This window comes from Pinus tabuliformis, chromosome 6 (assembly GCF_031772625.1).
Source record: "Pinus tabuliformis cultivar Carrire ecotype Pingquan chromosome 6, CPIR1, whole genome shotgun sequence".
Classification (NCBI taxonomy): Eukaryota; Viridiplantae; Streptophyta; class Pinopsida; order Pinales; family Pinaceae; genus Pinus; species Pinus tabuliformis.
This window is the reverse complement of record NC_142292.1, coordinates 1,465,337,873-1,465,482,051: the sequence shown is the minus strand read 5'-3', so window position 1 is coordinate 1,465,482,051 and position 144,179 is coordinate 1,465,337,873.

The window sequence follows — 144,179 nt, the reverse complement described above, 5'->3', positions numbered from 1 at the left end:
TTGGGTTATGTCATGGAGGCCATGAGAACTTCAACATTTCACTACCACGTCTATATGATGTGGTGTAAACACAACTTGCTCTTTGGTATGACAATTTTCTCTTGAGTTTCATTTTCCCATTGTTGACAGTGGTCTATTTTAATGTTTCACATAATATACAAAGAATTAGGGTTACCTTCCATGCTGACACACATGTATTGGTCCTTGCAACTCTAACCCTTTCGATTCTCTCTCTCTCTTTTTAAATTATTTGTTACCCTTTGGTTATAGCTTCTTAATTGACATTTACATGTTCACATTTCAACTGGGTTTATTTACAAGGCATGCGTTTCCTTTAAATTCATTGTGGACCATGTTTTGATTTTAATTCCTTCTCTGTTGTATGCTACAAGTCATTATGTTGGCATCCAAACCTTATTAAAAGTGCTTGACACAATTTCCCTTGATGTTTGGGTTTATTTCTCTCTTGTATTAGTTAGTGTAGGTTTTAATATTAATGGCCTAGTGGCCTTTGAAAGCCCTTGTGGCTGAGAACTAATTATAGATTCGGTTATTTTGGTTAAATAATACTTCAGTCCCTTACTGCGTAATGTGTGGGATAATTAGGCTTCAACCGTTATTAGGCTATGACCTTCAACCTTGGTATAAATTATTCTCACCTGTAAGACTTATATTTTCAGTATTTTGAAAACCTAAACACTGACATTGTAAACCTCTCTCAACTTACCTTTTCTTAACCCTAAGGATATAAGATTTGTAGATTATTCTTGTTTACAAGAGTTCTTTTATTTCTTTGTCATGGCTCAAATTTGATATGGTTAAAGTATTTAGTTTTCATTGTTGATGATTGCGAGAGAGAGGCCATATATGGTCATGTTATTATGAGGTTATTCATACTTGTATTTCTCTATACAATACATAAAGGTTATTCATAATTTTTGTTTCTAATTATTTTTAAAGGTTTATTTCATATTGAATTATTTATATGTATATAAATACTACTCTTCTATTTTTTTGGTAGTCGAGTGACTCTGTTTATGATATTCCAAGTTTCATTTCATTATGTAACTGATGTTTTTTGTTTATGAAACTCATAGAATCCCAATGTCTAACATAAAATAGTTTCTGATTGCTTTCTTTTTAAAGTGCCACTACTTTCACATTAAATCTGGGGTTTCTATGGGATCTGATTTCTAGACTTGTATTTCCTCTCCAAACTGATTGATAAGGTTTAGGACTATTAAGGGCTGAACACTCTCGACTTTGGCCTGGAGTTAACCTATATCAACAATCTTACACTTGAAAAAAAACAACAGAACACAATTTATCAATAGATTACACATGCATAATCATTCAAACACATGCAAGAAAAAGATAATTATTCAAAATAGTTATCCCACTTATCTGTTTCACAAGTAATCGAGTCTACCAAAAAATTACAAGGCATAGAATGATCCTCCCAACTAGTGAATCAATATACTCTTTTGAGACTCCCCTTCTCGAGCCAACTTCATATCCAGAACAATTTCAGAACATATACCTTAATAGGTCCAACCCAAAGCTTCTATGATCCTGACCAAAATAAATTTAGGGTTTTTAAACTAAGAACACATGCTTCAGTTGGAATTCCACTATCGAACTAGATCAAGAATTCCTCATATGGAAACTTACTGCCTCTATATTCATACTCTTGTCAGAGGTATTAGGTTTTTAGTTTCTCTCCCTTCAAGGTTGTTTCAATTTCTCCTCCCTCTTCGCTTCTCTTTCCCAAATTGAGATAGTTTATCTCTAGCGGAAGGAGTTTGGGTAGACAACTACCCCTGCCTTTTAACTGTTATGGAATATGATATTCTCTTACAGCATTACTTTCCCCATAATTTTATGATTTACTATTTAATATATTCATTAATAAAGGTTAAAACATTCATATTCAAAAATTATTTAATTGAGACCTTTATCATGGTCCATATTCTGCCAAGTGAATAAAGTAAATATTTACACATTTATTGGGGAAATTACATAAATAATTTTAAATTTCACATATTAAATTTATATTTAGAATTGAATGAATTACACATTTTTTATTTTATTTTTTAATTTTCAATTATTTTTTGCTTTGAAAATTGAATATTTTCATGTAAACAATATTAAAATATTTTCTTTTAACATTTTTCTGTCTTTATATAAATATATATGAAGTTGTTTTCAATATAAATTAGCTAACATAGAGCTTCAAATAGCTTATTTAAATAGTGTGTTCAATATTTTGAAAAGTGTAAAGTTTAAACATATTACTCACATCTTTTTTGAACTTATAATTATTTTATCTCTTTTAAAGTTGATATGAAATTATATTAAGTCACTCTAAATATTTAATTTAAGATTCATAATAGGTGAAATATTTTTATCGCATTGGATTTAATGTCAACAACAAATCGCATGACCATAGTAAAGTTGAGACTATTGATGCTTTATAATGTTTTGATTGAAACAAACTAAATATACATATTCATTTTATTTTAATTTATCATAACTGATATTACCTTTTCTATTTAAAAAATATTTTATTTTTATTCCAAGAGAAACCCTTATAACCTCCACATTAAATATAAATAAACATACATACATTGTCACCCCGATATTGTAAAATTAGAAAGGTAAAGACAACCTATATATGTTTGAATTGTTACCAAATTTGAAAGGTAAAGGACGAAAAATACAATCTTCAATCTGAGCCTATTCGTGTGAATGCATGACTCAAACAAAAATTCGGGGTTGTGGCAGTGTTTGTGTTTGATCAGGAACGAAAAAAAAAGGAATATGTGAATTGTGAGATAAATGAAGGACTTAGTGCTTTCTTACATAGCCATAGGAATTCGAACATAGAAATCCCTATGCTATTACAATAACGATAACATAGAAGATATATATATATATATATATATATATATATATATATATATATATATATATATATATATATATATATATATATATATATATATCACTTACTATAACATTGTTCGAATTGTACCCAATGATGTCAAAAGAATGCAAAAGTGAAGAGGAGATTGTAATCATTTTCCAAGTAAAAGAAGGATTCAAAGCCTACATCAAACCCTCTCCATTGGGAAGTGCTTAGAACAAGATTTTCAACACTATGTGGAAGTCCAAAAGTGGACTCTTAGATTAAAAGATATGGTTGTCTGAAGTTTCAAGGATTGAAGCCTTGGGAAGGCATAAGAGAATATCGACGATCGCATGTCGGAGGTCCTGATATATTGGCAATCGCATATCGAAGGTCCCAACATATAAAAGATCACATATCTAAGGTCCTACATGTCGGAGGTCCAATACATCGGAGTAGGAAGTATCGTAACTTGGAGGATATCGAGGCATCACAATATCGCAACATCGGAACATCGACAATTGGAGAATTAGAACTTCTAAACGTATAAACCTTTTAAAAGTTGCGACATGGGTGAACCACAGATAGTATTAAAAATTGTTGGGAATGCCAATAAAATATTAACAAAGTATTTCATCGCAAAAACAAAGGTGGGTGGGCCCTTTCCTCTCTCTTCTAGCAAGACATGTGACAACGTCTAATTAGTTGTGATAAAGCTACAGTGCCATCTGATGTCAGCATGATGTGGTAGCACGGAATGACACGAGGAAATTAGTTTTGGCGTTTTGAGGGGAGCTAAGGGGACAAATCTGGGTGACATGTGTCACCATTTGTAAGGTTCAACGTGGAATGATGACATCATATTAGAGGTCTCATATCAGAGGTTGAGGATGTCGGCACATTACAACAGTTGATATTTGAAAAGGTTCCAATAAGGGGGCTTTGATATTAGGTTGGCACCATGGTCACAAGGACTTATAGAACCAAAGTCGTGGAGCTAGGGTTGAGCACTAAGTGCTATCAGTATATCAGAGAATTAGAATATCACAAATCCAAAGTTAAATCCCTGATTGAAAACTTCCGATGAGAGGGGCTATGATATTTGGTTGGCACACAGTCTAGAAGAACTTAAAGAACCATGGACGGAGAGATGTTAACAAATGGAGATTGGCCCCCAGTAGGATTCTAAATACTTCAGCACCACAAGGCTAAGTGACAGGTCACAACCCTCGGTCCTATGGTGAGAAATGCGAGAAGGGATAAGAAGAAGGTGTTTGTCATATAAAAGGTTGACAATCAGCAAATTATAACATTGCACCACTGAGAAGATTGTGATATGGAATCGCGTCGATAAGGAATTATAGAGATTTAAAGGCGTATGAGCCTGCAACTACAAGATTGAATGTGGGAACAGATAAGTTGGTCTTAGAAGTAATGACCAGTGTAAAAATCAATGGGTCAAGGAAACAAGGACCACGATCCACAAGAAAGAGTGTTGGGTCTACCTTGAGGCGATACAGGCCATCTCTGTGCTACGATGCACATCTTCAGTGAGATAAATGGAGGTATGGGATTCGAGAAGCAGTATGCAGGTCACCTGAGAATTCATGTCTTAGCACGGAGCTCCACAGAGACAGACAATAACATATTGTGAGGTCGATTTCTGCTTATGCAGTGGGACAAGCAACCGACAGTTTATTGCTCCCAACTCCAGAGAGTAGGGAATTAAAACAGTTAAAGTGAAAGGGATAGGGATAGGGGAACCAACTGAACAACTAAAGAGGAACATCATGGCAAAGATGTGTCCTGATCGAAAGCCATCACAGGGATAATAGGGAGATATTTTCCTCAACAATCATTTAGTTTTCTTTATGTCTATTGTTATGCAATTTTTGCATTCTCAAGAACGAAATTAAATGCAATTGTAATCATTTTGGCCAACAGAACTTTCACATTTCGAGATAGCTATTTGATTAGACAGTTGGAGCTTGGCTGAGATATTTTGTAACTATTGTTCAAATCTCCCCATGCCCTTATAAATAGAAAGAAAAAATTTTGACAAGTTCTGAAATTCTGCAGCCAAGAGGCCCTAATTATGTGGTTCCACTTGGTTCAGTTTTCTTGTTCATGAGGTCCTTGGGCTGATACAATTGCTAAATGTAATGGATTGGTGATTTTGACTCCATCTTCAAAGGATTAATGAAATTGTTTTGTTGATTCCAACCAGAGAAATGCGCAATATGTTTCCCCTTTGTTTATCACTTCATACATGTATTTCCTCCTCTAAAATAGTGTAATGAAGCTACTGGTATCACTCTCCTTATGGTTGTATGTTTGCTACTAAGTAGTAAAAAGTACCCGTGTTAACTAAAAATTTACTTGTGTTATTTAATAGCCTAAAGTACATGTATTTGCACATATTTATTTATTTTTGTTTGGTGACAAATGTATTGATGCCACATAGAAATTGAGACCTTAATTCGCACTCCACTCTTTTTTCATTTTCATCTCCTCACTCTTCCATATTTTTGTTGGGTATTGTTGCTTAGGATTCTTTGTTTTGTCCATCCCTCTGCATCAATTTACCTCCTTTCCTTCCTCTTGTTCATCTATACTATAACAACAATGTTAAGCTGCCTATTGTTGTGTGTCAGCCACCAAAACCAAGAAATTTCTCTTTGAGATTAGCGATATTTATCCCTTGAGTATTTAGATCTATGTGTTTGCTTGGATTTACCTTGATGAAGGACTATTGAAACAAGCTATGAATTATCTTTTTCAATTATGTAAGATATAGAGTGTAGTAGAAAATCTTTAGATAATCTTCAAAATCACTCCTCTCAAATGGCCTAGGCACCAACCCAGAGGTTGTTTCTAGGAGACTTCTATATCTTTCGAAAACAATTCTGTCATAGGAGATAGAATAAACTATGAACATATATAATATGAAATAATAAATGCAAACCAATAGTTTCACATTGCCAAATTTCGAGTAAACATATTATTGTCTCATAGTCTAGTTCACCATTGTTTTCATTTTCCAACTTCAATTTAATGGATTTTGGTTAATAAATAACATTGTTATATGTGTTAAATTATTTTATATTCATCCACGCCTATTTCTGCAGTTATATTCTTTCACGGTTAACCGTCTATTTTTAAGTTGTTATGACGTCAACGGTTATTAATAATCTAGACACTAATGATTGGTCAAAAGCTTATTCATTCAAATTTTACTTTGAAGGTACTGGAAATCCCAGCGGTTTCCATCTCTACAGTGTAGAACAATGTATATACTACGATATACAATGTATGCAAACTCAACCAACATAGTTGAAGTTGAAGTTCTCATGATTACATTTATTAAGAACATGTATGGAAAGAATTAAATCAATTAAATCAGATTCTACCCACTCAAATAGATTGTCACAGTAAATCTTGGGCTAGAAGAGACCACCTGAAAGTGTGAATATTCTATTCACAACTTATGATTTAGGCTGGAAAGTGATTAGCTGTCGTCGCCACAAGTATTATCTTCGCCGACGTTCTCCATGGTGGATCCGAGAGACCCGAAATCAATTAGTCTGTATGAGTCATTACTACTTTTCGAGAGTGTTTCACAATGCCTGTGGAGAGAATAACAATGCTGATATGGAAATACAATGGGAAGGAAAAGCCTGATACGGAATCACAATGGGAAGGAATAGACTTGAAGAAAACGAAAGCAAGAAAGAAAAAGACCATGGAGATCAACGCTATCATGTGAATATTTAATACATGATGATAATTTAATTGCAAGGGCACGGTTAATATGTCATAATAATTCAATTGCAAGGTAATGGTTAAGTAAGACATCATGGTGCAGGTCATGGTTAAGTAAGACATCATGGTGCAAGGGTGGAAAATGATTTTAATGATTTTAAGTTCTTTTTTGTTCGGTTAAAGTTAGTTTTATTTATGGCTTGGGTGTTTGGAAGACTGGAGTGAAAGCCTGTTTTTTAAGATTATTAGTGGGTAATTTCAGGTGGTCAATGTTTTTTAATAATGGTGAGGAGAATTTATATTGATAGATATTTGAATCAGTTTGGATTTTTCATTTTTCAAATAACATCGAATTCTTTCCATTCCTGATTTGACCATAAAATTTATCACTATTAAAAATATATTAAATTAACTTATAATATAAATTTCAACATTAAATTGATAAAAACTAATGTATTTCCTTCCTCTAATTTAAACAATTATATATATAAAAAAAATTAAATTTAAAAAAATATTAAATGTATATGAATTTATAATCTCTTTCAAAAGAACATAAGCTTAGAAGAAGAATAATTCAATTACAAAAAGTAATTACAAAACATATGTTTATTATTTGTAATTACAAAACATAGGTTTATTATTATTATTAAGAATATGGTCATTAAAATTTAAAAGTTATGTATTTATTTTCTTATTTTTAAAGAGTGGTTTATGGACACTGATTGGTACTAGGCCTAAACGCAAAAGTATCGAGGATATTTGCCCTTGTGACCTTCCAATAAATGAGATACTTCACAACAAAAAATTGCCCAACTAAGTTATCCTTTGAAACTTTATTTACTTTCACATAAGTTAAAAAAAATATTACAAATTCAATTGACATAATCTTAAATAAATAATAATTCAATAGGAAAAAGTAATTAAACACCACATGATTATTACTATTAAATAAATATGGCCATCATGGCAGAGAACGAAATTGTATACTGGTTTGATATAGTTGTGGATTACAACCTATCATTTCTTAATTTAGTCATATATTCTGAGATTGTTGTGGCCCGTGAGGTTACAATCTATATTTTCTTACTTTTAGGGTTTTATCCACACTGCAGACTTTCACAAAGCTAATTTCCAAAATTTCATGTATTGACACCACTATAATGCATGCATTTCAATATGTTTAGGATGCGTTGGTCGCCCTACTTTTCCACCTTGATTATTTAATAAATTTGACAATGGGTATTTTTTTTAAATACCCTGATCTTTGATTGCGTGTTGGAGTCAAGGATGCCGGGGAATCTTGATGAAGCCACCGACCAAAATGAATTTTAGGTCGCGTTTTATCCAAATGGTTGAACAGAAAGATAAGGATCTGAGGCGATAGAGAGTCGGCGCACTCATAATGAGAAATGAATGATTCAATGTAAGGTGGATGAAACAAATTTACAGTCATCATCTGTTCAGCACTATTTTAACAATGACTGAAGACTCTGGATGATAGTTAGATCACTTCCTCAAGAAGTTCGACCTTAGAGTGCAATGAATAATATATAGTTCTTAACCTAATTAGATTGCATATTTCACCTTAGACAATGAATGATGGTAGATAGTGCTTAACCTAATTTGATTGCATATTTCGCAATTTTCATTACCTTCCTTTTATTTCATCCATTTCCAAATTAGCTGGTCTTTTATTCTTCAAATTTAAGAATATTTTCAAAATTTACAATCTAGCTAGCAGATAATAAAACCCGTTTCATTTTCATTTATTTCGGGCTTTGTATGAAGATGAGCTAAACTCATTAAATTCTTGGTTCAGATTACAAGACAGATTCTTATTCTGGCATGCAAATGGAAACATCCGTAACTTTTCCTTAAGTGGGGCCAGAGACTCATTACCAGCTAACATAACCACAAAATGGCAGCCATAGTGCACGCAACAACTCTCTATAACAGAGAGTAAATTACGGGGATTTCCATAACTCGAAATACGGTGGCGTTTCTTAGACATAAGCTTAACTTTCCATGTTTTTGAGTTCAACATGTATTTTGGTAATTTGGAGCTACAAAATTCTCCATAGAGAAAATACACCAACGTTTTCCTGCATATTACGGTGACTTTACACGCATTTTATCTAGACGGTTACGTGGCCACTCATATTTTCCATCGGTTTGACTTGGGAATGGTACAATGATTTGTAGAGGCTTAAACCTCAGTGCATTTCTGACGGGAACCAGTCCAAAAAAATAACGTTTTTTAGATGGAGCCACACACTCCAAATCACAGCTTGACAATTCCTAAACAGGGAAGAGGTTACTTACCAATTTTTGAAAGTCAAATCTGCAAGCATCTCACTAATGAGTCACTGCTATGAAAATGAGGGACATCGAATTCCTTTGAAATTTTAATCCAAATATTAATCGAAGACAAACACTATAAAAATAAATGATTAATTGATTCCCAACCACCACTGCACAACACACACCAATTTGTACCTTTCCTACCATGCCTTTTCTTTTGAAGATTATCGAGAGCAATTGTATTAAATAGAGTAAGCCATGAGAAAAGTATTATCTTGAGTGGAATCCCCCACTTCCAAATAACGTTAAACCAACAAAATTCCCTGAGCCCTCTTCAGACTCATCTAAAGCCAAATAAGCCAACTTTGTCGAAGCCAACCCATCCGTACAATTTTTTCACCAGAAAAGAGTGTCTGGTACATCTAATAACTCGACCGCACCTTTCCCCAACATACAAAGAAAATAGTTCCATTCAGCTGCCAAATCCCCTTCTTTTCTAGTACATCTAATAACTCAACCACACTTTGCCTCAACAGACAAAGAAAATAGCTCCATTCAGCTGCCAACTCCCCTTTCAAACCTAGCTGACTTGCAAACTTCCTGTATTTTACCAAATTATCATCCCCTTAAAACTGACTTGCAAACTTCCTGTATTTTGCCAAATTATCATCCCCTTAAAACTAAATCTAATAAATGAGCCAATTTTTATTGCTAGATTTTCCTGTAGGAATGCCTCCCAGACATTGGAACCTTTGGATCATTTAAGAGGATTAATTAACCATCCAAAAATTATTGTCGAAATACACTTCTAAAATATTCCCCCATAAACCTCTGTTAAGAAAACTTCTACAAAGCGTTTTCACGGCCAAGGTTAAGGAAAAAGAGAAAATATTCTTTACTCCCCATCCCCCTTTCCTTTTAGGGTGAGCTAACATCTTCTATTCTGCGAGAGAAACATAATGTTCTAGTCCAAAATATTTTTAGGAACAAGATTTAATGATATCTAATAAACTAGAATGCTTTCCAAAATAATTTTACTAGAACTAGTTTACCCCCAACAATAAATACATGCTACACCAATGTTCAATCTTGATATTTACTTTGTCAATAAACCATTTTCAGTCCATGCATTTGTATTTGTTTGCTTTTAGGGGAAAACCCAATTATTTTAGTCCACTATCCAAAGGTATAAACTCTAGAGGTAACAAGGTCTTCAACATGTTTAAACGACAATAAGGAATACCACTATAGATAATGAAAGACTTCGACACACTAATTTACCATTCTAGACACTTTTCAAAAAAGTTACATAACTACATCTAAATTACCATGAACAAATATCAAAACATCATCCACAATTAGAAGATATAGCAGATAGGTTAGTTGTGAAATATTAATACCTTTTATATTCCTATATCTTACCTCTTGTTTTAAGATGCAACTCAAACCTTCAACAACTAGAGGAAAAAATAATGGAAAAAAGGACATCCTTATTGAATGCCTCGAGATGCCATGAAAAATACAATGGGATTCCATTCAACATCATCACAAAATTAGCATAAGTTACACAACTCACAAATAGGTAGATTGACGACTTAAAAATTATTCTCTTCGAGGGGGGAACCTCCTTTACATTACATAAATGAACAATTCTTTGATGATACAAATGACAAGATCTCCTTTATATATATAGGAGTCTTAGGGGTCACAATATAATCATAACCTACATAACAATAATAATTTAAGGGAACAAAAATAACAATAGTGGGCTTCTATGAGGCACAACAATAACAATAAGGGGGTTACACTAGTATTATAGGGACCTAACATGCCCCTCTCCTTCAAAAATGTATTGTCCTCAATGCTTGACTAGTTTTTGATGCTTCTTTATAAAATTATCATCCTCCCATGTGGAATATTTAGCGGGTAAGCTCTTCTAGTTAATGAGATACTTTGAAATTGATCGATTCTGTAGCTATCGAGTTCTTGTTTCTGTGACTGCTTCAGGATAAAATATGATTTTTCTTTCTTCATCAAGTTCTAGCAGCACTGTTTGAACTCAAAGATTGTCACCGATAACCCTCTTTAAGCATGAAACATGGAAAACTGAGTGTACTCGGGAAGATGCAGGAAACTCCAATTTGTATGCCATAGTAACAATATTTTACAACACCTTGTAAGGACCGTAGAACATGGGTGATAATTTATTATCCTTCTTAGCTTGCTTGAGAGACATTTATTTGTATGGTTGTAGACGTAAAAATACCCAGTCACCTACATAAAAACTTAGTTTACTATGATGTTGATTTTCTTGTTGTTTCATTTGATTCTGTGCCAAAGTGAGGTTATCCTTTAAGAGTTGGAGAACCTATTGTTGGTGCTCGATGTGATCTTCCACTACTTGAACCTTATAATTTTCTCTAAAGTATGATGTGATGGATAGTGGATGATATCCATAAAGTGTCATAAATGGGGTCATTTTTGTTGTAGTGTGGAAGGAAGTGTTATAGCACCATTCAGCTAGAGGTAACCACTTGACCCATTGTGTTTTTTTATCAGATCCAAGGCAATGAACATATCTGTCCAAAAATTTATTCACTATCTCAATTCTCCTATCAAATTGAGGATGATAAGATGAACTATGAGTTAATTGAGTATCAAGACAAGAAAATAATTCCATCCAGTTTTTTTAGAGAAGATGGGCACTCTATCACTTACTATAATCTTTGGGTTTCCATGAAGCTTTTGAATTGTTTTCATAAATGAAGTAGCAATTGTACTGGATTTAAAAGGATGAGATAATGCACAAAAGTGTGCATACTTGGTAAATCTATCAATTACCACCATGATGACACTCCTTCCTCCAGACTTGGGTAAACCTATGATAAAATCCATTGAGACCTCCTCCCAATGATGACTTGGAATGGCTAAAGGTTGTAACAAAGCTGAGGTCTTATTTGTCTCAACTTTATCTTTTTGGCAAACACAACATTCTGCCACAAACTTCTGAATATCAGATTTAAGGTCATCCCAAAAAAATTATTTCTTGACCCTATGGTAACTTAAAAAATCCTCAATGCCCTCGTAAGGGTGAGGCGTGCAATTGCAAAATAATATTTTATTTCAGTTGGGAATTCTTAAAAAGATATAATAGATCATTGTACCATAATGAATCATTTTTCCAGCTAAATGTATCATATGTACTCGGATCTTGCTGCAACTTTTGAAGGAGGGACCACACCTCTTCATCATTCTTCCATTCATCCCTTGCTTCAGTTATCCACTCAAGTTGGATAATATAAATGACACAAATCAATGCTTCCACATCCTCATCCTTTCTTGAGAGTGCATCTGCAACAACATTTTGCTTCCCCTTTTTGTAGAGGATTTTAGAGTCATAACCCAACATATTTGTCACCAATTTTTTCTTCTCTTCTAAAGATAATATTTGTTCCAAAAAGTAATTAAGGCTATCATGATTTGCATTTACCTTGAAGTGCCTTCCCATTAGCTAAGGTCGTCATTACCTTAGCGCATGTAGTATTGCCAATATTTCCTTTCCATAAATATGTTTGTGTAAATTCTTTCCTTTGATTGGACGACTTTAAAAAGTAATGGGTCTTCCTTCTTGCATTAAAATAACACCAATTCCATTTCCTGAGGCATCACATTCCACAATCATTTTTGTTGTGAAGTCTAGCATAGGAAAGACCGATGCTTGGCACATTACCTCTTTAAGATGTTCAAAGGCCTTTGTTTCTTCTAGAGTCAAAGGAAATGCATCTTTCTTCATTGATGATGTTAGGGGTGCTGCTATTCTCCTATAATTCTTAACAAACTTGTGATAATACCCTGTCAACCCGAGAAATCATCGAAGTTTCTTTATGGTTGTGGGGACTTTCCATTCCTTAATGGCTTTAATTAGTTAGGGTCTACCTTAACACCCTCATGAGATACAATATGACCCAAATATTCCACGTCTTCTACTCCAAAGAAACATTTGGAGGTTTTTGCATATAATTATGTTTCCTCCAATAGTTTGAGCACCCTGTCAACATGTTGAACATGATCCTTCCAAGACTTGATGTAGATTAGTATATCATCAAAAAATACTAACACAAATTTTCTAAGGAAGGGTTTGAACATTGGAATTGATCAAACCTTGAAATGTGGAAGGCGCATTAGTAAGGAAAAAGGCATGACCAAAAATTCATAATAACCCTCATGAGTTCTGAATGTTTTTTTAGAATGTCTTCAATCTTCATTCTAATTTGATGATATCCTGAACGAAGATCCAACTTGGTGAAGTAAATTTCTCCATGAAATTCATCCAACAATTTATTAATGGCAAGAATGCGAAATTTATCTTTAATAGTGAGCTTGTTGATATCCCTATAATCGCGACACATACTCCATGATATATCCTTCTTGCACACCAATACTACTAGAGGAGAGAAAGAACTTTGACTAGGTTGAATTATAACAGCCTCTAGCTTTTCTTCAACCTTACGTTCAATTTCACTCTTTTAGGCATATGGATATCTATAAGGCCTAATGTTGAGATGAAAACTTCCTACAATTAAATGAATAGCATGATAATGATAATGAAGAGGTGGGAGGCCTTTGGGAGTCTCAAACACCTTGGAATGATTGTCCATGGCTTTTTGGAGATTTGGAGAAATAAATGATTTCGATGTTTGAATCTCTAGTGAGAATAATTGTGTAATTATGCCCTGTTGTTCTTTCTTCAGAAGCTTTTCCATGCCATTAGAGCTGATTATCTTTCCTGGTTTTCCTGCAATACCCCTTAATTCAACTTCCTTTCCTTCCCAAAAAATTTCAAGACTTTTTTTTGAAATTGAAATCTATCGTCCATAAAGATTGTAACCATTGGACTCCTAGTACAAGATCAACACCACCCATTGGAATGGAAAGAATTGGACTATTCAATACATATTCCCCTATGGTTAGCTTGATATTATGACACTTTCTAGAGAAATTTATAGTTCCTCCATTTGCAACCATCAATTGACACTCTAGTACTGGATATAGGAAGAAATTCAATTCCTTAGCTATATTACAATGAATAAAATTATGGGTACTACCCGAATCAATCAGCACTATTACCTTTTTCTTCTTCATATATCCTTCTATCTTGAGAGTTTGAGGAGTGGTAATTCCTGCCAATGCCTTCCAAGATATGGTCAAATTTATTTCTTCTTTATCAGGGGTTGGTTCCTAGTGTATATCCTCCTCTTTTGATGTTTCTTGTTCCTTTTCTTCATCCTCTTCACAATCTATGTATAATAATTTCTTCTCAGCACACTTATATCCCATTTTCTCCTTTTTCCCTCTAATTGTTCTGGTGTCAACCTTGTAGGTTTTGGAAGACTAGGAGCAACAACACTTCCATATTTATAGTTACGAGTGGTAGACTTCCTAGTTGCCATAATTTTTCTTTCAATGTTTCTTGCCACCTTGAATGCCTTCTCCAATGAATCAGGTTCCCAAAGGCAAACCTCATGTTGGATGTTATATTTTAAAGTCCCTATGAATACATCAATCCCATGCTCCTATTGAATATCAGTTACCCTAATATTCAATTTTTGGAAGTCTTCAATGTGCTCCACCATTGAGCCCTTTTGTTTGAGATTTATCTATTGGCTAAATAAGATGTTGCTCATTTTATCTTCCTAATGTGCTATCATTTCCTCCATAAAAATTGACTAGGTGACAAGTGGTTTACGAGAACAAAGCCATCTATACCATACAAATTAATTGGGTTCTAAATATAAAGATATAATACATAGATTTTGTGAGGGTTGCATATCCTGTAGATCAAAATATTTTTCCATCTGTAGTATCCATGTTACCAGATCCTTTCCATCAAACTTCCTTATATCTATATTTGGAATGTGGTGTTTCTTAAACCCCACATTGGAGTCTCTAAAATCATAATTCATATTACTTTTTTCCTCATCATGATTTTCATGGATTACCTTCTCACCACCAGGAAGTCTTTCTTGCAACAAATTTATCAAACCTTCCTTCAAACATTCCATGTCATCTTTCAAACCATCCATCTTAGCTTCCATGTCATCCCTCAAACCTTCCCTGTATGCTTTTAACCATCAATGTAATCTTTGGTTGCTCATTGTGAGAGCGAATTTTGTTTCACTTGGTCCTATAATTGTGATATATCATGTTGCAATTCTTTCTCTTCATGCGTCACAATAGAGCATTCTGAGGGCTTAATGGGTGTAGAATTGTTTTGTTTTGGAGGCATTTTATCACTAAATACTTATATCTATGATTCAATATTCTCTTTGAATCACTTCAAACTATTTTTTCAAACAAAATTTAAAAAATACACACATTTTTCTTGATTTTTTGGAGCAATGTTGCAATTGTTGTATCTCTATAATTTTAGATTCTCAAGGTCTAAAATTAGGTCCTATGGTAGCCCTATGAATATTCTTTCCAATTCCACAAGTCAGACCAATATTAGATTCTTCAAGATATAGTTATGCTAGATAACCCACGATGACCTAATTATAGTTTGGTTCAGTCAAGCGAAGTTGTACAAGATGCCACGTGTCACAGTTTCAACATTGGGCACTGAAATTTCTACCAAAGAAGATACAATCCATCCACTTGTAGTCAATTTTTATAGAATTCAAACCCAATGCCTGACATGAAAGTTATGATGATTTTCCCTAGGTCACTTGTTTGAGACTAAATTATGGAGAATGAAAAAACCCTTACTTATTTGGACCATATCTCAGAAAATTTAATGAACCAAGATCTGAAATTATGGAACGAAGTTCACCAAGATTTCAGCTCCATCTGGTTGCAATTTCTGATTCTCAATATTTGTAGAAAATAAGATATATCGAAAATTCCATGATGATAGCTTTGAAGCAGTGAAACCCTAGATCCAAATCTCTCATACCAAATGTTATGCAACAATATCACAAATAGATAGATCAATGAATTAAAAATTATCATATTCTAGGGGGAAACCTCCTTTACATTACATAAATGAACAATTCTTCGATGATACAAATGACAAGGCCTCCTTTATATATATATGAGTCTAAGGTGTCCCAATATAATCAGAGCCTACATAAAAGTAATAATGTAAGGGCACAAAAATAACAATAATGGGTTTCTATGGGGAAAAACAATAAAAATAAGGGGGTTACACTGGTTTTATAGGGACCTAAGTCATAAATAAGATTGTAGATAATGAAAGGCTTCGACACACTAATTTCCATTCGAGACGCTTTTCAAAAAAGTTGCAAAACTTCCCAAATTCTTCTCCAAACATCTAAATTGCCATGACCAAATATCAAAACATCGTCCACAAATAATAGATATAGGAGATATATTAGTTATTAAATATTAATACCTTTTATATTCCTATATCATACCTCTTATTCTAAGAGGCAACTCAAACCTTCCATAATTAGAGGACAAAATAATGGAGAAAAAAGGCATCCTTGTTTAATTCCTCGAGATGCCTTGAAAAAATCCAACAGGATGCCATTCAGCATCATCAAAAAATTAGTAGAAGTCATAGAGGTTGTAATATAATTGACTAACTCCAAGAAAACATAACTTGAAATAGAATGAGCCTAAAGAACACCCAATTAACCCTATCACACTACAACAAAACCAGCGATTAGCGTCCCTTTTTACTTCTTTTTTTGCATCTAGAGCCCATTTTTGGTGCTATTTGCATCCATTTATCAAATATGGTGCAAAACTTGACACAAAATTTTCATCAAGTTTTGCACCAAATCTTACACCAAGTTTAGAACCAGGTATTGCAATAGGTTTTGCACCACGTTTTGCACCAAATTTTATGCCAAGTTTTATGTCATCCTTTGCACCAGGTTTTGTTCCAGGTTTTGCATCAATTTTGGCATCTATTTTTGTTTGACATACTTTTGCATCCTCATTTGCATCCACTTTTTGCACCTACACTTGCATCAACTTTTGCATCGAATTTTGCATCCTTTTTTAAATCATTTTTTGCATCCATTTTTTCATCCATTTGTGCATCACTTTTGTGCCACGTTTTACATCGAGTTTTGTGTCTAGTTTTGCATATAATTTTGCATCTACTTTTGTTGCATCCACTTTTCCATATTGTTTGGCATCCGTATTTACATCCTCTTTTGCATCTATTATTGTACCCACTATTGCATCTAATATTTTTGTGCCACAATTGGCACCTAGTTTGGCACCTCCTTTTGCACCAACTTTTGATTATAATTTTGCATCCACGTTTGCATCCTCATTTGCATCTAGGTTTTCATCAACTACTACATCTATTTTTGCATCCATTTTTGTATCCAATTTTGGACCAGGATTTGCATCGGGTTTTGTGTCTCGTTTTGCATATACTTTTGCATTGACTTCTATTGCATCCACTTTTGCATACAATTTTGCATCCACTGTTACACCCATTTTAAATTTCACTTTTTGCATCCCTTTTTACATCTTCATTTGCATCATACTTTGATTCTTTTTTTTCATCTACCATTACATCCACTTTTGTTATGCCATAATTTGCACCATGTTTTGCACTCACTATTGTATCCACGTTTGCTTCCAATTTTGCATCCATGTTCACATCCTCTTTTGCATCAAATATTTCATCTATTTTTGCATCCACTTTTGTGTCAGGTTTATGCATTGGGTTTTGCATCTCGTTTTGTATCTACTTTTGCATCTACTTCCATTGTATCCATTTTTTTCATCCAATTTTGTTTTTCCTGTTGCATCAATGTTTGCTTCCACTTTTACATCCATTTTTGCATCTTATTTTGCATATTTTTTGTCTATTGTTACATCCATTTTTGTTGCACCATATCTTGCGCCTACCATTTCAACCACATTTTCTTCCACGTTTGCATCCACATTTGCATCCTCTTTTGTGTTCAAGTTTGCATCAGATATTGTGTATGTTTTTGCATCCCCTATTGTATCCACTTTTGTTTCATCCATTTTTGCATCTACTTTTGTGTCCGTTGTTGCATCCACATTTGTTTCACCACAATTTGTGCCAAGTTTTACACCTACCATTGGACCCATGTTTGCTTCCACTTTTGCCTTCATGTTTGCATCCAAGTTTTCATTGACAACTTCATCTACTTTTGCATCCACTTTTGTGTTAGGTTTTTCATGTTGTTGTGCATCTACTTATGTTGTATCCACTTTTCATCCAATTTTACTTCTATTGTTGCCCCCATTTCTATGTTCGCTTTTGCATCCCTTTTCCAACACTCATCATATTTTCTGCATTGATGATATTCCTTATGGCATTGACAATTATGAACAATTGATGACAATGTCAATAATATTGACAATGATGAAAATGAAGATGATGGCGATGACATGAATTGTGATTATGATGATAAAGACGATAGTGGTTACAATGACATTAATGATGATGATGGCAATGATTATGATGATGACGACGCTAATGACCTTGGCGAATCTTCCCAATTTTAGATGTTATCATTGTCATAATCATAAGCATTATCTTTGGTGTCATCATCATCATTTTCATCTACGTCATCATCAAAAACAATAATGGCATGAATGATGATGATGATTACAACAATGTTGATAGAAATTACATTAATGATGATGATGGGGATGATAAAAATGACAATGATGATGATAATGGTGGTGATGATGATGATCATCGATCATCTCTCAAAAATAGAGTTGTTATTTCTCTTACGTATATCAATGTGTCCTAAACAACCCTTTTCTAGCACTGATCACATTTTTTGGGTTGATGATATTTCTTACAACGTCTATAATTATAAACAATTGCAAACAATGTCCATAATGATGATGATGATGGATCTGATGATGATGGCATGAATGGTGATTATGATGATAATGTAATGATGGCAATAACGATGACAAGGATGATGGTGATGATGATGACAATGATTATGATAATGAGAATGAACAATTACTAGTTTCACTACCATCTTCTGGATACATATTACTATCATACTTTTTAAATTTTCTGTCTCTCTTGAGGTATCTTACTATAATGGTGTTTTCAACACTAGAAAGATATCTTGTTGTAATGGTGGTTCTAATGTTAGCACTAGCAAAGTTTTTGTTAAATTTTGGTTAAAAAAAATCGATTTATGCAATTATTTTGACAATCTATGTAAAAAAGTAAATAACATCCAATTATTTTGACTGTAGTCCCATTGATTATCATGAATTCACCAGTCTGAAGACCATCTTCTACATACATATTATTATTAAACTTTTTGCATTATATCCCTCTTATATCTTGTTGTAATGGCAGTATTAGCACTAAAAAAATATCTTGTTGTAATGGTGATGTTAGTATTAGCACTAAAAAAATCATTAAATTTTGGTAAAAAAAAGTTTATCATTTATTTATTTTTAATTTGGGAAATTTTTGTTTGTTTTTTTTTTTTAATTCTATTTTTATGCAGTAATATTTTTTTTGGTTGAATTTTGGAAGTAACTAGTTTTTGGTCGAATCATATGTATTAACCATGTTCTTTATGCTACAAGTCTAATTGTTGGGACAAAATTGCTCTTTCAAATAAGTTGCAAAAGCTATTTTACATCCATTGTTGCACCCATGTTTACACCCACTTTTACATCCCTTTTTGCATCCTATTTTTCATCTTCATTTGCTTCTTTTTTTGCATCTATCATTACATCTACTTTTGTTGTGACAAAATTTGTTCCATGTTTTGCACATATTGTTGTACCCACGTTTGCTTCCAATTTTGCATCCATCTTCACATCCTCTTTTGCATAAAATATTTCATCTATTTTTGCATCCACTTTTGTGTTGGGTTTTGCATCTCATTTTGTATCTTCTTTTGCAGGTACTTCCATTTCATCCATATTTTGCATCCAATTTTGTTTCTCATGTTGCACCCGTGTTTGCATCCACTTTTACATCCCTTATAGCATCTTGTCTTGCATCTAAGTTTGCATATTTTTTTGTGTCTATTATTACATCCACCTTTTTTGTGCTAGTATTTGTGCCATATCTTATGCCTATCATTGCAACCCACATTTTCTTCCACTATTGCATCCATATTTGCATCCTCTTTTGTGTCCAAGTTTGCATCAAATATTGTTTATGTTTTTTGCATCCCATTTCGAATTTACTTTTACATCCACTTTTGATTTGTCTAGTTTTGCAACTAATTTTGTGTTCACTATTGCACCCATGTTTGGCCCATGTATACATCCCTTTTTTCATCCAAGTTTTCCTGCTTTTTGCATTCAAGTTTGTGTCCCTTTTTTTTTACATTCATTGGAGTATCCACATTTGTTTCACCACAATTCATGCTAAGTTTTATGCCTACTATTGTGCCCATGTTTTCTTCCACTTTTTCATCCATGTTTGAGTCCTATTTTGTGTTCAAGTTTGTATGAACTATTGCATCTACTTTTTCATCCACTTTTGTTCAATTTTTCTGTCTTGTTCTGCATCTACTTATGTTGTGTCCACTCTTCATCCAAATTTATGTCTATTTTTACCCCCATTTTTTTGTTTACTTTTGCATCCATTTTCCAACACACATCATATCTTTTGCATTGATTATATTTCTTATGAAATTGAAAATTATGAGCAACTGATGACAATGTCAATAATTATAACGATGATGATAATGAAGATGATGACGATGACATGAATTGCGATTATTATGATAATGACAATGATGATAAAGATGATGGGAGTTACAATGACAATGATGATGATGCTAATGACCTTGGGCATTCCTCCCAATTTTTAAATGTTATCATGGTAAAAATCATAATAATTATCTTTGGCGTCATCTTCCAAGTCATCATCATCTGATCATCATTATCATTATTTTCATCTTGGTCATAATCAAGAACAATAATGGCATGAATGATGATTATGATGTTCATGATGAAGATGACAAAAATTATGATAAAACTTATATTAGTTATGATGATGGGGATGATGACAATTATAATGACGATGACAATGGTAGTGATGTTGATGATCATCAATAATTTCTAAAAAATAAAGTGGTTATTTTTCTTTCATATATCATGTGTCCTAAGGTTGGTGATATTTCTTATGATACCTATAATTATGAACAATTGACGACAATATACAAAATCATGATGATGATGATGATGATGATCATGAAGAAGACATGAATGGTGATTATGATGATAATGAAATGATGACAATAATGATCACATTGATGGTGGTGATGATGGCAATAATGAAGATGATGACCCTCCCTCTAAACTAGCGAGGTACTCATAATGAGACAAAAAAGTACTCTCAAGTTGAAATATTCATATAAGAAGGGATCTAGATTGATAATCATCAATGATGATTTACATCATCATAGCCAAAATTTTCAAAATAGTAAGGCCTTGACTAACAAGTTTATCTCTCCATTAGATCAGAGCACAATGTTGGGAGGCATAAATTTGGACACGACTGCCTTTCAAGGCACTTACCCCACCAAGATGTTTACCAGGTATGTCCTCACATGATCATTTCCTAATCCACTATCATAATAATTGACACCAGAAAATGTTAATCCTCATGACTATTCTTATCTTGGATTAATGTACTTGACTTATGGCATTAGTCCTAGTCAATGTCCAAATTCTCAAAGAATATTGGTCCCAGATGTTTATCCAATCCACCATTATCCCTACTAGTGCCTTTACTAGGCTTACGATTGTTAATCCTAGCCATAGTACATGACACATGGATAACATGGTGTCTACCCTCACTCCCTCTCAACCAGGGAGGAAACATCCACAAGCATAAGATTTTCTCAAGAATACCCATCATTTTTGTAGAGAATAACATCATTAATTTGTTTTCATCACATGACGACTTTATGATTAAGCATTCATAGATTTGTGGCAAAATATTTCCCCTTTTGTATTTGTGATGAAATACAATAAAAAAGTGAAAGCCAAAATCATTAAACATACACTATATTGATTTATTTAAGTCTAAACTCTAAGGTTGAAGTGAAAATTCATGTAAATCTTATATCTATGAGTTGTGCCAAACTTATGAAAACCTTATTCCCTAAGTCCTATATATAAGAAAATGAAAAAGAAAGAAAAATAATGGCCAATAAATGGTAACTCATGTATTCACTCCCTCTTTGGAAAATATATGAATATATACACTCCTAGTCACACTTGATCACATGTATGTGATGGTTAAATCATGAATTCTTCTTTTCTCCTTGCAATTTCACTTCATCATTTAAGCACCTAATTGAGGATCTAAGGAATGTTTGTTTCCTAAGGCTTTCATGTCTACTCTTGGTTTACTTATGTCACACTACTGTCAATTTATGTGACAGAGTGAAATACATAAGTTTGTGGAGTTATTATAGAGGTGTATTGAGTTCGTAACCACACACACATGTATTACATCTCATTGATCCACATGTGTGGGTTGGAGACTCATTTCTTGACAACTTTAATGGAGACTACTTTGTGACTTTAATGGTATAGCTTACAAAATATCTTGTTAAACATTTCGATTCATTCTTTCTTTTCCTCGAGACACTTATAATATTGAAGTCACTCCCAACAATCCATGGAGATGGGGAGTATAAATTACTTGTGCTAGAAATAGAATTGAGAAATAGAGGTTTTCCGTTTGCGATATTGGAGTCATAGACATTGGATACATGGTAGTAGTCCTCAATGTCAATTAACTAAAATTGTATTGTCATAATGCGAAAAGAGGTAAACATATTGGTAACCTTGATGTCTTAATCATTTCAAATAATAACCATTCCACCCAAGTATCTCTAAGCATCAATCACTACTACTTGGAAATTCCTCCCCTATTTTCTAATTATATGAGGTTGAACCTCACTTAATATTTTTGCTTCTTATATCAACATTATTTATGGGTGCTTTGCATACCATTTTTCTTTTAGGAGTTTGTTTTCGCTTACTATTGACGCCCCTCATGTTCCAAGACTATTTTCATCAAAAATTTACATAGAAAGAAAGTATAAAGTGACTAAAAAGAAACATGTCTCAAGATTTAAGTGCTTGGAAAATTCCACTTCATGACTCCTATATTTCCTTAACCTGGGACCAAATGGTGAACTTTATGGCCTTAAGGGAAATTGATCAATGAAAATCTAAAAAAGAGGTGATTTTTGACTTTATCACATACAATTTAATATACTAAAAAAAATATCCATAACAATTTCATCAATCAATGAATCATTAAAAAAAATATCCAAAACAATTTCATCAAGCAAAGAATCATTGCATTATAAAATACAATCTATAAACATTTTGGGAAAGTTTTGCTAAAACATGCTTAAAAATCAGCATATTTAATATTAATATTTAACAATAATATGGACAATAACACATTTTGATAAATTAAATAACATATTATCAAGCCTAAAAAATGTCACTAACTGAAAACTACAAACCATGCAACTAATGGAAGTGACCACTCAAGGCCACCACAAGACAATTAATCTATTAAGACCAAGATTAATGGGGACAAAGATCTATAAAGGACAAAGGAAAACCTATTTTAACTTTATTGTTTTATTAGCCTGGTTCAAGATGAACATTTCAAGATATCATGAAGAACATAATTAGTTTTATTGCATTAAGAAAACCCAAACACATTCTATAACTTAGCAAAAAAGAGATGTATAACACCCATCTCAACAACATGACACATGACATTAAGTTACTTTACTATATATAATTTAAACTCCTATCGTAAAATCACAAATTTAGCATGAACGGAATGTTTAAAATCCATTTTTATAAAAACAAAATATAATTTTTCTTATAGAAAAATATACCAAAAACTAAATATATTTTTCTAGAAAAAAAAAATACTAAAACTAAATATATATTTAGAAAAAAACTAAAACATAAGCAAACTAGAATTTGAATTTGACATTCTTGGTCACTTTCGGAAACATATGGTGGAATGTAATCTCTTTATCCTTATCTTTAGCTTTTTCCTAAAAAATAAAAGCATACAAAAGTGGGAAAGAGCCATAAAGCATGGGGAAGCTTTTTCCTAAGCACAAAAGCATCTAAAAAGTGGAAAATTCCTTTTTTATATGAGGAAACATTTTTCACCCAAAAGATTTTTTCCAAATTGAACTAATGAGGAATTTTGGAAATCTTTATAGCCTCCACTTTCCTATATATTAGAGGCTTGGCCATTGAAAAAATGATGGGAATTTTGTATTGTCACGCTCTTGAGATCTGCCTTGAGAGGGAGAGTTTTGGAGCTATGAGTTGGGGGAGGTGATGTTGCAACTATATATGATTGTTGTAACTTTCCTCCAACTCCTTTATTCATATAGATTAGTTGTTATTCCTTCCATATGTTTCTATTCATTCTTTACTTCTTCTATTTAACTAATGTATGCATGGGTTTTTGGTTTATATTTATTTATTCAATAATATTTATATGTTTTTTATAGTTTTGATTATTAAGATATTATGTTGTGAAGGTTGCTTTATTCTCTCTCTTATGTGTAGGACCAAGCTTTGGAGCTAGCTAGGAGCGCTTCTTGGCTATACGAAAAACTCCAAGAAGACCTGCATGCGAGGACTCACAAGAATTCATTCTCTTTTTCTTAATCTATACTCTACATCTTGATCTACTAAGAATCCTAAGCCTTAGAACAACCTTTCTCTTAATTGGTTTGTCCTAGGTTTCTGAGATAAAATGAGAGGGTTTTCTTTTCATCTAACCATGCATTAAATCCTACAGCAAAATGATATTTAGAAAATTTAATATATTTCACTATGTAAATGAACTTAGTAAAATGAACCCATAGAGGTGGTCATAAATGGAAATAAAAGTAAAACTCTAAACAAGAAGCCAAAAGTGGATTTAACCATGGATGAAAAATTGGGAGTAGAATTGGATGTTAAACTAGCCATCAAAACAATATGCAAACAATGACACAAAAAGATTTTTAAAGTAAAATTAAAAAAGGGTGCAACACTAGACACAAAGAAGGGAAAAAAATAGGGCATATGAAAGGATACCGAATTGGGTGCAAACAAGGATGCAAAAATGGACACCAAAATGAGGATGCAAAGAATGGTGTAAAATTAGGATGCAAAAAGGATGTAAGAAAAGAACAAAACAAGATGCAAAATGGGACTAAAAAATGATGAAACCAAGGATGTCAAAGATGATGCATAACTAGATGAAAATTCCAACTGAAATCTAGGTGCAAAATGAGATGCAAATGTGGACACAAAATGTGGCAGAAAAAAGGATGCAAATTTGGACATAAAAAAAGGTGCAAAATTGGACACAAAAGAAGAAAAAATGGTGCAAAAATGGGCATAAAAATGGCTCAATTTTGGATGCAAATTGAGATGCAACATTGGATGTAAAATGATGCAACAAATCATTCAAAACTTGGTGCAAAAACAAATGCAAAAGTAGACGAAAAAATGGCTCAAAAGTGAACGTAACAATAGACACAAAATGGGATGCAAAGGTGGATGCAATATATGGTTCAACATAGGATGCAAATTTAGATGCTCAAAAGGATGAAAAATTGGATGCAAGAAATGGTGTTAAAAATGATGCTAAATTGGATGCAACAAATGATGCAAAATTAAATACAAAATATGGTGCAAAATAGGATGCAAAAAAGGGAGATAAATAAAATGCAAAAGTGGATGCAAAAAATGGTGCAAAAATGCATGCGAAATTTGGCACTAAATTAGATTCAACATATGGTGCAAAATTGGATGCAAAATATGGTGTGAAAAAGGCACAAAAATTGGCACAAAAATAGATGTAAAAATAAGTACAAAATTAGAAGCAAAAGATGGCATAAGACCATATGCAAAAATTGGCACAAATTGGATGTAAAAAAAGGCGCTAAATAAGATGTCAAAGATGGTGTAAAAATTGATGCAAATTATGACACAAAAATAGAAGCAAAGAATTCCACAAAAGAGGAAGCAAAAAATGATGCAAAAATAGATGCAAAAAAAGGCACAAAACTAGAAGCAAAACCTATTGTAAAACCAAATGAAAATCTTGGTGCAAAATATGATGCAAAAAATGATGGAAAATTTGGCGTAAAAAAAGATGCAAAATTTGGTGCAAAAAAGGACGCTTTAAAAATTGTACAATAGAGCCAGATTTAGCGCCAGGTTGCTCATCCCAATTGAGAAAAAAATGCACTAGAATCTGGTGCTAAATCTGGTGCAAATTGCCTATTTTGTTGTAGTGTCATAATATTTTAGAAGATCTAGTTTAAGCACTAACCCTGGTAGCTTCTTCGTATGGAGAACATGAAGACCTTCCTGAGCCAAATCCACGACATCCAAAATTTTTATTTCCTTAAAAAAATAAAACTTTTCAATAGAAAATCCTTCAGAAAGATGCCCTTTTATCTTATCCGCTAAAATCTTGGAATTGATCTTGTATAAGAGGTTACACAGAAATATCAGTTTGAAATCATCAAAGGAGGTAGGATGAGAGGTTTGAGGAATCAGGTTGATGAATGTAGAATTCAAATCATTAGAGACACTTCCTCTTTCATGAATTTCATTCATAACTCTGGAATGATCCTCCTTTAGTAAGTCAAAATACTCAAGGAAGAATTCCATTGTCTAAACACCAAGGCCCAAAAAAATTTCTTTCTTTGCTTTTTTTTACAATGCCCTAAAGCTCAAACATCCCAATTAGATAAAACAACCTCTGGCTAACATTAATTTGAAATTTTTTAGGGTAATCCTCAATGAGTTACATTTTCTCCACAATTATATTTACATCAAATTCTTTAAAAATTTGTTGAAAATGTAACATCTGTTCCTTGCGCAAATCCTTTTGTGTTGTTATAACCCTTTCCTTAGGAGAGTTTGAAGTACAAATCATCTTTATAGATTTTTTATGCTACAAAGATATATGCAAGCCAAATCTCCTTACTCCTCATTCACCAATTAGCTTCCTCTTATTTCAAATTAATCTCCCTCTTATCCTCTAAACCTTGCAAAATTTTCTGGTCTTGCTGATTGAGAATCGTTGAAGGATGTTTCCTTAGAATCACCAAGACTTCTTCATTTATAATCTAGATCTCCTTTCCTTCATCAATCTTCATATGGTTGTCCCAATTGATGACTTTCAACCTAATGTGTTTCAGTAACATGACCATCTGCTCGGTTACAAACAAATTGGAAGATGGATCAAAACAATTCCACTCTTCCTTGATCACTTGTTCATAAGGGGATTCTTTTAGCCATAGTGGATTGAATTTAAAGGGCGCTTTCTTACCCATCTCCACTTGGCCTAATTGATTTATTATTATTATTTTTAATTTTATTTTTTATTATGTCAATAAGTGTGTCTCTATTTTAGAATAGGGAATTTTATTTTAATTATCAATAATTATTACGTGAATGGTAGAGATTTAACATCCATGAATATCCATGGAATATTTTTAGTAATAGTCGAGGGTTGAGATTTATTGCAAAGCTAGTTATGTTTTTTTCGCTTTTGAATTTAGTTAAAAAAAAAAGATCATATCCACAAGCATTAGAATTGTTTTGGTTTTTATTTGTGATGTTGAATTCTTATTGCTTATTGTTTTTTTAATATGCTTTTGTCCACACACACACACACATAATTTAAATAATTAATAATAATAATTTAAAACAAAGTTATAATTTAGTTAATTTGTATGATTTTTTAATCTTGGAAAATATGAAATATATCACGAATTAGATATCTTGATAATGAGTATGTATTGATGTGTATGAACATTAATCAACCATTTAATTTTATATGAGTGTGCTAAATAATTTTTTAATTGAGCTAACATTATGTTGTTGTTGTCATTATTAGTCCCTACCTCACATGGGCTATAACATTCTCCTCGAGGTCAAAGTACATAAACTTTGCTTTTTTTCCTCTCTTTTTGCAATTTTAACCAAGGTTTCATGAAAATGTTGAATTTTACTATTTTCTCGTAATTTCAAAAATAATTTTCTAATTTCTGAGTAATCTTTTTTCTAATTTTCTATTGGCTCAACAAGTTTTGATGGACATAATTACCCTAGTCGAGGGAATTTTATTTTTGGTATTTTTCTGTCATATATATATATATATATATATATATATATATATATATATATATATATATATATATATATATATATATATAAAAGAGTAATTATTTCTTGAGTGAGTTCTCGACACTAACACTATTATGCCTGAACCTTCCATCTGTAACATTGCTAACATGTATATATATATATATATATATATATATATATATATATATATATATATATATAGATATATATATAAGAGTAATTATTTCTTGAGTGAGTTCTCGACACTAACACTATTATGCCTGAACCTTCCATCCGTAACATTGCTAACGTTGCTTATGCCTAGCACTTTTACTACTCTAATGCTCTACCTAATGTTACAGGTCCTTTACATGGGAGAGGGAGAGGGTGTATGAAAAATTGTGCGAAAGAAACTTGGTTGGGGAGAGAGGGAGAGTGGATGAACAATTGTGCGAAAGAAACTTGGTTGGGTTGAAATTTTTTGTGGAGGAAATTTGGTATCCATTATCGCTATTTCACATTCCACACATAAAAATATCTCTTACGTTTAACATACTTTTTGACTTTAAATTGGCCATTTTAATTTCAACCGTTTTAGCAGGGCTTTGCACAATGAAACTGAAAGCAGAAAACTCACATAGAGCATTAATAATAAAAATATAAATAAAATCATAAAGGAACATTATAATTTAATAGTTAATAGATATTACTTAATTAGTTGTCTAAAGTTAATTATGTAACTGAAATGATAGTAGCACAATAGTAATAGAAAAATGAATTATAATTATTAATAACTGTAATAATTAAACAATAACAAGAGTTTCCTAAAACTATTACATTTTTAAGATGGTATAGTTATTACAAGAAAACCTATTAACCTAGAATACTATAGTTATTAACTTTTTTTATTAATAGTTAATAATTAAGGAGTTAAACTCCATACTGTAATAGCTATTGCATTTAACTATTATCAACTTGACTATAAATAGACTATTGTGCATTTAATTACATATATTAATTCTCCAAATATTAATGTTTTCGTTTGATAATAAGTTTACATGGACAACTATTGTAATACTATAGCTATTAACTTTTTTTATATTAATATTTAATAATTAATGAATTAAATTTAGCACTGCAATAGCTATTATATTTAACTATTATTAACTTGACTATTAATAAATTATTATGCATTAAATAATAGCTATTAATTCTATTAATTCTCTAGCATCAATGCTTTCTGATTTTGATAATTAATTTACATCGACAACTTTCTAGATCCTTATCTCTTACAACTTCATTCATTCACACTTGTAGTAGCCATATTTCCACTACATGGTCCCTCACAAAAATAATTTTGAAAAATTGCAAACCACTACTACGAAATCAAAAGAAAGACAACAAAACTTAAAAAACCTCCATTGAAAATAGTTACTATTACCTTAAGGTCCTTAAACAAGAAACTATGTGGTGACAAACTACCTCTTATGTGGAGCTTTTCTTGTGAAGAACTTTCTGAAACTAATTGGTGACAAACTACATATTGTTTAAAGCTTTCCATGTGGAGAAAACTCTGCACAAGCAAAGCTCTGTCGTTGACTCTACACCCCTCTTCAATGCCAATTCACACTCTTTAGTCATTCAACTTATTAAATTGGTTATTTCAATTTCAAATGAAAGCCAAAATCTCCACATAATGCCTTAATGATTAAAAAAAAAAATTAATGAAAGCATAAAGAAGAACTATTATTCAATAGATAATAACTATTAATTATTATTATATTTTTATAATATTGTTGCTATTACGTGAAAACCTATTAACCTCTAATATTATAGAGATTACTTATATTTATTAACGGTTAATAATTAATGAGTTAAACTCAGCACTACAATAGCTATTACATTTAAATATTATTAACTTGACTATTAATAGACTATTGTGCATTTAATTATAACTATTAATTCTTTCACATTAATGCTTTCTTTTGATAATTATTTTAAATGGACAACTATTATAATACTATAATGGTTAATTTTTTAATAATAGTTAATTAGTTAAACTCCACATTACAATAACTATTACATTTAGCTACTATTAACTTGACTATTAATAAACTATTGTGTATTTTGTTTTCTTATATAAAATATAGAAATAACCAACATAAACACATTTTTTCATTATTTTAATATAAAATATGGTAACCAACGTCCTACAAGTTGTACTTGAAAACAATGCAAACATTTACTTTAATTATTTCGTATAAAATATGATAAATATCTAATGTCATTATTCACTTTATTTTTATTTATTAAAAAATAAAGTCACGAAAGATCTATGGATATAGATTTTACATTTGATTTATATTTATTATTATTATTTTACTAGTGTATATTATTATTATTACAAAATTGTTTACACTTATGCAAAACAAAAAAATATTATTATTAAACAAAAATGTTTGCAATTTCATACAAGGAAAAATAAATATTATTATTAAACAAATTCCCCACAACAAAAGAATAAATATTATTTTTGACAAAATTGTTGACAGTTGGTTGAATTGAGGCTTTTGTGATCCATAACAATTATTAGAAGAAATTTCGGTGTAAATCACAATCAGAAAATCATTGTTGATGCGTTTTAAACCAACCAGTGTGGTTCATCGTCAGGACGAGTTGAAGAAAACAGATCCAGCTTTGCATGTTAAATAGTCTGCGCAGAGGCTCCAACGGCTTGACCAACGACTAATTTTGACTTAGGGATCAAAGTCAACAAACCAATCTAATAATTTAAAGGAAGTTAATTAATTCGGTGACCATACCTTTAAGATATACCTAAAATATAAATAAAAATAATATAATTGGTGTTTAAGTTAGTTAAAAGGTATCATTTAAAAATTAAAAATTAAAAATTTTATAAGTTAATTGTAACTTTAATGGGATTTGGTTATATGAAACAATTTTATTTAGATAATAGTTAGTTAGACTAAATAAATAGAGGGATGAGAAAAAATAATAAAGATTAAATTAAATAAATAAAATACAGATAAATAAAATAAATAAATAAAAATAATAAAATAATAATAATAATTAATAGATAAATAAATAAAAATTAAATCAAATTAAAATAAATAAATCAATAATAATAAATAAATAAATATAATTATAAAAATATATATATATATAAAAATTTAAAAAAAAATAAAAATTAAAAAAATAAATAAATAAATAAATAAAAATAATAAATAATAAATAAATAATAATACTAATAAGAATAAATAAACAAATGAAAATAAAACCTAAATAATATAAAATAAAATGAGAATAAATGAATAGATAAAAACAATATAAAAGATCACATTAGAATAACAATAATAAAATAAAATAAAAAATAAAAGAATAATGATAAACAAAAAAAACCGACATAAATTGAAAAGACGGAGAAGGACAGGAAAAAAGACCATAGAAGACTCGAGAGCAAAAAACGATAAAAATAATGAAAGGTCAAAAGGAATGAAAAAAAAAGGGGAGGGGAAAGGAAAAGAAGGACTAGGAAGAAAGGGCACAGATCCAACAGCTACTGATCTTCCAGCGGTCATCTCTATTGAGATTGTTAGGCCTTCTTTCAATCTCAATAGCTTCCCTGAATTTACGATGATGAAAATGAGCAACTTTGGCAATAAACTTGGCCTCCTCTATACGCACCTGATGCTTGGTCTTTTCTGCATGCTCTGCTAACGCGGAAGACTTGGTTCTCCCATGCCTTAGGTCCGCCTCATGTTCGCTGATCCTCTGATGGATGGAGCGCCCTGTTTCCCCAATATAGGGTGTCACGCCCCCAATCTTTTTTTTTCTTTATTGGGCGGGGTGCGGCACCACCGAACGCTCACTTTTAACCAAGTGCACGTTTATGGACTACGCCTTAACCAATATCAACAGCTTTAAACCAATATAAATATATCTTCACTTATTACCATAAGCATAAATCCTCTTCAAACTTCATAAACCATTCTTAACATTATCATATGCAATTTAACCAAATATAATTGCAAAACAACCAAGAAGAATGGGAGGGGCAACTCCCGGAAAGTCTGCCCGAATATATTATGATCTTTTTCAATAATAAAAATGTACAAGTGTGCCTGGCAGAATATCCAAGGCCAACACTTAAGAATCAATACAACAAGGCATAAGAAGCCTTAACCATACACCAATCTGCACCTTTGTTCGTGAACGGGCCCCCACATGGGTCACCAAGACGTTCACACAATACTACACCGAGACCGTGTATGAACCTTCCTCAACCGAGATCTCTTCCACATAACCAAGCTCCAAAATATGCGAAGTCCTTCTAACTCTTTTGCGCATGAGGAATGCGCAATTCCTAAGAGACCTTCGCACTTTTCTTGTCCTCTTATGCGAAGGAGTGTAGAGCGAAAGTTGATGATGCAAATGAGCTCATCCTTCACTCATTTATACGCTTCTTTCCATACGTTTAAAAGGGGCTGCTCCACTTAAGGCCGACTTCAGTTTAACGCATAAAGCCCACGTATTTTATTTAAATTACATTATTATATTCTTATTTAATCCACACATATTTATATATGTGTTCTCTCCATATAATGTGCTCCGCTATCATGTTTATAAAGGGGTTCTTTGCTCACGGTTGCCCCATTATCATACACGTATGCTCCACATATTATATTTTGATTATTTCCATATGTGCGTACAAGCCTCCATACGTCCATATGTTATGTCGGACTTTACCATGTGTAAAGCTCCCAACCAAGGTATAAAACACTTCGCATTATCCATTATTGCTAAGTGTCGTGCGTGCTCCGTTATGTCGCACTTCGTCACAAGCCTTCGTCGCATCGTGTCCACCTTACGTCGCAACCGCAGCTCGTCGTTTTGTCGCACGCTGCCTGCTACCTTCGCTGTTCGTCGCATCCGCCCGTCCGTCGTTCGAAGCTCGTCGCACATCGTTCCGCCGTCCGTCGTTCGCCGCTGCCCACCGTGTAGCAAGGTGCGCGCCCATGGGTCGCCCGCCCATCGTCGGGTCCGCCCATCATCGGGTCCGCCCATTGTCGGGTCCGCCCAAGTGTCGGAGGTCCGCCCATCTGCTCGTCGTCGTGTCAAAACGCGCCCGTCGTCGTGCACGGGGCGCTCGCGCCATCGTGCACGCCTGCCCGAGACTCGAGGGCGTTACATTCTCCTCCACCTGAAGTCGTTGTCGTCCTCGACAACATATCATCTCGGCAACTCACCACCAAGATCATCATCAACAGGAAGTCATCTCGATCATGTGTCGTCCTCATGTGAACTGCTGCCATGATACTCCAACAAATGCCAACACATCTCTGCGCACTGCTAGCTCCCATGTTTGAACTAGCTGGGTAGCTAATCCAACCGTCACGTCCAAACCATGAGAATGCACATCCTCATGTCGCCATCAGTCGTTCCTCAAAGCATCCTGTCACATCCTGAACTCAACCAAGAATCCACTCCCATAATCCATGCTCAGGTCCATGGAAATTCCATCCATCTCAACTGCAACATGCTGTCCATGATGGTTGGTGTCAATGTGCAAGTGAACAGCCACATTTATCCCAACATCATCATGTGTGAAAAGAAGTTGAGTCTCGGCTCAACCCATCATCATCATTATCATGACCCCATCACCTCAAAGTGTCTCATCGATCCTCCACACCAAGTCACTCTTCCAAGCCATGACCATACATGTACTTTGGAAGTATGCATCCCATACTGCATCAAAGTCTCCTGACCTTAGCTCCTCAATGCATCAGACCTCCAAGTCCACCATATATGATGTCCCAAAGTCACAACGATCTCATGTCATCATGAGCTCCATAAACCATCCCCAATCAACACCTTAGCAAGCATACAAGTCTTGGCCAAAAGGTCCCTGCAAGATGCCTCAGCTCTCCATGTAGTAGGAATGTTCCATAGTTGCTCATAACTCTGTCCAAGTAATCAATCTTCAGTTTAGTGAACTCGGTCACCAACCATATCACCATGTCATCACGAGTCCCTTCTCCATAGCTCCTCCACCAAAGGTTCGGCCATGAGAAGTCCACCCAAGGGTGTGCCCTTCAATCTGTCCATGAGTCATGCCGGGCACTTAGCCATGTGGCTAAAGCATAACCCAAATCATCCACAGCGATCATCAAGTTCCACCCTTGTCACGGGCCCTTGCACCTTCCATCTCAAGGTAGCAAGCAACCTCAACAAGTCCCGCAACTGCTGACAATCCTTGTTCCTCCATACAAGGTTCCATCATGAACATCCATGGCAAAATCCTCCATAGCATAGGCAAATTGGCTTTGCCTCTCACAGCACACGGTCCATCTACCAAATGTTCAAATGAAACATAAGTACCAATACTTACTTCATCATCATGCGGTCCCTCCCTGTGAGTGACCTCGTCCATACATGTTGACAAACTGCACGATCCTGGGTCGACTTGATCATCCTCAAGTTCTTCCTTCATCGTAGTCAAGCTTGCAACATCTTCATCACGAAGGGGGTCAACAATAATCTTGTTGTCCTCCAAGAAGTCTCGTCCAAGTATCATGTCGAAGCCCTCCAACTTCATCACTATGAAGTCTAACCGGCCTCTCCATTCTTCTATCTGTATAGGTACATCGTGTACCAAACCGACCACCTTAGCGCTAGGGTCCACTGCCTCCATAGTAAATGTCAGCCCCGTCTCTTTCGCTAACCATGTAGTCATAAAGCTATGTGCGACATTCATGTCTATCAAGGCTTGAACGGTTTTATCATAAACCATCAAGTCTATGTAGCCCAACACGCCCTCCATAACCTTGTCACGAGCAACCTTGCTCAAACCGAGTCTTGAAATCTTCACGAGCAAATCTTGCTCACCAGCTCTGACCGAGCTCTGATACCACCTGTCACGCCCCCAATCTTTTTTTTTCTTTATTGGGCGGGGTGCGGCACCACCGAACGCTCACTTTTAACCAAGTGAACGTTTATGGACTACGCCTTAACCAATATCAACAGCTTTAAACCAATATAAATATATCTTCACTTATTACCATAAGCATAAATCCTCTTCAAACTTCATAAACCATTCTTAACATTATCATATGCAATTTAACCAAATATAATTGCAAAACAACCGAGAAGAATGGGAGGGGCAACTCCCGGAAAGTCTGCCCGAATATATTATGATCTTTTTCAATAATACAAATGTACAAGTGTGCCTGGCAGAATATCCAAGGCCAACACTTAAGAATCAATACAACAAGGCATAAGAAGCCTTAACCATACACCAATCTGCACCTTTGTTCATGAACGGGCCCCCACATGGGTCACCAAGACGTTCACACAATACTACACCGAGACCGTGTATGAACCTTCCTCAACCGAGATCTCTTCCACATAACCAAGCTCCAAAATATGCGAAGTCCTTCTAACTCTTTTGCGCATGAGGAATGCACAATTCCTAAGAGACCTTCGCACTTTTCTTGTCCTCTTATGCGAAGGAGTGTAGAGCGAAAGTTGATGATGCAAATGAGCTCATCCTTCACTCATTTATACGCTTCTTTCCATGCGTTTACAAGGGGCTGCTCCACTTAAGGCCGACTTCCCTTTAACGCATAAAGCCCACGTATTTTATTTAAATTACATTATTTAATTCTTATTTAATCCACACATATTTATATATGTGTTCTCTCCATATAATATGCTCCGCTCTCATGTTTATAAAGGGGTTCTTTGCTCACGGTTGCCCCATTATCATACACGTATGCTCCACATATTATATTTTGATTATTTCCATATGTGCGTACAAGCCTCCATACATCCATATGTTATGTCGGACTTTACCATGTGTAAAGCTCCCAACCAAGGTATAAAACACTTCGCATTATCCATTATTGCTAAGTGTTGTGCGTGTTCCGTTATGTCGCACTTCGTCACAAGCCTTCGTCGCATCGTGTCCACCTTACGTCGCAACCGCAGCTCGTCGTTTTGTCGCACGCTGCCTGCTACCTTCGCTGTTCGTCGCATCCGCCCGTCCGTCGTTCGAAGCTCGTCGCACATCGTTTCGTCGTCTGTCGTTCGCCGCTGTCCATCGTGTAACAAGGTGCGCGCCCATGGGTCGCCCGCTCATCGTCGGGTCCGCCCATCATCGGGTCCGCCCATTGTCGGGTTCGCCCAAGTGTCGGAGGTCCGCCCATCTGCTCGTCGTCGTGTCAAAACGCGCTCGTCGTCGTGCACGGGGCGCTCGCGCCATCGTGCATGCCTGCCCGAGACTCGAGGGCGTTACATAGGGGGTCCCGCAAGAACAAGGGATCAAGTAGACACCCTTCATGTCCTTAGGGTCAACGGGATTCCCCCTTTTTTTTCATTCCTTTCGACCTTTCATTGTTTTTATCCTTTTTTGCTCTCGAGTCTTCTAATGGTCTTTTTTCCTGTCCTTCTCCATCTTTTCAATTTATGTTAGTTTTTTATTTTATTTTTTTTATTCTTATTCTCATGTGATCTTTTATATTGTTTTTATCTATTCATTTATTCATTTTATTTTATATTATTTAGGTTTTATTTTTATTTGTTTATTTATTCTTATTAGTATTATTATTTATTATTATTATTATTTTTTTTTTAAATTAAATTTATTTATTTATTATTATTGATTTATTTATTTTAATTTGATTTAATTTTTATTTATTTATCTATTTATTATTATTATTTTATTATTTTTATTTATTTATTTTATTTATCTATATTTTATTTATTTAATTTAATATTTATTATTTTTTCTCGTCCCTCTATTTATTTAGTCTAACTAACTATTATCTAAATAAAATTGTTTCATATAACCAAATCCCATTCAAGTTACAATTAACTTATAAAATTTTTAATTTTTAAATGATACCATTTAACTAACTTAAACACCGATTCTGTGAGACTGACGAGATATGACCAGGATTTCTCGCAAAGAGAGAATCGAGCGCTGCTCCGCTTCCTCTGGTATCATGGCGGTGGTCTTTTCTGAATCTTTCTCTTGGGCAGCAGCGTTTTTCCGCTACCATTGGAAACCCGCGTTCTCGGAATCGGCGAAGACGGCTGGGGTTTTTGGGGCCGTCAACTCACTGCAGCACTGCGAAGGGACTGAGGAAACGGAGAGACCTTGGGGGAAATCGAACGCAGGAACAACGGATCTGTACACGCCGTCATGGATTGGGTACAGCAGCGGAACAAAACACAATCTTTCTGCACCAAATCGATCTCCGAAGGCCGATTTGATTGCCCACAGGTCATGGACAAGTTCTTATTACCTGTCTAAGGGTCATTTTTATTGCAAATTGTATTCTTCTATTGAAACAGGTCACGTCAAGAATGATACATATAGCCAACGACCAGATCCGCAAACGTATTCAGAATACCATCTTGAATCAGAGACATTATATGCGCTTTTGGACAAGGGAGAAGCGAAACAGCTGGAGATGACTGTGTGTGCGGGAGCTAAACAGAGTGAGGACGGCCAGATCTGGGGCTTTCTCATGGACAACATTGCTGAGAGAACTGGATCTGCCGCAGTTCACATCGAATCTGCGATAGTAGCATCGGGTAAATCGTTGGTTGGAGGCGGACTCTCCTCTCCCACAGTGGGAAGATATGTGAACCCCAGATCTGCCATATTTCCGCCAGATCTGGCTCATAAACCAGTGAATCAGGGCCTACTCCTCACGAACACAGATCTGATCCAGATCTTCATTAAATCGATTGAAGGCAAACATTTTTGCATAAGACTCAGTAAGGGGACGAGCATACACGAGTTAAAGAAGAAGATCCAGGGTCACCTTGGAACCCCAGCTCAATATCAAAATCTTATATATTCTGGGTACAGTTTACAGGACAACCAAACACTCCAGCACTACGGCATTACCAACGATTCAACCATCATGCTTAATCTGCGGCTGCGTGGTGGAAGCACCGGTTCCAGCACAAAAAATACCAGCTCTTTTCGGGATGCAGTCAAAGGGAAAAAAATGGAAAATAAAACAGTACCACCATCAGAGTTGCCAGGACCATACATCGTTGAACAAAAGCCAGAATCACCAACTCTACAAGTAACTATGCCAGAGGTAAATAGCCTATACACCGATTTATCTAATACTGCAGTTATTTGTAGATTCAATGGCTTCTGGCCTAAATCAGATGCCCTGCATCAATGGATCTACTCAACATGGACACCTAACTGTGAAATTTATCTCTACCCCAAGGGGTTTTTCATAGTTAGATTTAATACAGAACAGGAAAGAGACAGCATTATCAATCAGGGGCCTTGGTTCTGGGGTAGTGCCGGCCTCTTCACCACCCCCTGGTACTCGGATTTTAATGCTACTACAATTATAGTCTCAAAAATGCCTGTATGGGTGAGGCTACATGGACTCCCACTACACTTGTGGCATCAAAAAGTGTTAATCGCCATTGGGAATTCTCTAGGGAAATTCCTAAAACTGGATGAAGATAGAGCTATCAGGGGAATCTTTACATTTGCCAGAATATGTGTAGAAGTGGACTTGAGTGAGGGGCTACCTGACCACATCACGCTGAACTTTAATAATACTCAATGGATACAGCAGCTTGACTACGAAAACACAGCGTTCCGATGCAGGAGTTGTATGCAGACAGGGCACCTTCAATATAACTGCCCATTAGCTCGAAAGGACCCCAGGAAAACTAAGAAACAACAAAAAAAGCCCAAAGGCTGGCAGCACACAGACCCACTGGAAGAAGAGGACATAAATGAGGAACCCACAGAGAACCAGACGGAACCAGCCTCTCAAATGGGACAGAAACAAACTCAGGAAGCGATTACCCCTTCTACTCATACGGGGCCGATCATTACAGATCTGCATCAAGAGTTACAAATGGAAGTAAGTGGCATAAAGAGAACCCACGGCTCAGAGGGCTCAGAATCAGACAAAGAACTACAAATGATCACAATGGAAAACCAGCTAGCCATTATTACACCCACTGCTGACTCAGGAGGATGGCGTCGGGTGGAGAAGAAGAAGGGAAGAAAAGTATAGGCTTGCTGGAACATATTATTTTTTTCTTTTTTTTTTTCTGTTACTCTGTCGGTTCCTGTCTTTACAGGAATAGTTCTTTTGCTATCTAGTGTTATTGTCTCTGTTTCGCTGCCTGTCATTACAGGATCAGCCATCTGCATATGCCTTGGAATCTACAAAATGTAATTTTATAGAATATGAATAAAATTACGACTTTTTCCTAGGGGAAAAAACTAACTTAAACACCGGTTATATTATTTTTATTTATATTTTAGGTATATATTAAAGGTATGGTCACCAAATTAACTAACTTCCTTTAAATTATTAGATTGGTTTGTTGACTTTGATCCCTAAGTCAAAATTAGTCGTTGGTCAAGTTAGCCGTTGGAGGCTCTGCGCAGACTATTTAACATGCAAAGCTGGATCTGTTTTCTTCAACTCATCCTGACGATGAACCACACTGGTTGGTTCGAAACGCGTCGACAATGATTTTCTGATTGTGATTTACGCCGAAATTTCTTCTGATAAAATTGTTGACATTTTGCACAACAAAAACACAAAGACTATTATTAAACCAAAATGTTCACACTTTCGTACAACCAAAACACTAATATTATCATTAAACAAAAATATTCACACTTTCATACAACAAAAACACAAATATTATTATGAAACAAAATGTTGACATTCCCGCACAACAAAAACACAAATATTATTATTTAATAAACATGTTCACACAACAAAAAACAAATATTATTTTTAAATAAAAATGTTCACACATCTGCACAACGAAAAAATTATCATTCATAAACAAAAATGTTTACACTTTCCGTGCAACAAAAACACAAATATTATTATTAAACAAGATACAAATATTATTATTGAACAAAAATGTTCACACTTTTACACAACGAAAACACATATATCATTATTAAACAAATTTCACACAATGAAGACACAAATATTATTATTAAGAAAAAAATGTTCATACTTCTGCACAACAAAAACAAAATTGTTATTATTAAACAAACATGTTCACACTTCCACATAAAGAAAACAAAAATATTATTATCAAAAAAATGTGACACTTCCCCACAACGAAAACACAAATATCAACATTAAACTAGTCAATAACTGTAGCTATTAAACAACAACAATAGTTTCTTGAAACTATTACATTTTTATAATACTATAGCTATTGCAAAGAAACCTGCTAACATATAATACTGTAACAATTAACTATTTTCATTAACAATTAATAATTAATGTGTTAAAATCTCCACTGCAATAACTATTACATTTAATTATTATTTATTTGACTATTCATAGATTATTGTGCATTTAATTATAACTATTAATTCTCAGCAATAATGCTTTCTTTTGATCATTATTTTAATAAACAACTATTATAATACTATAGCTATTGCTAAATTGACTATTGATAGACTATTATACATTTAATTATAGTTATTAATTCTCTAACATTAATGCTTTCAACTTTTGATAAGTACTTTACAATGGACAACTTTCTCGATCTAGTCTCCTACAACTTCATTCATTCACACTTGCAATCGACACATTTCCATTCCATTCTCCCTCACCGAAAGAACTCTGAGAAATTGCAAACCATTACTACGAAATTAGAAGAAAGACCACAAAACTAAATAAAACCTCCATTGAAAATAGTTATCACCCTCAAGTTATCAAACAAGAAACTAAGTGGTGACAAACTATCTCTTGCGTGGAGATTTTCTTGTATAGATATTTCCAAAACTAAGTGGTGACAAATTACCTTTTGTCTAGAGCTTTCCATTTTCCGTGTGTGGAAAGATCTGTACCAGCAAAGCTATCCCGTCCGTGGAGCTTTTCCAAACTAAGTGGTGACAAATTACCTCTGGTATATAGCTTTCCATTTTCCATGTGTGCAAAGATGTGCACAAGCAAAGCTTCACACATCGCTGACTCTACACTTTTTTCAATGCCAATTCACACTATTCATCCATTCGATTTTTTTAAATTGGTTATTTCAATTTCAACCTTTTTATCAGCGCCTCCATACAATGAAAATGGAAAAAGAAATATCCACAGGTTCCCCTTTTCAATTCCAAGACACACTCTTCAACCATTTGACTTTCTAAATTGGTTAATTTTGATTTCAACCATTTTAGCAGTGCCTTGCACAATGAAAATGAAAACAAAAATATCCTCACAACACATTAACTACAAAAGTATAAATGAAAACATTAAAAGAAACACTATTCTTTAATAGCTAATAGTTATTAATTAATTAGTTATTCAAAGTTAATTAAAAAACTATAAAAGATAATAGCACAATAGTAATAGAAAACTCAAATATAACTATTAAATATTGTAATAATTAAACAACAACAAAATTTTCCTCAAATTATTATATTTTTATAATATTATAGTTATTACAAGGAAACTTATTAACCTATAATATTATAACGATATCTATTACATTTAACTATTATTAACTTGATTATTTTTCATTTAATTATAGCTATTAATTCTCCCACATTAATGCTTTCTTTTAATAATTATTTTACACAGACAACTATTATAGCACTATAACTACTAACTTTTTTATTAATTTCTAATAATTAATGAGTTAACCTCTCCATTTTAATACATTTAACTATTATTAACTTGAATATTAATAAAAAAAATTTCATTCAATTATTCTTTTTTATAGAATATAGGAATAATCAACGTCACTTCACGAACACATTTTTTAATTATTTTAATATAAAATATAGTAACTAACATCTTGCAAGTTGTGCTTAAAAAATAATACAAACTTTTATTTTAATTGTTTTCTATAAAATATAGTAAATGTCTAATATCATTATTCACTTTATTTTTAGTTATTAAAAAATAATGTCGTGAAACAAGTTTTGATATGGAATTTATATTTGGTTTATGTTTATTATTAATATTGTACTAATGTATATTATTATTGTTATTAAATAAAAATGTTGACAAAAAAAATGTCTACACAAAGAAAACACAAATATTATTATTAAACAAATTTTGTACAATGAAAATACAAATATTATTTAGAAATCAGTCTTTAGGATTGGGTTGATTTCAAACCAACTAATGTGGTTCATCCTCAAGACAAGGTAAGAAATCAATCGAATAGTAGGGATGCATCATTGTTCAGGGTTAGTCGTTGGTGAAATCATTGCTAATGGTCACCTCAACTGTTCTATATTGATAATTAGTCCTATTAGAGGTATTGATAATATTAATAAAAGATTACCTAAATAAGAGATAAAGGATTTTATTTTCAAACAAAAATATTTTAAATAAATCACCCCTAATTAATAACATTATAATTAATTATTTTAGATAAAATTATTATAGAAATTGATAATTAATTTATAATTTTGAAAGTAATATATTCCATTATTACATAATAGCTGATTTTGGACCAAATTTATATTGGATAGGTCAACCTGTATCAAATAATATTACTAAAATTTATTATTTTAATTTTAATATATAAATTGATAATTAATTTATTATATCTAACACTTGTTTTATACCAATTGTATATTTAATAGGTCAACCCTAATGAATAGTATTAGATAAATTAATTATTATTAGATAATATTATTGTATAAAATATTTATTTATTACATAACAATGTGTATTTATTATATATTGCTAGTTTCTAACTAAATATCAAATACTTTAACAAACATTTATTTAACACGTATTCTTAAATAAATTTTTCTTATCTCAGTAATGATTTCACAAATAATTTAGCAGACATCTATTTAACATGTATTCTTAATATCTTTTCTTACCTCAGTAATGATTTAACCAACTAAATATCAAATACTTTAACAAACATTTATTTAACACGCATTCTTAAATAAATTTTTCTTATCTCAGTAATGATTTCACAAATAATTTAGCAAACATCTATTTAACATGTATTCTTAATATTTTTTTCTTACCTCAGTAATGATTTAACCAATGGCTAATTTTAAACAGTTAACCCTAAATAATGATGCGTACCTGATATTATTCTCTTAGATCCATTGATTTCTCACCTTGTCCTGAGGATGAAGCACATTAGTTGGTTCGAAGCATCGACCTACTGATGTGATTAATCTGAAAGACTGATTTATACAGCTTGAGTGGGCCTAATGGTTAAGAGCATGTGTTTCCTCTTAAGAGGTCACAGGTTCAAAACCAGAGGGGGGTAGAGTATGTATGCCTTCGTAGACTTAGCAGTCAAATCACTGCGCGGAGGTGGGTCCCTTGTCCCACAAACAAGGGGGTCTCATACACCAATTTGGTGTCTGGCTTGGCAAACACAAATATTTAAGTTAGATTAATTAGAGGGTAGAACCAAGAATGAAGCAAGAACAAACATAAAAGAGTGAGTTCCGGTGAAATGTAAGTTGAGAAACAAGGTGTGGAGGACATTGTACAAAGGTGGAAAAATGAAGCAAGAACAAACATAAATGAGTGAGTTCGAATGAAATGTGAGTTGGGAAACAAAGTGTGGAGCACGTTGTACGAAGGTGGATATGAAAGAATTAGTAGAGAAATGGCTATGTGGAGAAAGCGTGCGAAAACGAAAATACAAATACTTAATCAATTAATTAATAATAATAGTGAAAACAAAAACTTTGCTACATTACAACTATTAATTTTGTTGTTATTATTATTAATAATTTAATGTATCACTATAACATTTACAACATATCCCTATACTACATTGCAAAAAAATTAATCAAAAATTCAATCACATCATTATTACCTTGTTAAAATATGAAAAAAATATTCATAAATCCTTGCCTATTTTGAAAAGATCCATTCTTAAAGTGATTTTTCACATGTTTGAGAGAGCTAAATAATAAACATGAGTTGCTTAGGAAATTTTGACAATAGGTACATAAAGGTGATGGTATAATCTTATTCTTTTTATGGGTGAGAGAAAGTTGTAATTGGACATGAAACAAAAGAATTCATTAATGAAAAAGTGTGAAGCCAAATTCATTCAGGATTTTAGATCCTTCTATATCAGATTTTTCTAGATTTCCACACCGTTATTAGTTTCTAAATCTCCAGGATTCTAGATCTTTCTACACTGCCAGTAGTTTCTACAATCACATGTAGGATTCTAGATCCTCCTACAATGCTAGTAGTTTCTAGATCATTCCAGATCTCCATCTGAATCACATACAGGATTCTAGATCCTTCTTCTGCCTCTATAAATTTGTCATTTCTCTGGCCAAGGAAAGCAAGCAAAGGCCGAAGCCTATTATGTAATGCAAAGTTATTTCTTTCTGCAGTGATTGTTTTATCTATTTTGCTGTTTTTAATTGAGTAATCTTGTTGTGTCTTCATTTGTTTGTCTCTGTGAATTATTCTCTGCTATTGCCATCTAAATCTCTAAGTATAAATCCATTGTGTGTTATGTATGTTCTGATCTGACATTTATATATATATATATATATATATTAATTATTGGGGATAAGAATAAGTAATTGCCCATGAAACAAAAAAATTCATTAATGGAAAAGTGTTTATATCCTAGCAAACCTTAGGAGTATTATCTTTTAAATAAATGAATAATTACGTTATATTCATGTAATTCTAATAAAAAAAAATGAAAATGTACATATATTACTATTTGTATTGTTTAAACCTCTCTTTATTGTTATTGTAGTACATGTGGAGGATATGCCCTAAGGTATGATTTACCACTTTGGACTACTCGTTGGTGTATAAGTAGAAAGCCTTGAAAAAGCATATGTAGCATCCAAACAAGCTACGTAGTGCTTTCTAAAAGTGGATGTGAAAACAAAATTCCCAATCTAGCTTGCCTACATAAAAATGTTTCCAATGTTGTCCCCAAAAAAATGGGCCTACAACCGGAGCATTGGTTGTCTTAGCCACTGAAAAAACCCCAAAAAAATGGGCCTACAACCGGAGCATTGGTTGTCTTAGCCAGTGAAAAAACAATATCATTTTAGAAAATCCACGCGCAAAAAAAGAGTTCATTCTCGTGAAACATCATCGTAAGCCTATTGATGAAGCCTACATAATTTTTTTGAAGAAGCAATGACATATTCTAGATCCAATAAATTGAAATTACATGGAAAACCTTTTATGTTTTTATTATAAGAAGATATTTGATTAAAGTTTTAAATTAAAAACCAATCTTTTAAAAACGATCTCTCCAATTTCTTTATACATGTGAAAATGTATTATTTAATGTCATTTAAATTTCAAAATAATATAGATAAATAATAATATATTTTTAATATTATTATATCATTTAATTATATTTTTTACAATTAAAATTTTAAACTACGTGTAAAAAATTAAATAGTATGTTTTGGTAAACATTTAGTTATTTGTTTTTAAAGATAAAGTGAGTCTTGAGATGAGAGATATGTTTAATATTCGGTTTGAAAATGAGTGACTTGTTAATTTTTTATAAATATATATTATTTTTTCTTTGATAATTGCATTTTTCTATTTTTTATAAGTTGATATTATTTTTTCTTTGATAATTGCATTTCTTCATCAATACATTGAGTTTTCCCCATAACATCATAACATTATTAAGATCTACATTATTATTCATCCTCATATGCAACAATGTAGAAAGAACAATATCATCATCATCAATGCGGTAGAACATAAAGGAAAAATAGAAACAAAACATTCACACATAAAGACACCAGATTGGTCAGAGACCAGGGAGAAACCCACTATGGGGAAACCCTTGGAAATTCTTCTTCTTAGGTTGTGATCAAATAATTGAGCAAAAGAAAGTACAATCATCCATTTCTTCATCTATGCAACTAATCACCAAAACAACTACAACATCCATGAAATGAACCCAACATATGCACAAAACTATGGTTTTGAAGACTATAGTGAGCTATCACTATCTACAAACAACTATCGAACCCTGCGGTCACTGAGCGAAATATTTAGAAGAATGAGATTTAATCTTTTAGATCCTAACCGAATGGAGGAGGTGTCATGCAAGCGACTATAGCTTTCCCAGTCACTCCCTTAAGTCAGGCATGCAAGTGACTAAGTTTGGATCTGGACGGCGGAAACCCTAAAGCCCTAGTCGCATGGATGGAGAGCTTTCAGTGTGACTGGAAGGCTCAAGTCGCACGGATGAGCTTCTCTGCATGCCAATATAGTCAAATATTTCATGTTCTGTTCCTGCAACTAGGGCCCAAAACCCTATATCAGAGGTGCGATCTTCGGTCCCTGCAATTTCACCTTAGAGCGAACCTAATCCTCCATAAATGAGTCTCAGACCTGTGCGAGTCGAAAACCAAGAGAGAAGAGTGTCTCATCCAAGCACTTGTCTTTATATCCTTTCAAGGTACACTACTTTGCTTTAGGTCTGGCCTTATCAAATGTGCACACGTGGGCTTTTCTTCATAACTACACTTTCCCTTATGCGATTTTAGTGATATTTAGATCACTTTTGGTCCTCTCAAAAATCGGAATTCAATGAAATCATTATATTCATCATGTGAGATGTACAAAGTGTGATTTGTCTGTAGTTTCATATCTTTAACACTCCCTCTCAGCTACAGAGAATTCAACCTACATCATGTCATTTGTATCCTGTCATAAAATTATATCCAATATCAAGTATCTCATCATCTCTTATCATCGCTGATAATTTCAATTCATATCTTATTCATTCCTGCTTATCTATTGATTGTCCCTGCTCATATGTTGAATATTCTCGAATCTAGAATAAGAATTTGTCATCGGAGGGGAGCTTAAGCTACCACCTTCTATTGATCGGGCTACTACCCAGAATCTCTGTTAGCACGCTACTACCTGGAATATCTGTCAGTGGGCTAGTACCCAGAATCTCTATCAGCGTGGTAAGGATCACATGCCTCCAAGCCTCCTCAACCCAGTGGCCAGACGGGGAGGGACATTCTCAAAAAGTCATGCTTGTGTGTATGATGCCAACTTGGGTATACTCTGCAAAGAACAAGATAGGGTGCGCAACTACTCCAACCATATGGGTAAGAGATAGGGGTGATACCCTATCGTCCAGAATTCCCTTAACCCTAAGAGCCCTCAATCTCAATTCCAGACCCTGGGAGCTCAGAAAGGGGAGGAGGAGTCAGCTCAGTGTTCTCGATTAGTCCTTCTCTCTGTAGATCAGAAACATATCATTGTGCGAATATCTGGTAATCATCATGACTCAATGGTGAGAGCTCTACCTTTGACCTGGTCTAAAGAATATGATACTATGATATTGTGCTGATATTGATATTGGTTTTGATCTGACGTCTAAACTTTGATAAGTTGATTTGTTGATTTGATTGTACAATATTATGAGTCCGAGCATATTGGTTTGGAAAAGTATTATGTTTGCAAAAAGTATTATATGGAGAAAGCTCCTCAATCTAGATATATCTGCATTGAAAGTTACTTGGTGATGCCAAGATGATGTTTTGATCGAAACCTTTACTTTAGAAGTGTTCCAAGATACGACTTTGATTTTAAATTTTGTTTTATACTGATGGTCAACTCTTGACGGGAAATGAGCCTAGGATGATCAAAGTAAGAGGGAGATGGATTTTGAAGCTCAAAATATTGAATCATGGCATAATGAATCGATTTATGAATATGGGAAAAGAAAATATATTGTTATGCTATTGAAGAAGTATCAGAAAGTGGAAATGCAAATCCTTGGAAACTTCAATTGAATTTCAAGAATTTGTGAAGAGATATTGTTGAACTTGACTTGGAAATTGACAGTTTATTGAAGCATTGATGTTCCATTTTAAACATCCATCTGTATATATACATGATTCGATTCATGATAGAGTTTCTTCATTCACATTTAGTTTCTACTTAGCATCCTTAAAATTACTTTCATGGGACAATCTTCCTATGATATGTGACTACTTAGGTGTACTAGTGATGATTAGGATCATTATTAATGAGATGAGAAAACTTGGATGCTACCTTAGTATGAGATATGTCATAATATCTTGGATGAGAGGTACATAGCACAACTGAGGTTGAGTAAAATGTTGCTAGCATGACTAGCTATGAGGCAGGATGAAGAAGCTCCTTAGAGAGTTGAATGAGCATGATCTGGATATCACATGAATAGGTCATGAGGAAAAAAGTTGGAATCGATTAGTATATAATCCTATATATAGCTGGGAATGAGATACCTTTTCATATTGATTCAGTGTTGTTGTATGAGATAAGATTAGCCTTGAGATTAAGACCTCCTTGACTGGGAGGACAAACATGATATCCTTTTTTAATATATATATATGATTGTTTATGTTCCAATATGACATTTTTTTATGTCTTGTATGAACAGGAGACAACTTCTAAGTCATGGATTCATCTATTATCATTCCAACAAGTCGTCATAAGAAATATCAATCCAAATTTCATCAAGTCATCTTCATGATCATAATATAAGTCACTATATGAAAATGCATACACCAAGTATAAGTCATGTAGGTTCCGCCATTCATGGAGATAGCTTCATGCTGAATAGTAACTATCAATACTTCAACCAATGTTTTAAGAACGAGGAGGCCAATAAAAAACCATTATCGAATATCAAAATTGGTCATTGGAAGTTCATATATCATTCTCATCAAGGCAAATAATCAGTCGTCAAATCAAATCATTAGTCACCAAATCAAATCCAAAATTTGCTATAGAGAGATATGTAGTCTAGAACATATCTCAACATCAAGCCAATGTTCTAACTCATTATCAAGAATTATGTCAAAACTAAAAACACTTCTCATCTATATCCATAAACTAAATCATGTAAAACTCTTGTAGCACAAACTTATATGCATATCTCGATCGCCTGCAAACACAAACTCAGTGTACATATTCATATTATAGCAAACATTGAAACTCTCCATCTCACATATCTTTCTGATGTCTGCTCCACATTTTTAGGACTGAAATCCTTCAGGTGAGCATTTGATGTCATGCATAGAGCTTCATTTTTTTGTCTAGCAGACATAATCAAACCCATAAGCGTTCTCTGCAAGTGGTTGGGAGGATCCAATCACATTCATGACCTCAGTTCCATGCATATGAGAGGCTACAATCATACCTGTGAGCCTAATTCCACACAATTGAGGCTTAGAGTAAGAGAAAACTCTCTCTTCTTAGATCATAACTTTGTTGCAAATCAATAATGTCAAATGTTTATCTTATTCATGCCCATAAATCATACTTTATTAGTAAAGAGTATATAATGATAATAGGAGAAAGGATCTTATGGAGAGATTCTCCCTTTGAATGGGAATCCACTTCAGTCATCTTCATTCATGCCATCAACTTGTCTATAATACTATCATGCATCAACAGATATATTAGATCATAAAGTCAAACTATATCCACATATTCATCATGGTCATATGTGATAGCATCAACTACTTCACCGTGACATCATGAAATCAATATTTTATCAAGGCTTAGTGTGAAATATCTACTAGGAGTAGACTTAAAGAATCATGATCACAAGCATTACTTCTTTGTCACCTAACCCAATCCAATAAGTTAGGGCATTCAATTTTATCATATGCCACAATCAATAAGCCCATCAAAACATAACCATGGTCAACAAAAGCTGATGAATATCGACCTCATTGTTATACTTCTATCATCATGGCTGCCATGCACTTCATAAAAAAAATCAATAGTACCAAGTTACCATCTACTAGAATCAAGGTGCTAGCATTTTAAGGAAACAAGAAGTTCATCATGATCAAGAAGTAAGATACTTGTTCAACATATGTGCACTATTTCATCATAAGAATCATGAATTCAAATCACTTTCATATGCATAGATACTTGTTCAACATTAAGTGCACCGTTTCATCATAAGAATCATGAATTCAAATCACTTTCATATGCATAGATACTTGTTCAACATTAAGTGCACCATTTCATCATAAGAATCATGAATTCAAATCACTTTCATATGCATGCATGAGCCATTTTAGAAGGAGACATTCTCGTCATACCGTAGGGCTTACCATGCCATTACAACTTAAACATAATTGATTGAAACAATATATCATGCATACCTTGTAGTATTTAAATACATGTGCACCTTTTCATATGACATATGCAACTTGTAGAACTTTGTCATCTTTTCAGCAGGTTCCTCCTTACCTTTTCCAGCTCTAGCTTTTCTTTCCTGCATCGCGAATAATCCTCAAGAAGGATCCTCTTATTACATCTCATCAAGGAGGTTAGAAACATCCAAATACTCAAATATACATGCAATAAGTATAAGTAATGATCAAAATAATAATCATATCTATAAATCTAAACAAAATTAAATATACAAAGGAGCATCATAAGTCAAGAGATACTTATCTTCAATGAGAGGTGATCCTCTCCCTCTTGAACCAACCTTCAAGAGCCATCACTATCCATTGTCCATATAATAATGTTGCCTTCAATATTTCAACCAACTTTATCAACAACCAGGCCTACTAGAGACTATCCCATCTAGGGCTTCATCAAATCTATCACAAGTGCCTGAGCATCTTCACATTTACCATGCAAGGTTTCATATCACAAATCTTTGCCTTAAACCAAGGTTTATCTCAAACCCTAACCTCATAGTATCCATCAAACTCTAACAAACAAATTTCCTAAGGTTATCTTCAAACCCCAAAATTATTTTAGGTCTTCTCCATCTTCTCTTGCTTCCATTAAGGTGTCTCCATGGGGGTGATCTCCATGACTTTTCTTCAGCCCAACTCCGATACCATGTTAATTTTTCATAGGGATATATTGTTCTTTTCTTTTATAATTTCATTTCTTCATTAACACATTAAGTTCACCCCATAGCATCATAACATTATTTAGATTTACATTATTATTCATCATCACATGCAACGATGTAGAAAGAACAATATCATCATCATTAATGTAGCGGAACATAAAGGGACATTAGAAGAAAATCATTCATACATAGGGATACCACGATTGGTTGGAGACCAAGGCAAAACCCATTATGGGGAAAACCCTTGCGAGTTCCTCTTCTTAGATTGTCATCAAATAATTAAGAAAAAGAGAGTACAATCATCCATATATTCATCTATGCAACTAACCAAAAAAACAACTACAACATCCATGAAATGAACCCAATAATGTATATGCTCAAAACTCTGATTTTGAAGACTGTAATGAAATTTCACTGTCTGTAGTCAATTTCCGAAACGTGTGGTCATTGAGTGAAATATTTAGAAGCCTATAGTTTCATATTTTAGGAACTGGTCACACAGAGGAGGTGTCATGTGAGAGAATATAACTTTCCCATTCGCTCCCTTAATCCAGGCATACAAGAGATTGGGGTTAAATCTGGACTCTAGAAACCCTAAACCCCCAGTCCCATCGATGGAGAGTTTTCCATGTGACTAGAAGGCTCCAATCGCATAGATGAGATTATGTGCGTGTGACTACAGTCAAATCCTTCTTGTTATGTGCCTGTGACTGGGGCCCAAAACCCTAAATTAGAGATGCGAGCTTCAGACACTACAATTTCACCTTAGAGCGAACCTAATCCTTCGCAGACGAGCCTCAAATATGTGCAAGCCAAAAACCAAGAGAGAAGAGTGTCCCATCGTTGTGCCCAAATGTGGTATAGGGAACTTGTATTTATAGACTTTCAAGATGGACCACCATCTTGAAAGCCTATAAATACAAGGGCTGGCCATATCAAATGTGCACATGTGGTATTTTCTTCATAGGTACACTTTCCCTTATGTGATTTGAGTAATATTTAGGTTAATTTTGGTCCTCTCGAAAAGAGAAATTCAATGCAATCATTATCTTCATCAAGTGAATTGTCCAAAGTGGAATTTTACTGCAATTGCATAATTTTAACATGACCTACAAGTATTTAATCCATGAAAATCATCTAGAAATTGCACCCTGTTAGCGTTCAAATTTGCCTCAGGCTGAGGAAGGCAAAACTTGAGGCAACATCAAACCAAGCTCAGCCTCGTAGCTAGCCCTACGAGGACAGGAGCGGGCTCTCTCCGGTCAATCTCGGCAAAAGGTAATCAAAGAGGCTTGAGATGACTGCATTGATGACTAATTTTAGGCTAGGTATGAAGTACAAGGATTATGGAATTTATTTTTTGAAGTTTTATTGAATTCAAGGGAAAGGCAATTTTGGGTGCGGGGATGTGGCACAACTTTTGCAGAGGTCTACTTGGGGCAAGATAGGTGATTGTTTTGATGCCTAAAGTGAGTGAATGAATAGTCCTGACAGGTGAGGAGATAAGGAGAGCAAGGAAGTCTCAGGGATTCTCCTTAAACTGAAGAAAACATGGAAAATTAAACAAACTTAAAGGCAGAGCATAGCAAATTTATGGATTCTACCTTAACACTTCATTTGTTTAATTGCAGAAGATTAAATAAGGAAAGTGGTACACATACACAACTTACAAGTACTGAGAAAAACACACCATCAACACATAAGGCCACATGAATCCCAAATAGTGCTGCAAAACCCTGGTCTATCCTTTGCCAAAATTGCAGATAAAATATGTACAATAGTGTATTAAGCTATTCCCAAGAGTCCAACCCTGAAAATGACTAAGAAAATACATAATATAGGCAAGCTAACACATTCCCTTGCCTCTAGGGATCGAGCTCATCATCCTAGGAGCTGTTTGAACCAATTCTAAACAAAGCACTACAATCTAGGCAGTCAAAACAACTTGCCTCTATAAGCTAGGAAACCAATTCATTCATTAAATGTTTGCTATTTTATGAATGAATCATCTAGAATAGGTAAATAAGTGTCAAGTCAACATAAAGTTACATTAATTACATCAAGGAGGGTGAAAAATCCCATCACAAGTCAAAACTGGTCAAACTGGCTTCGTTTCCTGAGCTGAAGATGAAAATTTTGCAAAAAATCCTGATGCGTAGCGCGCCTGAGCCCTATGCGTAGCGTGCCTTTCCACCTGCTTTTGGGGCACTTCCCGGCATCCAAATTGAGCTCAGGTTGGCTTGTTGGAAAGCCCTAGATGTCTACTTTCCAACCCAAGTAGAATTTTCCAATTTGATGTCCATTTGCCCCTCCAAAAGTGCATTCTCCCAAGGCTGCTACCTGTGTGTCCAAAAAGGGGCAGTGAGGTCATTTTTTGCATGTTTTTTGACCTTTTGGGGACCCAAACCTTGATGAAATGCCTTGGCAGTGGCTGAGAAGGTGTATTTCATCATGAAAAATCCAAAAATGCAAACCTTTCGTGATTTGGACCTTCCAATTTTAAGGGTAGCGCGCGGCGCGCTACGTGTTGAGTCCAAAAACCTGTTTTTTACACAAAAATTTCAAAATTGACAAAATTTTCCCCAAACTTGTTGAAATTTGGGCTGGGGGCCCCCAATCAAGTACTATGCTCAATCAAAGAGGCTTCGGCCAAAATCCAAAGACGATCAAGCTCCTTTTTTCGTTTTTGCTTCTTGACCATTTTCCTCATTTTTGCCTTAAGACTCCTAATTCGCGCCTTGCAAACCAGGTTCCGAACCTTGTAATGCATAACCATGTGTTTCAATAATGCATGATCTCTATCGGCCCTTTTCAGCCATTCCTCCAAGTAGATGTTGACACTCTCGAGATTAGCCTCTCGATCCTCATTTACCTGTTGCTCTAGAGAGGTGAACTCAATTTGCCTATGTTGGGAAGCTTGGCGATTCTCACGGATGTTCTGTAGCTCTATGATCATGTGCTGGTCCTCAAGCTGTTTATTCCGCTGCTCTAGATACCTGATATATTGGGTCTTCTCTGATTCTTAAGCTGTCTCATCATGAATAGTAACAAAACCGGATGGCTCACCTGAAGGTCCCTCCTCATGCTTGGGCTTCTTGCCCTTACCTTGTACCTGTGGTGCTGCTGTCGAAAGCAAGGCCCCTTCCACACAAGGTGGAGATAACACTCGCTGTGTCGATGAAGTCAACGAGACCCCTTCCACCCCAGGTGGAGATAGTACCCGTCGTGTAGATGCAAATAATGCCCTGTGACCTCGCTGATATGTCACATATGAAGGAGCACTTATATGCTAAGTCTCGGGAATGTCTGGCTGGTGTGAAGGTCCTCCCTCATCATGAACTATCTCGGGAGGTGGCTGTAATGGTGCAAAGTAATCATGGGAGATGAAATCTTCGCAAGTAATGCCCTGCTGTGCCAACTGATGCATCACTACAATTTTGATCAATGCATAATGATAGATGCTCTTATGCTAATGTGCTGGGCTCTTCCTTTGTACTAAAGGCACCATCCTCTCTATGTTGCGACACATGGAAAATGGAATGTTCATCATACGTACCCTTGGAAAATGCATCAACAAACGGACATGGTACGCATAGAGACGTGAGAATATGCCCTCGCAACTGAAATATCGAATGATGAGTTTCATCAATGGTGCATACTCATCCCTTAGGAATCTGAAAGGAAAAACTGCAGTCAAGTGTCTTATACACCTGGGCTTAATATATGGCTCATAGTGAAATCTGTCTAACTGCTGGCGTTTACTCCATCCCTCCCCTACATTTGGTATCCCAGTGGCCTGACCAATAATCTCGGGTGACAAGGTGAAATTTACTCCAGCAAGGTTTACATGACCATCCTGCAAATGTAGAACAAATAAACAGACTAGTTCCTAATGATGTTGGATTTGTGAGATCCGCTCACAGTATTCAAAACATGATTGATACCGAAAACAGTCCATTGCAAGTGGACAAGCTTGCAATTGAGCCAAAGAAGTAGGCTCCTCCCTGACATGCCGACCACCTTTGCCACCTTTGTGATACCTCCTTGGCACACTTACCTCTGGTGTAGAATCACTATCATAATCCTGCTCATAAGCTATCTCGGTCTTTGACATGTTCTTTAAAAAAACAAAGTAGCTCGAATATATATATATGTTGATATACAACTGTGTGCAAAATTGACTGTAGACTTTTTCTTTTCCTCAAAATGCTGTGACCAAGGGGACACAAATATACAAGGGAATTGTTAGGAAAGGGGAAACATTAGGGAAATGGGGGACAATGGAAATAAAACAAGGAATTTAGGGAAGGGAAGGGGCATAGAAATCTTGAAGTTTTAGGGTTTGGGATGAGGTAGGGTAGGGAAATATGTTTGTAGTAGAAGGGAGGAGTTAGGATTTGAGGGAGAATAGTATAGGGTTTTATGAGGAATTATTGGGAAAATATAGGTGAATATAGGGGGTGGGAAACACAAGAAATGGGAAAACCTTGGCAACATTTATGTTTGAAAACCCTACAGCAATCTTGGCATTTAAATCCTCACAGCAAACTAATGGAAAATGAGGGTTTTTACACTTGGTTTTTCATGGCAAATATAGCATGATTTCTTTACATAAATCTTTCAAAACCAAGAACGAGCCGTGGATAAAAGCCTACCTGTGATTTGATGCATGAGAAGAGGTGTTTGAGTGTGTTTCAGGCAAATTTCTGGGCATAAACTCCAATGCGTAGCGCGCCTCACCCAACGCGTCGCGCGCTCCTGATGCGCCTCACCCGTGTAAAATTGCACTGAGAATTGTTGCCTGATGCGTAGCGCGCCACTGGTGCATAGCGCGCCCAACTTGATGCGTAGCGCGCCCTGGAAACGGCCCGATTTGCCCACAAACTCACAAAATCGCCTTAGAACAATGCTCTTTGCTCTTGGAATGTGGAATGGGTTGCAAATGAGGAGAAATATCTTCATATAGACTCCTTGTTGATTTTTGCTTAACCCAAAACCCATTTTCTTATGTTTAGTTGTTGACACTTTTTGAAAATTAATAGGCTTTGACCTTTTTGGTTTCCCCTTTAAAATTGGTTGAAATAATGATTTTCACTGATAATTTTTTGCAGGGATAGCTCTGACATGCTCTGGCAAAGGAGACCAAGGCTGCACTTGAACGATTGAAGAACTGAAAATTTTGGCAATTTTTTCAAAAATGAGATGGCGACTTATCTTCAAAACAGAATTTTGAAGAGAAGTCCTAGTTCAGCTGTACAATGATGAAAATTATTGAAGTGATGATCTATCAAAGACATCCCTCTGGCCTGCTGGTCTTCTAAGACTTTTCAAGACAAAATTGATTCAACCCTAGACCTAAGACCTCAAAATTTAAAACATGATTGTAAATGACCTTTGAAGACTTATTTTAATAAACAAGCCTGAACCAGCAATGCCAAGCACGAGGGGAATGAGTGACACAACCCACTCCATCACAGTTATGGCATGCCTAATGAAATGCAACTGATCAAAACCGATGGGACACCTAATCATGAAATGCAAAAGAGCTTTGATCTCTGATGGAGGGATAACTAGACCGATGCTAACATTGGCTCCAATGGGGATGGTAGCTCCTTGGAGATGCCAAGAACCACAGATCTCTGTAAGAGCTAGACAGTGCCTTCATCCATTGGGCAATGGAGTCATTATTTCCGACACAAAAGCTTGAGAATGTGACTGAAAAACCAAAAACCGCTTTGACCAAACTAGACTCAAAACTAAAAGATTTAGACACTGACTTCACAAACTTAGACTAACTAGCTTTCATTTTGAGAATTATAGCCTTCACCTCGGGCCCCAGACTGAAGATGATAAGTTAGTTTACATGTGCAATAGAATAAAAGTAAAATGATATGTACAATGATGATGAAATGAGCAGAAAATACTCAGAAATACTATCTCTTTAATAGCCGACCATTAATCGGCCCTCCAGGACATTCATCTCCATTCATTTCTTTGAGGAGGAAAGCATTTTGGCCGCGATATGCTGCAATCTTGTAGGGATCCTTCCATAAATTTTCAAATTTTCCATGCTTTCCCTTATCTTCATGTCGAGCATCCCATCTTAAAACTACTTCATCTAGCTGGAATGTGTCCGCCTTTGATTTTTGGTCATAAATATTTTTGATGCGCTCCTGCAACTTGCAAGTGTTTTGAAATACCTCCTCCCGTGTCTGCTGTAAATGAATCATCTGATTAATCATTCTCTGCATAGGATCTTCCTCACTACCCGCTTCTTGAAGCAATTTGACTACCGGGACAGCAAGCGAAGTTGGAAAAATCGTGTCTGTTCCGTACACCAACTCGAAAGGAGACATGCATTATCTGTGATTAACTTACTTGGGCATCCAAAACGTGACAAAATATTGGTTTCAAGAAAAGAGATAATTACCGCATCCGTGGCTTGTCGAGTAGGAATTGCTTCAATCCATTTTGTGAAGTAGTCTGTGGCTGTCAATATCCATCGATGTTGTCCTGATGATGCCGGATGAATTTCCCCAATGAAATCCAATCCCCACTGCTGAAAAGGTGTGCTGACTTCAATTGGTTTGAGAGGCAAAGGCTGTAGTTTCTGCTTCCCTTCGAAAATTTGGCATTCATGACAATTCCTAACAGCCTTATATACATATTAAAATAATGAAGGCCAATAATAACCTGCCCTTAGAATCTTGTTCGTTGTGGTTTTCCAAAATAGATGGCCTCCACAGTCACCTCTATGAAAGTCTTCCACAACTCTTTTGGCTTCCTCCTCTACCAAACAATTCAATAACATTCCACCAGGATCTTTCCAATACAATGCAGAATTTAGTATGCAGAATTTTGCAGCTTTCAATTTCAATGTTCTACTTTTGTTTCTAGGCATTCCGGGAGGTGAAGACAAATTCTGAAGTACATATAAAATGTCAGCATATCAAGGAGAATAAAGAAACATTTCAGATACCTGAACGGATGAATTCTCCTCATCTTCATCAGACATAGCAGCAATCAAATTTGTGTCTAGAACTTGCAAATTCGTTTCAGCCATTAACTTGGTGAGTCCTTGACCTTTGATCAACTAGGTTGGTTTAATCTCCACATCATACTCTAATAACGCAGCAATCCACTTACCCCGCCTGCCTTCTAGATCTGCCTGTACTAAAATATCTTTAACTGCTGCATTAGGAACATAAGCTAGAATATGGGAATGCAATATATACACACGGAAATATTTCAAGGACGTTACAAGCGCAAGTTCTTGCTTCTCAATGATGTTATATTTCAATGCTCCATCTCTTATAATCCGACTGAAAAAAGAAATGGTCTTTTCAACACCTTCCCTCTTCTGCATTAATACAGCTGCCAAAGTGTGCTCAGAAGCAAATGAGAACAAAATAAAATCCTGAGTGTAGTCTGGGCTGATCAAAATAGGAGCTGAAGAAAGAGCTAACTTCACTAAATTAAATGATTTCAAAGCCTCTTCGGTCCACTTTGCCTCACTGTCCTTTTTTAGCATGCTCGTGATTTCTCTAAGATGCTCTGCTAGATTTGGAATGAAGTGACGCAGAAAATTCAGTTTACCATTGAAGGACTGTATTTCTTTCTTGTTCCGGGGCTGTTCAATTTTCTGAATGGCTTCAACACGTGCAGGTTCAATAAGGATACTGTCTTTAGATATGATGTGGCCAAGAAGTTTGCCCTCATCCATGGTGAAAAGACTCTTTTTCAGATTCAGCAAAATGCCATATTTTCTGCATTTTTGGAAAACAATTTTCAAATGATACAAATGTTCCTCATCAGAATTTGAAAACACGGTTAAATCATCAAGATAAACAACTAAAAATACATCTTTCTCATTGGCGAAAGCCATGTCCATTGCGTGCTGAAAGGTGGCTCCTGCATTTTTCAAACCAAACGACATCTTTGCATAATGAAATGTTCCCCATGGAGTGGTGAATGTTGTCTTGTCATAGTCATCTTCATGTACTAAAATCTGATTGTATCCTGAATAGCCGTCGAGTAGTGACATTCTTGATGCTCCAACTACTCGCTGCAATATATGGTCCATTTTGGGCAGCGGATAATTATCTTTTAAGGACACCTTATTCAAATTTATGAAGTCAATACATAAACGGATCTCACCTGTTTTCTTCCTTACTGGTACCAAGTTTGATATCCAATCTGAAAATTGGATAGGCACAATGATTCCTAACTTATACAATCTGTTTACCTCTTTTTCAATTGATGGCAACAGTTTTGGATTGATTCTTCTCAACTTTTGACGAAAAGGCTTCTGATTTGGCTTAATAGGAATAGTATGTTGAATGATATTTGTGTCATATGTTTTTAAATCTGAATAATCCCATGCAAAAACATCAAAAGATAAAGACAACAATTTCACATAGTCTACTTTCACCTTTGGTAACAATGACTTTGATAGCTTTACTTGCTTGGGATTCTCAGTTGTCCCAATGTTTACCTCTTCAACACCTTTTTCAGTCAGTCTTAATGTCGGTTTGCGGGCCACATCATCTTGGTCAAATAGCTCCTCTAAAGGAATCAATCCCTTAGGAATAATGTTGTCTTTAAGTTGCAGCACATCCATTTGATTTACTTGTATATTATCACTAGCATCATCATGTTCAGTATCTATTGAGGTATCTTTGAACTTACCCTTATTTTGCAGAAACTGATTGATCTCCTCATCATCTTGAAAGACTTGCCAACATCGCTGATTATCTGGGACAGTGGGACGATGTTTCACATGAATCTCAAACTTGTTGCTAGAATTCATCAGAATTTTTAAATTGCTTGCTGCCTTAGCAAGTCCATCAGCAACACCATTTTGTATGCGAGGCACACATGTCAAGGTATGATCAGAAAATAACTTCAAAATATCTAAGACTGCATTTCGATATGCCCTCATACGAGGATGCTTGGCCTGAAACTCACCCTTAACTTGCTTTATCACCAACTCGGAATCACCATAGACTGCAATCTTCTTCACTTTCAGCTTTCTAAGAATCTTAAGGCCAGCGATGAGAGCCTCATATTCTGCCTCATTATTTGAACAGTCAAATGCTAATTTATAAGAACACACTCTCACCTTTCTTGGAACTTTGTCTTGAGTGGAAAAGGGACTTCGAATCCACACACCAATACCAGCACCCTCACTACCTACTGCGCCATCAAAATCCATGGTCCAAAGACCATCCTCATCTTCTTCCAAGTGTTGAAATTGTGTTAGCTCTGTTTTTTCTGTTTGCTGCCCCTTATCTTCAGCTGATTGCTCCATAGTAGCTGGCTTTTCTCCTCTTTCCTTTTGCAGAAGTTCTCTGAAACTTCCAGTGATCTCTGGTATATCTTCTGCCTGAACTAATTGACTATCTAGATCATTAAAACTATCAGCAAATAGAACAAATGACTCCAAATCTGTATGTACATAATTTACAGGATGATTGATTGGCTTCTCTTTGCTGGTTATCATGTATTTCATCTTTTGCTCTCGATATAGCTTTCTCATTTGACCGAAGACTGGAATTGTAGCATAAGAAAAGTCTAACTGTAGAGTACCCTTCAACTTAGCCCCCCAAGATCTTGAAAGTAGCATACCAAAACGTGGAGGAATGTCCGCCACAACCACATCCATCAAGACATTCTTCGTTGGGATTTGGTCTAAGCTAACAACCAAATCTTTGATGAGCCCGATACATCTTACACGGCTGGAATCAAATGAATACAAATCATGATATTTTCTTGTAATGTCTAACCCCAGTTTCTCCATGATCGCCTTTGGCATCAAATTGTGCGAAGCACCCGAATCGAACATAGCATTGTGCAAAACATATTCATGCAATCTCAAACTGATATAAAAGGGAGGAACATCACTTTCAGGGGACTCACCATCCAATGCTGGCCCAAATATCAATTCTGGCTGATCATCTTCAACATTCACCGTGTCAAACATGGGATCAAAATTCAGAATTTTAGAGACTTGACCTCGGTAGCTATTGTTTTTCATGATTTCAGTCAAAGGAATAGATACTTTTAATTTGGAAATTTCATTTTCCAAACTAAATGCTGAAACTTTGTCGACTTCTTTGACCGGAACTTCTCTCCTATCTTTGATTATATTTGCCTGATTTGTCCTTTCTTCTGCTGATATCTTGCTAGTTGTGGAATCAATTGTCTCCTTTCCTTTCTTCTGTGGTATCGGTGAATCCGTCTTTGGTGCTGTAACTTCTTTTCTTTTCTGAATCGGATTGATAGGCACATCTCGATTTCTCAATGAATACTGCTTCTGTTGAGTGGACAAGGCATTCAGATATCCTCTTTGGTAATCATCTAACTCTGCATCATTAGCTAAGATAAAATCTTCATCTTTCTGGGCGCCTGAACTTTCTCCATACTCTTCTTCTTCAGTGATGTAAATGGGCAGATCATCAGGAGTAAAGAAGTGATTTTGGTCCCCTACTACATCAGCATCTTCATCTGAATCTTGGCTCACAAAATTCTGCAAAAGAGGAGTCTTGATTGGTTGTTGGGCTACCAGCTCTTGTACTCTTTGTTCACGTTGTTTAATTTTGAACTGAGTTTGTTGCTGGCCACGGTAATTTGGATTACGAATCTGCGGTTCTGATTTGTCAAGGTTCATTCTTTTGAACATTTTTTCCATCTCACGAAGCCAAGGCGGTTCTAATGTAGATTCATCCTTTATAGTCACTTTTTTCTCTGCCTTCAACCGTGCTCTCTTGTCATTCAGATTCGCCTCAACGTTAACAGCAATCTTTTGCATATCTTCTAAAGTAGGTGGATCTCTATCCCATAATGAATAAGCCATCTCCGGATCAAAACCATCTGGGAATTTGAGAAGAGCTGATTTTCTAGATGGTATTAAATCATCCGGAATAGCATTATAAACTATATTGAACCTGATAATGTAGTCTTCAACAGACTCACCATGATTGCGTTTGATATTATTGTACTCGGCATTGATCTGAAGTGGATCCTTTCTGAGTTCCCAACGATCTAGAAACTGTCTCTGAAGTTCAGCCAACGTAGGTATACTTCTGGCTCCCAAGCCTCTGAACCATTTTCTTACCTCTCCTCCGAATGTTTGCACAAACAATTGCATAGTTACATCCTCTTCGTCAATCTCATATAAATCACAAAAATTTGCCATTTTGTCTATGTGCTGCTGAGCGGACACACTTTGAGGAGTGCCATCAAATAAAGGAATCTTACTCTGATAATCCGCCGGCATATCATGCAAATCTTGAGGAAGAGCGAGAGGAGCAAACCGAGCAGCCATTGCTCTAGGCGGATTTGGTCTGGGAGTAGTTGGTGGAGTAGATGTAACCGAAGTATGAGGAGTATGAGGAGGTGTATGTGGAGGAGAAGCGACGTGAGATGAGGAAGGAGAATTCACTGCGGACTGTTGATATGTGATTATAGGTTGCAGGGGAATAGTGGGAATGAAAGGCGGTTCGGTGGGATTTTTTGAAGCGGAAGCCATGACAGCAAATCCAATATTCTCAGATGCAGCTTCTAGGAAATCAGCAAGATTTGCAGCCTGAATGTCACTCTGTAGGTGCCTCAAGATAAAATTTTCAATTAATTTATTATGTTTTTTGACTTTAAGAGCTGCAGCAAAGTCAGGATTTGGAACGAGAGAATCAAGTGCACTTTCGGATTGAGTTTTAAACAGTGACAATTCAAATTTTTCGTCAAAGTCAAGTTCTTCAAGATACTCAAAAATTGCAGGACATGAATGAGATTTAACCAAGGGAGTCGCCGAGCTTTCTTGACGGAGGATTTTTCGAATCAAGTTTGGATTTTCGTAAATAGGAGGTGGATCTGGATCATGATTTAATCTCGTGTATCTTCTAGAAGCCAGTGTGGAATTGTTCGGAACAATCAAAGGGACACAGTAAATTTCAGCCTATCAATTTGCTAGACTCAACCATCCAAGGTCTAGAACAAATAAGTGTACTGGGGTAAATACAAATGAAGTGCTACATTCACAAGCTCACCAGAGATTGACTGAAGCAGCGTTTATCTACTTTCGCTTATGCATAGCAAAAGCGTTTCGAAGGCTACCTGGCATAACTTCAGACTCCATCTAAGACTCATGAAACAAACACATCAACCAGCGAACTATTTCTCCCCAGTATGGTCGCCACTATGTTAGCGTTCGAATTTGCCTCAGGCTGAGGAAGGCAAAACTCGAGGCAACATCAAACCAAGCTCAGCCTCGTAGCTAGCCCTACGAGGATAGGAGAGGGCTCTCTCCGGTCAATCTCGGAAAAAGGTAATCAAAGAGGCTCGAGATGACTGAATTGATGACTAATTTTAGGCTAGGTATGAAGTACAAGGATTATGGAATTTATTTTTTGAAGTTTTATTGAATTCAAGGGAAAGGCAATTTTGGGTGCGAGGATGAGGCACAGCTTTTGCAGAGGTCTACTTGGGGCAAGATAGGCGATTGTTTTGATGCCTTTAAAGTGAGTGAATGAATAGTCTTGACAGGTGAGGATCTATTGAGAGCAAGGAAGTCTCAAGGATTCTCCTTAAACTAAAGAAAACATGGAAAATTAAACAAACTTAAACGCAGAGCATAGCAAATTTATGGATTCTACCTTAACACTTCATTTGTTTAATTGCAGAAGATTAAGTAAGGAAAGTGGTACACATACACAACTTACAAGTACTAAGAAAAGTACACCATCAACACATAAGGCCACATGAATCCCAAATAGTGCTGCAAAACCCTGGTCTATCCTTTGCCGAAATTGCAGATAAAATATGTACAATAGTGTATCAAGCTATTCCCAAGAGTCCAACCCTGAAAATGACTAAGAAAATACATAATATAGGCAAGCTAACACATTCCCTTGCCTCTAGGGGTCAAGCTCATCATCATAGGAGGTGTTTCAACCAATTCTAAACAAAGCACTACAATCTAGGCAGTCAAAACAACTTGCCCCTATAAGCTAGGAAACCAATTCATTCATTAAATGTTTGCTATTTTATGAATGAATCATCTAGAATAGGTAAATAAGTGTCAAGTCAACATAAAGTTACATTAATTACATCAAGGAGGGTGAAAAATCCCATCACAAGTCAAAATTGGCCAAACTGGCTTCGTTTCTTGAGCTCAAGATGAAAATTTTGCAAAAAATCCTGATGCGTAGCGTGCCTGAGCCCTATGCATAGCGCGCCTTTCCACCTGCTTTTGGGGCCCTTCCCGGCATCCAAATTGAGCTCAGGTTGGCTTGTTGGAAAGCCCTGGATGTCTACTTTCCAATCCAAGTGTAATTTTCCAATTTGATGTCAATTTTCCCCTCCAAAAGTGCATTCTCCCAAGGCTGCTACCTGTGTGTCCAAAAAGGGGCAGTGAGGTCATTTTTTGCATGTTTTTTGACCTTTTGGGGACCCAAACCTTGATGAAATGCCTTGGAAGTGGCTGAGCAGGTGTATTTCATCATGAAAAATCCAAAAATGCAAACCTTTCGTGATTTGGACCTTCCAATTTTAAGGGTAGCGCGCGGCGCGCTACGTGTTGAGTCCAAAAACCTGTTTTTTACACAAAAATTTCAAAATTGACAAAATTTTCCCCAAACTTGTTGAAATTTGGGCTGGGGGTCCCCTATCAAGTACTATGCTCAATCAAAGAGGCTTCGGCCAAAATCCGAAGACGATCAAGCTCCTTTTGTCGTTTTTGCTTCTTGACCATTTTCCTCAATTTTGCCTTAAGACTCCTAATTCGCGCCTTGCAAACCAGGTTCCGGACCTTGTAATGCATAACCATGTATTTCAATAATGCATGATCTCTATCGGCCCTTTTCATTCGTTCCTCCAAGTAGATGTTGACCCTCTCGAGATTAGCCTCTCCATCCTCATTTACCTGTTGCTCTAGAGAGGTGAACTCAATTTGCCTATGTTGGGTAGCTTGGCGATTCTCACGGATGTTCTGTAGCTCTATGATCATGTGCTAGTCCTCAAGCTGTTTATTCCGCTGCTCTAGATACCTGATATATTGGGTCTTCTCTGATTCTGAAGCTGTCTCATCATGAATAGTAACAAAACCGGATGGCTCACCTGAAGGTCCCTCCTCATGCTTGGGCTTCTTGCCCTTATCTTGTACCTACGGTGCTGCTGTCAAAAGAAAGGCCCCTTCCACACAAGGTGGAGATAACACTCGCTGTGCCGATGAAGTCAACGAGACCCCTTCCACCCCATGTGTAGATAGTACTCGTCGTGTAGATGCAAATAATGCCCTATGACCTTGCTGATATGTCACATATGAAGGAGCACTTATATGCTCAGTCTCGGGAATGTCTGGGTGGTGTGAAGGTCCTCCCTCATCATGAACTATCTCGGGAGGTGGCTGTAATGGTGCAAAGTAATCATGGGAGATGAAATCTTCCCAAGTAATGCCCTGCTATGCCAACTGATGCATCACTACAATTTTGATCAATGCATAATGATAGATGCTCTTATGCTGATGTGTTGGGCTCTTCCTTTGTACTAAAGGCACCATCCTCTCTATGTTGCGACACATGAAAAATGGAATGTTCATCATACGTACCCTGGTAAAATGCATCAACAAACGGACATGGTACGCATAGAGACGTGAGAATCTGCCCTCGCAACTGAAATATCGAATGATGAGTTTCATCAATGGTGCATACTCATCCCTTAGGAATCTGAAAGGAAAAACTGTAGTCAAGTGTCTTATACACCCGGGCTTAATATATGGCTCATAGTGAAATCTGTCTAACTGCTGGCGTTTACTCCATTTCTCCCCTACATTTGGTATCCCAGTGGCCTGACCAATAATCTCGGGTGACAAGGTGAAATTTACTCCAGCAAGGTTTACATGACCATCCTGCAAATGTAGAACAAATAAACGGACTAGTTCCCGATGATGCTGGATTTGTGAGATCCGCTCACAGTATTCAAAACATGATTGATACCGAAAATAGTCCATTGCAAGTGGACAAGCTTGCAATTGAGCCAAAGAAGTAGGCTCCTCCTTGACATGCCGACTACCTTTGCCACCTTTGTGATACCTCCTTGGCACACTTACCTCTGGTGTAGAATCACTATCATAATCCTGCTCATAAGCTGACTCGGTCTCTGACATGTTCTTTAAAAAAACAAGGTAGCTCGAATATATATATATATATATATGTTGATATACAACTGTGTGCAAAATTGACTGTAGACTTTTTCTTTTCCTCAAAATGCTGTGACGAAGGGGTCACAAATATACAAGGGAATTGTTAGGAAAGGGGAAACATTAGGGAAATGGGGGACAATGGAAATAAAAAAAGGAATTTAGGGAAGGGAAGGGGCATGGAAATCTTGAAGTTTTAGGGTTTGGGATGAGGTAGGGTAGGGAAATATGTTTGTAGTAGAAGGGAGGAGTTAGGATTTGAGGGAGAATAGTATAGGGTTTTATGAGGAATTATTGGGAAGATATAGGTGAATATACGGGGTGGGAAACACAAGAAATGGGAAAACCTTGGCAACATTTATGTTTGAAAACCCTACAGCAATCTTGGAATTTAAATCCTCGCAGCAAACTAATGGAAAATGAGGGTTTTTACACTTGGTTTTTCATGGCAAATATAGAATTATTTCTTTACATAAATCTTTCAAAACCAAGAACGAGCCGTGGATAAAAGCCTACCTGTGATTTGATGCGTGAGAAGAGGTGTTTGAGTGTGTTTCAGGCAAAGTTCTGGGCATAAACTCCAATGCGTAGCGCGCCTCACCCAACGTGCCGTGCGCTCCTGATGCGCCTCACCCGTGTAAAATTGCACTGAGAATTGTTGCCTGATGCGTAGCGCGCCACTGGTGCGTAGCGCGCCCAACCTGATGCGTAGCGCGCCCTGGAAACGGCCCGATTTGCCCACAAACTCACAAAATCGCCTTAGAACAATGCTCTTTGCTCTTGGAATGTGGAATGGGTTGCAAATGAGGAGAAATATCTTCATATAGACTCCTTGTTGATTTTTGCTTAACCCAAAACCCATTTTCTTATGTTTGGTTGTTGACATTTTTTGAAAATTAATAGGCTTTGACCTTTTTGGTTTCCCCTTTAAAATTGGTTGAAATAATGATTTTCACTGATAATTTTTTGCAGGGATAGCTCTGATATGCTCTGGCAAAGGAGACCAAGGCTGCACTTGAACGATTGAAGAACTGAAAATTTTGACAATTTTTTTCAAAAATGAGATGGCGACTTATCTTCAAAACAGAGTTTTGAAGAGAAGTCCTAGTTCAGCTGTACAATGATGAAAATTATTGAAGTGATGATCTATCATAGACATCCCTCTGGCCTGCTGGCCTTCTAAGACTTTTCAAGACAAAATTGACTCAACCCTAGACCTAAGACCTCAAAATTTAAAACATGATTGTAAATGAGCTTTGAAGACTTATTTTAATAAACAGGCCTGAACCAGCAGTGCCAAGCACGAGGGGAATGAGTGACACAACCCACTCCATCAGAGTTATGGCATGCCTAACGAAATGCAACTGATCAAAACCGATGGGACACCTAATCATGAAATGCAAAAGAGCTTTGATCTCTAATGGAGGGATAACTAGACCGACGCTAACACACCCGGCATAGTTCGTCAAAATCACTCAGGGATCACACCCAACCTGGGCCACACCAACCCTTAGCATCACTAGATCTTTTCCTAATGAAACACCTTGTCACTTTCTATTCTACCCCGTGAGTAGATAATTAGTTAATTTTGTTTTATAATTATACATCAATTTAAATTAGGTAGAAAATATAAATTTATTACTTATTTATATTATAAGTATAGTATTAATTAATTTATTATTTAATTTTTCTTAAATATGATAAATTATGTTATAAAGTTATTATTATTATTATTAATATGAATTTATGTAAACCCTAAATCTATTAAGATATAGAGGTATGAAATATTTGGAGTGCAAAGAAATGTTTGTACATAAAATATTTCATTCTTCTTGGTACTTGGTATATGTAGGGGTAACATGGATCTATGTTGATTACACATACTCAACATGATGGTTAAACTGACTACTGTTTTTGGTAAACGTAAAACAATATCCATGTGATAGAATATTTCTTTTTATACACATATACTACACATGTATATTGAAATATTTTATTTATAATTTATATTGAAATTGTTTTCAATATTAATATTTTCTAAATGTCACATATCATGTCTATAATAAAAATTGAATAAATTACACATTTCTTTTACAATAGAAAGTAAAAATAAAAGTTTTTTTTGGAATTTTTATGTCTATATTTCTCATTATAATTTTATATGAAATTATGTTACTTATTATGGAAATTGAAATATATATATGTTAACTATGGATCTGCCAAGGGCATAGAGACATCAAATTTCTAGAAGAAATGTTTTCACCTCTAAAGATTTGATTTAAAGGATTTTGGTAGATTCAAAATTAACGTGTATCTATGATACTTCTTAATAATATTATTTATATTTATACCAATTTCACATCTCTATATGTAGAATATTTTTATTTTTATTTTTACTAAAACTTTGATACAAACATAGATACATACTTTGAAATTATATATATATATATATATATATATATATATATATATATATATATATATATATATATATATATATATATATATATATAATTGATTATAAAAAGTAAAGAGAAAGGTCACAAAAAGAGTTTATTATAAGTGTTATGTTTTCATATATTTATTGATTAATTCAAATATGGAGTTTTAAGATATAATGACTACAAATATGAATCATTATTTTAATTTATATTATTAAATGGATTATGATGATAGTAGATATCATAGTTTTGTTGACTTGGTAAGTCAGGAAGATGAATAAAGAGTGAGAAAATGCAAGAGAAAGTACTTTTCATCTTCAACCCTATTAGTTTAGCAAAGATGAAAAACACTTTAGTGGCAGGATGTTTTGTGAATTTCATTGTAGAGCTCATGAGAATTAGTTCTTATATTGACAATGTTCATTTTCGGATTCATAGAAAGATAGAAAGAATATTCTTATTTTTAATTATATAATTAATATTGAATGCAACCTTTTATGGTTCATGATTTATATAAAACAATATAGAAATTTTGGAGTCAGTCAACCCATTTCAATCTACTTACTGTGGTTCATCATCATAACATAGATGGATACAGTGATCAATAGAATAAATAAAAATACATTATATATGCAATGATTCATAATGAGAACATATATGGATAGCTTGATCCAAAACACAAATAAATACAATATATGTGCAACAGTTAAATGAGAATTGATAGAATAAATAAATAATATTATATTCAAATAAAACGTTAGAAAATAAATGCACTATGAATCAAATTAGAAAATAAGATGAAATGAAAAAATAAAATCAATAAAAGAAATATGAAAAAATTAAAAAAATACGAAATTTAAAAATAAAAAAATCCAAAACAAACACAAAAATAATATCCTAAATTTATAAATTAATAATAATACCATTATTTTTATTTCATATATATATATATATATATATAACAAAAATGATTAAAAGAAACACTAAGAAATATCAAGCCAAATTTCATAAGTCATCTTCATGATCATAATATAAGTCACTATATGAAAATGCATACACCAAGGATAAGTCTTGCAGGTTCCAACCATTCATGGAGATAGCTTCATGCTAAATAGCAACTATCAATACTTCAACCAATGTTCTAAGAACAAGGAAGCCAATACAAAACCATTATCGAATATCAATATTAGTCATTGGAAGTTCATATATCATTCTCATCAAGGCAAATAATCAGTCGTCAAATCAAATCATTAGTCATCAAATAAAATCCAAAATTTGCTATAGAGAGATCTGTAGTCTAGAACATATCTCAACATCAAGCAAATGTTCTAACTCATTATCAAGAATTATGTCAAAACTAAAAACACTGCTCATCTATATCAATCAACTAAATCATGTAAAACTCTTGTAGCACAAACTTATATGCATATATCGATCACCTGCAAACACAAACTCAGTGTACATATTCATATTATAGAAAACATTGAAACTCTCCATCTCACATATCTTTCTGATGTCCGCTCCACATTTGTAGGGCTGAAATCCTTCAGGTGAGCATTTGATCTCTTGCATAGAGCTTCATTTTTTTGTCTAGCAGACATAATCGCACCCATAGGCGTTATTTGCAAGTTGTTGGGAGGATCCAATCACATCCTTGACCTCACTTCCATGCAGATGAGAGGCTACAATCGTACCTATGAGCCTACTTCCACATGATTGAGGCTTAGAGTAAGAGAAAAATCTCTCTCCTTAGATCATAACTTTGTTGCAGATCAATAATGTTAGATGTTTATCTTATTAATGCCCATAAATCATAATTTATTAGTAAAGAGTATATAATGATAATAGGAGAAGGGATCTTATGGAGAGATTCTCCCTCTGAATGGGAATCCACTTCAGTCAACTTCATTCATGCCATCAACTTGTCTATAATACTATCATGCCTCAACAGATCTATTAGATCATAAAGTCAAACTATATCCACATATTCATCATGGTCATACGTGATAGCATCAACTACTTCACCATGACGTCATGACATCAATATTTTATCAAGGCTTAGTGTCAAATATTTACTAGGAGTAGACTTAAAGAATCATGATCACAAGCATTACTTCTTTGTCACCTCACCCAATCCAATAAGTTAAGACATTCAATTTTATTATATGCCACAATCACTAAGCACATCAAGACATAACCATGGAAAACAAAAGATGACGAATATCGACCTCATTATTATACTTCTATCATCATGGCTACCATGCATTTCAGAAACAAAATCAATAGTACCAAGTTACCATCTACTAGAATCAAGGTGCTAGCATTTTAAGGAAACAAGAAGTTCATCATGATCAAGAAGTAAGATACTTGTTCAACATTAAGTGCACCATTTCATCATAAGGATCATGAATTCAAATCACTTTCATATGCATGCATGAGCCATTTTAGAAGGAGACATTCTCATCATACCTTAGGGCTTACCATGGCATTACAACTTAAATATAACATTGAAACAATATATCATGCATACCTTGTAGTATTCAGATACATGTGCACCTTTTCATACGATATATGCAGCTTGTAGAACTTTGTCATCTTTTCATCAGGTTCCTCCTTACCCTTTCCAGCTCTAGCTTTTCTTTCCTGCATCGCGAATAATCCTCAAGAAGGATCCTCTTATTACATCTCATCAAGGAGGTTAGAAACATCCAAATACTCAAATATACATGCAATAAGTATAATTAGTGATCAAAATAATAATCATATTTATAAATCTAAACAAAATTAAATATACAAAGGAGCATCATAAGTCAAGAGATACTTATCTTCAATGAGAGGTGATCCTTTCCCTCTTGAACCAACCTTCGAGAGCCATCACTATCCATTGTCCATATAATAATGTTACCTTCAATATTTGAACCAACTTTATCAACAACCAGGCCTACTAGAGACTATCCCATCTAGGGCTTCATCAAATATGTCACAAGTGCCTGAGCATCTTCACATTGACCATGCAAGGTTTCATATCTCAAATCTTTTCCTTAAACCAAGGTTTATCTCACACCCTAACCTCATTGTTATGTAAAAAATTATTCAATTTTAGGTTTAATTAGATGAAAGGGCACGATCATAAGATCATGCCCTTTCCCAAAGGGTGCCCATGGCAGTATATAAGCCAGGAAGCCCCATTGTAAACATCATCATCTATCTATTAATTTTTAATAAGATATTTTACACACATATTTTTTTTTTCAAGAAGTTTTCTGCTTCATTGGTATCAGAGTGGTCAAATCCTCCCACCTGTGCTAGTTTCTCGCATTCAACCACTATGTACGCATGTCTCCCTTATTCCATACTTCCCATTGTGCTGCCTGTTGGCCGATTCACCCTTTCCCAAACATCTTTTAAGCCGCAGGTTCTTGCCAATCGATTCATTCGTTAAAGCTGTCGGATCGACCTCTTTTGTTACGCTGAAACCTCAGTCAATTCCATCGTGGTAACTACGGTGACCTGGTGTGAGCCGTGGTCTTTTTTTTTTAACACCGGGCGACGAACGGATCAGTGGTCTCCTCCTACGGTGGGCTGCATAATATTCCCTATGGACGTGTCCCGTGACCATTTACGGGGACGTGACTGTCCGCAACAAATATATATCAAGTATATTTATGTATTCAAATATATATATATAGAGGTAATCTATATATAATATATACAACCTATATATAATTATATTATATATTATATATAATATATATAATTAAATTTATTAAATTTATTTTAATTAACTAAAAGTTATATGTATAAAATTTATTTTAGTTAATTAAAAAAAAGGAGAGGAAAAACATTTTAGCTGGCAAGTAAATACACGCCCTTGCAAACCTGCTCAATGTCGACAATGACAATGGCGGATTTCAAAAAAAAATTGTTGGACTCGGAGCATAAGATCAATAGCAACCACGATGAAGTTAGTAAAAGATTAAATGAATTCCAGATCAAGCTTGGGGAGCAAGCTGATGAAATCAAAAATCTTCACGATACGACAAATAGAATAGAACTAAAGATGGAAAATTACCATGTCCAAACAGAAGCAGGCATCAGAGAGCTCTTAACAATGCTGAAAATTCTGTGTAAAAGGTCGAATTGTACACCCGAACAACTACTAAAAGAAGGTGAAGAGAATCAATAACACATCTTGTCAGATTCAACAAAGTCAACAGACTCATGAAAAAGTTGAATCCCTAAAAAATCAGTGACACCCCACCAAGAAGCGAGTAACACAGCCTTTACAAACAAGCAACTCTGGGATAACTTTACCAATCAACACCATTTTTTCGCTCAGCAACATACCAACGAAGGGCAAAAGTTGAGATGCCTAGATTTGATGGAAAAGAAAAAAACAATGTTGCATGGATAAATAAAGCAGAAGAATACGTTGAGATATATGACATCAATGATGATGACAAAAAGCTCAGGCATGCATCCATGAAAATGGAGGGAGAAGCATATAACTGGTATATGTGGTGGAAAAAGACAACACACGTCACTAGCTGGAGGAAATGTAAAGATGCATTCTTCAAAAGATTCCAAGGTGTAAAGGAAGAAGAGTTCTTTTCAAAACTCATCAAATTATGACAAAAAGGAAGTGTGGACGAATACACTCAAGAATGGGAGACCTTAGTAACATGAGTACCTGGGTTATTAGAATCTCGTCTAATTCAGTCATACATCTCGGGACTCAAAACCCATTTACAAGCATAACTTGAGATGCATGACATTACATCTATAGAAGTAGAAAGACGAAAAGCAAAAACGGCCGAAAAGAAGTCCGAACCAATATTTTGATCAAAAGCGGAAAAAATTATGCAAGACGAAGGATACCCCAATATGTGGACTTAAATAATACAAGATATGTTCCACCACATCATCGTGAAGATGGCAAATCTAATGTGGAAATGCAAAGGATAAAAGAGGGTAAATATAAACGCTGTTGTGAGAAGTGGGACCCCAAACATATATGTGCTAAAGGAAAAGAACCAAATAACCTATATAATTGTGAAGCAACCAATGATTCAAACAGTGAAGATTATGACATAGAAGACAAGAAGACGCCCCAAAATTCTCACTAGAATTAGATGATGGAAGTATTCCGCAAGTGTCATTATCAGCTATGACAGGTATATCACAACCTCAGACTTTAAAGTTAAAAGGACACATAAAGAAGAACAATGTAGTGGTTCTCATCGACTCAGGTAGCACACACAATTTTTTAGATGCAACCGTGGCAAGGAGACTCAATATTTTTTCATTTCCCTTACCAAACATGAAAGTGATGGTAGCTAATGGTAAGAAGATTGAAAAGGTAGGGAAATGCCATAAGGTCAATTTCTAGATTCAAGACTTTAATCTAGAGTCTCCATTCTTCACGGTACCATTAGGAGGAGTAGATGTAGTCTTAGGTATCCAATGGCTATGAACTTTTGGTACTTATGCCACCAACCATCAAGTACAATTTATAAAATTCAAATGGGGAGGTCAAAAGTACAAGCTACACGGATTCCAAGCACCATAAAATCAAGTTATATCATCATCTCAGATGATGAAGCTGAGTCGAAAAGGAGCACTTGCTTATGTAGTACAATGTCACCAATTAGAAATGTTATCTGCAAATATGACCAGTGAAGAGGTACCAGAGATACAAGATCTGATGCGGAAGCATGAAAAAGTATTTCAAGCCCTACCTATGAAGATACTTCCTAATAGGGAAATTGAGAATACAATAGAATTCAAGGCAAGGTTAGACTGTAATGCCCCACTTAAATCTTATCCTACAAACTTTGTTAATATTTACATTATCTGAAAATATTGAGAAATATTGGTCTAATATAGATTTATGATTTCCATTATTCAAATTCCCCACTTACCTTCTCAAATTGAATATAATGTAGGATATGGTCTCCTTCCATTATTTCAAAATATATGTATTCATTTCACATTCCCCAATGTACCCTCACATTTACTTGGGAGAAGACATAGTCATCTCCATCTTATCATCAATATATATTTATTCATTTCACATTCCCCAATGTACCCTCACATTTACTAAGGAGAAGACATGGTCCTCTCCATGTAAGTACATTTCACATTCCCCAATGTACCCTCACATTTACTTGGGAGAAGACATAGTCCTCTCCATCTTATCATCAATATATATTTATTCATTTCACATTCCCCAATGTACCCTCACATTTACTAAGGAGAAGACATGGTCCTCTCCATGTAATTACACTTCACATTCCCAAATGTACTTTTCAGATTTACTTGGGAGAAGACATGATCCTTTCCCATTAAATTCTCAATTTTATATTCATGTCACAATTCCAAATGTACTCCTAGCTTACTTGGGAGAAGAGAAGTTAACTAAGGATGGATGAGAAGTTAATGACATTAATGAGAGGTGGTTGAGGAAAGAGGGTATAAAAAGGGAAGGGGGAAGGAAGAAAAGAGGCGTTGGAGTCTTGCTTAGGATTGTGGGGGTTGGAGTCTTGCTTAGGATTGTGGGGGTTGGTTGTGATTGTTTGGCCTTGTTATGATTTTGGGAGGCCTTGGAAACCTGTGGAGGTTTCTTGGGTTTGAGAGGAGGAAAATATCATTATCTAGTTTTGCACATTCTTCTTGAGGACACACTATATCTGGTTGGACTTGGGCACGGAGGGCTAGGGAACCTGTGGAGGTTTCCTGGGCTAGGAATTTATTTCCTAGTTGGCTGGGAGGTAAATCCGGTTGGGTCGGTGATAAGGAGCGTTTAGCTGGAGCTATAAGACAAAGGTATCATCATCAACCACCGGAACAAGTATTTTTCCATGGAATACTCTTGTTAAGTTGATATCAATGGAATGCTCACCTTAATTCATGTTGCTTATGATAAAATGATAAGATGTTAAATGTTTAAAGCTATGTAAGAAGGTCAGTAAGCTCATTTTATTACTTTTAAATCAGCAGGAAAATAGATCTGTTAGTGTATAATAGATTGAGGCTCTAATAATAGGAATCAGGCCCTTACATAGACCCTGTCAACATCAAGCCATACCGATATCCACATCACCAAGAAATGGAACTTGAGAGATTAATCCAATACCTTTTAAAGTGTGAGACCTTGATCATCTTGGAATATCTGATCAAGTGGAAGGACTTAACCAAAGAAGACGCTTATGGGAGAATGAATCATTCTTCAACAACATCCGTTGTTACTTATGCTTTGAGGACAAAGCATTCCTTTGAGAGGAAGGCAAGGTTATGTAAAAAATTAGTTAATTTTAGGTTTAATTAGATGAAAGGGTGCGATCATAAGATCATGCCCTTTCCCAAAGGGTGCCCATAGCAGTATATAAGCCAGGAAACCCCATTGTAAACATCATCATCTGTCTCTTCATTTTTAATAAGATATTTTACACACATATTTCTGTTTTCAATAAGTTTTCTTCTTCACTCATAATATCCAATCAAACTCTAACAAACAAATTTCCTAAGGTTATCTTCAAACCCCAAAATTATTTTAGGTCTTCTCCATCTTCTCTTGCTTCCATTAAGGTGTCTCCATGGGGGTTATCTCCATGACTTTTCTTCAGCCCAACTCCGATACCATGTTAATTTTTCATAGGGCTATATTGTTCTTTGCTTTTATAATTTCATTTCTTCATTAACACATTAAGTTCACCCCATAATATCATACCATTATTTAGATTTACATCATTATTCATCATCACACGCAACGATATAGAAAGAACAATATCATCATCATCAATGTAGCGGAACATAAAGGAACATTAGAAGAAAATCATTCACACATAGGGATACTAGGATTGGTCAGAGACCAAGGAAAAACCCACTATGGGGAAAGCCTTTGCGATTTCTTCTTCTTAGATTGTCATCAAATAATTAAGCAAAAGAGAGTACAATCATCCATATATTCATCTATGCAACTAACCAAAAAAAAACTACAACATCCATGAAATGAACCCAACAATGTATATGCTCAAAACTCTGACTGTGAAGACTGTAATGAAATTTCACTGTCTGTAGTCAATTGCCGAAACGTGCGGTCACTGAGTGAAATCTTTAGAAGCCTGTGCTTTCATATTTTAGGAACTGGTCACACAGAGGAGGTGTCATGTGAGAGAATATAACTTTCCCAGTCACTCCCTTAATCCAGGCATACAAGAGATTAGGGTTAAATCTGGACTCTGGAAACCCTAAACCCCCAGTCCCATGGATGGAGAGTTTTTCGGGTGACTAGAAGGCTCCAGTCACACAGATGAGATTATGTGTGTGTGACTACAGTCAAATCCTTCTTGTTATGTGCCTACAACTAGGGCCCAAAACCCTAAATCAAAGATGCGAGCTTTAGACCCTGCAATTTCACCTCGGGGCAAACCTAATCCTTCGCGGGCGAGCCTCAAATATGTGCAAGCCAAAAACCAAGAGAGAAGAGTGTCCCATCGTTGTGTCCAAATGTGGTATAGGGAACTTGTATTTATAGACTTTCAAGATGGACCACCATCTTGAAAGCCTATAAATACAAGGGCTAGCCATATTAGATGCGCACATGTGGTCTTTTCTTCATAAGTACACTTTCCCTTATGTGATTTGAGTAATATTTAGGTTAATTTTGGTCCTCTCGAAAAGAGAAATTCAATGCAATCATTATCGTCATCAAGTGAACCGTCCAAAGTGGAATTTTACTGTAATTGCATATTTTTAACATGACCTACAAGTATTTAATCCATGAAAATCATCCAGAGATTGCACCTGGCGTAGTTGGTCAAAATCACTCCGAGATCGCACCCAGCTTGGGCCACACCAACCCTTAGCATGACTATATTTTTTCCTAATGAAACACCTTGTCACTTTCTATTCTACCTCGTGAGTAGATAATTTGTTAATTTTGTTTTATAATTATACGTCAATTTAAATTAGGTAGAAAATATAATTAATTTATTATTTAATTTTTCTTATAATATGATAAATTATGTTATAAAGTTATTATTATTATTAATATGAATTTATGTAAACCCTAAATCTATTAAGATATAGAGGAATGAAATATTTGGATTGCAAAGAAATGTTTGTACATAAACTATTTCATTCTTCTTGGTGCTTGGTATATGCAGGGGTAACATGGATCTATGTTGATTACACATACTCAACATGATGGTTAATCTCACTACTATTTTTGGTGAAGGTAAAACATATATCCATGTGATAGAATGTTTCTTTTTATACACATATACTACACATGTATATTGAAATATTTTATTTATAATCTATATTGAAATTGTTTTCAATATTAATATTTTCTAAATCTCACATATCATGTCTATAATAAAAATTGAATAAATTACACATTTCTTTTACAATAGAAAGTAAAAATAAAAGTTTTTTTTTTTGAATTTTTAAGTCTATATTTCTCTTTATAATGTTGATATGAAATAATGTTACTTATTATGGAAATTGAAATATATATATATATATATATATATATATATATATATATATATATATATATATATATATATATATATATATATATATATGTAAGTATGGATCTGCGAAGGGCCTAGAGACATCAAATTTCTAGAAGAAATGTTTTCACCTCTAAAGATTTGATTTACAAGATTTTGGTAGATTCAGAATTAAGATGTATCTATGCTACTTCTTAATAATATTATATATATTTATATGAATTTCACATCTCTATATATAGAATATTTTTATTTTTATTTTTACTAAAACTTTGATACAAACATAGATACATACTTTGAAATTTTCTATATCTATATATATATATAGCATTGATTATAAAAAGTAAATAGAAATGTCACAAAAAAGATATATATATATATATATATATATATATATATATATATATATATATATATATATAGCATTGATTATTAAAAGTAAATAGAAAGGTCACAAAAAGAGTTTATTATAAGTGTTAAGTTTTCATATATTTATTGATTAAATTCAAATATGGAGTTTTAAAATATAATGACTACAAATATGAATCATTATTTTAATTTATATTATTAAATAATGATGATAGTAGATATCATAGTTTTGTTGACTTGGCAAGTCGGGAAGATGAATAAAGAGTGAAAAAATGCAAGAGAAAGTGCTTTTCATCCTCAACCCTCTTAGTTTAGCAATGATGAAAAACACTTTAGTGGCAGGATGTTTTGTGAATTTCATTGTAAAGCTCATGAGAATTAGTTCTTATATTGACAATGTTCATTTTCTAATTCATAGAAAGATAGAAAAAATATTCTTATTTTTAATTATATAATTAATATTGAATGCAACCTTTTATGGTTCATGATTTATATAAAACAATATAGAAATTTTGGAGTAAGTCCACCCGTTTTGAACTATTTACTGTGATTCATCATCATGACATAGATGAATACGGTGATCAATAAAATAAATAAAAATACATTATATATGCAATGATTCATAATGAGAACATATATGGATAGCTTAATCCAAAACACAAATAAATACAATATATGTGCAACAACTAAATCAGAATTGATAGAATAAGTAAATAATATTATATTCAAATAAAACTTTAGAAAATATACACTATCAATAGAATTAGAAAATAAAATGAAAAAGAAAAAGAAAATCAATAAAAGAAATATGGAAAAATTTAAAAAATACGAAATTTAAAAATAAAAATAAAAAATTCCAAAAGAAACACAAAAATAATATCCTAAATTTATAAAATAATAATAATGCCATTATTTTTATTTTATTTTTTTAGGTATGGGGGATTTACGCAGTGCATTATATTAGATATCAGTTTTGGGATTCAACTGCGTTAAGTAAGTCATTCAAACGTATGACCATTTCCATGAGAGGTAGTCATAACTGACTAATTTCTCATGATTTTTGAATAGTTCACTTAGCACTCATTAGATATCAGTTTTGGGATTCAACTGCGTTAAGTAAGTCATTCAAACGTATGACCATTTCCATGAGAGGTAGTCATAACTGACTAATTTCTCATGATTTTTGAATAGTTCACTTAGCACTCATTGCATCGGGTGATGCTCACAGGGGTGAAGAAGTGGGATTGAAACTAGTGAAATGTGGAGAACGAATCACATAGCATCAATCATCACTTCCGGGGCTTGCACCCGGTAACCAGGACTTCCCAGGAGGTCACCCATCCCAGAACTCCTCTGGCTCAAGCGCGCTTAACTGTGGAGTTTTCCCCACAATCAAGCCCACTTTTTTGCAAATGGGGTAGCAAGCTAAGTGGGCTTGATTGTGGGGAAAACTCCACAGTTAAGCGCGCTTGAGCCAGAGGAGTTCTGGGATGGGTGACCTCCTGGGAAGTCCTGGTTACCGGGTGCAAGCCCCGGAAGTGATGATTGATGCTATGTGATTCGTTCTCCACATTTCACTAGTTTCAATCCCACTTCTTCACCCCTGTGAGCATCACCCGATGCAATGAGTGCTAAGTGAACTATTCAAAAATCATGAGAAATTAGTCAGTTACGACTACCTCTCATGGAAATGGTCATACGTTTGAATGACTTACTTAACGCAGTTGAATCCCAAAAATAATATCTAATATTTTTATTTTATATATATAACAAAAATAATTAAAAGAAACACTAAAGAAATATGAATTAATAGTGTTTTTTTAAATAAATAAAAAGAAATTCAAATAATAAATTTGTATTTACAAATTGTTTGACTAAATACATAGAATAAGTAAATCAAAATAAAAAAATAAATATAAAATCATCTTATTTATAATGTTAATAAATATAAATATATATGGGCAATAAAATACACTTAAAAAAATAAAAACAATGAATAAAGATATCATTAATTTAGAAACAAATAAGAATATATAAAGGTCAATAAGCTGCTCGGGTCCATATGACTTTAAGGCACACAAAGACTTATAGTTGTGACGGCCTGTATTCTTGACGTATTGTCAAATTTCAAAGGTAAAGAACGAGACATATAATGTGAATGCATGACTTTTGCAGAGATTTGGGGTTGTGGCAGTGTTCGTGTTTGACCGGGAACAAGGCAAAACGAATATGCTAACTATGACATAAATGGAGGACTTGTACCTTCTTCTAGATCCGTAGGAGACCAACATGCAAATCCCTATGCGATTGCAACATGATTCATAAATAAGTGAATGATTGTTTTATTTTTTTATGTTTTTGGTTAACATCATAACCTTTTTTTTAGGTTTAGCAGGATTATATTTTTTAACATGTAAAATATATCATTTTGATTAGGCCGAGAATTAAACCAGTAACATGCTTTAACGTCTATTTTATAACCGATAAACAACATCACAAACTTTTTAATAATAATATATCGATTATATTATATTTTATCATAACCATTAACGATATCAATTCCTTAAAAAATAATATTTAACTCAAATTGTAATAAAGAAAAGTATTTTCCAAGATCAGCTAATCAAAGACACTTTATGGGACAAAATTTGGCACTCTTCCATCTGGCCGAAGGTATCCACTTTTTTATGGCTCCTATGTCACAATAAAATTCTAACTTGGGATAATCTCCGGAAAAGAAGCTTCTCAGGCCCATCTATATGTCTCAACTGTATGCAAGAGGAGGAAACAGCTATACATCTTATGCAGACCTGTCAAATTGGACGAAAGCTGTGGGAGAAGGTTGCCTTCCGCTGCCAAAAAGAAGGCAGAGTGCAAGGAGATCTAAAAGCCACTATTCGCAACTGGAGTCAAAAGCCATATCAAAGCAATCTCCTCAACACTCTATGGCAGCTTATACCTGGCTTACTGATGTGGAACATCTGGAAAGAGCGAAATAGAAGAGTTTTCAAGGATCAAACTATGCCCTTAGAGCAGATTTGGACCAAATTTCATCAGAATATCATGGAGTCTCTATCAATTAGAGAATGGTACTCAGAAGATCTTCCCTCATCACCGCAGGAAAAAACAGTGTGGGATAATTGGAGGATCCAGATAAATCAGCAGACAATCATCAAAAAGAATCCCACCATGCAGGAAAAGGAATCAGGTAAATGGACACCGCCGCCCAATAACATGTTCCAACTCAATTTCGATGGGGCCTCAAAAGGAAATCCAGGGAAAGCAGGGTATGGGGGAGTCTTCAGGGATCACCATGGCAATCCTCAGCTTATTTTTATGGGCTCAAAAGGTTGGGACACCAACAACTCAGCAGAATTGGAGGGATTATGGAGAGGTCTCACCCTGGCTCAAGAAAGAAGATTTTTTCCGCTCATCATAGAGGGGGATTCACAAATTATAATTAGAATAATTACAAAACTAATGCATGGATCCCCCATTCACAAAGTTAGTAACAATTGGAGGATGGCCCAAAGGCTTGAGCTAGGAGGGAAGAAAACAAGCTTGCTGACTTTCTTGCCAATCTCGGAGTGGAAACTGGGGTAGGATACTTTGAAGGAACAATCTCCAGTATAGCCTCCGCGGACCAACTCTCTAAGTTCCAGGAAATTGTGATACAGGATAAACCTCAGGAGAAGGATACACACCCGGATGCGGGTGGCATTCAAAGTCATTAATGGGAAGCCACACAATGCAGGCAGCTGGCCTGGTAGATGGCTGGCGGACGGCCCTCAAGACATGCGCCTCGGGCTGGCAAATTGGTTCAAGGGCAAGCGAAATTAATTCGGCACAGTTTGGAATGATGGTCTTGCAGTCAAGCATTAATGCGCGCCTGGTTCATGTGCAAACAGGTCAGTTCATATGTATGGATCCGTTTATTGTTCATGCCTTAGTTACTGGTTCTATTTATCGTGGCGCAGAACTTCTCCCGCACTCCTGCCTGGTCTATCGAATTTGGAAGCTCACCTGGTCTTGGAAACTCATTGGGCTCCTCTGCGCTCAAACTCTAATCTGCTTGCTTCGCCTCAATCCCTCTCTCAGTCTATCTGTTCTCCTGAGCATGCCTCGCCGCCGAGGTATCCCGCGCAGAGGTAGCAACACCGGAAACAGAGGCCATCCCTCTCGTCCTGCTCCACAGAATGTCATTCCCATCGCCTCAGCCTCCCCTTCTTCTCCGCCCCTGGGTCAAGATGGGTCTCTCCCACATAATTCCTTCCAGACCTCTAGGTTTACTTTTCACAGCAGGCTCAACAGGCCCGTATTGACGGCAAGCATCACCATTATTCTCGCGGAGGAGGAGAATAATCATGTCAGCTCGGCTCCAACCACTTCCTCCCACTCTCAGGAAGACAGTGTTCTGCAAGGGGATATGGCAGGGGTGGCATTCAATGCGGACAATATGCAGGAGGACACCCCTGTTTCTGAAGTGCCTCAGCAGCCCGTCGATCCGACTCAGAGCGAAATTTTGGCCTGTGGGCCGTCTCAGCGTGCAGACTGCATTCTTAATCTGGTGACCACTCCTGAAGGCGGCGCAGAAGGACATGATGACAATGGCTTCGTCACCTGGGTAGCCTCTTCCAGCCAGGTGGAGAGGGACACGCCTGACTCGCCACAGCATGCAGACTAAAGCTGACTCTTCACTGACGAGTGGCATTCTTGCCTATGCGTTGTGCAATTTTGATTTCGTGTCTTCGTTTCTGAGTCTATGTGTCTATGTCTGGTTCATGATCTTGTTCCAAGGTGTGGTGACAGCCAATATGTGCTCTGTTTTTTGTTATAACTATGACTATGCTGGGTACTTCTGTGTTTTTTTGGTCAATGGGGGGCATGACAGTATGAGTCCTGGTAAAAATTTTCAGTGTGTCAGGGCCCAAATACAAGATTTTGAAGTTTGTACTGTGAATTTGGCAGAATGCTTGAACTGTAATATTCCTAAGTTTCTGGTTGAGGAATGGCCTCGGCCTCCTCTGAGGTCTTGACCTCACTGTACATATCTTTTTTCCTTTTTTAATAGAATTAGTATTTATGAAGAAAAAAAAATAAAGAAAAGTATTTTTAACACCTCAACTTTGTAATTTATATTATTCTCGTATTCATGTTCAATTCAAGCGAATATGAAATATATATAATAAAATAACTGTGAATTATGAAGTATAATATGGGAGGCTGTTTACTTTTACTTTTTACTTTTTAGAGTTTTTTTGGTATATTTTTTAACTAATTTAGTTTAAAATTTCATAAAAATAAATTAAAACAAAAAATTTGAATTATGTAGTGTGTATAATTTAAATATTTGAATTTTTTTTCAAAATATTAAATTAATAATTATAATGACATTTTAAATAATAGAAAATTACAATCTCATAATTATATCACCAAATTCTATCTAAAAACTTAAAACAATATCGTAATTTATTTCTATAAAAATATTTACGAACATTTATTTAAATCTTATTTACAAAAATAAAAAATAAAAATCATATACATACTTAAAAAAACATTATTATATAAATTATTCCACCCTCACACCATCTTCACGAATAATTCAACCTATTATTCGAACTATATATATAAAAACTAATCATTCACATTGCCAAATTTCGAATAAGTATATTATTATTTTAAATATTCCTATTCTGCCACAGTCCTAATTATACCATCTTAATTTTTTTTTTATTATTATATATATATATATATATATATATATATATATATATATATATATTTTATTTTTTATTTTTTTTTCACACCATACTATTATTATTATTATATATATTTCTTTACCAATCCTAATTATAACATGTCCGCCAATCTCATAAATGTACAACTTATTATTCAAACTCTCTCAATATATATATATAAACCCATCATTCACATTGCCAAATTTTCGTTAAGCATATTATTACTTCAGAGACTAGATCACCATTGCTTTCGTTTCCAAACTTCAATTTACTGGATTTTGGGTAATACATCACACTCCACATTCTATATCTGTTCAATTATTTTGCGTTCATGTACTTCCATTTCCGCATTTATATTCTTTCACTATGCGTGCATTTTTTTAGACGTTACGAATTAATTGGTCAAAAGCTTATTCATTCATATTTTACTTTCATGGTGCAGAATACTGTATATACTACAGGATACACTTTCGTGGTGCAGAATAATGTCTATACTACAGGATACAATTTATGCAAACTCCAAGATAGTTGAAGTTGAATTTTTCAGGATTACGCATATTGAGAATTATGATCGATCACGTCTCCCATGGGACCTGTCTACGGTCATCCGTATCGACCGTGATTGTATACTGTTCTTACAATTCCTTTACGGATTCCAACAGTAACAAGCTTGGCGACTGCGCACTTGATTTCATGAATCCAGATATGCAAATAATCGACTTGATGAATCCAGATCATGCAAATAATCCAGTTCATGAATCCAATTCACCTGTTGTGTATTTTCATAGAACCCTTCCTTTCCTTCATGAACAGCGACTGTGACACTGTTAACGCGTTGCATATAACTTTCGCCAGAACACATGATATCGTCAAACTCATTCATCTCCATGGCCGCTCTCCTGTCCAACTTTTCTACACCAAAATCTGTTGAAAAGTCTGAAGCGAAGATGAGAGGAAGATTCCAGTGGGGAGAAGATAGCGCGTCCAAATCCTGTAAACTCTCAGCTAGAGTACCTGTATCTCCTGCTAAATTATCGGAACGTGGGGGATTCCTCATCCACTAAACTCGACCTGGTACTCGTAGAGTTTCTACCTTGTGCTGTGAGAACATTAACATCTGCCATCCCAAAGGCGCCGAGCTTATCTCGATTGTAGGTAGATCGACCGCCTCTACGTGGCAAAATGGGCCCCTCCATCTCCCTCACGGTCTCCGTTAATAATCTATCCAATGTCGTGGCGAAAAGTCTTAGAAATTTTTCGGGGAGTTGGTTAATTGCGGGTGTACGTGGAATTAATTGTCAAGTTAATGTTACAGGTGACAGGTCCAGGACTCCCGGTCTCTTTCCAATTCCTAACTCCCCCCAAAATGAATTCAAATCATCCATTTTCAGCGGCAATTTTTTAATTCTTCCGGGTATCCTTCTAGATCCCTTTCCACTCCCTAACTCCCAACTATCATTTATTTTCGGTGGGCAGTTTTTCAATTCTTGCGGGTACCCTTCCTTCAAAGCTGAGGCCTGCAACTCTATGCAGCGATATGGAAGAAGCAACGATGAATAGATGGAGCTTTAAGAAACTGAGAGACGCTTGCAGCGAATTGGGCTTATTCCATATTATCAATCGCGAGTCGGCACGCATCATCTTCCAAGTTTGGCCAGAAATCTCCGCATGTTTAATTGTTCTCTGTTATGAAAAATTAAAACCTGTACATATGAAGTCAGCCATATCAAGAATAAGTGTTTGATAGTTTTTATCATGTCTTGCAGAGAGACGATCCAGAAATACATGTCCAAGGTATAACAAGATGATGTGGGTGGCCTCCAGATCCAAACAAAGGAAGAAGAGTGAGTTGATACCGAGCCCATCCCTGGATCATTAGGTTACTCTTTACAGGTGAGAAACTAAACAATTTTTTTGTTTTCCAGGCTATTAGAATAGGGTTGTACGGGTATTCAAACAAATATTGATTTAAATATTAATTAGAATTGGGTTGTAGAAGAAAATTTAAACCATAGTTAATGTAAAATTGAATGGCCCATTTGAAGTAATGGCAAATACTGCAGCCCAGAGCACCAGTGGTTCATGGCGAATCCAAAAGGAACAGGTTGTCTATAGACTTCTTTTTGTTATTTTCAGAAGAAACCGAAATTGTTACTCCCTGAGAACTGATCACCTAGGAGCATCGCCAACTATACAGAGCAGTGACAACAAGTCGAGATATCAAGCTGCATGCGATGCAAATATGGGATGAGGTATTGGCAGATCGCTTACTGACCATGGGTTATTGTGAATGGCTTAATCGTTAGAGTTACTATGATGTTAACACGAGTGTGCATTGGACTTCTGTTTTAATAATTTAATAATGAACCAAAAGCTTTTGGTTTCCATTTCTTTTTACTTCTAAATTATGAATTAATTTATCACTGTTTATGGCTTAACAGTTAGAATTTCAATTGACCATGATGCAACACAAGAGTGTGCATTGGACTTCTTTTACTTCTAAATTATGCATTCATTTATCATTGTCTTATATCCGCCTGTCTTAACAGTGTCTTTATTGGCATGACACATTTCTTTTAAGAAATTTCAAATTTTTTACTTTTATGTTATGCGTTAATGTTTAAAACTTGGTATTTAATTATTATTTTTTTGGATAAAATATAAATTTAGTTTATGTTTAAAAAACTAAACTTAAATAAATAATATATATTTTAATAAAATATAAAATAATATTTGATATTTGATTTATGTTTAAAAAAATGAAATTAAATAAATAATAAAATATTAAGATTAGAGATTATTAGATTAAAAAAAATTGTTTATAAAATATAAAATAATATTTGATATTTGGTTTATGTTTAAAAAAATAAAATTAAATAAATAATAAAATATTAAGATTAGAGATTATTAGATTAAAAAAAATTATATTTATAAAAGAGAAATTAATAATTTTTGTTTTTGAGAATTAGAATAAAAACTAAGTAACAATTTAATTATGTTGATAGACGTGTTTATTTGAAATAATATTTCTAAAATGTTTATTTAATTATTAATAACTATTAGGTGGATGATAGAGATTTAACCTCTACATAATATTTATAGTAATATATATACATAATATTTATACTAATATACATAAATCGAAGGTTAATATTTATTTGCAAGGTTTGTACTTTTAATTAAATTCACTAATTAAAAATAATGTCATACGAACTTACTTAGTTCATATGAATAAATAATTTAATTAGTTTTTTAACCTTTTTTTAATTTTAGTAATATTTATAGTAATATACATAAATCAAAGGTTGATATTTATTTGCAATGTTGTATTTAAGCATCTAGGTGACATTATGCACAACCACAAAAATGCAAATTCTGCACTTGAGGAGACCAACAAATTTCTAAATGACTTCCAAGAGGAAACCACCTTTGTTGACTACTTTTGAGCATGATGGTTGGACAGAATAGGTTTGATTTCTATAGCTTTAATTTTCATATTTTTGGTATAATTGTATTGACTATTGACATAATTTATTTTGTGTTAATCAGAAATGTGGGAAAAATGTTGTCGTCACTTAAAGCTTGCAGGACAAGAAACAAATGGCGCTATTGAGTCCTACCATTCACATTTGAAACAAGTTCTTTTGAAGTCAATACGAGCAACTTCACATCATCGAGTGGATTGGTTGGTGCATCAGTTGTGTTCAGCGGTCCACATTTTTTATTGGTGGCATCAATGTGCAAAGGAAAATGGTTTCCATAGAAAATATAAGGTGGAGAAAATAGAAGCTCATTCATGGCTAAGGGCACAATCTATTCCAGATTGTAATGTGAGTGGATTGGTTGGTGCATCAGTTGTGTTCAGTGGTCCACATTTTTATTGGTGGCGTCAATGTGCAAAGGAAAATGGTTTCCATAGAAAATATAAGGTGGAGAAAATAGAAGCTCATTCATGGCTAAGGGCACAATGTATTCTAGATTATAATGTGAGTGGATTGGTTGGTGCATCAGTTGTGTTCAGTGGTCCATATTATTTATTGGTGGCGTCAATGTGCAAAGGAAAATGGTTTCCATAGAAACTATAAGGTGGAGAAAATAGAAGCTCATTCATGGTTAAGGGCACAATCTATTCCAGATTGTAATGTGACACTGCACCACTCAGATTCTTCAATAGCATGGGTGCAAAGCCAACATGATATAGATGAATCATATATGGTATGCCATTCAAGTTCAAGTTTTGCTACGTGTGATTGTGATGGGCGAAAAATGGATATCTTTGCAAACATGTCATCAAGGCTAGCATGATGAGGAAAAAAATAAGGTTGGAACAAGAAAGTCTAGAAGCGAGAATCAATGCAACAACCCAAATCAAGTTGATTTGAGTATTTCATTGAATCTGTAGATCAATAATAATAAATAATAGTCATTGTGATCTAATACCGTATAATGTTTTGTTCATAGATACGTGAAAATGATGACTTTGAAAGTGTGGATAACTTGGATGTTGATGTCATGGTAATAATTTAATGACTCTCTAAATTTTATATTTGTTATCACTCTTTTAATATTGTTTTGACTAGTTGTTTTTTTCTTTGTAGGTAAATGATAATGTTAATGCCTCCATGGATTCTTATGTTGATGTCATGGTAATAATTTCATGACTTGGTTAATTTTATGTTTTTATCACTCTTTTACTATTGTTATAACTATTTTTTGTTTTGTTTTGTAGTTAAATGATAATGTTAATTATGTTTTTTTATCACTCTTTTATTGTTGTTATGATTGTTTGTTTTTTTCCTTTGTAGGTAAATGATAATGTTAATTATTCCATGGATTATTGCACTAATATTGATCCAAGTCACAAGCGAGAAAAGATCTCACAAAATATTAGGCACATTTTGAGCAGTTACCTGGTGATGAGTCACATCTGCACTTCTTAGAAAAACGCATGGAAGATGTTGCAAGTGAATTCAAAACATCATTGACATCTACCACATTGGGGTTGGACCATTCAGCTACTCCATCTTTCCAACAAGTGCAAGATGGATTTGGATATACACTTGGGCATGAAAGAGATTTCTTAGAGAGGATGGTCACTCGTAAGTGCTCATATACATCATCTAGCTCTGCACAATTTCCTCCTCCAACACAAGGTTCAAGAAGGAAAAAAACATTTGCTAATGAGCTTGATAGCGCTGCTACAAGAGACAATGAAAGGAATACAAACATATGAAGGTGAGAATTATATATCTCAAATGTGAATGTTAGTTTCAAATGTTTTAATTTAAAACATGTATAATCTAAAGTTGCAAATAAATGCCAAGGAAGTTATTTATTATATGGTTAGTAATGTAGGATCTAAAAAGTTTTTTAAAATAGTTTCAAATGGAATAACTAAACTAAGAAGTTTGACTTATGTACCAACATCTATCATGTTCATCTTTTTGGTAAACCAACATCTATCATGTTCACCTTTTTGGTAAACATGATGTTTTTCCTACCATTTGTATTTTCTTTCCTTGTTGCAACTCTTTGTTTTAAGTGTAGTATGTGCACAAAGATATCATTAATTTACTTAGTATTTTGATTTCATTAATTTTCTTTGTGTTTTATTTCTTTGTAGTTCCAGCATGGGAGAGATTAAAACCATGGAAGATTGAGTGTTTTAACACCCTACCTTGCAATTTTGTTGGTTAAGTAATTATTTTGCTCAATGGTTAGATTGATTTAGAGGCCCGAGTTATATTCCACACAATCTCCACACAATCTCCATCCAGTGTAATCCAAAATTAAAAATAGACATGCTAGTTTGGAGATTCTCTTATAACTCTAAATCCGGCAAGAGAGAATTATCTTATCTCAAGATAGCTTGTGTGAATCTGGTGGGCCTTGAATTTAAATGCAAACTTCTAAAAATTCTATTATATTAAATTTAATTTGATTTTTTTGTTATATGAATTAATTCGTTCAGATGTTTTTTGTTGGGCATTATTTTTGGATTTTCATTTCAATAAAAGTAAGGGAATAATTTTTTATCATGGCATTTGATAATACCAATTATTTTTATTTATTTATATTAAATTATAAGTGTATCAGTATTATTTAAATTCCAAATTTAGCAATTTTATATGTCATCAAAGGATTTGTTAAAAGTAATGATATTTAAGAACATATTTTATTGAAGTGTAACTTTAATTTAATTTAATTAACATTTCCCGGGATACTATAAAACCTTGATTATCTTCGGCTGTGGAAATATCACAATAGTGACAAGGTCGGAATACCATAATAACATCTTTTGTAATGGAATAGGATAACTTATGGGTTTAATGTATTTTTTTTAAGAAAACTGTGAACTAGCTAGTCCTTAAAGCGTCACAATTTTTTTCTCTAACACGATTGTGGTAGCAACAATATTGAGTTATGTTTGTATAAAGTATACATTATAATTAAACATATATGATAATTAATAATAAATTATTTATTATCAAACTCATATAATATATTATCATATTATAAGTTGAATGGGGAAATTATAATGGATGAGTTTATGTATACTAGGATTGTATTTTTATTCATTGTTAAATTATGTTAGAATATTTTATCTAAAAAATATGTGAATAATTTTTAGTTGGCTAGAAACATTTTGACTAAAATGTTAACTTAGTTTGGTTTTATTCATTACAATAGTTTACAAAAATAGTAAATGAAGTATTATAATGTTTAGAAGATATTTTATTTTGGATAAGAATTAGTACATCACCTTTCCAATCTTATATTAAAATACCTAACTTTAGGAATAAAGCTAATCATAATACCTAATGAATGAAAAATATTATAAATTATAGATAATATTTATAAATAAGTTAATTTTATGAAGTATTGACAAAAGAAACTGCACATATCTATATCATAAGTATACTCTACATAACATTTGTAGGCCTTCTAGACTACTTAGTCATTACAAAAAAAAAGTCATTATGAGTTTTGATGTCATATTATAAATTAAACCTTAATTTGTTACATTCATAGATTCTTTCTCTTCCTTGGAGGTATCTTTTCTCTTGTAAAGTTATTTAAGGTTATCATTTTCTTAATAACAAATCATTTTAACATTTAATCTATAAAAACTCATATCATGAGTGGGATTTATCATATCATTGTGAAATGCCACACAAAATAATGTAGACAAAGCATCATTCTATACTTATTTATTTCAATGAGTTTCCTTTCATATTCCTAATAATTGTAGATAATTTACCAAATATCTATCCTTGAAATTCCTCTCCCCTAATTTTTTAATATCATTAAAAGTTGACATTTTTATTCCCATCTTGTAAGCTAGTTTCCAACATTTATGTGTTTCTTCTTGCATCGAGTATTTTTGTTCCCAAGGAGAAATCGTAATCTTTCATTAGTTTGTGAAAAATTGCATATAGTAGATGCTTATCAGCATATGCCTCATTTGTTTTTCATCTAATCTAGACATTTGTCTCAAAAAATCTCAGGATTGTCCTGAAATTTCTGTTGAGAAACAAAATTTCAAGTACACCACGTAAGGTGACTTCTTGATTAAGTTCTGAAAAAAGAAAAAACCAGATCTTTTTACATTTATGTACACCACACTGGGCGACATCTTTTAACTGTTCTGCATATATACATCAAAAAACATATAAATAGAGCAATAGTCATGTGCTATTAAGCAGCAATAGTCTTGCATCGAGTATTATATTTATATAAGTATCTATTTTTTTAGCCACCCTATATCCTATAGATTCCATGGTAGATTTTTGTTCTTAACAATAGGCTTAGTGTTTGTTAAGTCGGGCTTTCAATATCTTGAAATACTAATCCAAAACCTTAGTGTTTTAGTTACAACCCATTTTCTCTTAAAAATATTATTGGCTAGAATACTCCATGATTATACTAACCCCTATTTAACTTTATTACAATTTTGTTAAATTTTGAAATAATCATGTCATTTGTTAGTTCACAATTGTACATAGGAAAAATATGAATTTTAACAAAAAAATTCAAACTATAATAATTTCCTTTAAAGAAAAATATATCAAAGAAAAATTACTTGAATAAATTTGAAATCCTATTTTTTTTAACACTATACGAGTAATTTTTCAATCAAAATTTCTTTGATCTTAAAAAATCCATATCTCATTCTCCATATGTAAAAAAAATGAGTCACTGAAATCTTACATCCATGGAAAATATACTTTTATCCTTGGAAAATATACTTTTAGTATAATTTACATTTTACAATGATCCAGAAAATCATAAATACATAATGCCATGATAATATTTCTTTAACACTAATATATTTTTTTCTTTTTACTTTAATCAAAATCACAATAATAATTCCATTGAGTGACACATAAATTATTTCTCAAAACTATTGTTGCATTCTTTTTATTAAAAAAAAATGAATTATTCATAATTAAAACATATATCCCAACAAAAAAACATATCCAATCTTACAAAAATGAATGGAAGACATCACAAATGAGTTCAAAACAACATTGACATTAACAACTTTAAGGTTGGGCCGTCCAATTGGTCCATCTTTCCAACAAATCCAATATCAATTTGGACATACATTGGGGTATGAAAGGGATTTCTTGGAGAATATGGTCACTTATAAGCACTCATATACATCATCTAGCTCTGCACACTTTTCTCTGTAACGCAGGGTTCTAGAAGGAAAAAAGCATTCGTTGATGAGATTGATAGAGCTGTTACTTGAGACAATGAAAGAAATACAAACATGTGAAGGTGAGAAATATATCCCTCAAACATGTAGGTTAAAATCAAAAGATTTATTTAAAACATGTTTCATATAAACTTACAAAGCAGTGCTAGATAATTTGATAATTCTATGGTTGGTAATGGAGGATATAAAAAGCTTGTTAAAGATTACTTCAAGTGAAACAACTAAACTAAGAAGTTTGAATTATGTACCAACATCTATTATGTTCATTTTTTTTTTAAACTCTCGCATTGAAGAGAAATTAAAAAGGAACATGAAAGTTCACCACCACATAGTGTATGACTGTGTGGATAGGGAATTTCTCTCAATGATCCTGTATAAAAATGGTTTTTTGCACAAGAATGTGAAGTGGATAATATCTTCCATAACGTCAATGTCTAGGGTTTTTCTCATCAACGGGGTGCCAACTCATTTCTTCAAACTTTATAGGGGGCTTCGCCAGTGATGTGCACTATCTCTACTTCTTTTCATTCTGATCATGGATGCCTTCAACAAGGGAGTTAAGGAAAGGTTTGAGGAAACATTGACATATGGATGAAAAATCTCCAAAGGATTAAAAATTTCTCAGCTGATGCTTGTTTATGACGCGTTGTGTGCTCATGAAACAATACTCTCTAAGTGGGTCACTTTTCATAGGATCTTCATGGATTTCGGTAAACCTTTTGGGATCTACATAAAAAAAAAGGACAAAAATTGAATTGATAGATGTGGTGGTGGATGACCTAGAAGTAATTGAAATAACTTCCCTGTTTGGAATAAAACTACTCTCTATGATAGATGGTTTTAAATACCTGGGATGTTTTCTAAAGCTTAGCAAGTACTTATTAAATGATTGGGAATGTCTTCTTTCTAAAAAAAAAAAAAAAAACCTATTTTGTTGGGACCAAAGATGGTTGACATTGGGTGGAACAGTCATTATGACAAAGGTTGTCTTGACTGGCATCTTGGTCTACTAGATGCATCTCTTTCATCTTCCCCAATATTTCATTAACAAGATAGACTCAATGGTGGCTAAGTTTGTTTGGTTTGCTTTTTGGTGCAGTAAAGAGGATCCATGTAATTGGGTTAATGTCCATTGCCAAGTCGATAGTATGTGGAGGCTGGGCCATTATTGACACATGATCCTTTAACCTAGCCCTTTTCGCAGCAAATTTTTGGAGTTTATTTTGTGAGAAAGGGCTCTGATAGAGCATATGAATACAAATACTCTCTTCAATGCATAATCGAGGAATGGATTGTTGAGGGGGCACCTTCAGCTGGCCGATGTTCGAAGATTTGGAGCAGTATTGGAGTTGTCCTACTGTGGCTAAGCAATAACATTCGATGGGTTATTGGAAATGGATAAAGGATCCACATTGGTTTGGATTCCATCAAGGGTTTCAGTGGGTGCCACTCTCTTCCAATACAAATAATCAAATCTCTCTCCTATATGGCGATGAACACCCTTGATGGCCCATGGGAGAGATATAGACTTGTTTGTGTTGCTCAGGATTGGTCACATGCATGGCAGATTGGTTTATAGGAGGACATGATAGCTGAGTGGGAAGACTATCGCAATAGTCTATGTGTGGTCGATATCCACTTATCACTAAGTCTGGATAAGCTAGTGTGGGGGGGTGGGGAGGGGGACAGATGGTCAATGATAGAATCCCTCTCAAGGAGGCCTATGGCCACATCACATCGACCTCTCTTCCCCTACCATTCATAGAATTCACCTTGCTTATTTGGAAATGGGATGCTCCCTTGAAGCTAAAATGCTTCTCTTGGCTTGCCATCCATAATAGAGTATTGACCTAGGACAATCTTCTCAAGAGAGTCTTTTTTGACCCTCAATGGTGCCTTCTTTGCAAGTTGGATTCGGAGAATGGTCCACACCTATTCTTGTGCTATCATTTTGCCTCTAAAATGTGGGTAGAGGTATCAATTCGTTTTGGAATCCCTACTATTAGTAATCTACCTTCCACCCATGATTGCGTACTCCTTTAGAACTACAGAATGAAGGCCTACAGGATTGTCCCTCTCGATGTTCTATGGGGCATCTGGAGGGCTTGTAACGCCCTTATTTTTTAAGGAAAAGCTCTGGACATCAAACGAGGTACTATAGGTATAGTGGAATTATTCCAAGAGATTGTCTCTTGGAAACCAAAAATCCCTCGTCGATCTATCTCTTATTCTGATGTGTAGATAATTTATCCAATATGTTTCTTTGATGGGGCTTCCTCTGGTGGTGACTATGAATGTGAGGTTGTTCTTCAATTTGACCTAGATGTTCACTTCCATTTCTCCTGGTATGGTGGTAGAGGACACAATGGTAGGGCTGAGTTATTGGCTCTTTGGGGTGCCCTGCAATGTGCTTCCTTGATTGGCAATGACAAAATCTTAATCATTGGAAACTCCTTATCTACGATTAACTGGGTGAAAGGAATCTCATCTATTGATGTCGCCGATCTCTATAACTAGTTGCTATAGATTAGGAATTTCCTATCTCTCATCTCGGAAATCAACTCCAGGCATGTCTACCGGGAACAAAATTTGGAGGTAGATTCTCTTTCCACTCTTGGCCTCTCCATCTACCTTGGGTTCATGTTCTTTGAACTCTTTTACGGTGGTCAGAGCAATGACATGGTTTTTTTTTAGATCTAGTTCCCCCCCCCCCCCCCCCCCCCCCCCCCTATCTTTGTTTTTTTTTTTGTTTCCATTTTTGCATTGAACTAAATGGCTTTGTGTTGGTTTTGCCTATTTATTATTTCCTTTTTTGTTGTGGTCAGTGATGCATCTCTACTCTCTTTTGATTAATGATTTGACACTACAATAGATTATGTCATGAGATAGATGTTGGTGGAACATACTTACTCTTGTCTACAATCTATCTTGTAAAGAATCATGAATATGTAAAACTTTTTCTCTATTGAATGGAAGTTATGTTTTTTCGTCTAAAAAAAGAGATCATTTGCTATAAATTATTTATTCTTGTAAATAAAATTATTCATGATGATTACCATAAAATATTTGAGGGTTGTATTCAAAATGGTAGATTGATTCAAAATCTCTAATACAACTCTTTCTTTTGACTCCCTCAATGTTTAATGACATTAGAAACACTTTGGCGAACTTTTTAAAGTATGATGTAAATGATTCATTATGAATTGTTCATGTATGCAAACAATTGTATCAATATTGACTTTTTTAAAAGTCTTCCAAACTAAATGAAGATGAAACATGAAAATTTTATATAAATTTAATACTTGGATCAGAAAACTATTTGTAATAATTAACACAATCATTATCATTAAATAGGTCAGCACTTATAAGAAATATATTTTAATGTTATAAATATTCTAGAGAAAAAGAAAATGAATAGTCTTTTAAACATAAAGATTTACAACCATAAGATTTTTATTTTTGGAATGTTGAAAAGGAAAAAATTGGGATTATCGGGAAAACTAGTGTCCATTCAAAGCTGCTAGTCCCACTAAGATGGGTAGCTATCTTAGAAACAAACAAACTAAAGTTACTTGTGTTTTCCTTTATGAGAGATAGATGAGAGAGAAGCAGAGAGTACCAACCTCAGTCTTTCTCTTGGTTCTTTGCCTGCTTACTCCCTCCTTTGACAGAGCTTCACCACTCCTTCCTTACTTGTCCGGCTTCAATGAACACATGTAGAGTCAAAGCAGCATAATACCATCAAAGCACAGAGATCCATAACCATAAACAATATAGGATCATATGTATATTAACCATACAAATGCATATATCAATACAAGGTTTAGAGATATATAAGAATATGGAGGAAAACTCAAATATTTTTATTGATAGAAGTAGTAAAAGAGAGGATTACAACCCATTGGTCTGACCCAACGCCATTCTCCCAGCATGAAAGCCCTCTTCACCTCATGAAAAGCTTATATCACCCAACAATACAATGTTACACAGAGAAACCAACAACACTTCCTTACAAAATACAAAATTCCAGCCTCCTAGATCTCTAGGATGAGGGATCCATATATAGATGTTTGCAGGTGGGTGAGTCAGCTTCTGGGATTTTGATTAGTGTCATCTATCTGATAGTTCTTGGTTCCACTTGGAGATTTCATGATCTCTTACTCATCCCTGGGTGAATTCAGAGAGGCAAGTGTGAAATGGGCAGTTTCTAGAAGATCCTCTGGGTTTCCACCTAGCCAACTACCTCTGCCATTTATTTGCTCTCGCTCATCACACCCTACAAAAGGGCTTTCCAATATACATCACACTTTTTGCATGTGGTAGGTGAGATGCATCGTACCCTTAGCACTGAGAATTCTGTATGGTCCTGTTTTGACCAGTTCTGAGTAGTTTTTCAAGGAGAACTTCTAAGAGATGATGTAATCAACTGAACTTGCTCCTTTAGGGTATGAAACAACACTTTTAGGGACTTAGAAGCCCTTGGTTTATGAACATATGCGATTGGGGTTGTAGTTCCCAAATATGTCTATAACAGTTGCCCCCTAAAGCATTAGGTCGTAAATCTTTTGATGTCGGGTGAAATGCTTTATCATGAGGATTCGAGGTTTTTCAAACTGGAAGGTGACCTGTAATAAGATACAATACAATACATTATCTTCATAATATTTTCATGATCTCACTGAGGCGGGCATTCCCATGCTTAGCTTTATAAATTCATTTTCATGTACATATGACAGACAACCATCTATATGACAAACTGATGATTTTGGTAGAGCCATCATCCTTTGGCTTGGATGATTATCTCTGCAGCTATGATGTAGATTTGATGTCTTTATTTTCCTGAATATATCGCAACTCGGATGGATGAAACTAGATCCGGGGTCTTCAAACTCGTTCAATCTTCGCCCGGAGTACAAGTCGATGGATGTGAAAAGATGTTCTGGTGTTGAACATGGAAAGACATCGCCTGATTACCAGCCAATGATGTAATGTGTTAACAGGTGTGAGAGGAGTCACTAATAATGATAATGATCCTCAAGGTACTGCAGTACAATTCACGTGGTGTGAATACATGAGTCGATGTCCAAAACCATGCAAAATCTTTCAGTCAAAGGCCATTGATGTAAACCTATCACTGGAAGTGAGAAACTTGCCATTGAGGCACGCAAGCTTCAAAGTACTGAAAGGGTTGTTCCTATGTTGACTTCTTGGATAATGAGCTGATGTCGACAAGAAGTGACCCATCATAGGAGGGCCTTAATGAATCCCACATCTATGACACGAAACGGAGCAAATGATTTTGTAGAGGTGAAAACGATCTGATGATATAAGGTTTAGGGTGGCAGTCATGAAAGAATGAAGTGTGAAGGTATTGCAGCGGATGAGACACAAGCTGGGTTGGTGAATTATCTGAGCGACTTCTCTTGAACATATCAACGACACTGAAATGGATTGGTAGCATTAACCCCAAAAATGGATGGTATGGAGGACCAATGGTGATATGACCGGTGAACGGAATAACCCAACCTGACTCAATCATGGTGATGGAGTGAAAGTTTCATGTTCAAGAGTGACCTGCTACCAACAAAGTTTCTTCAAGTTTTCTTCCCAATTTTTCCCTAGTCATTGCTGACCAGTACCTCTTTATTTTTGTCAAGCTTGAGGAGGATAACATATGCTTGTTCTATAATTTTCCCTTTGAGCAAACCCGTCGTTATGCTTTAACGAGCCTAGCGACAGTGAAACTCACTCTTGTCTACATGGAAAAGTTTGTCGCTATTGTTTTAACGAGTTTAACGACAAAGATAACTCTTTCCTTTTCAATTTTAGAGAGTCTGAAAATAGACAGAAAGGAAACTCCAATATTCCTTTTTCGTAATATAATCCCTTAAGTTCGAAAAAAGTATAAAATAATACGAAAGGGATGACTTTTCGATAGTTTTAACTAGCCGAACAAGACAAGCGCTTGATCTTTTTGTGTAATAATCCCTCAGGTCCAAAAAGATTAAAATCTAGAGGAGGGATGGCACTTCCAATCACTTTAATGAGTTGGAGAGGCCAATTTCTCGGTAATCTTTTCATATTTTACGAGTCAAATGAAAAGAGCTTAAAGGAGACTCGTTTTCTGAGGAACAAGTGATGTTTTAGGACAACAGTTGGTTCCAGGTAAAGTTTGGAACTTTTCAATCACGAAAATGTAAAGAAGATGGCTAATAGAATCACTCTTCGCAGTTGTTCCCCAAAGGGGTAAACAATCAAATGGAGGCGTATGATCAGCTAAAAAAGAGTGGAGGTGATGGTAATAACACGACCAAGGCTCAAGAGCTGATAATTATGCAATCGCAATGGTTATTTACTGAAAGTGGGTTCATTTTTTAATGATCTTAAACTCTGGTGGAAGACATGCTCATTGGTAGGTTTATTTTTTAACGAGCTTGAACTTCGCGTAAAATTGCTCATCTTCGGTTTCATGTTTACACAAGCTTAAAATGAAAAATTATGCTTGTTATAAGTTCGCATGCCCCTAGCATAATGACACAAATCGAGGTGCATGCCCCCGAAGCTTCATTGCATTCAACGTGGTGGTTGGAATGAAGGTTTACCTTCGACATATTTGAAAAACTCAACTTGGATTTTATGAGATCGTAATAAAAGACTCGATTTGGAAAGGGAGTTGTTTAATTTTTTAATGAGGTTGACACAAGATAAGAACTGTCCTCGGAATCCACCGTATTTACAGTATTTGATAGAAAATAGAAAGCTAATGGATGATTAAGGTCGCTGGAATAATATTCGTGGTAATTCGGAAGATGGGAACGATGGTGGTAATCTTCCCATGGTGCCTCTCCTATCATCATTGACTGAATGATTCCTTCGTCTATAGAATGTACATGCGACCAAGGATCTGAAGAGGTGACATATTCCTTAGACTTATCTATCCAAACAGTCGACGAGCATTGATTTAGGTTTGCCCCCCAGGCCAAGAAAATTGATTGCTACAATATTTCTATTGGGGTTGGGGGAAATACCTGGCGATGATCATGCTGACAAAATGTTCGGGAATATTTTGAATCTTTTAGATATAGAAGATATCATATTGCAGGTTTCCACTGTGGCCAATTCCGCAAGATTACTCAGAGGCGATAGGGCAAAAGCACCATTAAATTATGGTCTTTTAGGAGGCCTACTCCGATATTTTGAAGCGAATGAGAGCTTCCATGGATCATTGGAATGCTTCCCGTAAATTGTGAACTGTTGGGGAGGAAGGTTTGTTGATCAACGATTGTAATTCCCCCTCGAAAAGGAAATGCAATCTTTCTAAAGTATGTTGACACAACAGCAGCCATAACATAAATTCAAGGCCTTCCCAGTAGGATGTTGTAATCGAGGTTTCCATCGATAACTTTGACATCAATTTCTACTGTCTTGCCCCCCAGTTCAACTTGAAAGTTATTTAAAATCCCATACAGGGTGTATGTTCGTCCATCGAATGCTTTTAATGTCATTGATGATCTTGACAAGGGTGGCGAGCCTAAAGGTTTCCAGCAACTCATTGACATAATGCATGTAGATGCCCCCTCATCAAAAACTGTTTAATGAACAGTTTTGTTGAGGGCCTTCACTTGTATGAGGAAAGCGAGTTGAGCTGGTAACTGAGGTTCATATCCTTTACGGTTGAAGGGCACAAGATTGGAATCCGTTGGCTCTATCCCACCTAATGCTGATAATAGAACCTGCTTTTGGGAGGGGAAATTTTGCAGTACTTCAAGTGTCGACATAGCAGATGGCAATTGGGCCAGGTCCTCTACTATATTATAATTCTGTGCTGCTCTGGCACGAGGATTAAATGTCGATTTGTGTACTACTCCCTTTGGCGGCTTTATCGTTAGCTCAGGAATGACGGGTGGCACAAATTCGATCGAAGTTGTCGTTGAACTACTAGGTTGATCAGTAGCCTTATTGTTCGATAGCTGTGGATTCCCGTAATCTTTATTCCTTGTCGATATCAAAGCATCGTTTTGCTGTTTCGAAATGGACAACATTAGCACTTTGGACGGGGAAGCATTGTCGCTAGCAACCAGATTGGTTTCTAGGTTTGGAAACGGATCAGTTAATACCACTGAGGTTTCTGAACTCTTAAAGAATTTTTTAATCTCAGCTTTATGTGGACAATTTCTCATCCAATGGTCTTCATTGCATATGAGACATGGCTGACCAGGTTTTTTTTGCCCAGAAGGGTTTTCAGAAGATTTTTCAGGAGATGAATCATCTTGTTTCTTCTTTTTGCCTTTCTTTTTCTTCTTCCCCCCTGGTTGCTTTGGTTCTTTGCCTTTGTCGGTCGACATGACATTAACCTCCGAGGCAAGAAGTTCTTTATTTGCATTTTGACCAGAAATTGTATGGGCTTTATTAGATGTAGCCTTTGCGGTTTTCGTGCTGGTTGTACCTATCACGCCATCACCGACATGAGAATCTTTGTTTGATTTAGGAGGAGGAGGAACAGAAAACTATAGTCTAGGAGCATCAGGGGTTTTTTCATAGAGCATGCCAGACTGAATATAGATTAGGTCTAGATATTGCGCATGAAGCAATGACTTGCTCTTCAGTGACAACCCCCACCTTAGCCACATCTTCTGTAATAGAAGGTAACAATGAATTAATAAACCATTCAGCTAGAAACTGATCAGGAACATATGTTTTTACCATTCTATGACGACGTCGCCACTCATGAATATGATCAGATATGTGAGTGGCTGTCATCTACTTAAAAGTGGTAAGAAACTTCGTTCACCTTTTGTACCTTATTGGTAACTGAAAATGGGTTAAAAAGGTGGTGGTAAGGGCACTGAAGTTATCGAATGAAGCTCTAGTCAATTCGATGTACCATTTTGCTGCCGGACCAGTTAACATTCACTAAAAAAGGTAAAGTCTAATCGAATCATCATTGAGAATGTTGGATGAACACCACAAATGAAAGGTCATCACATGATTCGACGGATCTTCACCCGGATTTCCATTGAATTTAGGAATATCTGACGAAATTTTATGAGGAATTGCCAGCCACCAAGGGGCGTAAGAAATTGGAGCATTTGTTAGCTGATTCAGATCTGGTAATTCTAAAGTTGCAATGAAAGGCAACTGTTGATTCAAGTTTGGTCAAGTGTACCTAGGATAAGATAGGATCACTTGAGCAATGGTTCTTTGCATACCAGCATAATGTATTTGATGTTGATAACTTTGATAAGGTTGATGGGCATAACCATTATGATATGATTGATGGTGACTGTTTTGAATATACGGCTGCCCATGACCCGCAAAGCTTTGTTGCTCAAGTCCTTGGTAAGCTTGTTGGAATTACAGTTTTTGATATTGCACTAGCCATGGTTGTGAAGCCATTTTCTGTTGTCCAATACTGGATGTTTGACCAAGATGAGGGATAATAGTTCCCGTTTGAGCCTAAGTTTCTCCAGTTAAGGAGCCACTAATTGGCGATTATGGTTGTGTCGTGGAGACAAGAGGTTGTTGTATTACGACTTGAGAAACTAGAGGTTGACATACAACAGGCAGCGCTTGTACTTGCGACACCATTGCAATAGCTGACATAGTGGGAATATTCGACACAAGTTGATTTGGATGTATAGAGTATACAACTCTTGGTTGTTGAGCAGTATTGGTATCCAACCACTCGATGTGATTCCAGCCTGACCCAAATTTTGTTGTGAACTCTCATATGGTTGTTCTCCCAGAGGGAACAATGAAAAGGCATACTGCCCCCCATATGGCTGCAATCCAGTGTTCAAAGGGAAAATTGGCCTTAGGAGACTTGACTACCCAAATTGATACTGTTGCGAAGGATCAATTTTCTGAGACTCAACATAAGAGATTCCAGATAAGGTTCTAGACGAACAAATAGGAACAAACCATACTGTTGAAATAATCCCTGAGTGGACTCCTTCTAGTGGTTGAGAGCTAGTTGGGACAGATGGTATACCAGTGAACATTGTTGGAGTGACGGCAGGAGGTTTTGCTGCTGTTGTGTCAGATGACACAGTCCTAGATGTCGATGGTTGTTCAAACATATCGAGTTTATCCAAAATATTTCCTAGTAATTCTATAGGGACTTGCGATGAAGGATTACTAACTTCCATCGTAGAAGGATATAGGTGGATCCCAGTTCCAAAATGCAACGGGGTACTGGATGGAAGATCCTCCACAATCTCTTCTATAACAATTAGTCCAGGTGGAAGAGGTAGACCATCAGGTCCGTAAAATATTTATGTTGCCGAAGAAGGTATAGACTCTGCAGTGACAGATGCAGGAGGGGTGACACCTTCTGAATCAGCCCTAGATGGAGCTAGTTTAGGAATGGAAGTGTTTACCGTTACACTAGGATCAGTTCTAATGTCCTCTTGTAACTGCAGAACTTCTCCTGTAGAGGCAGGGATACTAGAAATAGTTTGAGTAATTGGAGTCTTTGAGGATGTTGAAACACAATTTTCAAACAAACTAGGAGACTTTGACCCAGTTAGACGAGATTGCTTGGCCCGGAATGGTTTCGTTTCCAGAGTCAAAGACGGTTGACTCGTTAGTCTCTGCGAACGACGGGGTTTCGATTGACTTTCTTCCACGATTTTAGATTACTCGTCCAACTCAAAATAAGAAGGGGAAAATGTTATTCCGAATTAAATGAATTTTATGGCGCATTGACACAGCTTGCTTTTTCAATTTTTAAGAGTCGAGAAAAGGCTAAAGATGACTCTAGTCGCCTTCGATTTTTAATGAGCCTAAAGTGACAAGTGCTCAGATGGACCTTTTCTATTAAGGAGTCTGAAAAGGAACGAAAGTGACTACTCTAGAAATGTAGACAGAGGGATTACCAAACCAATCGCAAAACTGCAGAATACTTTTTACAGTATGGCAGTCAATCTTCCCGAATGTTGTGTTCAGTACATTGCGATCTATAGGGTGGCAGACACAGCTTCCTAAGGATAAAGGATATAGCCTATTGTGGTCTCCCAATATATACTCGACGATACGTGGGAGCACAAGTCCGTACTGGTATTTGTTGTCTCAAAGAGGAGGAATCACCCAACCTATGATGAAGGCGATAGTTACTAGGCTTTATGGCACTAGAATACGTCTCTAGCCTAGACTTCTAAATGTTGTGCACTAGGTTCCAAAGCATTTTTATGTTCATTGAAATTTATTTTACAGTTTATCTTTCTTAATAAGTTTTCCTTTAAGGTTCACCGCGTTATGTAGATATACAATTCCTAAATATGCAATCTAAGATGATAAAAAGACGTTTACTTTCTTTTTGCAATGAAAATCCTAGCTACTAAGGGAAGAGAAGTAAAATCCTTTCAACATAGAGCAGAGAGCACATACTAAGATGCACTGTCCTAAATCAATTTCCGCATGCAGTCTAAATGCAAATGCACATGCATGTATTTGTTTTTTCTATTTCCTTAATGTGAGAATGACAAAAAGGAATCTAAGTACAGATTTGAACTATCTTCTTTCAAAGTGATAATACTAACAATTTTCTCTTCAAAAAATGAAATGAAGGCTAAGGCGACACTTTGCGATTTCGAATTCAAAAAATGAAAGGAAGACTAAGACAACACTTTGTGATTTTGAATTCAAAAAACGAAAGGAAGACTAAAATGACACTTTCAATTTCGACTTGAAAACTGCTTTCGACACTTCAAAGAATTGATGATTCAAATCAAATACAATGGCAAAAGTGTAATCAACTATCAAAAAGAGGAAGACTCTTTTCTTTGACTGAAAACGACACTTGCGACACTTTCAAATCAATAGATGACAGTTTGATTAAGCTACTGTTTGCAAAAGAGAACTGTAAATGAAAAATACATAAAAACATTCACATTTTCTTTATCAATGGAGGCTAAATAATGCAAAGGAAGAGAGTTTCATCAGTGATATATTGATCACAGACAACAAAACTACTGAATAAAGCTGAAGAAAATGAAGAAAAAACCCAAATCTGGAGGTAGAAATAGTCTTATCTGATCATTGCACCTATAACACAGGGAAACAAGGATGCATCTCACCTACAGCACATGGGAGGTGTGATGCATCCAGACTTCCAACGATAGATAGTGCGATGGTCCAGGAACGAGACTGAGCTTGGTTTTTGCTCACAGTTTACAGCTAAGTTCAGGGGTTTAGGCTGAGCTAAGGATAGGCAGTGAACATAAGGCACAGGGGCTGATCTAATGAGGTTACCTGAGCTACCACCATGACACTTAGGATGTTTGCAAGTCAGTTGTTTAGTTTATAAACAAAACCTTGAGATGAACTGAAGCAGCATTAGTCTACTTTGCACTTGCATAGAAAATGTAGTTCGAAGGCTAGCTAGCTTAACTTCAAGCTCCGTTTTTAGTTTATAAAGAAAACAAATATAAACAAGCAAACAAGATATTCGCTCCCCAGCGGAGTCACCATTTTGTTATCGGGAAAACTAGTGTCCATTCAGAGCTTCTAGTCCCACTAAGACGGGTAACTATCTTAGAAACAAACAAACTGAAGTTACTTGTGTTTTCCTTTATGAGAGATAGATGAGAGAGAAGCAGAGAGTACCAACCTCAGTCTTTCACTTGGCTCCTTGCTTGTTTCCTCCCTCCTTTTACAAAGCTTTGCCACTCCTTCCTTACTTGTCCCGCTTCAAAGAACACCTGTAGAGTCAAGGCAGCATAATACCATCAAAGCACAGAGATCTATAACCATAAACAATATAGGAACATATGTATATTAACCATACAAATGCATATATCAATACAAGATTCAGAGATATACAAGAATATGGAGGAAAACTCAAATAGCTTTATTGATAGAAGTAGTAGAAGAGAGGATTACAACCCATTGGTCTGACACAGTGCCATCCTCCCGGCATGAAAGCCATCTTCACCTCATGAAAAGCTTATATCACCCAACAATACAATGTTGCACAGAGAAACCAACAACACTTCTTTACAAAATACAAAATTCCAGCCTCCTGGATCTCTAGGATGAGGGATCCATATATAGATGTTTGCAGGTGGGTGAGCCAGATTCTGGGATTTTGATTAGTGTCATCTCTCTGACAGTTCTTGGTTCCACTTGGAGATTTCATGATCTCTTACTCATCCCTGGGCGAATTCAGAGAGGCAAGTGTGAAATGGGCAGTTTCTAGAAGATCCTCTGGGTTTCCACCTAGCCAACTGCCTCTGCCATTTGTCTGCTCTTGCTCATCGCACCCTAGAGAAGGGCTTTCCAGTATGCATCACACTTTTTGCATGTGGTAGGTGAGATGCATCACACTCTTAGCACTGAGTAGTCTGTATGGTCCTGTTTTGACCAGTTTTGAATAGTTTTTCAGGGAGAACTTCTGGGAGATGATGTAATCAGTTGACCTTGCTTCTTTAGGGTATGAAACAATACTTTTAGGGACTTAGAATCCCTTGGTTTATGGACATATGCAATTGGGGTTGCAGTGCTCAAATATGTCTATAACAATTGGGTTTTTCCTTTTTAAAATTGAAAAAGACAATAAAAAAATAATGATGACATGACATAAACAATATACACATTTGTAAAAAAATAAATATGGAAATATCCTCTTTATAAAATTTAGTCCTCAATAATGTTCCCATATAAAAATAAAAATTCATATAATTGAAATGTATAATTTTAATAAGTTTTTTTAAATATATAATAAACTATATTTATATATCTATATTTATAGTAATAAAAAAAATTAATAAAAAAAAGAAAACTTAAAATAAAAATGGTTTAATATTTTTTTTAGTATTATTATTAATTTTTTAAATAAAAAATATATGATATGTATAAACAAAAAATAAATACTATTATATTAATATTTTTTTACATAAAAATTAAATAAATTCTCATATAAAAGAAGAAAATAAAATATATTAGTATAAAAAAAAATCTAATTCCGATTGTGCACCTAAGAGGAGTGACTTTCATTAAATTATAAAGTGAAAACCGGAAGAGCCTCCATCTCCCTCCACGTGAAAGCACGTGGATATCTTATCTCTCGAGCTCCGCGATTAAAGCTGAAGGGACGTATCTTATCTCTCGAGCTCCCTGATTAAAGTTGAAGGGCAATACAGTTGTAATACACTTTAAGCGAAAGTGGCGTCGTTGAGAAAGTTTCGGGCAGCACCATTCTCGGGTGAAAATAATTTCGTAATCAATATAAACGTCCGTCAGTATAAACAGAGATAAAAGGATGGGTCCACATATCCATGTCAGTCGGTTTATCGAACCTGCAATCGGGATAAATCATAAGGGTGGCCTCCCAAAGGCGATGCTCTCTAAATGATTTCCGATGATGGATTCGCTCACAGGTAGGTCACACCATGACATGGGATTAAAATTCGGAGTTTCTTTAACATTACACAATTTGTAGGCTTCCTCTGAACTAGGATTACTGTAACCATAGCCATTGGAGCCGTTTGCAATTGCCGTTTGAGAGTGTATCACCGCCGTTGTTACTCTGACGGGGGTAGTTTTGAACACATGATTTTGTAGGGTAGAAGGAGATTTTGATCTTGTTTTGAGATATTGCGCACTCGAATTGGTTTGAAAGTCATCCATAGACCATAACTTCTTGCTGAGATGAGTGTTCCAAGTGTTCGTCCTGCATCAGTGAACACCTGTGTGCATGCATGTATAATTTACATCACACTTCCTACTATATCAAGTTGAACCTGCAACATGGGGAATCAGTGGATTCTTATAAGTGAATAAATGTTCAGTGATCTTCCACGTACCGGTTACCAAGAAGGCGATGCAGGCGAATTAAAAGCTCGTCCTCATCAGGTGAAATGTTTCCGCGTTTAATGTCTGAAGGAAGATAGTTCAGCCAATGTAATCTGCAACTCTTTCCGGTTTGTTGAAGACCCGACCAGCAAAATCTTTAACATTAATTAGTCATTTACCACAAATAACTGAGATAGTGTTAAAATATTTTAATTATTAAAATTACAGAGTTAGTTAATTAAGTGTCTGAGGGGGTTGAGTGTTGGGGTGTTAAGTCAAGTTAAATTAAGTGATAAATACTTTTTAGCGTGTTGTTGCATGTCAATATATTTTAGGTAAGTTTGGAAAATGTTAAATACATTTTATCGAATTTATTGTAAAAATCAAGTTTTGTATAATCAATAAGAATCAAATTTTGTGTGATCAATAAAAAACCCTACATAATATATTTTGAGTAAATTTTATATTTTAGTTTCTCTGTATTTCTAACCAATTAATATAAGAACAAAATTACAAAAATAGATTAACAACTTTATGTGTGAGACAATAAAAATATATATATTTATATATATATTTTACTATAACACACCTTATAAATTATATATAACGCTGGTAGTTCATTAACGTGGAAGGCGTTCAACGATACAGCGCGTTAAAAAAGAGGTCTTTGATACATCGCTTTAAAAAAAGTCAACAAAATAAAAACTACTAAGTGAAAATTCATGTGGTGCTATTGATGTTGATTTAGCTTGTTTATGAGAGGGCGTTTTTAAATGGCCTTTTAGTATAAAAAAATTTATTTTACTAGAGTTTCATAAAAGTATTTTTTGCGTTTTTTTTTATTTTTCTATAAAAAGATTTTTTATATAAAAATAAATAAACTACCTTAAATGTATTGAAAGCGGTTGTTTTGAAAATGTTTATAAAAGAAGATATTTAGGGTTTTTGGAAGAGAATTTTTTGGAGAAAAATGGTTTTCTTAAATTTCTAGTTCTAGTTTCCACTATTTACATTGTTTACAGAGAAGGATTATGATGTGTGGGCCATTAAGATGATGACCATGTTGCAAGCTCATGATGTCTAGGATTATGTCCAGTTTAGGTTTTAAGAACTTAATAATGAAGCAAAAGAACTAGCTCTCACTAATACAGAGAGGGAACAATGGAAGAAAGACAAGAAGAAGAATCCACAAGCGTTGCAGTTTATCTAGCAAAAAGTGGATCGAGCAGTGTTTCGGAAGATTATGATCACTTCTTTAGCAAAATAAGCATGGGATACTTTGACGACAAACTATAAAGGTATGGCCAAAGTCAATATTGTTAAGTTGCAGAATACTAGGAGAGATTTTGAAATTCTACAAATGAAGGAACCAGAGGATATTGATTCTTTTATGAATCAGGTCATAACTGTCGTAAATCAGTTAAAATTTTATGGTGAAGAAATTAAAGATCAAATAGTGGTTGAGAAGGTCCTCATATCTTTGCCTACCAAATTTGATGTTGTGGTAGCAGCTATAGAAGAAGCCAAGGATTTGGCATCATTAACAGTTGATGAGTTGATGGGATCACTTCTATCGCATGCGGCATGGATAGACAGAAATACAGATTCCTCTTTAGAGACTGCCTTCAAAAGTCAGATTTATATTTCAAGAGACAAAAGTTGAGGTAGAAGTAGATTGAGAGGCAGATGACAAGGTGGAAGATATGGTGGTCAGAGAGATGGCCGAAAAGAGCATGAACATGAAAGTGGAAGCAACTATAGAAACTTTGGCAATAATCAAAGGTGAGATGTTATTATTGCAATAAATTTGGTCACTATGCTTGTGATTGCAGGAAGAATATGGTTGATCAAGTGAACCAAAGAGCTAATGTCACTATAGAGGGTACTAACACCATGTTCCTAGCTTGCCATACCATGCATGAACCTTCTGATAGTGTGTGGCTATTAGACAACGGTTGCAGTAACCACATGACAAGCAACAAGAATTTGGTTGCAAATTTGGATCAATCTGTGAAAGCAGAGGTAAAGTTGGCGACTAACATGACTATGCATGTAGATGGCATAGGAGTGGTCAACATTCTGACCAAGCAGGGGGAGCTAAAGACAATCTCATAGGTATATTATGTTCCTAGTCTCAAACATAATTTAATAAGTGTTGGTCAATTGACAATGAAATGATACAAAGTTATCTTTCAAGGACAAGAGTGTGTTATATATGACAAGCCCCCAAGCAAGCAACAGATAGCAAAGGTGAAGATGATGAGGAACAAACTCTTTCCTCTAATTATGAGTTACAGTGATCAGGTCAGTTCTTTTATAGCTGCATGTTCTAATGATTATTGGTTATGGAACTTTCAATTTGGACACTTGCACTTTTCTAGTTTAAGATTGTTGTAGCAGAAATAGATGGTCAGAGGGTGACCTCCCATCAAAGAACCTGCTATTACTTGTGAGTGTTGCATCTTGGGAAAGCAACATCATGAAAGTTTTCTGAAGGGAGTTGCATACCGAGCAAAACAACCTCTTGAGCTATTGCATACAAACTTGTGTAGACCTATAAGGGTGCAGTCGATTGGTGGAAGTAGTTACTTCCTCACTTTCATTGATGAGTATAGCTAAAAGACCTAAGTTTACTTCTTGAAGCAGAAGTCTCAAACTTTTTCAAGGTTTAAAGAGTTCAAAGCCTTAGAAGAGAACCAAAGTGATCAAAAAATCAAGGTAGTGAGGTTAGACCATGGTGGAAAATATGATTCAAAGTCATTCCATGATTACTGCAAACAACATGGAATCATAAGACAGTTTACAACTAGATACACACTGCAAAAGAATGGTGTAGCAGAGAAAAAGAATAGAACCGTTATGAATATGGCAAGAAGCATGTTGAAAAGAAGAAACATGTCTAATGAGTATTGGGCACAAGCAGTTGCATGTGCTATTTATGTGATCAATAGATCTCCTACAAAGAGTGTGATGAACATAGTACTAGAACAATAATGGTCAGGTATATATTGCAGCGTATCTCATCTAAGAGTGTTTGGATGTGTAGCTTATGCACATGTGCCTAAGGAGAGAAGAGGAAAATTGGATGATAATAGTGAAAAATGCATATTTACTAGTTATAGTGAGCAATCAAAAACTTACAAATTGTTTAACCCTGTTACAAAGAAGACCATAATTAGCAGAGATGTTGTGTTCAAAGAACAAGAGTCATGGAATGGAACTATGGATAAAACAGTTGGTGCACAAGTGCCACTGACGGAAGAAGATGATGTAGCAAAAAAGGAGGTGCAAGAATCACAGATGAAGACACCAAACATAAAAACACCAAGGACTCCAAGATTTTCTCAGCAACATGGATCTTGTTTGTGAGATATTTTTCGGCGAAAATCACATGGAATACCATTTGTCGACGTGTTTCGAACCAACTAGTGTGGTTCATTGTCAGGACAAGTTGAAGAAACAGATCCAACCTAGCAAGTTAAATAGTCTGAGCAGAGCCTCCAACGACTAAGTTAACCAACAGCTAACATGGATCTTCAAGTAGGTCAACAAATCAAAGTTCTCCTAAAAATCAATGAAGTGATGAATCAAGCAATGGTAAGAGAAATATGAGAAGTCTAAAAGATATTTATGATGATTTGGATGTTATTTCAAATTTTTCATTGTTGTCGTTCCAAAATTCTTCGCTTGAAGAAGAAATAAAAGATGAAAATTAGGTGCAAACCATGGATGAAGAAATTTAAGCTATTGAAAATAATGATACATGGGATTTGATTGATTTACTGAAGGACAAAAGTTTCATTCGTTTGAAGTGGGCGTATAAGACAAAGTTGAATGAGAAAGGTGAAATTGACATATTTAAAGGAAGACTTGTAGCAAAAGGATTCTCGTAGCAACTAGGAATGGAATTTGGAGAAACATTTTCTCTGGTAGCCAGATTGGATACTAGAAGAGTAGTTCTAGCCATAACAACTCAGAACAAGTGGAAAGTATATTAGATGGATGTGAAATCAACCTTCTTGAATGGAATTCTAGAAGAAGAAATTTTTGTGCAACAACCTCAAGGATATGAAGTTGAAGGTAACGAAGAGAAATTTTACATGCTAAAGAAAGTGCTCTATCGACTGAAGAAAGCACCTAGAGCTTGGTGTAGAAGAATTGACACCTACATGGTTAAGTATGGATTTTGCAGAAGCAACATTGGGCCTACCTTGTACATAAACTTAAATGAGCATGGACAAATTTTGATTGTTTGTTTATATGTTTATGACATGATTTTTACATGTGATTTTGAGTTAGATGAATTTAAAGAATCCATGATGAAAGAATTTGAGATGATAGATCTTGGTCTCATGAAATATTTTCTTGGCATAGAAGTTGAGAAATATGAAAAAGGAATTTTTATTTATTAAAATAAATATGCCAAAGATTTGTTGAAAATATTTAGGATAGAAAATTTCAAACATGTCCCTACACTAGTTGCAACAGGTACAAAGTTAAGCAAGGATGAGGAAGGATCATATGTCAATCCAAATCTATTCAAAAGATCGGACGACAGCCTCATGTATCTCACAGCTACAAGATTGGATATCATACAAGGAGTGAGTTTGATTTCCAGATTTATGGAGACTCCAAAAGACACACATTGGTGTGCAGGGAAAATAATTCTGAGATACATAACAGGAACTAAGGACTGTGGCATAATGTATGCAAGTACAGAAAAGAAGGATTTGATTGGATACACATATAGTGATTTTTCAGGAAGTTTGGATTATAGGAAAAAACTTTTGGTTATGTGTTCCATCTTGGTTCAGGTGTGATTTCAAGGGCATCTAAGAAGCAACCCATTGTGACACTTTCATCAACAAAAGTAGAGTATGTAGAAACAACATCAACAACATGTCAAGCAGTGTGGTTAAGAAGAGTATTTGATGGAATCAAGAAGAAACAACAAGGATCAACAAAAATATATTGTGAGAACACCTCAACAATTGCACTATCCAAGAATAGTGTGTTTCATCAGAAGAGTAAGCATATTGATACTAGATATCACTTTATTAGAGAACTTGTGAGAAATGGATAAGTTCACTTCAAGCCTTGTAAATCTAGTGATCAATTGGCTGATATATTTACTAATTCATTAGAAAAATATGTGTTTGAGTTTCATAGAAGAAGCTTGGGTGTTGTAAGCCTAGCTGAGACATAGACCAGGAGGCATGTTTGAATTGTCATGAGTCATGTTTTATTTTAGCGGTTGTAATTAAGGGGGAGTGTTAAAATAAGCTAATTACTCCTGCATGAGGAGTTGGCTAAAATTAGAGAGTCAGTTAACTAAGTGTTGAGGGTTGAGTGTTGCAATGTTGAGTCAAGTCGAGTTAAGTGATAGACGAATTTTAGTGTGTGGTTGCATGTCAAGATATTTTAGGCAAGTCGCTAGTTGGAAAAGGTTAAATACCCTTCACCGAGTTCATTGTAAGAATCAAGTTTTGCGTGATCAATAGAAGAGCTGCAACTCATGTGTTTTTTGTGTATTTTATGTCTTAGCTTCTCTACCTTTCCAAAATATAGAAGTATGAGGTATGAAGATCCAAATAATTTACACTTTTACATAGAGATATTCATTAAATAAATAAGTTCGTTGTTTCTAAAGAAAAGAGAATGTATTCTATTCCATTGAAATAAATACATTTTCTAGATTTTAGTTGAATTACAAAATAGTGCAAAGAATTCAATTGCTTACCAGACAAAGTGGAAACACCAAAAAAAAATGTCAAGCAAGTTTCATGAAGTAAATGAAGTAATTAATCCCACAGTTTCTCTTTTTCTTCAGGCCCGAGTAGGGTTTATTAGGTCTAATTGTAGATAAAAATAACGATGTCGAAGATTATGTTGTAGCAACGCGTTATCGAGATTGGTGTGGTTAGGTTCATGATTCTTAAAATGGTTTTAAGCTATCATCTAAAATGATCACATGCATCATGGAATAAAAAGTAAGCATAACACTTCTTTCATTATGTCTTTGTCAAATTCATCAAACAAATACTGTCCTATACCGAGTAGCAGTAAAAAGGGCAACAATATTTACCAATCTCAAGAAACATCTGGTCTCTCAAAGCATCATCACCATGCTCATAAGCGTAGAGGACAAATAACTTCAGATAGAAGATATGCAATATTATATATATCACTTACATCCCTTTCCATATAGATCTCATGAACATTATTCATTTACTTATGAGATTAAAGTGCACAAATACTCAATTTATCTAAGTTTCTTCCATTCATATCTCTACATACATTATTAGGATCTTAAACATAAATCTAATTTCTATGTACCCTGGACAAGGCATATATCACTTTCATAAAGCATACATGTCTAGATCAAAAACATATAAACAAAAATGTTTAGATTTATATACTTCAAAGAAATCTCTCTTATCACCGCATACACAACCAAGGAACCAAGAAAATATTTTCAAATAAGTGGATTCAAGAAATCCACATTTTATCTTTGCATCATATATATACCCTGCCCAAACATATAGATATTTGTCTACTGAATACAACCTATGTAACAACCTTTCAAAGCACATACCATTTCTTTCATATGTATCTTGTAGGAGTCTTTAAATTTCCATTCATTGAATATATGCATTCAAGTTGATACATTGAATTGTAAATAAGCAAGGAGAGTGAGCCATATCAAGCAACCAACATTTGACAATCTTTGTCACAACCACTAATATTTGCCAAAATTATTTTATGGCATCAAGATAAGCTCTAAACACTGCAAGCTGTTAGAGTCGGTCTAGTAGCCCTCCACCGGAGATCAAAGCTCTTTGCATTTCATAGGTAGGTGTCTCATCAGCGTGATCATGTTGCATTCCATTAGGCATGCCATAATCTCGGTGGAAGGAGTTCATGTCATTATTCCCCTCTTGTTTGGCACTGCTGGTTCAGGATTGTTCAAATAAATAAAGTCCTCAAAGGGTCATTCATTTTGCTTTAAGTTTTTAGGTTTTAGGTCTAGGGTTGAGTCTAATTTTGTCTTGAGAGGTCATCAAAGACCAGCAGGCCAGAGGGATGTCTTTCATTAAACATTTCTTATCATTGTACAGCTGAAGTTTTGCCTTGTTCTCAAAAAACTCTGTTTTTGAAAACAAGGTCATTATCTCGTTTTTGTAAAAATCATCAAAATTTCAAACTCTTCAAATGTCGAAGTGCCGCCTTGGTCTCCTTTGCCAAAGCATCCCAGAAGCTATCCCTGCAAAAAATTTCAGAAGAAATCATCATTTCAACCAATTTTTTCAAAGAAATAAAATTAAAGGTCAGAGCCAATTAAAGCAAAAAGTGTCAACATTCAAACATTACAAAGTGGGTTTTGGGCAAGTGAAAAATTAAAAGGAAGCCTATAAAAGCATGCCATCCCTCATTGGTAATTCATTTGCTTCTCAACACTCCAAGAGAATAGTTGTCAAGCCGATTTCAAAGTTCATTGGGCAAATTGAGCAGTTGCAGCAGCGCGCTACACATCAGAAGAGGCGCGCTACACGTTGGAGGGCGCGCTACGCATCAGCGCACAGTTTCCAGTTCAATTTTACTCAGGCGCTACGCGTTGGGAGGCGCGCTATGCATCAGGCTGGGCGCGCTACGCGTTGGATTTCTTGCTCAGGAAACCGCCAGCAAGCCATCAAAACTGCTTTTCTCTCCAAATCTTTTCAGGTAGGCCTCTAATCATGGTGATTTTAGTTTGGCTAAGATGAATGAGCAATGAAAATGCAAAAATGCCATGCTAAATATGGAGTAAACCCTACCTTGCTGCATCGAATATTAAAAATGCAAATGTGTTAGGGTTTCATTTGAAATTTGCTGCCCAAGGTTACCCATTTTCCCATTCCTCTTTCCCCATATTTTCCTCACCATTTTCCTTGACATTTCCCATGTAAATCATATAATTTCCCTACTAAAAATCATTAAAATCCCTAAACCCTATTAATTCCTAAAATCCTATGTAAATTCCTAAACCCTACTTCCCATTACAATCCTACAAATTATGATTGTATATGTTCCATGTTCCTTTCCTAATATTTCCTTCCACATTTGTTTTCCCTAATCCCCTCAATTTTCCCTTTTCCCTAACATTTCCCATGTGTGTTTGTCCCCTTGGTAACAGCTTTCAAACAAGTCAAAACAGTAGTTCATTGGGTGCACAGTCAGCATTATTTTTCAGTCACTTGCCTCCAAAATCATGTCAGAAACCGAAACAGATTATGAGCAAAGTGATGACCGTGAATCAACACCAGAGGTAGAGGTGCCAAGGAGGCATCACAGGGGTGGTAAGGGTGGTCAGCATGTCAGGGAGGAACCCACCTCTTTGGCTTATCTACAAACTTGTCCACTTGCAGTGTCATGTTTCAGATATCTATCATGCTATGAATATTGTGAAAGAATCTCCCAAATTCAACACCACAAGGAATTGGCCCGCTTGTTTGTCCTACATTTGCACAATGGGCATGTGAATCTTGCAGGAGTGGACTTCACATTGTCACCTGAAATTGTTGCTCAAGCAACAGGGATACCCAATATTGGAGAAGAATGGAGCAAGCGCCAGCCGTTGAACATATTTCATTATGAGCCATATATCAAACCTGCATATATGAGGTACCTAACTGGTGTTTTTCCCTTCAGATTCTTAAGAGATGAGTATGCACCTATGATGAAGATCATCATTCGCTATTTTACTTGTGAGGGCAGATTTTCACGTTTGTATTCATACCATATCCGTTTGTTGATGCATTTCACACGGGTATGAATGATGAACATTCCATTTTTCATGTGCCGAAATATAGAGAGGATGGTGCCCTTGGTGCAAAGAAAGAGCCCAGCACAACAACACAAGAGCATTTATCATTATGCACTGATCAAGATTGTGGTCATGCATCAGTTGGCACAACAGGGTATTCCATGGGAGGATTTCATTTCACGTGACTTGTTCACGGTGCCACAGCCACCTCCTGAGGTTGTCCATGATGAGGGAGGGCCTTCACATTAGTTTGATATTCCAGAGCCCGAGCATGTCAGCACTCCTCCTTATGTTACATATCAGAGAGGCCACAGGGTCTTATTTGCATCTACACGGCGAGTATTATCTCCACATCAGGTGGAAGGGGTCTCGCCTTCTTCATCAACACGACGAGTATTATCTCCACATCAGGTGGAAGGGGCCTCGCTTTCGACAGCAGTATAGGTACCAGAAAGAGGCAAGCAGCCCAAGATTGATGAGGGGCCATCAAGTGTTCCAGGCATAGATGTTATTGATCTTGATATCATTTCTCCTAGCCTAGAGTCAGAGGAGATCATCCAGCAGTTAAGGGATGAAAATGACTTGTTGCAGCAAAAATTGGAGATGGCAAATTGGACAATCACTTATTTAGAGCAGCGCAACAAGCAATTAGAGGATGAACACTCTCTTGATGAGTTGCAAAGGATCCGAGAAGACCGGAACTGGGCTCGCAAGAGACCCAGTGATTTGACACCTAAGGAGCAAAACTCTATGCTCATTCAGGTGAACACACATCTAGAGAGATTGATAGCGAAGGCAAACAGGGACAAGGACATGCTCCGACACATGAAGAATGACTATTGGGCTCAAATGGATGTGTGTAAAGCAAGAATGAAGGTGCTCAAAGGACGGTTGGCCAAGGCACTAAAACGGAGGAAAAGGCCTGATCCCCTTCATATTTTGGCTGGAGCTACCTTGAAGGAGCATGGTGCTCAATGATGCACTTCCAGCTCAAATTTTAGGAAATTTTGAGCAATTTTGGTCAATTTTGACTTTTTTGTGCTACACACAGGTTTTTACTCTGAACGCGTAGCGCGCCGCGCGCTACCCTGAAGATGGGCAAGTCCATTGCTCAAAAAATCAACATTTTTGGATTTTTCATGACAAATTACACTTGCCCAGCAATTACCAAGACATTTCATCAGGTTTTGAGCCCTCAGAAGGTCAAAAAACATGCAAAAAATGACTTTCTGCCACTTTTTGGACACACAGGGAGCAGTCTTGGGAGATTGCAATTTTGGAGGGGCAAATGACCACCCAATTGAGAAATTCCACTTGGGCTGGAAAGTAGACATACAAACCTTTCCAAAAAGCCTACTTTTGCCTCATTTGGATGCCGGGAAGTGCCTCAAAGGTTGGCTCAAAGGCGCGCTACGCGTTCAGGATTGGGGCGCTACGCATCAGGGAAGTTTGCCAGATTTTCACCTACAGCTCAGCAAAACGCAGATTTGACTAGTTTTGACTTTTTGGAGTGATTTTTCATCCTCCTTGATGTAATTTTAAGATGACATGACACTTATTTATCTCTTCTAGAATATTCATTCATAAAAAGTAAAAAATTTAATGAATGAATTGGTTTCCTAGCTTATAGAGGCAAGTTGTTTTGACTGCCTAGATTGTAGTGCTCAGTTTAGAATTGGTTGAAACAACTCCTAGGATGATGAGCTCGACCCCTAGAGGCAAGGAAGTGTGTTATCTTTCCTATATTATGTACTTTCTTAGTCATTTTCATGGTTGGACTCTTGAGGGATAAGCTTCTATTGTATTACACTTTGTATCTCTGCAATTTTGGCAAAGGAAAGACCAGGGTTTTGCAGAACTTTTTGGGATTCCTGTGGTTATTTGTGTTGATGGTGTGCTTCTCATGTACTTGTAAGTGTGTTATGTGTATCATTTTCCCACTTTTCTTTTCTGCACATTAAGTAAATGAAGTGTTAAGGTAGAATTCATAATTTGTATGCTCTGCCTTTAAGTTTGCTTAATATCTATGTTTTCCTCTGTCTAAAGAGAAATCTCGATGGATTCTTGCTCTCTTTAGCTCCTCACCGGTCATTTCCATCCATTCATTTAAATCAAAGGCATCAAGACAATTTCCTACCTTGCCCCAAAAAGACCTTTGCAAAAGCTGTGTCCCATCCCCGCACCCAAAATTGCTTTCCCCCTGTTTTCCACCAAAACCCTAAAAATCTGAAATCAAACCTTCTCAATCAGTTTACTAGCCTAAAATCAGTGTTCGTTATTGGTCATCTCCGCCCTTTGAAGACCTTTTGCCGAGATAGACCCGGAGAGAGCCCTCTCCTGCCTCGTAGGGCTAGCTACGAGGCTAAGTGGTTTGATGTTGCCTTGGATTTTGTCTTTTTCAGCCTGAAGCCAAATTCAAGCGCTAACACAAGCCAATGAGATACTGCAAAGAAAACTCAATCAAGAAAGTAATTCATAACTTATTTTCATAGAGATATCTACCATAGAGCACTATAGATATTTCTATAAATAATAGTCTTTGTTATCACGGATACTTGTTGGCATATTTGTGCTACAATACAAACCAACATATATATATATATATATATTTATATATATTTATATATATTTATATATATAACTTCTATACTCATTATTATAAATAAACAATGAGAGATCAAATATTTCTCTATCCCAAGTCATAGGCTTTTAACCTTGTAAACACAATATTCAGTCATAGATATCTATATAATACTAATCTTCATTAAGTCTTGGCCCTTCATAATGTTAGTAGCTCAGATCATTAGGAATAAATCATATCAAATACACATTCCATTGGATCTTCAAACCATCTTCATATCTATTAGATGTGAGTCTCCTTTAACACCCTCATGCATTCTTATTCAAGACAAATTATGAAAGGAACTTCATCGAATGCACATCCAATATTCTCTAGACTGATCTCCATTTTATAGCCACTTGAGCCTTCAATACCTCGGGCTAAAGACCATGGATATACAAATACCATAGGAAATGTCCAGTGTTGGTAAAGTGGACCATGTCAAAACAACCACACACACAAAAGTCTATGAGTGAAACCTTTGTTTCGCACTTGGTGCTTTATTTCTTTCCATCTACAAGATAAAATGCAACCATAACATTGGAAAATCTCGGCTGAAAATGTTACAACCACATGCACAACACTAGAAAAACTTGGCTGAGGGTTTCCAGTCGCACGCATGACACTCCTTCCCAATAATTGGGGCAAAGTATAGGGAAAATCAAGATACCTTCAACATAGAAATTTTGCCACCTACTTGCACACCTTCATCAACTCCTGTACACACCTCTAAACCTCTACTAAGTTTTGTGACATCTCTACAAATAGGTTAAACATCACAACCGAGTGCCAAAACCAAGTTGAATTTGAATCCAACAAGATAAGGGTTGACATGAGTGTCAACAAGCCCTTTACTCTCCTTAGACATGTACACAAGCCGCAACACCTCTACACAACAATGTAGCAATGCTACTAGTAGACTAAATAGATTAGGATGTCAATTGATCAAGTAGGCCAATCAACATAGAGAAATATATCTCATGAACCAACATCTTATCATGAACAAGCAATCGATTTGTGATGAGGTTGACATCAAGGACAACTCATGAGCCATAATGACAACAATTTCACCTTGCTAAAAAAAATCATAAAATATCACTAAATTGTAACTTATTTTAAATTATTATTAGTAAATAATAAAAATAATCAATATATACATTAAGTGCACACACACACACACACATATAAACATGGAATAATAATTTTAAACACATATATTTACTCCTACATTACCATGGAGATTCTGAATCTATAAATAGGATTTTTTACACTATCATGGGCCAATACCATGGCTTATCAATACCACATTACCAGAAAAGCATAACTCATTTCATATGACACTTGTTCATATGATTTTTTTTTCCAATTAATCAATTTGATTGAAAGCAAAAAAAATGGTGTAACTAATTTGTAAATAAATCTCAATCTTTGATTCACTAATGGGAGTGATTGATCATAGAGAAGAGAGGCATGGGGAGGGTGCTTACCGTCCCACTAACATCAATTTCATTTAAGGATGGATGGCATGGCACCCTTCGACTATGCAGAAGCATGGGATACTTCATTAAGGGTGTTGGGTGTGTTTATTCTTCACGACAAGTTGATAGTAACGATGGCTAGGGCACTGAATTGGTTATGGTGTCAGTGGTACTAGATTTATGGTTGGGGAATGGGAAATTGTTGAGATAATAGGAAATTTTGGCAGGCTCTGGTTTGCTAAGGTGCTATTTTGAGGAAAATTTCCTTCTGTTACAACTTGAGGGGGTTTTGATGGTGGTTTTTCCCCACAGGCGTGAGGATAATTTGGGATCCTTGTCTATGATGGTGCATTGTGGTTTTTTTGTGTTGGGTGGTGAAAAGATCAATACTCCTACTGGATTGTTATAATCTATAGAGACGAACAACAAAATTACTATAACTTCTAATTAGGAGGAAGGTATGTACAATAGTTTGTTAAAAACTGTAGCAAGAAAGCCTCAATTTGACTTGTGCCTTAGTCAAATTGAGTAATTCTATTTTCCGCATTAGCAGGATGACTTGGATTGTAGTTAACTATAGTGACATGGCCTTGTCTACTAGTTAAGTCAATAAATTCAAGTTATAGGCTTGGGGTAGAGATGTGCATGTAGTGATTTCTAAAATTTAGCAATCTAGTTCAGATATTTTCAGTTGAACTCAGTTAACTGAGCTCAAGTCATTAGTTGAGTTAGTTGAAAGTCATTTGAGTAGTAGAACTATTGTTAACTCAGTGATCTCTCAATTAAAATAGTCAATCAACTAAAAGTAGTCTAGACATGCACGTAATTCGAATTTCCTAACTAGAGTGGAGGAAAAGGAATATTGTAATTATTAATTGTATACTAGTTGAGTGTACGTGCTTGGCATTGATGCAAATTATCAATTCCTTGGGATTTGCGCAAGGAAATAAGGAATTACCCTATTATTTAGGAGCCTAATATCTCTAGAATTACACAAGGAAATAGGGAGAAGTTAGGCCTTGAATTTGCTAAGTGTTGTCCAAAGCAGGACAAACAACATGGGAATAGGTTTACAGTGTAGGGTGTGTTTTACGATTGAAGCAAGAAATTATAATAATTTTTCATTCTCATATGATTAATGAAAATTAGTGGAGGGGTTTTTCCTCACTGATTTCCCATGTACAATCATTTTGTTCTTGTAGTTTTTATGGTTTCATGTCATTGCATGTGTTTTTAAATTATGATTTTCATTCCATAATATTGTAGAGGATATATGTAATCTCTAATTTTCAGTTTGAATTCATGAGTAGTATAAAATTTCTATTAATTTCTACATGGTATCAAATAAGAAACCAGTCAGTAGATCTTCTCCTTCAAAGATTTCCATTTGCAGATTCAATGAAACAAATTTTCTTCTATGTAGGAACATGTCTTTTAATGGATTGAGACTGAATTATGCCCTATAGGGAACCTCAAATTTCATAGCTTGTAAGGATAGGATGGAAGTTATAATCAGTGGTAATGGAGTGTGGGCGTAAACCAAAAATGGCATTCCAAAACTAGCAATATCAGATGGTCAATAGTTAAAATCCTGGTGGAAGAAGTATACTACAAAAGCCAGTAGGATCATCCTGGAGGGCATGAGAGACCACATATTATCGAATTTACATGGCAAGGAGACTCCATTTTATATGTGTAAGACCCTCACTGACTTATTTGAAATGGCATTGACGCCAAGAAATTAGGATTGAAGGACAAACTCATAAACATCCTCATGTAGAAAAGTGAATCCATTCCACATTACCTCTCCAGATTCAATCAGTGTCAAGATAAGCTTGGAGGCGTTGGAGGAAGTATACCATCTTCAAATCTAGTGATCCTATCTCTCATAGGCCTTCCAAAACCTTGGCACGACTACCAAGGATTTGTAAATGGAAGGGAACATTTTCCAAACTGGGAGACACTTTGGTCCGATTTGGTGCCGGAAGAAATCCAAAGGAACACTAGAGGTGGATTAACATGCAAAGCCGAGAAGGAAGATAGTTTTTCCTTGGTTGGGAAGGGAAAGAAAGCTAAGGGAAAGAAGGCCAAATAAATCTAGAGTCAGGGTAAAAAAATGGTAAGAAGAAGGACCTAAGTAAGATAAAATGTTTTCACTACCGTGAATATGGGCACTATGCAAAAGAGTATCCAGACAAGAAGTCTAACAAGAAGCGTTTACGAGGATCATGATGTTCTGCAACCAACTTACAAAATAGAAGAAAAGATAGATCAAAGACTTAAAAATTATTCTCTTTGAGGGGGAAACCTCCTTTACATTACATAAATAAGCAATTATTGGATGATTAAAATGATAAGACCTCTTTGATATATATAGGAGTCTAAAGGGTCAAAATATAATGAAAGGATACATAATAATAATAATGTAAGGGAATAACAATGACAATAGTGGGCTTCTATAGGGCACAACAATAACAACATAGGGCATACATGGGCACAACAATAACAATAGGGGGATACACTAACAATAACAATAAGGGGAATACACTAGTATTTTAGGGACCCAACATCCCCCTCTCCTTCAAAAAAGTGTTTTCCTCAACGCTTGAGTAGTTTTGGATGCTTCTGTATAAAATTCTCATCCTTCCATGTGGACTCTTTAATGGGTAAGTTCTTCCACTTAATGAGATACTCTAAAATTAATCGATTATATAGTTTTCGAGTTCTTGTTTCCATGGTTGCTTTAGGTTAAAATATGATTTTTCCTTCTTTTTCAAGTTCTGGAGACACTATTTCACTAGGATCTTATCACCAATATCATTCTTTAAGCATGAAATATGGAAAATTGGGTGTATTCAGGAATATGAAGGAAACTCCAATTTGTATGCCATAGTACCAATCTTTTGCCACACCTTGTAGGGACTATAGTACTTGGGTGATAATTTATTATCCTTCTTAGCTTGCTTGAGAGACATTTATTTATATGGTTGTTGACGAAAAAATACTCAGTCTCCTACATCAATTTTTTTTCAATGCGATGTTGATTTTCCTGTTGTTTCATTCAATTCTGCGTGAGAGTAAGATTAACCTTTAAGAGTTAGAGAAATTGTTGTTGATGCTTGATGTTATCTTCCACTGCTTGAATCTTAGAATTTTGTCTTAAATATGATGTGATGGATGGTGGATGATATCCATAAAGTGTCATAAATGGGGTCAAATGTTGCAGTATGGAAGGAAGTGTTATACCACCATTCATCTAGAGGTAACCACTTGACCCATTATGTTTTTTTATCAAATAAAAACCAACGAATATGTCTTTCCAAACATTTTTTCAATATCTCAGTTTTCCTGTAAGATTGAGGACGATAAGATGAGCTATGAGCTAATTGAGTACCAAGACAAGAAAATAATTATGTTCAAAAATTTCCAGTGAAAATGGAATCTCTATCACTTGCAATAATATTTGGGCTTCCATGTAGCTTTTGAATTGTTTCCATACAAGTATTAGAAATTGTACTAGCTTTTAAAGGATGAGATAATGCACAAAAGTGTGCATACTTGGTAAGTATATCACCTACCACCATGATGAGACTCTTTCCTGAGGTCTTAATTGTCTCAACTTTATTTTGTTGGCAAAATAAACATTCTTCGATAAACTTCTGAATACCATATTTAAGGCCATCCTAAAAGAAATCCTAGGCTTGACCCTGTGGTAAGTTTTTAAAAATCCTGAGTGCCCTCCTAAGGGGAAGGTGTGAAATTCCAAAACAATATTTTTCTTGAGTTGGGAATTCTTACAAATATATAAGAAATATTTGTACCATAATGAATCATTTTTCTAGCTAAATGTCTCAGATGTATTGGGATCTTGCTGCCACTTTTGAATGAGTGTCCAAACCTCTTCGACATTCTTCCATTCATCCCTTACTTTGGTTATCCAATCAGGCTGGATAATAGAAATGGTACAAAGCAATGCTTCCACATCCTCATCCTTTCTCGAGAGTGCATATGCAACAACATTTTTCTTCCCTTTTTTGGAGATGATTTCAAAGTCATAACCCAACATCTTTGTGACCCATTTTTTTCTTCTCTTCTAAAGATAATATTTGGTCTAAAAGGTATTTAATACTATCATGATATGTTTTTAACTTGAAGTGTCTTCCCATTAAGTAGGGTCGCCATTCCTTTAGTGCATGTAGTATTACCAACATTTCCTTCTAATAAATATGTTTGTGTAAATAGTTTCCTTTGATTGGACGACTTTCAAAAGAAACAGGTCTTCCTTCTTTCATTAATAAAACACTAATTCCATTTCCTAAGGACATTCCAAAATAAAGTTTTTTGTGAACTTTGGCATTGCTAAGACTCGTGCTTGACACATTGCCACTTTAAGATGTTCAAAGGCCTTAGTTTCTTTTGGATTCAAAAAAAAATCCATCTTTCTTCAATAATTTTGTTAGAGGTGATACTATTCTCCCATAATTCTTAACGAAATTGTGATAATACCCTATCAACCCGAGAAATACTCAAAGATGCTTTATGGTTGTGGGGATTTTCCATTCCTTAATGGTTTAAATTTTGTTAGGGTCTACCTTAACACCTTCATGAGATACAATATGACCCAAATATTCCACCTCCTGTACTCCAAAGAAATATTTGGTGGTTTTTGCATATAATTATTTCTCCTCTAATAGTTTGAGCACCCTATCGACATGTTGGACATGATCCTTCCATCACTTGTTGTAGATTAGCATATCATAAAAAAATACTGACACAAATTTTCTAAGGAAGGGTTTGAAAATGGAATTCATCAAACCTTGAAATGTGGAAGGTGCATTAGTAATGCCAAAAGGCATGACCAAAAATTCATAATGACCCTCATGAGTTTCAAATTCTATTTTCGGAATGTCTTCAATCTTCATTCTAATTTGATGATATCCTAAATGAAAATGCAGCTTGGTGAAGTAAATTGCTCCATGTAATTCATCCAACAATTCATCAATGATCAAAATTGGAAATTTATCTTTAATAGTGAGCTTGTTGAGATCCCTATAATCCGGACACACACGCAATGATCCATCCTTCTTGTGCACCAATACTATTGGAGCAGAGAAAGAACTTTGACTAGGTTGAATTATACCAACTTCTAGCATTTCCGCAACCATACGTTCAATTTCACTCTTTTGGGCATAAGGATATCTGTAATGTCTGATTTTTGGAGGAAAACTTCCTGGAATAAGGTGAATAGCATGATCATGATCACGAATATGTGGGAGGCCTTTGAGAGTATCAAATACCTTGGAATGATTTTCCAACGCTTTTTGGAGATCTGGATAAATAGATGATTTTGATGTTTGAACCTTTAATGAGCATAATTGTGCAATTACGCCCCATTTTTCTTTATTTAGAAGTTTTGTCATGCAATTAGAGTCAATTATCTTTCTTGGTTTCCCTATGATACCCCTTAATTCAACTTCCTTCCCTTCCCAAAAAAAAATCAAGAAAAGTTCTTAAAAATTAAATGCTATTATCCCCAAATATTGTAACCATTGAACTCCTAGTACAACATCAACACCACCCATTGGAATGGAAAGCATTTGACTATTCAATACATATTCCCCCATGGTTAGCTTGATATTATGTAAATTTCTAGAGCAATTTATAATTTCTCCAATTGCAACCATCACTTGACACTTTGGTGCTGGATATAGGAAGAAATTCAATTCCTTGGATATCTTAAAATGAATAAAATTATGTGTACTACCTGAATCAATCAACACTATTACCTTTCTCTTCTTGATATATCCTCCTATATTGAGAGTTTGAGGAGTGGTAATTCCTTCCAATGCATTAAAATATATGGTTGAATTCATTTCTTCTTTCTCTGGGGGTGGTTACTGGCGTATATCCTCCTATTTTGATGTTTCTTGTTCCTTTTGTTCCTCCTCTTCATAATCTATGTATAATAATTTCTTTTTAGCACACTTATGACCTTTAGTGTATCTTCTATCAGAATTTTAACAAGAACCTTTTGCTATTTTTTCCTCCAAAGATTGTGGAATCAACATTATACGTTGTGGAAGGCTAGGAGAAACAACATTTCCATCATTGTAGCTGTGATTGGTAGACTTCCTTATTACCATAATTTTTCTTTCAACTTTTCTTGTCACCCTAAATGCCATGTCCAATGAATCAAGTTCCCAAAGGTGAACCTCATGTTGGATTTTATCCTTCAAAGTCCCTTTGAATACATCAATCCTATGCTCCTCTACAATATCAGTTTCCCTGATATTCAATTTTTGGAAGGCCTCAATGTGCTTTGCCATGGAACCCTTTTGTTTGAGATTTATCAATTGGATAAATAAGGTGTTGCTCTTTGTATCCTCATAATTTGTTATCATTTCCTCCATAAAATTTGACCAAGTGACAAGTGGTTTACGAAAAAAAGACATCGATACCATACAAACTGATTGGGTTCTAAATATAATGTTGCAATGCGTACCTTTTGTTTGTGTTGCACATCATGAAGATAAAAATATTGCTCCATCTGTAGTATCCATGTTACTGGATCCTTTCCATCAAACTTCCTCATATCGATCTTTTGAATGTGGTCAGTCTTAAACCCAACATTGGAGTATCTAAAATTATAATTCATATTCCTTTTGTACTCATCATGATTTTCATGGATTATCTTGTCACCATTGGGAAGCCTTTATTGCAACAACTTTGTCAATCCTTCCATATTCACATTCATCATTGCTTCCATGTCTGCTTTTAAACCATCCTTCAAATATTCCATGTTTTTTTTTAAACCATCCTTCAAGACTTCCATGTCCCTTTTTAATCCATCCATGTCCCCTTTGAGTTCATCTTTGGTAATTCTTCCTCTTCATGAGTCATATTAGAGCTTTCTGAGGGATTAATGGGTGTAGAATTATTTTTTCTGGGAGGTATTTAAGAACCAAATACTGATACTTTTGCCTCAATATTCCCTTTGAATAACTTCAAACGTATTTTTCAAACAAAAAAGAAAAAAAATTAATAAAATGCACACCTTTTTCTTGCTTTTTAGGAGCTTGATATTGAAGCTACTGTATCTCTATAATTTCGGATCTCTAAGTTCTAAAATTCTATCCTGTAGTATCCCTCTGAGTCTTATTTGCAACCCCACAAGTATGACCAATATTAGATTCTTTAAGAAATAGTTATGCCCAATCTCGCACGATGACGTGCTTATAGACAGGTTCAATAGAGCAAACTTATACGAAGTTCCAAATGTCATTGTTTTTACCTTTGCTCCTAAAAATGATACAAAAAAACTAAAGTTCTTCTAATTTTAGTCAACTTTAGAGAAAGTTATGATGATTTTCCCTAGGTCACCTATTTGAGATGGAATTCTAGAGCCTACAAAAATCCTAACTTCCTCTTATCATATCTCTAAAAATATAGTAAACCAAGATCTAAAATTCGTACATAAGGTTCACCAATATTTCAGATCCATGTGGGTACAATTTTTGCTTCAAGATTCGTAGAAAAAAATTTATAGTGAAAATTGCAAGATGACCTGTTTGAAGAAGCGAAACCCTAGAATCCAAAGCTCTGATACCAAACGTTATGCAACCAACTCACAAAATAGAAGAAAATATAGATCAAAGACTTAAAAATTATCCTCTTAGAGGGGGGAACCTCCTTTCCATTACATAAAAGAACAATTATTGGATGATTCAAATGATAAAACCTCCTTGGTATATATAGGAGTCTAAGGGGTCACAATATAATCATAGCCTACATAATAATAAGAATGTAAGGGCACAACAATAACAATAATGGACTTCTACGGTGCACAACAATAACAACATGGGGGATACATGGGCACAAAAATAACAATAGGGGGCTACACTAACAATGACAATAAGGGGAATACACTAGTATTATAAGGACCTAATACAAGAGGTGAAACACTTGCCTCACAATTCGAAATAGACTTCACCATAATTACATGCATGGCTAGCACTATAATGGGGAGTGTGTGGTATCTATATTAATGTTCCTTATTCAATATGATAGGATACAAATAATTCTTCAGTAGCCTAGAGGAGAAGGATCTCCAGATGCATATAGAACTTGGGGATGATGGGAGGTACAATACCAAATGAATTGGAACTATAACCTTTAATAGGGAGTCAATCTCCCATATTCATCTGAAAGATGTCATGTATGTACCTATGATGAAGAATACCATGATATTTGTAGCTGTATTGGAGGATAGAGGATATGATATTTTTTTCTTCAGTAAGGGGAACACCTTTCTGAGACATGTAACTACCGGGTAGGTGAAATAGATTGGAGTTAGAGTGAAAAATCTCTACAAAAGTGAGGTGGAAACTTGCACTGCACTGAGTAGAAAGGCATAGAAGGTGTAGATTTGAGATTTTGGAGAACTTTGGCATAGGTACATGGGACACTTACACCATGGGGCATTAAAAATCATGAAACAGATTACCATCGGTCTCTCAAAGTGTATCCTTGACCAACATGATGTCTATAAGGGTTGCACATTGAGGAAATATGTTCAATCCACCTTCCAAATTTGAGATAGTAGAGCTGGAGAAATCTTGGAGCAAGTCCACTCTGGTGTATGTGGACCATTTTCTATAGCCTCTACAACAAAACAAAGGTATAATGTGTTTTTTGTTGATGACTTTTCTAGAAAATGTTGGATCTTCTTCTTGTGGAAGAAAGATGAAGTTTTATCAAAATTTATTGAATTCAAGGCATTGGTTAAAAGCAGAATGGTCATAAATTGAAAGCCTTGAGAAGTGATAATAGAGGGGAATTTGTTTCTAGCACCTTCAAGGAATTTTGTACCAAAGAGGGTATTATAAGTGAACTAATAACACCCCATAATCCACAACAAAATGAGGTGGTTGAAAACAAGAATAGAAGCATTGTGAGAGCAACAAGAGCCATGGTGCATGATCAAGGGCTTCCATTACATCTATAGGTATAAGCATGCAATACCGCAATTTATTTGAAAAACATGATCCCTCATAGAATACTTGGGATGATCACACCTGAAGAATCTTTCTCTGGGAGGAAGCCAAATGTATCTCATTTTTTAGATTTTGGAGCTACTGTGTATGTTCATGTCTCCAAGGATAGGAAGAAGAAGCTTGAGCCCAAAATTGAGATGGGGTATTTTTAGGATACACAGAGACACCACATAATTACCGGGTGTATTTGACCTCACTCAAGGTGACAATAGTGAGGAGAGATGTCAAATTTGATGAGGATAAGGCTATGAGATGCTCTCTAGAGTGAAAGATGACTAGTATGCTATTGGAGGAGGAGCTTCTAGCTCCTAAGGAGGAGCCTTAGACAAAGCTTCAAGAGGTTTTGGAGGAGCCGCAAGTGGAGGATAAGACAGGAGGCCGAGTGGAGGCACCCACTCAACCAGAATCTTCTAGAGAGGGGAGGAAGAAAACTAGAGAAGATGAAAAATTGGTGTAGGATGCACGGGAGCATGTGAGAGCTCCTATATCTCAGTATAGGCATAGGAGTTCACCAAAAAAATACTTTGGGTATATGGCTCTCATGTCATAACTAATTGACATAGAGTCTTCTTCATTTGAGGAAGCAATTTCTCAACCAGTGTGGGTTTATTCCATGGTACAAGAGTTTGAATCCATCATGAAGAAAAATGTATGGGAGGTGGTGCTAAGACTAGAGAACAAGTCAGTGATTGGTTCTAAATGGATTTACAAAGTGAAGCATGAAACTGATGGGAGAATCAAGAAGAACAAGGTAAAATTTGTGGCCAAAGGATTCTCTTATGTAGAGGGAGTGGACTATGAGGAAACACTTTCCCCAGTGGCAAGATATTCCTCGATCAGAATCATTCTAGCATTAGCTACATAGATGGGGTTGAAGATCCATTAGATGGATGTGAAGACTGCCTTCCTCACTGATGTTGTTGTGGAAGATGTTTAAATAGAGTAACCAAAGGGATTTAAGACATATGACAAGGAGACATATGTGTGTATACTAAGGAGAGCCCTTTATGGTCCCAAATAATCACCCCGAGCATTGTACACTCTAATTGACACATATCATAGTGGATTGGGCTTCACCAAAAATGAAGCAGATGCCAATATCTATCACATTGTGGTAAATGGAAAGTTACTTATCTTGGTATTGTATGTTGATGGCTTGATACTTACATGGGATGAGAAATTGATCCACTCTTTCAAGGAGGACCTTGCAAGAGAATTTGAGATAAAATACATGGGATTGATGCATTACTTCCTTGGGATGGAAGTATGGTAGGCTGATGGTGAGCTTTCTGTGATTCAGGGGAAGTATTACTCTGAAATACTTCAGAGATTTCACATGGAGAACTACAAGCCTACAGATGCACCTCTAGATACAAACTGGAGAAAGGAGAGTGCTTCTTTAAGAACGGTAGTAGATGCTACCATCTACAGATGACTTGTGGGATACTTGATGTATCTAGTGAACAGAAGGCCTCACATATTCTATGAAGTTAATCAATTGAGTCAAGACATGGTGAAGCCTACCAAGTTGTATTGGAAGGAATCAAAGCATGTGTTGTGATACCTCAGAGGCACAACTGAGTATGGGTTATGGTATAGGAGGATAGATAGAGTGAAGCTACAAGGCTTCATTGGTGCAGATTGGGCAGAGAGTCAATCAGACAGGAAAAGTACTTCAGGTGCTATCTTCAATGTTGGGTCTGCAACTATTTGCTCGTATAGAAAGAAATAAAGGTCTATGGCACTCAACTTAGTAGAGGCTGGATACATGGATGCAATTCAAGCAACATGTGAGGCCATATAGATGAGGAAAATACTTGTGGGTCTTTTTAGTCAAGAGATGGATCCGAAAATTATTTATTGTGATAATCAAAGTTGTATTAAACTCTTGGAGAATCTAGTATTTCATGATAGGTTCAAGCACATTGATATTAGGTACCATCAGTTGTGGGATTCTATGCAGAGGATAATTATGGTGCTACAATACATTCCAACTGAGGAGCAGGATGCAGATATCTTGACAAAGGCATTGTCAAGAAGCAAAATCGAATTCTACAGGTGTAGGATAGGGGTGGTACAAAATCCCTTTCTTGCTAAGAGGGAGTGTTAGAAATTGTAGCAAGAAAGGCTCAATTTGACTTGTGCCTTAGTCACATTGAGTAATTTGATTTTCCACATCAACAGGATGAGTTGGATTGCAATTAGCTAGAGTGGCATGGCCTTGTATACTAGTTACATTAATAAATTCAAGTTATAAGCTTGAGGTAGAGTTGTGCATATAGTGATTGTTAAAATTTAGCAATCTAGTTCAATTATTTTCAGTTGAACTTAGTTAACTGAGCTCAAGTCATTAGTTGAGTTAGTTGAATGTCAGTTGAATAGTAGAACTATTGTTAACTTAGTGATCTCTTAGTTAACCTAGTCGATCAACTAAATATAGCCCAAATATGCATGGAATTAAAATTTCCTATTTGGGGTGGAGGAAAAGGCACATTGTAATTACAAATTGTATACTAGTTGAGTGTACAGGCTTGGCATTGATGCAGGTGGAAAATTTTGTGCAAAGAAATAAGGAATTCGCTTATTATTTAGGAGCCTAATTTCTCCTGAATTGTGCAAGGAAATAGGAGGAAGTTGGGGCCTTGAATTGGCTAAGTGTTGGTCAAAGTAGGAAAATTAGCAGAAGAACATTTTTACAGTGCAGGGTGTGCTTCAAAATTGAAGCAAGACATTGTAATAGTTTCTCATTCTCATCTGATCAATGAAAAGCATCGGAGGGGTTTTTCCAAATTGGGTTCCCTTGTAAAATCATTGTGTTCTTGTGGTTTTTATGGTTCCATGCCATTGCATGTGTTAATAAATTGTGATTTCCATTTTTCAGTATTGTAGAGGAAATTTGTAATCTCTTGTTTTCAATTCAAATTCTTCAGTAGTACACTGGTTTCTTGACCTGGTACTTCTATAACATTTTTGGTGTTTCTACCCTTGACCTATGCACTTGGATCTCATTGGATCTTAGCATAGTTTACAGTGGTGTTTTCTCTTCGGGTCTGGCGTGGGATACTCGAGGCTAGACCTCCTATCTAGGATTCAAGGGGTTTGTCTAGAGGGGTAGGAGGAAATACTTTACCCCACCAAGAGGAACTCTTGGCATAGAAGAAACTAAGGTGAATTTTTTTGTAGCCTATTGAAGCCTCGAAAATCGTTGCTACAACATGTGGGAAAGCCACCCGGTTCGGACCTTGGTTAGCAAATCCTTTTCCATTTGGTGTAGTGGCTCCGACTGGGGATAATGGGACCAGTTTCCCAAAAGATATTTTGATAGTGTTGATGGGGTGATATATGATGTTACAGGGGAATGATTAAGTTAAGGGTAGTCTAATCTAAACTATTAAACACATGTATATATCCTAGTTTGAACACTATTAAACTATAACTATACCCGGGAATAAAGTAAAGTATGCGATCTACAATAATTTCCTATAGCAATTGATAATAAAGGTCATTCAACTGCAATAAGAAGTGAAATCATTTAACAATAATTGTTTTGGATAAATATTTAGCCAAAACGATTGTGAAAGATATATCACATATAGAATTGTTCATGTATTCAACATAAAGTTAAAGCCAACACCATACAAAAGTGCAATAATGCTAACCGAAATTCAAAATTTCATACATAAAACAATTTGAATAAAATTTATTGTCCAATACATAAATAAAACAAAAACACAAGATAAAAGTACCATATATGATAAAGTCCTTCTCATGTGTTTCAGCAATATCGACCTAATTCCAATCAATCCAACATCATCTAAGAGTACAAAAATGCAATTTCAGTAGAGTATGCCAGACATTTAAAAGAAAGTAGATCCTGTTCCATTCATTCCATCAAAACTTCCTCAAAGTTACAGAAGTGCATGATTTGAAGAATGCGTTTGATAAAATTTCTGGACCCCTCTCTAAATGCATGAGAGGGGTTTAAATACTAAACTATAGGTCCTAAAATAGATTATTACAAAAAAAATAGCTAAGGAGTTTTAAACGACCTTCCTCAGATTATTTGAAATGAAACTAAAATAGAAATAAAACAAAGTGACTAATTCCTTTGCATTTGATCATTAAGATTGTAGATATCTATCATTGGCTTGAGCTCTGTTGGTTGGCCGATCGCAGATTTCAACTGTATAGTAAATATAACGTTTGTCAGCGCTGGCACCATTTTTTGTGTGGAGGTGATTAAGCATCGCAAGGTCATCCACTGGCTGTATGGTTTGACTAAGTATTGCTAGTATGCTTCCCAGTTCAACTTTCTTGTTTTTCTGATTACCTCCTCCCTTTCCTTCGCCGCTTGTCTCCACTGTTGTTCTAGTTGTTTGGAATTTGGAAGAAATCCTGGTATAGATTTTTCATCCAGGATGGCACCATGTTGATTTTCGTTAATGGCTTTAATGATGTTGCTTGTTGTTGCTACCACGACCACCATTTCCCTTTCTTCTTACTTGAGCTGCGAATTCTAGTCTGCAAATAGAATTTCTTAATGTGATTCCTCCAGTTTTGGAAAATCAACCTTCCTCCCATATTTTGATTCTTGCTAGGTGATAAATTCAAAAATCCTTTTATGGATTTCATCATACTCAAGTCTCATGCCGATGACTTGTCTTGTTAGCTTATCATTGATCTCGCAATAAGGACTTATTTGCGAGATTTTCTAGCATATAACTTGCTTTTGCTACATTAGTTGAGAGTTAAGACTGAGTGCTTCTTTTATAAACTGATCGATTTGTGGATTGTCCTTATACTTATTTGTCATAGCTTGTATCCATGCATCTCTTTCTGCTAGGATGGCTTGATGTTGTATTCACATCTGTTCAAACTCCTATTGAAGCTTGGCTATTTGTAACTCTACTTCTTGGTTAGATTTTTCTTTCTCTAATTGTTGTTCCAACAATAGAATCTTTTGTTCCTTTTCTCTAAGCAGCATTTGAACCTCCGTCGCTTTATCAATAGTTTCTGTGGCGTAGGTTCCTGCAAATTGCGATAGTCTCGTAAGGTTTTTAGATGGGTCCATGGGCGAACCTTTCCAGATAATGTCAATTAGTTCATTGTTGGGAGTGGTAATAGCTGCAACATCTAACTTTATTTTCTTCCTCTACCTTTTGACAAAAAAATTGTGGGTAGGGCAATAAAACACATCTAATGGAGGAATTTCCTTAATTCTCAAAATAATTTCAGAAGTGGGGGTGGCAGGAATGAGCTCCACATCGTGTGTGCCTACAATTTTCTCCATTGTAATTTCTTGAGTTGATTTGTGCTATGGAGTTTGTATCTCAGATGTTTGTTCCTCTGAGATTCTTATTAAAATTCTCCCATTCTTTTTCTAAATCAATAACTAGGTGTTTTTCAACTAACTGGAAGTAGAGAGAATTTCAGCCTGTTTCTTTGCTGAGGTTTGCTTGGCTGCTTTCTCTATAGTTCTAGTTGTGTCCCTTTTAGACTCTTTATTTTTGTTGCCCCCATTTTGAGACTATTGCTCTAAGTGTCTTGACTCATGAGTAGGCTTCTCCTGGGACTCTGCTTCAGAATCTTCTTTGGAATTTTCTTTGGAGCTTTCCTCTAAGCTTACTCTAGGAGTTGGCTCCCTTATTGGTTCAATCTGTAGGATATTTAATGGGACCTTTAATAATCTTCTCTCTATATATTCACGGAAAGCTTCATGATCATCTCTGGTAAAAAGTAGTGATGCCATATGCATTAGTTCTGAAAATGTCTCTTTTTGTAGGAAGAGGTCACTGAAGGTATCTTCCTCATGGGTGAATGGTTTCACTTTCACCATAGTAGTGAAGTCTTTGGCGGCGTCGTTTCGGTCATACTGTCTTCGTGGGAATGTAGCTAGTTTTAGAGATTTCATAATCTCTGATTCTTTGCATGCATGTCCAAAATCGTGTAGTGGAAATGCACCACATTACAACAGAAATGTAGGCCAAATGGCCTTTTTCTGTTCCTACAATCCTTTGCTCAGCCCACCTTCCCCTGCTATTTGGTAGGCTATCTCCCTAGCCATTAACTTATCAGGGACATAGTATGGGAGGACATGCGGTGAAGCAATGCTCCCAAATACTCTGATATATGTAAATGTGTCCTCCCCAAACCATCTAGCTATAGGTAGGATTTCTACTTGAGCTTCTCTAGAAAACTTAGGGGCATTTCTATTGTAGACTTGTTTATGCATAAGCAGCATAACCCCTTGACAAATTTTGTAAAAATGGGTGTGAAACGAAGACTCTCACATACTCTTATGATATATATGGATAGGAAGAAGGTCTTGCACAGTGCACTTCCATCCCATGATAGGAAATTTGGAGCAAAAATAGATTGCATCCATTACATAGGCACTCATGAAAAATGGATGGTGAACCCTTGAAGAGATACTCCTCTTTCACCTATACTCCACAATAGCTTTCATCAAATTATCAGACAAAATTTGGGCCCAATTCATTATTGTTGCGTTTACGGCTGCATCTATTAATGACAACCATTCTGGGGAAAATTTGGTACTATCGGGTTTGTCGAACATTCTACATAGCATGGTTGCTGAAAAAATATGAGGGGGAGAGATATATGTTGTAGAATACATACTCGTCTTATCATTTTTGGTATTGCCTTCGTTTTCTATCGAGGTCCGCGTGATGTCTGCTAGTTCTCCATTCTCCTTAGCGAATTTCTCAAGGAACTGTTTATTGTAGATTTTTTGTGGCTTTGGTAGATTATACATATGCCGCAGGCTGTCTGGTGAAGAAGATACCATAACCTCCTTCCTAATATTCCTGAATTCTTTGTCCGAGATGTCCACCTGATCAATTATCCATTTAACCATATCTGCATATGGAATTACCTTTGGTCTTGCGGCTATGTGGTGCAGAAATGAGCATGATGTCTTGAAGAAGGAGGCGTCAGAGGAAACATGACCATCGACTATGGCCTTTGTTACCAAAGGTCTTTGTTTCTCCTCTTCTAATAAATCATAGATGGCCTCCCATGTTGAGGCTCCTTCATCTCTGCTGCACGTAGTATCAGAGAATAGAGGGATCATTTCTGATTTCTCAAATGTGGTTGCCTTTCCCCTCTTCGCCATTACCCCCAACAACTCTTTATGTGAATTTTTCTTGAAAATGGAGCAAAGCAGAAGCTATTAGATAGACACAAGAATGAACCTAAGAATGAATGATACAGATAACTTTGAAAAGGTGACAAGAAAGGAGTTTTTAATAAATGCAGGTGAGAAGATATCGTATCACATCGAACCTCTTTTCAAACATAAATGCCATTAACCCTTACTAAATGTCCACCAATGGTTCCTTATCTATAGCTTTATTGCTCATTAATGTTTTGCATCATAAGTCAGGAAATTTTTTTTTTAGGGTGGCGAGTTTTTTAACTGCGAAAAAGTCGATTTTGTGATTGCGATGCAATATCGCAAATTGCATCATTGCATTTCATGTGTGCACTTTATTTAACATTCCTTTGGTTTCTGCGGGATGCGAAATGTGGGATGTTCATTATTATTTTCAAAGCATACTTATTTGATAGTATTTTCTTTGTAAATCCCTTTTCATTGCATAGTAGACTTGAGTGTTTTTATAACATAGTTGGCAATTGGGTCCAGGCTTCTATCACATTTCACAATATCACATGGTTGGTAAGGTTTCGGACCTTTCCTAAGGGTTTCCAATGTGATGCGATAAGGGTGACCGTGTCATCACAATATCGCATATCGCATGGTTAAAGATACTTTGTGAGGGTGTAACCTTTGTAAGTGGCGATATGCGACACGAGCCTTATTTTAATAAGAAATGCCTTAGGACTTAGTTCAAATGAAAAAGCCTAATAGTTTCGAGGTTAATCACGGTAATCCCTTTTGATTGCTTTTCGCGAGTTTTGGTTGTTAACAGGGCTTTTGACACGTTTAATCGTGTGATATGCGAAAAGGCGAGCATTTGCTAGTTATTCGAAGGGTTTTATCTTGATATCTTGCTTTATTCCAAAAAAATAACAAGAAAATGCTAAATGCTAAATTTATTATTTGGAAGGATTTTTTAAGGGTCCCCATTTATTAGTAGAATATTATCTATTACTTTAACAAATGGGGCGGGGGGGGGGGTTTGAAGAGCACAGCATAGCCTTTGTGGGATTTTGGTGCATCCTCAACATCTCAATCCTAGTTCTATGGTTAATTGTGTTCAGTAGGTGGCCCTTTCCATAGCAGTTGGGAATTCTAGTGGCTCATGGTGTATTGTTTCAATTCTGGTTTTACTCACTGGTGTGAGGGTTGAATTAGAAAAAGTGTGGTCTAGTTTACTCAGGAAATCTTGGGTGTGTCAAGCGGCTTTTGTCCCAACTACTCCTCACAAGTCTAGAGGTTCAATTGAGGGGTGCACAAATCATGGGCGTCTGTATGGGCGAGCCCCACCTCCTAGCATATTGAAAATAACATTTAGCCCATGTTCATTTTCGAGAGGCACTAGTTTGGATCCTCTTAGCAATTTATTTGGATGCATTGGAACATCGCTCTATGGAAATAATTGTCTATTTTGTATGGTGATTGGTTGTGCTTCTTGAAGAACAATGCTTCACTAGCGAGGTAGAGCTAGGAGAGGAAGAGGAGAAAGGGATCAATGGGACAAGCATCTAATGGGATATTTAGGACTTGGTGAGGTTGTGAACCCCCAATCAAGCCTAGACATCTAGCCCAAGAGAGTCAATTCCCTCATCGGATAATTCTACCAGCCAACTGACACACATCATCAAGCTTAGGGAGCAGCTCAATAGAGATAGGCATGAAGTTAGGAATGCAATTATTGGTTTCATGAATGATTTTTAGTGCAACCAGTGACATATGATGGACTATTTGGCTAGCTTGCAAAGGAGGCACCTGTGCTTATAGGAGAAACTGGATCGAATAGAGTGATATTGGCACATATGGAGAAGCATGTACATTGCGACTTCAGGCCTCTCCTTCTCCAGGGTTAGGACCGAAGCATCCCGCTCTGATCAATCTCCGCAACTCATAGTGATAACTAGTTTAACTTTGATTTTGATGGTATTTTGGTATCACGTGTCCTTCTGATTTTAGTCATGAGAGATTTCTTAGAAACAAGCTATCTATTTTTGTAATTATTTTCGAGCTAACAAATTTTATATGAGTGAGGGCGACAAGATATTTGGAAAATGTAAACAATTATTTAATCGTTTGATATAATGGATGCTCCTAGATTCACACAAAAAATCTCAATCTTTGATTTGTGTATACTACTATGAATATTCTAGAATATTTCGTGGAGGTTAAATCTTTACCATCCACTTGATAATTATTGATAATTAAATTAAAATTATAGAAACCCTATTCTAAAAGAGACGTGCTTATAAACATTTTTTTTTTTATTTAACAGTGTTATTTTGGGGACACTACTAATATCTCTTATAGACCCAATGTTACACAATCTATTACACATCTCTCGTAAAAAGTAAAAAATAATTATAAACTATATTCTTTACTTTTAATTATTTCATTTTTATAAAGTTAATATAAAATTAAGATAGAAATTAAAAAAATGTAAATTAACTTTTATTTAAATATTTAATTGAAAAACTTACAATTGAAAATGTCTAAATATGTGTGTTATTTGTGGATTTCACAAAATTTCATGATTAATATGTACATTTTATTTCATACCTAAATGCATCTTAATATTATAAACAATTTATTAGTTATTCTTTAAACATGATTAATATGTCATATAAATCTGATTTACAGAGTTGTTGTCACATTCTTGTTGGTATTACATAAAATATATTTTTAACTTGGAAAAATTTAGTGGGAAAATCTATCATAACTTAGGTTATTCAAAGAAAACCACACCACCTAAAATTACCTAGGCTACATACATTACCCACACTACATACTTTCACTCTTATATCCGCAAATATAGGTCTTAAACTGTTAACCTATTTCAGGAAAAAAAAAACTTTTACTCAAACAAAACTGTTTTAAAACATACTCTAAACCTAACTTTTAGCATTCTATCTCCGCACATGTAAAATATGTCATTCATATATATATATCCCTTCCTATTTTATTCATCAAAATACATGCCAACATAACCTCTTCACCTTAATAAATAAAGCTAAACCTCACGATTATTACATGGATGAATGACCATCTGTTTTTCGTGAAGTCCGTACTTCCATCTTTCCAGGGTAGATCTGTGTGTTCCCCCGTTCGTTAAGATCAATCTAGGTTGCTCATTTTCATGGAAAAAAACAAAGTAGATTTCGTTGTACAAAGTTGAAACCTTCGACTCCGTGATCTGCGAGGTGTAAAGTCAAAATCGTCTCGCTGTATTTCATTGATATATTCTAATCTAAAGACGCTATGTCTTCAATTATCAGTCTGTAGTTATATCCTAATCTAAAGGCAGTAATATGGCCTACTATTTGGTTAGTCTGTAATTCACAGGTGTCGGCCATCTAAAAGATTGCAAACATACAAAGACTAAAATTCCAAGACTAAGCTAATTTAGCTTGTACTGCCATTTCTGAAGTCTAAATCTTATATACTCTTTTATATATATGGTTAGAAAGGTTGTTGGGATGTGTTATAATTAAAAATATAAGTGGGGAAATGGCATAATCTAAGTGTTTCATCATAATACATTTTAAATAGCAAAAATAAAAATGAAAACATATAAAATAGAAACGCAGATGAATTTGATAAAATGTAAGAGTAGATGACTATTTGATGCCAGTGCCACTACCAACCCGTTTCTTAATACTACGAACTATGTAAGAGTAGGTCGAGCACTGTTTTTTCTTAATGCTTTGAGAGGTTTCATTAGATTCTGTTTAATGATAGCTGAATAGTGCAAGGACACCCTATTTTTGAAAGTTAAAAACGCTTGTATATTTTGTATTTAGTAATAGCAAAGATCTGTTTTTTGCCAAAAAAAAATCAAAATATCATTCATTGCTACAGGATCCCAAACCATGTCCATCAGTGCATAAGCGTAGACACCCGTACTGCAAACAGCACACCGAAATTGTATCGTTTCTTTTCATGTCCTGTAATTCTATGTAAGGAAGGGGAGACTTATCCTTCATGAAGTGTGTGCAATCACAGAAAATTTTAGTCAAACAAATTCATCTCAACCATTCCTGTGTTTTTGACAAGAAACAAGCATTGGAATCGATAACTCGAGCAAGTTACGTTTGTTCGAAAAGTCGTGACCTCTTGTTCCTAGCCCGTTGAAGCAATGTGTCGTTTCAGGTATTGTATTGGGCTCTGGTTCACCATAGATACCTCAGAAGGTATTTTATATATATATACAGATGATATTGTATTGGGCTCTGGTTCACCAATTTTATAAATATATATATACACACGGCGCTGAAGGTATTTTGTTCGAAATGTCGTGACATCTTGGTCCTAGCCAGTTGAAGCAATGTCTCGTTTCTGGTATTGTATTGGGCTGTGGTTCACCATAGATACCACAGAAGATATTAAGGTGTTTTATATTTATATATATATATATATATATATATATATATATATATATATACACACGGTGCGAAAACCTCTACTCAGGTGTCATTTTTGTTCCCAAAACATTTTTCATTAAAATTTGATTATTTAGGTGCTGCAAAATATGAAGTTTATAGTGTTTCAATCTTGATTTTGAAATTAGAAATGGATTTTCCACTATAAAAACTCAGGGACTATAAATTTTATAGTTTGTCCAGGATTTCCCAAAAATTCTGCGGAATTTATTTAAAATCAGACCAAAACTCTCAACATTTTGCCGACAAAATTGTCAGCTAGTTACAATAAGGCTCTTTAAGTGTTACTTGCACTAAGCTAGATGTAGAAACAATTTTTCCAATAGCCAAGCATCAAATTCCTATATGAGACTTGTTTGTGGGACAAGGAATTCAAGTCCTGGTAGCAATTTGATCGGTAAAATTTATAAAAACATGCATAATCTATCTCTCTGGTTTTGAATTTATGACCTCTTACCAGGAAACACATATAATAGATATAAAAATAATTTTTTCAATATCTTAATTTTTCTTTTCAAATTTAGAAACCACCTAGAAGAAAACAAAACCATATACATAGTGAAAGGTTGCATATTTTAAAAATTTGAATGAATAAACTATACTCCATTTAGTTCATATATATATTTTGCAAATATTTTAAAATCTACAATCTAATTATGATTAATAATAACTTTGTAAAATAATCTAATTATGATTAATAATAAATCTATAAAATATTGAGTTTCCAAGGTGTGCATACTATGGCCTAGGCACAGTTGATATAAGGATGTCATTCTCTTTCAAAAAATGTAGGAAATCGATGATTTCACTTTAACAAAATTTAAAAAATGTGTTGAGATATTATTTTACTGTTAAGTCAGTTCAAATTTAGTTTAGTGAAATTTCACTATAGTGATCTATTATTGATCTTTTCAGTTCAAATTTAGTTTAGTGAAGTTTCACTACAGTAATTTATTATTGATCTTTTCCGTTCAAATTTAGTTTACTGAAGTTTCACTACAGTGATTTATTATTGATCTTTCATATATAATTTATTTAACTGCTTTGAATAATGAAAAAAGTTGTTGCTCCATTTTCAGATTTCAGCCTCTTCCATTTTTGGTTAGGATAAAATCTTTTGGAGCCCCAAAAGAAATAGAGTGTCTTGGCAAAGGAAACTTCTCAATTATGTATTGGGTATTTTTGGTCAGGATAAAAGCTTTTGGAGCCCCAAAAGAAATAGAGTGTATTGGGTATCTCTAGCACGTACATCATGAATTAAATTTTCGAGGCAGCGTCAATTCTAACGAGAAAAGGTTGGGAATGCCATCATCTTCTTTTTACGTCGGTGTTCGTTGTCGCATTTAAGAGTCTTAGAAAGACAAACCATTTGTCTGTGACTGTTTCTGTCTTCTTTTATGTTGGCTGTTTTTGTTGTGCATACTTCCTCTGCATTGGAAGAGCAAATAGATGGTTTTTTTTAAAACAGTTCCCCTTGTTCTCACAGTGCACTAATTTTGAACTCTTAGGAAATTGTGCCTTTATCTATTATTAAAGCTTTGTCATGGTTGGATATATGATAGGATGGTTTTTCATTTTTTCGGTTAGCGCTAGTATTGCTTTTTATTCTGATATTCATGTGGTTTGTGTAAACAACCTTTTCTGTACATGCAAATTGGAAAGGTTCGACATTGCTTTTCCCACCTACTCTTCTTCTTTATCATTTTCTCTAGTCAGTAAATCAGTTCCCCTTGTTCTCACAGTGGTACTAACTTTGAACTCTTAGGAAATTGTGCCTTTATATATTATTAAAGCTTTGTTATGGTTGGCGCCATATATGATATGATGGTTTTGCAATTTTTCGGTCAGCGCTAGTATTGCTTTTTATCCTGATATTCATGTTGTTGCGTAGTGGTTTGTGTAAACAAACTTTTCTGTACATGCAAATTGGAAAGGTTCGACATTACTTTTCCCACCTACTCTTCTTCTTTATCGTTTGCTCTACCTGCTAAATAAAGAATCGCGTAGATGGCAACTGAATTCATTATCATAACCAATGTGAAGGCGATATTCTACAAGTTGAACCTGCTCGGGTCCACAAAGACTTAAAGTTGTGACGGCCTGTGTATTCCTGACCTATTGTCAAATTTGAAAGGTAAGGAACGAGACATGTAATCTTTGAGTTGAGCGTAGTATACATGGGGTAGTGGCCGTGTTCGTGTTTGACCAGGAATATGCGAACTGTGATGTAAATGAAGGACTTGTGCGTTCTTCTAGAGCCGCAGGAGTCCTAACATGCAAATCCCCACGACATTGCAAAAACGACAGCACATATTGACAGACGAGGTGCTTCTGCCTTGCTCAACGTTATGTCTCCGAAACTATGAATCTCCTTTCTCTCGACTAAATATCATGATATTATATTTATTTTTTATATAAAAGGAATTCCGTTGGGTTCATACTCTTATCTCATAAGATTGATTTCAATCAGTATAATTATAATTTTTAGGTGTTTAGCTATGTTTCTTTAAGCAAAGTGTATACTTACATAATATTTCATTTTCACCACTATTAACAGTTAAAATATCCAATAACTTATTCTATTTTATTTTGTTCTTGCAAATATCCAATAACTTATTTTATTATATTTTGCGTTAGCCTTCAAATTTTCAATCGAGTGTATTTTGGATAATATAGGGCTTTTGCGTTAGTAGCAAGAAAACATTTTGACTTATTAAATTATATAAAATTAAAAATAAAATAAAATATAAAATTAGTATTTATAATTCTAATAAGTTATAACTAGTAATAAAATTAATCTAAAA